General features: G+C 38.3%; 9 protein-coding genes, 1 long non-coding RNA gene and 2 other non-coding genes across 17 annotated transcripts in view; 5 read left to right on the top strand and 7 right to left on the bottom strand.

Annotated features, from left to right (window-relative positions):
• The first annotated feature begins 746 nt into the window (after positions 1 to 746).
• Positions 747 to 24,195, top strand: LOC144057385 (prelamin-A/C-like). 2 transcript variants are annotated; one of them, XM_077574880.1, is made up of 13 exons: positions 747 to 1,043; positions 8,924 to 9,285; positions 16,145 to 16,301; positions 16,557 to 16,682; positions 16,758 to 16,928; positions 17,778 to 17,903; positions 18,005 to 18,225; positions 19,016 to 19,325; positions 19,508 to 19,615; positions 20,891 to 21,010; positions 21,942 to 21,998; positions 22,070 to 22,240; positions 22,539 to 24,195. In XM_077574880.1, exons 2-13 carry the CDS (start codon positions 8,951 to 8,953, stop codon positions 22,572 to 22,574), a joined length of 1,938 nt encoding a protein of 645 aa, XP_077431006.1. In that variant the 5' UTR covers positions 747 to 1,043; positions 8,924 to 8,950; the 3' UTR covers positions 22,575 to 24,195. The 2 variants fall into 2 exon arrangements, with proteins under 2 accessions (XP_077431006.1, XP_077431007.1); XM_077574881.1 differs by lacking the exon at positions 747 to 1,043 and adding an exon at positions 5,863 to 6,022.
• A 124-nt stretch (positions 24,196 to 24,319) lies between these two features.
• Positions 24,320 to 74,523, bottom strand: pear1 (platelet endothelial aggregation receptor 1). 2 transcript variants are annotated; one of them, XM_077574878.1, is made up of 25 exons: positions 74,443 to 74,523; positions 73,398 to 73,587; positions 72,406 to 72,446; positions 46,828 to 46,935; positions 45,342 to 45,443; positions 45,154 to 45,254; positions 42,844 to 42,936; positions 37,646 to 37,892; positions 37,147 to 37,249; positions 36,737 to 36,873; positions 36,171 to 36,383; positions 34,489 to 34,663; positions 34,183 to 34,303; positions 33,946 to 34,109; positions 32,637 to 32,739; positions 31,401 to 31,553; positions 31,202 to 31,333; positions 30,951 to 31,082; positions 30,763 to 30,879; positions 29,537 to 29,752; positions 27,949 to 28,058; positions 27,743 to 27,872; positions 26,888 to 26,950; positions 25,869 to 26,081; positions 24,320 to 25,595 (listed from the first exon to the last, which is right to left on the bottom strand). In XM_077574878.1, the coding sequence occupies exons 2-25, from the start codon at positions 73,584 to 73,586 to the stop codon at positions 25,456 to 25,458; spliced, it is 3,303 nt and encodes a 1,100-aa protein (XP_077431004.1). In that variant the 5' UTR covers position 73,587; positions 74,443 to 74,523; the 3' UTR covers positions 24,320 to 25,455. The 2 variants fall into 2 exon arrangements, with proteins under 2 accessions (XP_077431004.1, XP_077431005.1); XM_077574879.1 differs by lacking the exon at positions 74,443 to 74,523 and having other exon boundaries at positions 73,394 to 73,494.
• A 346-nt stretch (positions 74,524 to 74,869) lies between these two features.
• gpatch4 (G patch domain containing 4) lies at positions 74,870 to 77,330 on the top strand. The gene is made up of 8 exons (XM_077574882.1): positions 74,870 to 74,965; positions 75,174 to 75,252; positions 75,330 to 75,403; positions 75,477 to 75,569; positions 75,711 to 75,833; positions 75,919 to 76,028; positions 76,296 to 76,346; positions 76,437 to 77,330. The coding sequence occupies exons 1-8, from the start codon at positions 74,900 to 74,902 to the stop codon at positions 76,975 to 76,977; spliced, it is 1,137 nt and encodes a 378-aa protein (XP_077431008.1). The 5' UTR covers positions 74,870 to 74,899; the 3' UTR covers positions 76,978 to 77,330.
• LOC144057387 (C-type lectin domain family 7 member A-like) lies at positions 77,239 to 84,582 on the bottom strand. The gene is made up of 8 exons (XM_077574884.1): positions 84,433 to 84,582; positions 83,371 to 83,436; positions 83,169 to 83,249; positions 82,505 to 82,612; positions 81,700 to 81,885; positions 80,449 to 80,618; positions 79,732 to 79,853; positions 77,239 to 79,021 (listed from the first exon to the last, which is right to left on the bottom strand). Exons 1-8 carry the CDS (start codon positions 84,476 to 84,478, stop codon positions 78,874 to 78,876), a joined length of 927 nt encoding a protein of 308 aa, XP_077431010.1. The 5' UTR covers positions 84,479 to 84,582; the 3' UTR covers positions 77,239 to 78,873.
• Positions 84,583 to 85,330: 748 nt separating this feature from the next.
• Positions 85,331 to 88,015, top strand: LOC144057795 (tetraspanin-13-like). The gene is made up of 6 exons (XM_077575703.1): positions 85,331 to 85,487; positions 86,136 to 86,303; positions 86,411 to 86,491; positions 86,574 to 86,687; positions 86,951 to 87,070; positions 87,435 to 88,015. The coding sequence occupies exons 1-6, from the start codon at positions 85,425 to 85,427 to the stop codon at positions 87,507 to 87,509; spliced, it is 621 nt and encodes a 206-aa protein (XP_077431829.1). The 5' UTR covers positions 85,331 to 85,424; the 3' UTR covers positions 87,510 to 88,015.
• Positions 88,016 to 88,572: 557 nt separating this feature from the next.
• On the bottom strand, positions 88,573 to 101,183 carry bag6 (BCL2 associated athanogene 6). Of its 2 annotated transcripts, none has more exons than XM_077576014.1 (25): positions 101,062 to 101,183; positions 99,959 to 100,046; positions 99,769 to 99,886; positions 99,113 to 99,330; positions 98,956 to 99,027; positions 98,512 to 98,634; positions 98,057 to 98,265; positions 97,835 to 97,967; positions 97,129 to 97,329; positions 96,769 to 96,859; positions 96,359 to 96,406; positions 95,440 to 95,792; positions 95,292 to 95,364; positions 94,803 to 95,119; positions 94,294 to 94,561; positions 93,346 to 93,515; positions 93,101 to 93,154; positions 92,863 to 92,971; positions 92,528 to 92,652; positions 92,302 to 92,436; positions 91,551 to 91,607; positions 91,235 to 91,444; positions 90,363 to 90,470; positions 89,484 to 89,630; positions 88,573 to 89,341 (listed from the first exon to the last, which is right to left on the bottom strand). In XM_077576014.1, the coding sequence occupies exons 2-25, from the start codon at positions 100,037 to 100,039 to the stop codon at positions 89,246 to 89,248; spliced, it is 3,516 nt and encodes a 1,171-aa protein (XP_077432140.1). In that variant the 5' UTR covers positions 100,040 to 100,046; positions 101,062 to 101,183; the 3' UTR covers positions 88,573 to 89,245. The 2 variants fall into 2 exon arrangements, with proteins under 2 accessions (XP_077432140.1, XP_077432139.1); XM_077576013.1 differs by having other exon boundaries at positions 96,601 to 96,859.
• Positions 101,184 to 101,646: 463 nt separating this feature from the next.
• On the top strand, positions 101,647 to 103,155 carry glrx3 (glutaredoxin 3). The gene has a single exon (XM_077576754.1). The coding sequence runs from the start codon at positions 101,741 to 101,743 to the stop codon at positions 102,764 to 102,766; it is 1,026 nt and encodes a 341-aa protein (XP_077432880.1). The 5' UTR covers positions 101,647 to 101,740; the 3' UTR covers positions 102,767 to 103,155.
• Positions 103,156 to 116,387: 13,232 nt separating this feature from the next.
• On the bottom strand, positions 116,388 to 125,502 carry LOC144058216 (uncharacterized). 2 transcript variants are annotated; one of them, XR_013295403.1, is made up of 3 exons: positions 125,250 to 125,502; positions 124,827 to 124,912; positions 116,388 to 120,519 (listed from the first exon to the last, which is right to left on the bottom strand). It is a non-coding gene; the product is annotated as an uncharacterized LOC144058216 (long non-coding RNA). The 2 variants fall into 2 exon arrangements; XR_013295404.1 differs by having other exon boundaries at positions 124,827 to 125,018.
• tnfb (tumor necrosis factor b (TNF superfamily, member 2)) lies at positions 118,922 to 123,209 on the top strand. Its single transcript, XM_077576553.1, has 4 exons — positions 118,922 to 119,091; positions 120,255 to 120,544; positions 120,632 to 120,743; positions 122,132 to 123,209. The coding sequence occupies exons 1-4, from the start codon at positions 119,019 to 119,021 to the stop codon at positions 122,614 to 122,616; spliced, it is 960 nt and encodes a 319-aa protein (XP_077432679.1). The 5' UTR covers positions 118,922 to 119,018; the 3' UTR covers positions 122,617 to 123,209.
• On the bottom strand, positions 120,977 to 121,048 carry trnaq-uug (transfer RNA glutamine (anticodon UUG)). Its single transcript has one exon. It is a non-coding gene; the product is annotated as a tRNA-Gln (tRNA).
• A 528-nt stretch (positions 125,503 to 126,030) lies between the features above and the next one.
• The window catches only part of gabbr1a (gamma-aminobutyric acid (GABA) B receptor, 1a), a 51,398-nt gene continuing 34,848 nt past the window's right edge, over positions 126,031 to 142,580 (bottom strand). The window contains exons 15-24 of one of the 2 annotated variants that reach the window (XM_077575686.1): positions 139,610 to 139,687; positions 137,339 to 137,489; positions 135,345 to 135,477; positions 134,502 to 134,618; positions 132,350 to 132,454; positions 132,157 to 132,250; positions 130,647 to 130,774; positions 130,432 to 130,560; positions 129,140 to 129,283; positions 126,031 to 129,063 (exon numbers count right to left, since the gene is read on the bottom strand). In XM_077575686.1, the coding sequence (XP_077431812.1) occupies positions 128,785 to 129,063; positions 129,140 to 129,283; positions 130,432 to 130,560; positions 130,647 to 130,774; positions 132,157 to 132,250; positions 132,350 to 132,454; positions 134,502 to 134,618; positions 135,345 to 135,477; positions 137,339 to 137,489; positions 139,610 to 139,687 (1,358 nt within the window). In that variant the 3' untranslated portion in view covers positions 126,031 to 128,784. Of the gene's footprint in view, positions 129,064 to 129,139; positions 129,284 to 130,431; positions 130,561 to 130,646; positions 130,775 to 132,156; positions 132,251 to 132,349; positions 132,461 to 134,501; positions 134,619 to 135,344; positions 135,478 to 137,338; positions 137,490 to 139,609; positions 139,688 to 142,580 lie in introns of both variants that reach the window. The other variant, XM_077575684.1, reaches the window with a different exon arrangement.
• Positions 131,083 to 131,154, bottom strand: trnaq-uug (transfer RNA glutamine (anticodon UUG)). The gene has a single exon. It is a non-coding gene; the product is annotated as a tRNA-Gln (tRNA).

The following is a 142,580-nucleotide window of genomic DNA, read 5'->3' on the forward strand; positions in this document are numbered from 1 at the left end:
CTGCGATATATTTGGACGTGATGTGACAAATAAAAATAGTGTTGATGTCCATACTGCACAGGTAGAAGTGACACATTTATTACTGTAAGTAGATTTTCATGTATTTGTACTTTAATTAAGTATCTATTTTTCTGACTACTTTTCACTTGTGCTCCCTACATTTGAATTTTTTTCCAAACGAAGCTTCAAGTTGTTCAATGCCACTCCCAAATTAAAGTTTACTGTTCAAAGAAAAAAAAATTCTTACACTTTTGTGTACTTAAAATAAACATATGGCTTAGACTTTCAGTCTGCATTTTTTTTGTGTTTGGAAATAGCACATTGGCGGGTTAAAAGATAAACAAATAAATAAACAAATAAATAGATAAATAAATAAATTCCCAATACATATCAATTGGTGTCATTTACGATTTTCACTTGGGGTCCACCGTACTAACAAAAATTACATTACAATAAACTAACAAATAAAACGTGTACTAAAAATCTAACATTTAATATTTCAATAAAACGATAAGAAAAAAATACCCCTGAAGTCTAAAATACATAACAAATACAGGTAAAATAATGGATAAATATCGATATAGGGGGAAAATACGTCGAAAGTTTTCCTACTAATGAAGATCAAATAATGTACTACTCGCTAAATGCGGGATATTCGTCAATCTGAAATGAATGCGGAAACGCCTTAGTATGAATAATGCACCTGGTTCCCGCCCCCCAATAACCCCCCTGATTGCCAATTATGTCCACCAGGTGGCACTGTGCAATTAAGCAAAGCTAGCGAGCAGGCCCACTCCCACGACACGCTCACTCACACACTCCCTCCGCATGTGTGTTTTCAGTTTTTGCAGTCAGTGTGCACTAAAGCGGCTTCTTCTTCCCTGGATTCAACGCGGGGATTTTCCCTCGCGTGTCTGCTTTCTTCTGCTGTGTGACAGTGGGCCCACTGCGGCGTTGTTGTTGTTGGACGCGTGGACGGCCAAAACGCGTGGAAAGGACGTCGGTTTGTAAATTGATCCCGAGGAAGATTCGAGAAAAGTCAGGTAAGGTTCCCGCTTTGGGACGTGCAGCGGGTTTTTGGTGTTCGCAGTTTGTTTCAATTTGCAGGTTGTGTAGTTAGAGTGACGTCATGAACTCCGCGACCTCATCGCGTTAATGTTGGAATGTTGTAGTGGAGTTCCCCAACCGCTAGGTGGCGCCAGGGAACTGCTTGACGAATTTGTAGGTTGTGTTATGATCGACAGAGGGCGCCACAGAGGCGCCAGCAATTCATGTAAATTCAATGGAAAAAGAGAAAGATGAGCTACAAATTATGTCATGAAATAAATAAAATCATATGGTAAATGGACTGCTTTTTATATAGCACTTTAACTACACCATATGGTGCCCAAAGCGCTTTACACTTTATGCCTCAGATTCACCCATTCATACGCACACGCACACTGATACACCAGAGGTCGGCTGCTGCCATGCAAGGCGCTGCCAGGTCCACTGGGAGTAAATTGGGGTTTAGTGTCTTGCTCAAGATAATAGTAATTTAATTCATTCGTTCGTTCATTAATAGTAATTAAAACCCTAAACAACAAACATAAGAAAATAAAGCTGACTAGATAAAAATGAAATTAACAACTATTTCATAAATAAATTAACTTAATAATACCTTTAACTTAACTAACATGTAAAAAAAATCCAACTGAACCAATGTTTGTTTGTTTTTATTACTAAAACTAGTGTGAAGTATAAAGGAAAAAAAGGTGAATACAATCTCCTAAAATCATTTCATTCAAACCCTATACGAAACCAACAAATCCCCAAAAAATGAAAACATCTGTTAAAAAAATAACTCAAACTAAACTTAAAACTAAAGCCTAAATTAAATGTGAGAGGAAAAAAGAAAAATAAATGTGACCAAAAATTTATTAAACTAAAATAATTGAATGAATTAAAAAATATTAAACTAGACTTAAGCAACAAATCTGTGTAAAAAAAAAACACAAAAACAACAACAATGATATTGACAAAATGAGAAAAATGAAATATTTACTAAATGGTAAATGGACCGCTTTTTATATAGCGCTTGAACTACAAATGAAAAACTACCAAATGAATGAATAAATACAAATAATTCAAGTATTAAAAATGATAACAGAACCGATGAAAACTAATTGGAAATTTATTTTTATTTTTTTAAAGTAGCTGAAATTGGTTGATTAAATCGGCTGACCAATTAAACTCACTGGCCCTACAAATAATGTTTTTTTTTGTTAAATTTTATTTAAACTTAACTAAATAAACCAATAAATAAATGCTATTAAAATGAAAATAAAAATAGAAAAATAACTGATGTCTAATATTAACTATAAAACAAATGTAAAATAAAATGTATTTGAAACTCATCTTTATCTATAGGAGAGCTGTACTTTCACAATTAAAATGCGTTCGATCCCACTAATATTCAAAATACAAATAGGACCCTATAGAAAAGCCGTTTTATTCTCACAAAGGCCGCCTCCTCCTCATCATCATCCTCCTCCTGTATAATGTATACATTAAGTGTTTGCACTGCATGTTGAACCTTCCTCCCTCAGGTCAAACAACTATTGTGTGCATGCCCAAAAAGTTCCTCTTGATCCATACCTGTGCCTATTGATAACCGATCATGACTGTAGACCATCGTAAAGTGTTGACACGTCACAAATTTGGCTTTCAAGTATTGTCGAAAAGATGCAACGGTGATTTTGAGACCTTGTTGGCCTTCTCTGTTGGAAAGGAGCCTCGCGGTGTGCGTGTGTGTGTGCCTGAAAGGCTACGCCCTCGTGCTTGGCGGCCCCACCCAGGAAGGGAAAATGACACTGCAATGATAACATGTCACTCTGTGTGTGAGTTGTTGCTATCGTAACAAGACTTCCCTTGGATGAGATACACCTCTTTGAATTATTAACATGTGAACAACGAGCTTTCTGTTACAAATTTGCATGCCAGGAAATGGAAATGAGAATGTCATAAGCGTCATCAAACACTGTACTTGAGTAACAAGTACATTTAAGAAAAAAAAAGAAAGATTCAACACAGTACCCAAATGCGGTTCTTTGGCTTTGGTGCAAAGGAGAATTTGCCATTTTAAAACTGATAGCAAGATTTGAATAATATCAAAATATTTATGTATATTAAATGTGATATTTTTTATTGCAATATAGAATAATGTATAGCTAAAAAAAATGACATGGAGAAAGGACCTTGAAAAAGGAATTTTACGGATTCCTACAAATCGTGTAGCCACCAGTACAACCAAATATTTGAAAAAAAAAAATTTAAATTGGGAAGTCAGGCTTCCAAACCAAAGCGTGAGGCCCCAGCTCATTAACCCCCCCTTCTTCTTCTCTAAGCAGAAATTTACATTTCAGGCTGACATTCCTGTGTGTGGGAGCATGTAGTGAGTCAAAGACGACAGACACACCTTTTGTGTTGCCGGTGTGCCTGCTTGGAATGTTGCAGGCCCGACTCGTGTTCGCGTCTCGCCTCGTCTGACGTGTTACATCACAAGTCACTCCACGCACAAACACTCTAATCAGATCTTTAATCTAGAAAGTGTCAACTGCGCTGGATTGGGATCACTTTCGAACAGTTTACATTAGGAATGGACGAGTGTCGCTGTCATGCCACATTTATAGAAAGTATTAATACTTGACAATAAACACAATATAACTGTGCCACTTAGATCAACTGGATCGTTTCATGCAGATCGTGACATTTTTTGAACAGTTTTCCTCTGACCAACCAATCGGGACGGATAAATGCTGACATGAGGACCAATCTGAAACGTGCTTAGTTAAAGAAACGGTCCCATTGCCGATTTAGTTGAAGTTATAAGACCCTGGGCAGATTAGATTGACATAGCAACACAGAGGGTGAAATCTGATTGGACCAAAAAAAAAAAAAATCGAACTACTGAAATCAGTTCAGCCAAGAAAAAAAAGACTGTTTGGAATAAAATTGTATGGAACAAATGTTAGAGTCTAGCTAATGTATCAAATCTTTCAGTATTACACACCACAATAAAACCCTTTTTTTTTTTTTTTTTGCCATCACATGGCCTGTAGTTGAAGTAATGCAGAGATACTAACATGCTAACTTTGCTAGCTCGCATGCTAGCACTGCTAAATTCACATCGATGAGAGAGAGATAAAAAAAAAAAATAGATTTCAGAGAGAAAAGAAAGTAGAGCTTCCTTGATGCCAATTTTAGAGAACACAAATTTGTTTGGTCATTTCGATTATGAAAGATCACACCAAAAATTGGCAAGGAACGGAGCCCTAATTTGAACAGGAAATTGGCCATTTTGCTTTGACACAGCCATTTTGGGTGAATACTAAAATGCTAAAACTAGTTCCTGACACCAGTTTGACCGATCAACATGAAACTTGGTTAGGATGCATGTAAAATCTGAAGGAGCCATGTCAGAAATTGTTTGGGTTTGACGCAGCCATTGCAGGTATTCCGTCAATGTTTGATGATCATCTAACTAACAGTCCAAGTTGCAGTGTGACTCAGCAGAACTTCCATGGAAAGCCAATTTAGTGGGAAAAGGAGGAGGAGGAAGTTTAAAAGTGTGACTGATGCTTTCCACTCGGCCTGCCCCAGACCAAACCAGGACGAACTGTCTTGGTCCATATTTAACTAAACACACACATGAGCACACACGAATATGCATGTCTTTGTGTCCTTTTCATCTCCATGGTTCCATTAACTCCACCCAGAGAGAGAACCCATATAAAAGCAAAATCAACATCTCCTCGTTGAGACTTTTGAAGATTTCACGTGTGAATGTTTGGATCCATGATTGGAATATCACAAATTACTGGATTTTTTTTCTCTCTCTCCATTTTCGGATTCAATGGAGCACCAGAATGTCTTTCACGAGGATACAGGCGATTGTGTACACGGGATGTCTTTAAGGAAGTGAGCATTGTCTATTATTATTATTTTATTTTATTTTAAATATAGATACATAATGTTGTGGCCAGTGAATGTTAATATTTTGAGTACTTGTCACAGAAAAAAAAAGTTCTGTATTTGATACATATGCAGATTTATTTCATGCTTGATGATTTTGTGGTAATATAACATAAGGGGCCCTAATACATATCCCTGTGGCACACCATCTGGAAAGATTTTTTTTGTTTGTTTTGTATCAGCCCAAACCATAAATAATAAGCCAAATGATACAATATTGATAGTTTGTCCCACCAATAGCTAAGCAGTGTTGACAGTGCAGCATCCAATACGGATGATCTTGATATTTGTATGCTGATATTTTTTTCTTGCCCTCAGTACATGTGCAGTGTTGACAGTTGATGTGTCAAAACTGTATCAACGCAGTTTCATGAGTGTTTGTGTGTAGTAGCCTTTTGTGTATGTTGCTGCTCTGTATTGAAGGTTTCGAATGACCGTAACATCCGTCGCTAACTTGTGTCTTTGTATTGTATGTTAGCATTAAGCTAGCAGACGTTTATTAAACCAAATGATGCGATTCGGTTGGACATTTTGGTGTCTGGTTGCTCTACATTGCCGATTTTCCACCTGTCGCAGGTGAGTCTGGAACGTAACCCCCGCGATAAACAGGGTTTCACCGTACTAGACATTTGCAGACGTTCAGTGGGATGCGGCGGATTAGTGTCATCACATCTGCTGAGGTCACTGTGTCTGTCTGTGTGTGTGTGTGTGTGTGTGTGTGTGTGTGTGTGTGCTATCTGGTTAAGTGCAGATAAAGCCCAACAGCTGCACTTCACACACATGCGGTCTAGTCTGACTCCTCCTAGTCACCTCCCTCAGTCCCTCCCTGCCTTCCTACAAGCCGGAAAGCAGTCCAGTTTTCCAGGCGTAGACTCACGCACACACACACACGCACGCACATACTCGCATAACCAGTAAGCGAGCACTCTTCTTCTTCTTTTTCTCCTCCTCCTCCTCCACACACGCACACGTCCAACAAGCTTCTGCCTCCATTTGCAACCCTGAAGAGGTAAGGTCTAAACTTGTGCGTCTTCTTCTTTTACTTTTTCTTTTTTAAGAGTGTTCCATTTGGCCCGGGAGAGGCCGGCAACAACTTTTAGCTGGGGAAAAAAAAAAAGCAGGATCATTTGTAAAGTAGGCGCTGGTTAAAAGCTCCACATGTACATGAAGAGCGTTAAATGAGCATGCTGATGTATTAAATGAGCCGTTTTTTTTGTATTAATGAGCACTTTTCCATGTTGAGTGAGTGTGAAGAGAGCTCATGACTTTGCTCATGTGGGCGTGTGCGTGCACATGTCAGTGGGGCTGGCGGGTGGGTGGCCAAAAAGTTTAGCCGCCCACTTAGGAGGCCCCCTCCGAGTGGACTTTTCCCGGCAGTGGGTGTCCTGGTGTGTAATGGTGATAGCGCTGATGAGGGTGTACCTGAAGGCATCGTTTTACTGTGGTTGCACTGCAGGGTAAAAAGTACAATGAGCACTTCAATGATTCCGGATTTGCCAACTGGAATATCCTGTTTAATGGCAAAATAAGAAGAAAAAAGAAAGAGAGCACGAATGTTGATGTTATTGAATTGCGACGTGTGTTGATACATTTATTTCATAATTTGCGATTAGGGCTGCAGCTAGTGAATATTTTTAGAATTGAGTATTCTATCGGATCGGATCAAAAATTATTTTTCATTATTAAACACCATAACATGCACGTGCCAGGTGCAGCTATTATTAATTGGGCTCACTTGGAGTCGTCACCATCCTTACATTCTGCTGTAGTATCTGTGATTTGAGTGTGTGCGGCTTTAAAAGGCGGGGCTTGCTTGGCCTGGTGAGTGATGTGGGTTTCAGCAAAATCAAGCTGTTAACTTGCTAGCCTGAATGTTGTGTGACTGCTGTTGCCATAGAGACTCGTGTGATTATGTTTAATACATGCACACAAAAAAAACAACCTGAGAACTTATCTTGGAAAAACATTTTCATTAACAAAATAAACTGAAAGAGACTATTTTTATAATTATAAAACTAACTAATTATAGTGTGAATGTCACTCACTTTTGTCTTTGTCAGTCTCATAAATAAGCTTTTATGGTTGATTTTTTAAAATGTATTATTACAGGTCATACAGAAGAATGAAGATGACATTTGGGAATTATAGCTTATCGCGATATTTACTGACTTTTTTTTTTTCTTGCATTCAACAAATACGCCATGTATTATCCGGTGAAGCATTCTTTTTATTTGCCTAATATTTATATATTTTTGTTCTAATAAATCAACAAATTATTAAATGAGCTGAATTGTATTTTTTATTTTTTATTATTATTTAAAAAAAAAAATTACAAGTCAGTGAAGCAATTTTAGTTGAATGAATGCAACAAATATTGCAGGACTCCTGTTAATATAAATGCTCAGTGGGCCTAACATACTTGGCCCAGCCATGTTCAAGCGTTGCAGTCATCGCCATTGCGCAAGTAGAGCATTTTTTTTCATTCATCCACAACCACCAAACGAGTTGCTGCAATCAGCAATACAAAATCCACTTTAGCTGTAATCCTGTTGCCAGGCTGCTGCTGACTGCCATGTCAATAAACGCCCAGCCAGGACCACGCCCAAATTAGGACTTCCTCCTCGAGGCTCCTTTTAGTTATGTCAAATATTCTTTGATAGTAAACAGAAATTGATACCAAGTGGTGCAGTTTAGAAAGAAAAACCGGTAGGGCATCATCAACATTTTAGGTGGCTACATAGCAGAAATAAAGTAACCGTGGCTTCTAACTAAAATGGCAGACGGGCTGTACCGGATATTCAAATGTTAGCAAAGTCTGCCAGCAAGCGGAGTAGATCAAAAGGATTCTTTTTTTTTTACGGCTCACGTCACGCAATTTAATCATTTGTGGGGCACCTTCTCCTCTGCCCCAACACAAGCTCCAGAAATTGAATCATATTAAATGCTTTGTTTTAGTTTAGTTTTATTAGTTTCAGTTTAACAGAAAAACCTATTTTACTTATACGTTAAACATATACAGTTCTTTTAATTTTGATGTTGATGTGATTTTGATATTGTAACTTAAAATGTGTTCATATATTTCTAATTCTTTTTTTAATTTATTGGGAAGAATAAACGACTTTACATCTACAGTCACCATGTTTTTGTTCAATGATTAATATAAATAGTACAATTTAAAAAGGAACTGCAAATATTTTTCTGACAAATGTCATTAAAAAAAAATATTTTCAATGATTGGCTAATTAGTTTTTAAAACTGATTCGAATGATTACGTTTAAAAGCAGCATGAAATATATATTTTTTAAATGTGCAAATATTATATCAGATTTTTATTTAGTTAATTTATTTAAGTTATTTCTAAATCCTCATCTACAGATGACCTTGTCCATTTAAAAAAAAATAAAAATTCCGAATGTGTCTTTTGAGGACACAAGTTGGAGCCAGCCAGGAAATGCGTCCAGCCTTCCTTAGTAGAATAATAGAGGTTGTAAAAAGTAAGAATAACAGGCACTGGCGTTTAATTGAATTGGGCCTGGAGGATTGTGGAAAGTTTTTACTCCTTTTAAAAAAAGAAAAAAAGTCTCCATTGTCAGTGTAACAGGGTTCATGCTGGCTATGTGCAGAACTCTACACTCAGTCTCCATTTCGTAATCACTATTATAGGGATTTTTATATAGTGGTTGTTTCCTAAAAATTCAAATGCATTTTCTAAAATAAAAATGCAGATAGTGAATGAATGACTGATTCTGAATGCAGTAACTGCTTTAAGTCAAGGTACCACTTTGTCGTTTCAGTTTTTGTTTGTACCAGTGAATAAATCTTTTAATTGATCTCAAAAGTTTGGCTTAACTACTTCATAATAATAATAATAATAATAAAGAATGACCACATGATCTTTTTTTTGCCGCAGTGACCCACCCGATCCGAAACCTTCGCCATGGAAACGTCGAGCCAGAGACGCAGCGCGCGCGGCGCCAGCTCGCCGACCCGAATCACCCGCCTGCAGGAGAAGGAGGACCTGTGCAACCTCAACGACCGGCTGGCCGTCTACATCGACAAGGTGCGCTCGCTGGAGTCCGAGAACGCCGGCCTGCGTCTGCGCATCTCCGAGTCCGAGTCGTACGTCAGCCGCGACCTCAGCGGCATCAAGGCCAAGTATGGAGCCGAGCTGTCCGACGCCCGTAAGACCCTGGACCAGGTGGCGAACGAGCGGGCTCGTCTGCAGCTCGAGCTGGGAAAGGTCAAGGAAGAGTACAAGGAGCTGAAAGCCAGGTAAGAAGGCTTGGACTTTTTCCTTTCACGTTTTCAGGACTCAAGAACCACATGCCCGAGGACATACAGGAAGTTGGACATTTTGGTTTGAAGCAGACATTTTAAGATGCGTCTAGTTTTGAGACTTTACAGTAACCCGCCCAAATTCGAGAAACAAATCGACATCTTCAGGCTTGCTACGCTACGCGATAATGTTTGGGCTGATGTCGTCTGGAGTCTTGCCAAGAGCGTGTGGGATGTCGTCAAATAACGTCTTCCCGGGTGTGCCTCAGGTAGCGCTGGCATCCGAGGAATGTCTTGGAGCAGTGCAAGCACAAGTGGAAAGGAGGGTGGAGGTCCGAAAGGGAAACTGTTGCTATATATAGTACAGTGGACTCTCAGAAGTGTTTTTTTTTCTTCTTCGTCTCAGCTTTGTATTTTCAGTGGTGGTCTTTGTAAAGGCAAACTGGTTGTTATCCGCTTCAGTCTTGTGACATGCAAATGGGCAGTTGTGGCCCGGAATCACCCCATGCGTACAGCCTGCAAGGCCTTGGGCTGCTTTGTGTTTGGTTGCCGCGGCGACCGGGTAGCCTCGGCAGTCCCTCGTGATTGAGCGGTGGTGACTCACCAGGGCTGATCTGATTGGGCGAGTTTGGAATGAGTGACTTTGTGTGGACAAATTGGAAAGTATGTGTCCCCTTGAATAGTAGGCGTCGCGCTGGGGCCGCGCGGACCCCCTCGGGCACAAGCTCACGCTGCTGCTGCTAACGGTTCCTCATTGAAGGTTGTTTAATATGGAAATAAGGAAGGAGAGGTGTGCTGATGGCTCACTGTTCAACAGAAATTTGTCATCTTTTTCTTTTTTTCATCCTAATTTTTGAACATTTTTTTGCAGACTATTTCACTTAAAAAAACATTTTCTACAATATTAAAAAACTATTTATTATTATTATTATTATTTATTTTTAAAGAAAGTTTTGCATTTAAACTGCATGTTAAAACCTTTTAAGTTTTTACAATAAAAACAAATCAAATTCTATTTAATTATTTTATCATAGTCCCAAATTCGCAGAAGTAACCTCTCAAATTAATATATTTTTTTAATGTTTTAATAATAATAAATTAAAATTTTTGTAACGTGTTGGTCTGTCTCTCTTGTCTATTTTAGCTCATCTTGGATAAATATTCCTATTCCTTATTCTATCAGTTTCAATATTTAAACAAATTACAACTAATTTAAAAAAATGTTTTTTTAAGTTTCTGTGGTAAATTAAGATTTCTATTTGAAAAATAGAAATATTTTCACTCACATTTTATCTTTACTTTTCAGTTTTCAAGTATTTTTAATTTCAAACTTATTTGAGGTTTAAAAAGATCATTTCTGAGCCTTGAGTCACTTTGATTGATTATTGAAAGGTGTTATGTTTTGTATTGTTATCACACCCCTGCTTCTAGTTGTGTGTATGTCAGGCAACGTCAACCTTTCGTCAACTTCTTTGATGTTTATCAGTTGGCCATTCACCAAGAAGGATTTACTTGCTCTAGTACCTGTCAGTCGGGCGGGCGGCGGCGGTTTTAGGGCGCGGCGGCAGAGCGGAGGGCGTGAACAAGATTTATGAACACGACATGGTTGGACAAGCTTGAATGTGAAGAGTGTGAATACAAAGGCAACAAAGGAATAGTTTCCTTATCATGTTGCATGTTTTTTTCTGTAGCTCACGTGAACATAATGTAAGTTATTGGCGAAAATTAATTAACGATTTTCCCCAGCTGCTCGCAGGTGAATTCTTAGGCTTGGACTTTGGAAATGTTGTGGGCGTGTGTATCAAAACGAATGGTGGCAAATTCTAGGGCTCATACAAAATAAATGAATAAAACTGTCAGGATCTGATCCATATCAATTTGGGCAGACATGTTTTTGAAACGGGAAACAGGACCCATGCTCCGAAATTTAACAGGGCATTATCGCTTTTTTTTTGAAGCAGCCATTTTTTGTTAATTTTATGGACTCATATGTTCACTAACTCCAATTGGAAACAATTATCCTAAACACACGGGCGACATTGTGGGCGGAGCATGAGGACAAAGCTTGACGATCATTTTGATGACTCTTGAAAAGTTGGGGAAAAAATTTCACCTCGTGGCACTAAATTGGGTAGACATGAAAAAGTCTCACGCAGCCATGTCTGGAACTTAACAGGAAGTCAGCCATTTTGGTTTGGAGCAGCAATTTTGCATTATTATTTACTTAGGTATGAAAAATTAGCAACCATCACCAGCTTTGTCATTCAACACAAAACAGAGAGCAAGAAAAAAGTCTTAAGGAATCATGTCCAAAATGAAACAGGAAGTCGGCCATTTTTGATTGCTCGGTTTTGTACTTTGCTCTCCAAATGAGCCTCAGTCAGAAGCAGGCATCTGAGGTTGATGCTAACTTGTGAAGCTTTCTTTAAGGATCGGCCCTGAAACGGTGTGCGCGAGGACCCGCTCATCTCTGCTTGTCGTATTTTTCTTATTAAAGCTAACAATACGGGATTGTTGTCTACTGTGGAAATGTATAGCAGATGTGTCCAATAGCTGTTCTCTTTGTAGGGCTTTTTGTTTGACGTAGGCTAAATGAGGAGATTCGGTCTCCACAACTTTGTGACGAGTGAAGTTCTTGGCAGGATAGTTTATATTGTGGGAGTGTGTGTGCGTGAGCGTTTATAGAAGTTTCCATGGAAGTTTGGACTCAGCTCAGCCCCTCTGTGAGTCACCGTAAATCATTGTAAGATGGCGGATGAACGTTCCCAGTGGGCCGTGGGTAAAAAGCTGGTGCGTTTCCATTCACTTTGGCTTCTTATGTAACATGCGTTTTAATTTGAACCATCTGAACGCTGGACGACGGGTTAGTTTCAGTCAACGTTGGAAACTGCACCAGCTTTGACTTTAAGGAAAATTATCCACTGGAATTTTCTTGACTAATTGATTAGTTTTTTCGTCTATTGAGTGCTCACATTCCGGCGTTTGACAATTAACTGATTGTACTGTACTGACCTGCATGACTTTTATTGTGTAAGTGAGTGTAAACTAATTGCGGTCACAAGAAAAAATCATCACCTTGGGCTAGTTGGACAATGGCAGGAAAACACCATAAAAAATCAGCACCACATTTTTTTATTTTATTTTTTAAACCTGCACGCCTCCTTTGTGGTGAATTCGATGGGATCTGTTCTCTATATTAACATTTTTATTATGATATGATAATCATAAGACTAAAACGAGATCATGGCGATAGTGAATGCGTAAAACGAGTCAGGACTCGTGACTCATTCTCTATTGCATCGTTGCAAAACCACACGGGATTGGCACAATGGCGCCTCGTATTACGCACACGCACGCGCACACTGTTGAGTGTTTGCTAAGATACAGTGTTTGCATATAAATGCTGAAGTTGACTTGAGTTTCTCATGGTGACATCCCAAACAAAAGGCGTGGCTCCGCCTCTTTTTATCAGCAACCAGACTCCTCTACCTCTTCTTTTTCAGCCCCCCCCCCCCCCCCCCCCGTCTACCAACCCCGTCGCAGCCTGCGACGCTTGAGGCGTGCGGTGGTTGTTTGAAACTAAAAACAGCGACGGTATTTGTTCTCATCGTGAGCACATTTTGCCTGCCGTAGACACACACGCACACAATGAAGCGTTTGTCCTCCTCGCATACAGTTAAGTGATGGTCATGTGACTGCCTCCATTTTGCTACTTTTTCCCGCGTCAGAGGCCTAGCTAGACATTTGAGCTGTGATTGGACCAAAAGATCTATCGAAATTTGGGAGATTTGAGTTTTTTTTGGTCCTATGCTTGGATGATGACTCATTGGAAAATCCCACCCACACGCTTGTACACACACGCACATGCTCACCAGATGTGTGTGTGTGTGTGTGAGATGAATAGCTGGTAACGCTGCCTCCCTGGTGCCCAAGGGAGCAGCTGCTCACGACCTAAATGGCGCGCAAACAAGATGGCTCTGTACCGGCCTGGTCCAGCTGTCCAAGCATGAGGTGACGGCTGGTGTGCCTCGTTGTAACAAATGGTCTCCATAAAAATGCAAACACTCACCAAATTGTGAGTGCCAAATCTGTATTTGTGGAGCATACCTGCTTCTAAATCCGAATCATTATTAGCTAAGTGTTGCTATATTTTTATTTATATAACAATTGAATATTTACATAGCTTAGCATTCAACGTTTTGCTCATGCTAGCAGGCTTGACGATGAGGGTTGGGTCACCCTGGCAACACCAAAGCAAACCTGGTAGAAGCGGGGAGGCAGAAGGGGGAAACGGGAAGTTTTTTTTTTTTTTCTTTTCCTGGTGGCGAGTTTCATTTGTGGCTGGCGCGGTGGACAAAGATAGCTGCCTGTGAGTCATCGCTGAGGCTGGGAGGAGAGCCAACGCATTCCTCTTCCTGCTCCTCACATTTCTCCTCTTTTATTCTTTCCCCTTTTTCTGTTCACACTCTCCCACAATGCACCTCTTCTACCCTCCGAACGATGCGGCATAGCACTCGGGTGACAAACGTCAACCACAATTTAAGAAGAGCCAATGCACACGTTTCAGTGGCAAGCTTCGAAATGATTGGCAACATTGAGTTCTGTTCGCAAAAGAAACGTGGCAATTTATCATCTGTTTTAGGATATGTGTTTCTAATTTGGTAGAATTGTAGTAGAACTTCGAAAAAGTTGTCCCAAAATGGCTGTTTCAAGAGAAAATGGCTGACTTCCTGTTCAAGTTTGGGCATGGGTCCTTGACACTTGTCCTGTTCTGATGGATATATCCACCGAATTTCATCTTGACGAAGTCGAACTGGTTTTGTGGGCTAATTTCTCATAACGTTCCAGTTGAGTGAGACATTCCACAGTTATTTATTCAGAGGCCCTCTTGTTCCACAAATCAGACTTAGATGATCTAAACAGGCTGTCTTGCCTTCGGGAAGTGCTCGCACACAAACACTAGTCAAGCTCTAAATAGTACATGACATCAAAGGACACACACACACACACACACACACACACACACACAGTAACCCAACGGCATATGCAGTCCATTCTGTTGGTGACTGCAAGTGACACATCTATTAACATTACATCTAACACGGGGCACCATGTTGATTTCTCAGTCAGTTTTTCTCCATTGGAAATAATGAATGAAACGGTTACTACACTGGGTGTGCATAATAGGAAGTGCAAAAAAACCACACAAAAGCCCCCCCGCAACCTGAACTCAATTACAAGTTGGAGGCTACAATGTGTTCTTCACATTTTATAGCAGTGTTTTCGTTTCCTTCATTTCGGACTTAGTTATGGTTTTGTTTCCTGTCGCTAGTTTAATTTTGTGATGACGTCAACTTAAAAAAAAGAAGAAGTAAAAAACATACATGCAGAGTCTCCAGTGAGCTCATTATAGAGGAACTACCGGTATACAACCATGTGTTAGCATTAGTGTTAGCATTGTTAGCACCACACATTAGCATTTTTTTTGTCAGTGGAAAGAAGGTGTCATTTGTGCCATCTTGAGACACGTTAGCGTCTTTATCTGACTACAACTTGTCAGCTGGTCTTAATGTTGACGAATTACGGGAATTTTGCGAGCAGCAAGCAGCAAAGTTGTAATTGTAAGTACAGCTCTGGCTTTTATTTGCAACTGTGACATGCACATTTTGTCTGGTACAAACATCTGCTCTGAAAATGGCAGTCGTGTAATAAATTCCACTGTTTTGTTGTTCAAAGCAAAAGCAACTTTGAAACTTTTAGCAAGCCCCCACGCCCCCAAAATGCTTTTGTGCAAACACACAAAATCAGTCGAGCTCTGTTAGCATTTAGCTATCCTTTTGATAACGTAGCTTCTTTAGCTCTTTGCCATGTCTGCACTGTTTGTGAAAGCCACACTAAGTCACGGTAATAAGATACAATGAAGAGCTTCCCCTTGAAGCAAAATTACAGAATTACAGAGAGCTTGTTTCCGTCCTCAGTCTTCTTTTTATCTGCACACAATGCGGTAAACATGAATTCTCCTCACAGAGGAGCTGGGGCTTAATGGGCACTTACCGGCTAATTTATGGCTAATTGCAGCAGCGTGTTGATGGCGACATGTGGGACATGTGTTAAAATAGCTCTGTGAGGCGTTTAGGGTCATGCGGTGTAAAGCAAGCATATGATTATGAAAAGGAAAAAAAAAGACTAAGAACCAGCAACCCCCGGGCACTTCTTGCACATTAAAAATCATTAACTGAATCATTTGTAGCAAATTTGACTTGGAACAAATGTGATGAATTTTGGAATGTTGGAGAGATTCTTCAATTATTTTTCATGTTCATTTTTAATTAATACTTTTATAAAGTACAGCAGAGTGCTATTCCTTATTACACATTACAACATTTTTTGGGGGGGGAGGGCTGTATTATCAAAATATTGCTGAAAGGAACCCCCACATGAGTAGTTTTTTTTTAATTTAAATTTTCTTTGCACATTAAGTACAATCATAATTTGTAACAACCAAAACATTAGGACTCACTTTCAGCAGGTTTTCGCCATCCAATGTTATGGTACAACATTTTTTTTTTTTTGGGGGGGGGCAGTATTATCAAAATATTGCTGAAAGGAACCCCCACATAAGTAGTTTTTTTTTTTAATTAAAATTTTCTTTGCACATTAAGTACAATCATAATTTGCAACAACCAAAACATTAGGACTCACTTTCAGCAGGTTTTCGCCATCCACTGTTATGGTTCACTTGCATTATTCAACTGTAACTGTGCACTTGAGATGAAATGGTGTGAAAATAAAAAATAGTCACCAAAACCATCCACGTGTGACATCATCATCTTGTTGTTGGTGATGTGTTTGGCAGGAACAGCAAAAAGGAGTCTGACCTGGACGCAGCCCTGGCCCGCCTCCGGGACCTGGAGGCTCTGCTTAACTCTAAAGATGCCGCCCTGAGTACGGCCCTGGGGGAGAAGCGCACCCAGGAGCTTGAGATCAAGGAGCTCAAGGCTCAGCTTGCCAAGGTAACCAAAACTTGGGCACAACAGACTTTTTTTTTATGCTCTGTGAGGGCTGGCAGCTCATTATGAATGAAGATAAGGTTGTCCGATTGCTCCACCTAGTGGCACTTCTCATAAATTACTTGCTTGTTCCACTGTCCTCAGATTTTGCTTTTGTTTGGGGTTTTAAGTTGGAATATTAGTGTTTCACCTTGAAGTGCTTAATAAATACTTGAGTAAGTACTTTAAAAATCTGAAGTGGTCTTCTCCTTTCTTCAGTTGGGTGGTGACCTGGCAGACGCACGTCGTCAACTTCAAGACGAGATGCTTCGCCGTGTGGATGCTGAGAACCGCCTGCAGACCGTGAAAGAGGAGCTGGAGTTCCAGAAAAATATCTACGACGAGGTGCCAGCTTCTGGCAAATTAGCTACCAGCTTGTCATTTTCTGTATGTGTGTTCAATGTACCTTCCGCGTTTCAGGAAATCCGCGAGTCCAAGCGTCGTCACGAGACTCGCATGGTGGAAATCGACAGCGGGCGGCAGCTGGAGTTTGAGAGTAAACTGGCGACGGCTCTGATTGAGCTGAGGACTCAGCATGAGGAGCAGGTTGGACTTTTCAAAGCCGAGCTGGAGAAGACTTATAATGCCAAGGTAAACTGCACCATGGCGCCACCTGCTGTCCAAACTGGGACATTTGTATGCCTTTACAGCAGTATGTGTTTATGTACAGTATATATCAGGGGTCTGCAACCTGCGGCTCTGGAGCCACATGTGGCTCGTTAGTCCCTCTCTTGTGGCTCCCTGTGGAGCAAAAAAAAAAAAAAGTATTTTTTTGGGTGGGTGTGGGGTCATAAATTTACATATAAATAAAATACTATTTAAATGAATTAATTAATGATTTAGATTTTTAAAAATGAATAGTTAAATATTCAAAAAAATGTCAGAGTCCAAATTTGTAAGTTGTCACAAAGAGAGATGAAAGGCGGACGAAAAAGTTTTTAAAATTAACTAAAAATAGATTTTTAAATGACCTTAAAATGTCAAGTGGAACAGCAGAAAATCACCATAAAATGTCCATAAAATTGCCAAAAATTTGAATTAAATCAAAATGGTGGGAGGAAAAAATTGTACAAACATTTATTTGGCCTAAAATGGCTTTTTTGACAGTAACAGTTGCTTACCCATGGTGTATATGATCTACACAAGCATCAGTTTGGTTATGCTAATGCTAATTCTTAACGTTAGCCTTTAACCCATAGCGCTAATACTAATCCAAAACCCCTAGCACGAGCCCTTGCTACAAAAGCTAAACCCAAATGCTAACCCCTTACTTTAACTCGCATGCTTACTCCTAGCCCAATCCATAGCCTTAGGACTAATACTAATGCTAACCACAACAGCTAATCCCTTACCCCTAACCCTACTACTTTCAATATGATCCACATGTCAAATTTAGCGGCAGTCGCTAACCTACACAAACTCTCGTCCCGTCTTCGTCAGCTGGAGAACGCCCGGCATTCGGCTGACAGAAACAGCCACTTGGTGGGCGCCGCGCACGAAGAGCTGCAACAGACGCGCCTTCGAGTGGAGGGCATGACTGCTCAGCTCAGCCAGCTGCAGAAACAGGTGTGCACACGCACAGATGCATCCATCTTGGAAGTTAGTGGCAACTGCCACCTTGCACAATAGAAATAAATACTGAATATACCTTCCCTCTCCGTGCCCAGCTGTCCCTGAGCGAGGCAAAAGTACGCGAGTTGGAGGATATGCTGAGCCGGGAGCGCGACTTGATGCGGCGCAGGATGGAGGACAAGGATCGCGATATGGCCAACATGCAGGCGCGCCTGCAGCAACAACTGGACGAGTACCAGGAGCTCCTCGACATCAAACTCGCCCTGGACATGGAGATAAGCGCCTACAGGAAGCTGTTGGAGGGCGAGGAGGAGAGGTGAGCGTACGCCCCCAAAAAATATAATATCTCAAATAAAATCAAATCTTTTTTTTATTTTACACTTGAGTTTGACTGCATATTAGGACCACATATAATCAAATTTTATTTTTTAGAGGGTGGGGGCAATATTCCGAGAAAAAAACTCGCAAATCTGCCTATTTCTAAAGTGGCAAATTTGTGGCTTTATAAAGTGGCAAATTTGCACACACACAAAAAAAAAACACTTAAATTTGCGAGTTTATAAAGTAGCAAATTTGCGAGAAAATACTCCGAAACTTACGAGAAATACACGTAGTAGCAATAGTCTAATGTGAGGATTCGTTGGTGGTTAATGGGACACGGTTGACGTCATTCATTCTTAATTTAATCTTTACTCGTCATACACGTCAGCTAGAGCGACAACACTTCCTGATCCCCTGATCAGCTGACTAACACTAACCAATCAAATGCTAGCATATTTGAGCTAAATTCAAGTGAATGACGGAGAGCAGCAGATTCAACACATCAATTTTTTTCATCATTTTTATTTTAACAAATTAACTTAAATGCCCTCCCTCTCAAAAAAATAATACACGTCGTACTTGACAAATACTCCATATATGTAAAGTAATAAGAACTTAAGTAAAGCATTTTCCCCCCCAAAATACTAATACAAAATTAACAAACTTTCCTGAAAATAAACAATTCAAACCAAAGTCAAAATGAAATAAAAATGATCATAAGAAATCCAAAATGATTAAAACGCCTTAGTCAGCGAGTTGATTCTCGACTCCGCCCCCTCCTTCAGGTTGCAGCTATCCCCCAGCCCAACACCCGGCCGCGTGACTGTGACACGCACCTCGGGCTCGTCCCACAGCCACACCCGCCTGCTTCACGCCACGCCGGCCCTCACCTCCAGCAGCCGCACGTCCTCCGGAGTCGCCAAGAAGCGCCGTCTCAACGACGACGACAGCGACACGTCCAGCATGGCGGCGGCGGCCGGCAGCACCGTCACCAAGACGCGCATCATGCAGCACGCCGCAGCCAGCGGCCGCGTCACCGTGGACGAGGTGGACCAGGACGGGAAGTTTGTGAGGCTCAGCAACAAGAGCGATGAGGTGAGCCCCTCGCGATGGCGACTCGCCTAAAAGTTGGGGATTTTCAAGATCAACCGTAACCGTATGCGTTATTTTGGAACGATAACCAAATGATAAACCGTGATCTAGCTGAGGTTTGCTGGAGTGCAATTTCCTGGAAATGTTGGGTGTCGTGTATGCTAACGAGCATTTGTCACCCGCAGGACCAATCGCTGGCCGGCTGGCAGCTGAAGAGGCAAGTTGGCGGAGGTGCCGCCATCTTCTACAAGTTCCCACTCAAGTACACCCTGAAGGCCGGAGCCACCGTCACCGTGAGATACACAGACATTTTTATTATTTTAAAAAACAAAACAAAATGCACCTTTTATTGATAACAAAAGCATTTAAGCCTAAAATAAATGTGAAGGGAAAATAAGATATAAAATAAATATCTTATAATATATATATATTTATAAACTATAAATAAGAAGAATAAATTGTACTTAAGAATAAATGGAAAAAGCTTACAAGGAGTATTGAGTATCTGATTAGATAGAAAAAAGTGCTATATAAATCCAATCCATTATTATTATTATTATTAGCAGCTTGAATTGAGAAAGCGACTTTTGCTACTTTTTTTTGCAAAAAATAAAAAAATGAATTGTTATGGCTAAATGATATTTTTTGCTAATTTCTAAAAATATGTATTTATTGCTAAAATGTATTATTATTATTTTTTGCCTTTGCTAAAAATAAATTTCGTGCATTTTTTTGCTTACAAAATTACAGAGTCTTGATTGCTGTTTTTTTTTTCTAAAATCAATAGTGCATTTTTTGCTTACAGTAATTTCTGGACTATAAGCTTTGCTAGCAAAATTTGGGGAATACTGGAGTTTGTTACACATATAAGCTGCACCCGACTGTAAGCCACAGTTTTTTTTTAATGTTACCGCACCGGGTTCCCGCTACTTTATTTTCCATAATGGGGGCGCACATTTTTTCACTCTCGTTCTGTCTCTCCTACTGCTTCCTTTATAGTGCGCCCCCTTGTGATCTGATGGATAAGCCGCACCTTTGTATTAGCCGCAGGGTCGATTGCAAGTGAAAAAAGTAGCGGCTTGTCGTTCAAAAATTACTGTAGTTGTTTTTTGTGCGAAAAGCTACTGCTCAACTTTTTTCTTTTGTCTTTTAGTTGCTAAAATATCTTTAATACTGATTTTATTTTTTTTGGTTTGGTGGGGGCGGCTCGGGTGGTTAGTGTTGTTTGTTTAAAAATAAATAAATTGCCCCAAAAAAATCTTTATTTCATGTTTTTTTTCGGCTAATAAAATGCAACTGTAATTGCTATTTTTTTTTAAATATATTTTTTGTTAAATCATTGATCTCTTTGACTTAGGTTTTCAATTGCTTTTATTTACTGTATAAGAACAAAACAAAATTTCCGTCTATTCAATATACATGTGGAAAAAATATTTTAGAAAAATTCTTTCTGCTCTTATTTTTTACCAGGTTATTATCCCGCAGCAGTACTACGCCATTTTATTTATTTTTTGGTGGCTGCAGTTTGATGATTGTTCCTAAGTGCGACCTTTCTAACCTTTGCACAGGTCTGGGCTGCGTCGGGCGGTGGAAGTCACTCCCCTCCGACAGACCTGGTGTGGAAGAGTCAGGACTCGTGGGGCACCGGCGACGTCCTACAGACGGTCCTCATCAGCGCCTCTGGAGAGGTCGGTCGCATGAAAGTCACACACTTGCACACAAAAGCTCTTGACTTCGCCTTTTATATTGGAATGACAATGTTGAGATGTTTTTTTCTCAGACAATTCAGATATTTTGCTTATTTTAATTTTTTTTGTCTCTGAATCTTTTTCTGGTAAAATATTTGCCATTTTTCTTTCAAAAACAGTGAATGTTTTCCACAATTTTTCCCCCTTAATTTTACCTAAAATTATATTTTTCTTGTAATGTTATAATTATATATAAACAATTAATCGCTTGCATTTTAAATATATTTCTCCTTAATTCTATAACATTACTGGTCTCAAATTTTAGTTTTCGTTTCAATTGTAAGATTTTGACATTTTACCCCCCAAAAATTATTTTGCATATTCAAATCCTGGTTTTTATTAATTAAATGATTTTTCTTTGAAAATGTTAGCCATTTTCTCATAAAATAGTCATTTTTCATGTACAAATACTGATATAGTTCTTATATTATTACAACATATCTTCTACAACGAGGATATTTTCTCTTCAATTAAGCTATTTTCAAATTCGGATTTGTTTTCTTTTTCTTTAGTTTTTTAAGGCATTATGCATTTTAATTCCTTTCATATTTCCCCCCCAAAATCTGACATTTCTCCCAGACAATTTGAGAAAAACAAATCTATAGAAGCACAAGACGATACACTTTTTGTTTTCAAAAAGTACTATCATCTATCTCCTCTCTGAAAATGATCATCTTTTTGACTAATATTTTTTCTTGAAAAAATTATAATTTTTCAGATCTCAATTTTGTCAAATTTATACTATGCAATATAGGAAAGAAACCACCCACAGAAAAAAAGCACAATCAAAATGTGTGGGTGTTGCAATTTACGAGTGTCCTTGAACGCATCATTGCGACCATCATGACTTTTTTTTTTTCTTGTCCACCAGGAAATGGCCAGCAGAAAAGTGACCCGCACCCTCTTCCAGGAGGATGAAGACGACATGGTAACATCTTTCTCTTCCTCACTCTGAAGTTGAATGTGCAAATTGTGAGTGCGCTCTGCTGCCCCCCGCAGGGAGCTCACAGCACCAGCGGCGAGAACGAGTACAACCTCCGCAGCCGCACAGTCATCTGCGACTCGTGCGGCCTGACGTCGGACCGCGGACACGGCAGCCACGGCGGCGGCGGCGGCCCCGAAGGCCTCGTGGGACATTCTTTTTTCATGGCCGACAACATGCCCAGAGAGGTAACCCAGTTAGTTACACTTGCTTATTGCCAAATATGTACTTTTTACATACCTTCATTTTCTTCTTTTTTATAAAATGTACACTATGAACATATCATCACCCTATTAAAATAATTGCTTTGGTATTTTTTTTGGGGTGCAAATTTTTTTCCCATAAATAAACTCCTTATGATGCAAATGGCTCATTCAAAAAATATATATATTTCAAGGTGTCGATATTGTAACTTCATTTTGGTATATTGAATATATTCATCATTTTTGTGTGCAAATGTTGATTTGTTTTTTTCTTTTCTTGCAGAGTCGCATGAAGCCTGAGAACTGCGCGATTATGTAAAAGCAGACTTGGCCCCGCCTCCTGTTGCGTAATTTTGAGCATCACTGCTGGGATGTTTTTTCTTTTCTCTCTTCATTACCACCTTATTATAATTATATATTTTTTATATTCACCATCAACTTCTCTGCTGCTTGAAGGTCACCTGACGATTTCAGGAGCTTGCTTGTGTATAATCCACTTACTTTATCTTATTGTATGCGTGCTAGCGCTTGTGCTAAAGCTAACAGATAAACACACACACGCACATTTCGGCAAATTCAACTGGGGTTCATGTTGAATGCTGTCCAAAGTCAACACGCACAGATGGTGAACCCCCAAACACACACGCACACCGCTCAGAACTTTAGAAAATCAAGATCACGGCAAAACCATCACTTTCTCCTATATTGCTATTTATAGCAATACATTAGAGTAAAATAAACATTTTTGTTTTATATGATAAACTTGACAAAACAACAGTTCAGAATAGTCATTGATTGATGAGCGTTGAATTACAGAAAGTGCAAAAGGGTCAAAATAGCAGAACTATGCATATATATATATATATGTGTTGTTAGCCTAATAACTTAGTTGCTTCAGTCATATTTGAATGTTTTCGGAAAACAGGAAGAAAACAATTTTTAGCATTTTGACTGATATTGTTAACCTAATAGCGTAATTAACAGTATATTTTTTTTAACTTACTGTCACAATATTTGTACTTGCAAAATTGATTTTTGTTCTTGTTTTCTGAAAACATTCAAATATGACTTAAGCAACAAAGCTATGAGGCTAACCTGTATAAGTGTATACATAAGTGAAACCAATGAGGCACATTGGTGACGTTTTAGCTTCTAAGCATTTATACATTCATTTTTTGTCTTTTTTATTTTGTATTTGTGATCGCGCCTGGATAAAAAGTTTCATAATCTCAGGGCAAAGGTTTTCTATGTCACATTATTTTCGTTTCCCGGCTTGACTTTATTTTCCTAAAATAATTTTTAAAGGATGTTTTTTTTTTGTGTGTGCTTAGAATATTAAAATTTGTCGACTTTTGGAATGGGTGTCCTTGTATGTGCCCGGTGCCACACATGAACATTTATTTGCACATTGATCATGTCTTGATGCTTTTTTTTCTGGCAACTTTTGCCTTGATGGAACATTTGTACTGTAATCGCGCAGCTTGTCAACCAAAGAAAGCATAGCCAACCGCCTATTGAAAAATACTTGATGGCGCTTGTTTTTTTTCTCCTGATGCTTTTTTTTTGGGGTGATATTTTGTTCCCCTAAAGTGCCTTCCAGACATATGCAAAGATTTATAGTTAAATATGTCAAATGAAATAAATGCTTGCTTTTTTGATATATCACGTCTGTCTTGATCGAAGCCATGTTCATCAATGTTGGATTATTTTTGTGCTTCTTTTCCAAATATGTAAAAAAAGGAACTACTTCATTGTTGCGGCGTTAATGAATAAACCACACATTTTTTTTTAAATTTTATTTACAAGTATACAACAAAATTATGGTTGCATCTCAAAATATGACCATGTGTACAAGAAAAGAACAACGGAAATTTTGCAAATTTATTTGCAGATTTGACTTTTTGGACATAAAATAAAAATGATCTCAATTCAATTCTGAACATTTGTATATTTTTTTATTTTCCCTTTTTTTTTTTTTTTTTTTTTTACATTCCTTAATTGTCACATTTTTCATTGCAATCTTATGCACATAATTTCATTTCTAGTGAAACTATAATTATGACTGAAGTTCCTAAAATATTACCTTATTAAAAAATTTTCAATTGCATTCTTGGACTTTCTGCTCACATACGAAGACTTTCTTTGCTAAATATAAATATTTTTAAAATAGTTTTCCTTCCTCTACATTGCTACTTTATTCTGTAAATTTTGACCTTTTCCCCCCCAAATAACTACAATAATTTTTATTTATAGTTTTCTTATACAATTTGACTTCTTCTAGTAATCTTATACGTTTTTGAAGTTTTTCTGAAATGACATTTCATTTTTTTCTCAATTACTTTGTCATAGTAAGATAACATTTTCTTGGACACGACATACACCGCTCACCTATGATGGCTTTTTTTTATTTACAAATATACACAAAGGAAACAAATGGTTACATCCTGAAATACATGATCACAAAACACTGAACAGCGTATAAGTGGCATCTGTAAAGCTGACAAAGGAAAAAGTGCTCCCGGTACTTTCTGCAGTTGAGTAAAGAAAATGCCTCTGACTGGTCAGTCCATGAGGAATATAAAAAAAAAAATTCTTTCTTTTTTTTTAACATACAATTTGGGGAAGATAAGCAATAATGTTAAAAAAAAAAAAAAAAACGAACTAAAAAAGTGTCTGATTTATTTTTGCTTGCTTGCTTCCGGCAAGTTCATGTAGAAAAGTTTTTGTGCAGTGACAACTATTTTCAATTTTGACATTGTCATAATAGTCATATTTTCTTGTAAAAAATGCAGCTTTTCTATTCAAATAATTGTTCCCTTAAAATGTTTTTCCACTCTTGTATGATTACTTTTTTTTTTTTTTTTTTTTTTACATGCAGTTTGCAGAAAACAACCATATTCAAAAGTGAGCAAAGGATTTTTGTGCTAAAGTGCATCATGACATAGCGACAAACTCGAGGAAACCAGCCAAAGTTGTAAACAAAAAACAAAAAAATTAGCCAGCTGAAGAGGGTTCGAACCATCCTGACGTCCTCCCGCCAAGTCTTTTCTTTCCCCCTCAAGTCCCCCCTCTTGTGCGGCGTCCCACCTGAAGTAGCGTCTCCTCACCAGTCGTGAAAAACCAGCGTCCTCCACCAGGGGGCGTACGTCATCTCGGAGGCTGTTTGAGGAACCTCGCGTGCGTTGGCGTCATCGGCGGGGTCAGCGCGGCGTTCTCTCGGGCGAGGGGGGTCGGCGGAGGGGGGGCAGGTCGTAGTGGCCCGGGATGTGACTGTTGACCGGGAGGTCATAGTGGCCCTGCAGGTCCTCTTGGGGGGCGTGGCCCACAGAATGCTGACGCTCTACAGGTGGAGAAATATTCAACTGTTAGTTCATTACAAATGGGACTCAGCACACACCTGTCACTATTTAAAGTGAATCTAATCAACCGCAAATACAGTTCGGATGTTCTAATAGGCTTTTCCTGACAGTTTTTGTTTTCAAGCAGATTTTCCGAATACTAATTGGAACTGTTCATAACTCCCGTCGTCTTTTTTTATATCAGAAAACCCATTTGAACAGGGGTGTGTAGACTTTTTATATCCCCTGTATAATTTGTCATGTCTGTCACTCACGTCGTCGTAGAGAAGCGGCGCTGAAGGGCGGCGGTGGGGGTGGCGGGGGTCCGCTTTGGGTGTACGCTCGCTCTCGGGGGACGGCCGACTTCATCTCCATGTAGCTACTCTCGGGGGGGCAGAAGGGGGGTCCGGGAAGGTCCTTGATGGTGGCGTAAGGGTTCTCGCTATTCAGCGAACTGCTGCTCGCCCTCCCCGCCGCCTCGGTCAGTTCTGGAGCAATAATTAACATCACAAATCAGGATTTAGAGGCACAAAAACAAAAATGGTATTGCAATATTTTTTTTTTAAATCTAATGTTTATTTATTTTTCTTTCTATATATATATATATAAAATAAAATCTTTATTGTTGTAGTCAAAAATGTATAAAAAACAAAAAGTTTAAACTCAAATTGGCATTGTTTGGTATTTTAATAATTACATAAAATTTAAATAATTTATTAAAATTAAAAATAATGAATACATTTGAATATTAATAAATGAGATACATTTTAATCTAAATAAAATTCTAAAATATTTTTTTTTATAATTATAATACTGTAACTTCATAAAAAATTGTCTTCTATATGAAAATTTTAAATATGTTGTTTTCCTACCAAAAAGTACATAATTCACGACTTTTTATTCTTGAATAAAAATACTGTATACTGTTTATTTTAGATCACAACTTTCTGATTATTTTCTAACAACAACAACAACAAAAAAGTTTTCCAGATAAAAATGTAAGACTTTAGGATTTAGAAAAATTGACTTCTTTGTTGTTTTCCAGATTAGAAAAATAAACTGGACATTTGTTATTTTTTTCTTAAATCTATTTTTTTCTGTATATAAAGTAAGTATTTATTTTTTTATCGTCACCCCTTCCCCTCCCTCCATTGTTGATTTTTAATGAAAATGACTCAAAACCAACATGCATTTGAAGTCTTGCAATACAACTCCGTGCCTCTAGAGGGTGCAAGTGAGTCCTAAACGAGAGCCGCAATGTCACTTTCAAGAGGTCTGCGCACATATGACCAACCTTTGTTGAAATATTTTCCAAGGCTGGCGCTGTAGCTGTAACTGCGATCGATCCCAAACGCTCCTGTGAACACCAAAAAATACTTTTATTAGGGAAAGAGGTCATATAAAATGCGTTTGAATTGTTTTTATATCTCCATGTTCAACAAGCCTTCTTGACTCTGCCCAGAGGAAATCCTGTCAAAGATGTTTTATAGCCAGTAAAAGAAGACTTGGCAACACAATAAGAGGACGATTGATTCACATCCAACAGACCACAAGAATAAATCAGACCTCTTCTGTTCTGCTGACTTTGGATGAATAAGTGAAGGTGTAGGCAATGGTGGGAATGTATGACTAGATTTTGCAGGTATTTTTACTCGAGTATGTAGTTGTTTGACAACTTTTTGACTTTTACTCACCAGCTCAGGCTCAGTTGGTAAAGTCAGATGTTTAATTCCCGGTTCCAAAGTGACCTTGGGCAAGACATTGAACTCGAAATTTCCTCTAGCTCAGCATTGTAAATGAGAAACTGTTCTCAATTGCCTTACCTTGTTAAAAAAAAGAAAAAGGAAGCAACACTAAACTTATTCATTTCTTTGCCAAAATAGGCTAGTTAACTTGTTAAGTTTATTTATTTATTTTTACATGAATATATTCAGGGGTACCTCAGGGCACCTGTCAAGGTGATTTTTTTTTTCAGAATAAGGGAGGATATATTTTAAAAAATGATAATCTGAAAATAGGTGAACGTTGTACTGTAATAATGGACTGCCTGTGTAAGGGACAATTTTACAGACAAATCAAACGAGATAGAAATACAATTTTGAAAAATTCAGCCCAGACGTGTGAGCACATGGTTGAGCTGTGGTCTAACCTGGCTCTTTATTACGAGCTTCGTGGTGTTTCCAGTCGGCGGGCAGCGTGGCGTTGCTCTCCACGCCAAACAGGCCGCGCCTCTCCCGTTCAGTGTTCTTCATGCTGCAGAACAATTGCTTGTTGGTGTTCTGCCCAAAAAAAAAAAAGGAATCAGGAAAGCAGCCAAAGGAGGACCTTGAAGGAGCAGAGTGGAGTGAAGGTCACCTTGATGGTGCGGTCGTGGTTGTTGGGGAGGTGAGGCAGCGGCGGACGGTTGTCCCGAAGAGTGTGGTAGCTCGGGTTCGAGTAGTAATGGTGGTAGTTGGGAGCCACATCTGCACACACACGCACATGGATAAACAGCAATGAAGTCACATCATTTGCATAACACTCTAGCTTTGCTGTCCATTAAGTAATTTTCTTTATTGTTTTCAAAATCATAAATGGAAAAAAACAGCTAAACATTTTTATCCCTTTTTAATTTGAAACCCTAGTCCTAGTTTTAAACCCTAATTTGAAACCCTAGCCCTAGTTTGTTACCTTAATATGAAACCCTAGCCCTAGTTTGAAATCCTAATTTGAAACCTTAGCCCTAGTTTAAAAACCTAATTTGAAACCCTAACCCTAGTTTAAAACCCTAATTTTAAACCCTAGCCCTAGTTTAAAACCCTAATTTTAAACCCTAGCTCTAGTTTGAAACCCTAATTTGGAACCCTAACACTAGTTTGAAAACCTAATTTGAAATCCTAGCCCTTGTTTGAAAGCCTAAATTGAGACCCTAGCCCTAATTTAGAACCCTAATTTGAAACCCTAGCCCTAGTTTGAAACCCTAATTTGAAACCCTAACCCTAGTTTGAAACCCTAATTTGAAACCCTAACCCTAGTTTGAAACCCTAATTTGAAACCCTAGCCCTAGTTTGTTACCTTAACATAATATTAAACTTTTTTTTTTGTTGATTTCTGGATAAGAATGTAAAAAATTACATCACTCAAAAGGAAAATGAAAATTGCTGTCTTCTTGATAACCATAAATAAAGTTTTTTTTAATTTAGTTTTTATTTTAAACTGTTATTATTTGCTGTTCTGGATATACTCTTTTTTTTAAATTACCTAATTATTTTTGTTATTTTCTAGATTAAAAAAAAAATCTTAAAAAAAGAATTGCCATTTTCTAGATACAAATATTTCTGAAATAAAACTAAAAACGTGCAAAAAGACACTTAATTTATTTGAAAGACATTTGTCAAAAATATTTTAAAATGCTTTTTTTAATGACTTACTGCACTTGTTTTTTATAGATTACCAAAATAAAAACAATTGTTGTTTTTCAGATTAAAAATATTTTAAAAATAACAATAAAAAATAAAAATGGGGTAAATGTGTACAATTTTGCACACGTTGAAAAAGAATTTGTGTAAAAATTGTATTAAACACCAACTCATTTTGTTTATTTGTTGTTTTCTGGATACAATTTTAATATGATTTTCATGATTTTAATTTTGTTTCTTTTTTAGATGAAGAAAAATGTATAAGTCAAATTTTCTAGATAAAAGTTATTTAAAAAAAATTCAAATAATTTTTTTTGATTGACAAAATGTTGCTTGTTTTCTGTATTTTTTCTTTAAGTCATGCGTATAAAAACACACTTTTCTTTTCTTTTTTACATTTCAAATTGATTAGATTAGTTGTTACCTTTACCTTTGAAAGCAAACATCTAAAACAGGAGTGATGTGGAACTTATAATCAAAACTCCAATGTTGAAATAGAAGAAGTACTCATCAAGTTGATGATGAGCACGTGGCGCGGCCTATACCTGGCACGGCGTACTCGGAGTTGACGGTGCGGCTGGCGGAGAAGGAGACGGTGGGCGCGTTGTTGTGCTTGAGCTTCTGCTGGCGTCGGTAGAGCAACAGCAGAACCAGCAGTAGAACCACCAGGATGACCAGCGCCACAACGCCGATGATGGCCGCCCATGATTCCTTCTCGCCTGGGGACAGCGGCACCATCACGCTGCCGGGCTCTGCCGCTTCTGAAATGAAGAATGGGAAAAGTCAGACTTGTTTTTGTGCAGGAATTTTCAAAGCCCTGCAATTGGCTGGCGACTCGTTTGGACCCCGCCTCCCACCCAGCTTGGATAGGCTCCAGCATGACCCTTGTGAGAATAAGCAGTTCAAAAATGGAAGAAAACAAATCTCAAAGCCTAGTGGTATGAGGCCTCCCTCTAGTGGTAGGCTGAAGTATCACAGTCCAAGTACAGTTCAGTTTTATTTAACTTTTATATTTGCATTTCATCTTTAAAAAATGAACTTATGTGCAATACATTTCAATTGAGTCGTTACTTAATTACAGAATTGCAGAATTAAAATGTACAGACAAATGTTTTATTGAAATATAATTTTGATTTTAGTAACTTAAAAAATGAAAAAAAAATATTGAAAAACGAAATTTAAAGTAAGGATTCAAGACTAAAAACAAAAAAAGAATTGAGGGGGAAAAATTAATATTCAGAAAAAAAAGTAAAAATAACAAAAATAAAGTAAAAATGAGTAAAGAAAATTAAATGCATTTATAATAAACACTTTAAATGTATATCATGAATAAAAAAGGAAATACATTAAAAATACATTAAAATGTAATTAAAAAAGATTAATGTAAAATTAAATTCCATGATTAAAAAAAGTAAGGGAAAACATGAATAACTCGGAAAAAATTGCAACAAAAAAAGAATCAAACTGAATAAAAGTCGATTCATTGTTAAAATAGGAATTTGTATATGTTCATAGAACGAACCTTGTAATTTTCCTTTTTTGTGTGTGTGTGCACGGGTTTATATCACATCATGGGGACCATTTTCTGGGTTTTTACTATCATTGTGGGGACCACGTGTCCTTGTGTGGACATTTTGGTGGTCCCCATGAGTCCAAACCTCTTTTTGAGGGTCAAAACTTGAGTTTGGGTTTGAATTGGGTTTTGGTTGGGGTTAGGGTCTAGGATTATTATTATGTTATTATGCCAATGTCAATGTGTGTGTGTGTGTACCTTGTTGACAGTCAGCATCATCACACATACATTCTCCTGTGACGCGGTCGCACAAGGCGTTGGTGGGACAAGAGCAAGTTTGGGAGCAAAAGGAGCCGAAACGTCCCGCACTGCAAGCTGGAGATGAAAAACACGTTTTTAAAAAAAAAAAATCCAATTAAAGATAATGACTAAGAGTTGCTGCTGACGTATTGAGCAGTCTGTGGCGGTCCAGCCGGGAAGACACTGGCATTGGCCGTCCCGGTGGTTGCACGTGGCGTTGTTGGCGCAGCTGACGCACACTTCGGAACAGCCCTTGCCGAAGTAGCCGGACGGACAAACTGCAGCAAACGCACACATCACGCATTGTGAACAACTCCCCCTTTTGCACACACCGGGCCTGTATTTGTGAAAAAGGGCATTTATGAATTTTTTTTTGAAAATTAATTGTTGAACCCACCTTGATGGCAATCATCCCCGGTGTACCCCGGAAGGCAGTCGCACTCCCCGGTCACATGGTGGCAGCGATACGACTGGCCGCAGGACGGGCAGGACTGGCCGCACTGGTCGCCGTACGTACCCGATCTGCATTCTGGGGAGGCGGAGACGCGTCAGCCGCCTGACTGGCGTCGTGATCGGTGTCACTCGGCGACACTCACTGTTCTGACAGGTGACCCCCCAGAAGCCCGGCCGGCACACGCATGCCCCCGTTTCCCGCAGGCACGTGTCGCTGTTGGGGCAGTGCCTGAAGCAGGTCTGGTTGCAATGGCGCCCCCACAAGCCCTCGGAGCACGGCTCACTGCAACGTGGGCCTGGCAGGGACAAGGCGGCTGGACTGATTGATTGATTGATTGACTGATTCTTTCTTGCTTTTTTTTTCTTTTTTTTTTCAAAAATACATTCACTGCCACCCCTGTTAAAAATAAAAATGATCTTTGATGTCTACAGCCATCAATGGCAGTGAATCAAATATTATATATATAATATAAAATATTTTTTAATTTATTCAGCATGCTAGGCAACTAATCCTGGCTTAGCAATGTCACTTTGTACCTGTTTTTTGATTAATAAAATCACACATGTTACATATTACTGTTGATTTCTGGATAGGATGTTTTTGTTTCCTAGAATATTTTGTGTGTAAAATAATTCTTTTTTCTTTCCCAAATAACACCCCCACCCCCACCCCTCTGTTTTCTACATAAAGAAAAATTTAATTCAGAATTTGGCTGCTATTTTTTTTTAAATTAAAATTTATATTATTATTATTAATATTAAATATTTTGGCTTTACTGATCTTAATGTGTCATTTTATTGCCTGTTTTTTGCAATTAAATAGTCACTCAAATATGAAACTCAAAATGATATTATCAGTCTTGTTATTTCTATATTAATTGTTTTATTAAAACTAATATTCTAAAGTATAGTCTTATATAGAGTAAACAATTTAAAAAAAATTTTTTTTTGTTAAAAATAGATGCTGAAACAAATTTTTAAATATTTAACTATTAGTGAGGATTGTCGTTTCTTTTTTTGAACTAAACAGTACAAAATAATATATTGTAAATCAGTAGCATATTTAAATGCATACATGTTAAATAGATTTTTCGTACATAATTTATTTTTTTTTTATGTTTTGGGGCGGATTAAAAAAAATTGCATTTTACTGGATAAAATTAATGTTAATATTCAATAGAATAAAATGCAAATTGAATAAAAACATAAATAAATACAAAGTATGTACATTTATTTTTACCAACAACTAAAACTGTATTATCACTGCAAAATATAATCAAAATATTAAACATATTCTTCCACATCTCAAAAGTGAGCATTATTATCTTATCAATATGTATTTTATTGCTAGTGTGTTGTTTAAAATCATGGCCACTCACCAAACCAGCCTGGCAGACAGTGGCACTCCCCTGTGGTTGCCTGGCAACCGTCAGCATGGAGGCAGTCGCATCTCTTTAGGCAGCCCGGCCCGAACAAGCCCATCTGCGAGTAGGAAGCAAAGCCAGTCAGGAGAGTCTCTCCAGGCAGTCAACTGGACCAGCGCCAGGCAAAATGCTACAACAATAGGGGGGCTGTCACCATGGCAACAACGAGATTATCCAAAAAAGGCTTCCAAAGAAATTGTGTAGTAACATTTTGTAAAGCAGACACAGCAATGTAGATGAATGGAGAACAGTTACTTGGTGACGGCATGGTCACTTGTTGCTAGGCAGAGTTCATTGATGGTACCAAAGGTCAGTGGCAAAACTGGCACATGGCAGCCGTATCAAGTAAGCTATTCAAAAGGTGGATGGATTATAAGGTGTTTGTATTAAATGTAAAATGCATAATTTGAAAGAAGAACCGTTATTGGGGGTTTATGGTTGTGTTATTTTTTCCTTTTAAATATTTTTTCCTCCTGTTTTCTAGATAATTTTGTTAATTCAGATTTTATTTCTGGGCACAAATATGTTTTTTTGTTGTTTTTGTTTTATTCTGGATACAAACATTTAATTTTTCTGGATTAAAATATACTTTTGTTTATTTTGCGATCTTAAGAACGGGGAATTGGTTATTTTCAGAGTTTTAAAAACAAGACACTTTAATGGTTTCAAAATGTTATTTTTGTGTTTCTGGATTTTGAAGAAAAAAAGCGTAGGTCAGGTTTTTTGTCATTATTTTAACGATTAAAAATACACTTTTTATGGGGAAAAAAAACATTTAATTTTCTAGGGAAAAAGTTTTGGTGTTTTCAATATAATGAAAATAGTTAACGAGTTTGTTTTCCAGAGGCATTTTTCTTTCTCTTCATGGATGACAATATTCAGATTTGGGGGTTATTTTATGGGTTAAAAAAAAACACATTTCTTTTGGTTTTGCAGATTATAAAAAATAAAAAATAAAATCACAGTTTTTAATGTTTTCTGGTAAAAACAACAACAACAACAATATTTGTTGTTTTCTTGGTTCCGTTATTGGGTTTCTTTACTTTTTTTTTTTAAATTATTTATTTTTTTATTTCCTTGATTAAAAAAAATATTTTTATGTGCATGCTGGATAACAGCTAAAATGCCAAACATATAAAGTAAAGACACCCCCCCCACACACACACACACACACAGCTATCTGTTGTGTCCTGAGGGGCGCTGCTTTCACCTGCCCCCTAATGTATACACACTGTTCTTCTGTGTGAAAGTGCTGAAAGCTCACCGGGCACGCCTGGTTGCAGTGCGCCCCCTGCCAGCCGGCCGTGCAGGTGCAGGATCCATCCGCTGGGTTACATTTAGCCCCGTTAGCGCATTGACAGGTGCTGTTGCATCCACGGCCCCAGGTTCCCTCCGAGCATGGAAGCGAGCAGTCGGGCCCTCGCCAGCCTGAAGACATTAAAAAATGAGCGTGATGGCGGAAGCTTTAGCGAATCCCCGCCCACATGTGAAGAAACTTCACCTTCTTTGCAGAAACAGGTGCCGTCGATAGGTGAGCAGTCCACAGAGTTCTTGCAAGAACATTCCAGGGAGCAGTTCTTGCCGTAGGTGTCGCTTTTGCACGGATTCTCGCAGTGAACACCCTGGGATTTTTTTTTTAATCAGTATGAATAGTGTTCATTCATTGTTCAAACTGCCACAATATACCCTTGGTATAGATAGATGAACAAAGAAAAAAGTGCTATTTATAATAAGTAATATTAAGTGAAATTGGATCACTTCCCAGGAAGACACACTAATGTGGTTGTGAAGATGGTGGGCTGCTGACCGTGTATCCGGGGGCGCACTGGCACAATCCGGTGGCGCCATGGCACACGCCGCCGTTGACGCACAAGCAGGGCTCCAGGCAGCCGTCGCCATAGAAACCGTGGGCGCAGGTTTCGTTGCAGTGCAGCCCGGCCCAACCTGCCTGGCACGTGCACTCGCCTTTCATCGGGTGGCAGCTGAAAGGGAATAATAAATAGTCAGGTAACATGAAATGAAATTGGAAAAATAAAAGTTTTGAAAGACAAAAAGAATCTGACTAGAAAACACATGTTGTTTACAGCATTTTTTTTTTTAAAGAAAGGTTTTTCTTTTGTTTTTTAGATTTTAAAAACACAATTTACATGATTGTTTGCTGTTAGTTTTTTGGATGATAATTAAAAAAACATATATATATATATATATATATATATATATATATTTTTTTTTTAAAGGATTAACAAATAATCATAAATGTATCTTTTAAAATTTTGTAATCAGAATTAATAATAGCAAAATAATACAATAATCTCAGTCATTCAATTAAAAAAAAACATATATTTGCATCTGAAGGGAATGGTCAGGTAACATGAAATGAAATTGGAAAAATTACATTTTAAAAAATGCACATTGTTTGTTCATTTAAAAAATTTGAATCAGACTACATGTCTTATTATTTGCAGCATGTTTTTAAAAGCTGTAATATGGATTTTTTTTTACCCAATAATAACCTTACAGTAAGCTTTTTATTTGACCATTTATGACTGAAATGCCTTCTAGTTAGTAGATTAACACTTTAGCTGTTCACAATGGGTACTCCTGCAAGCCGATTCCAAATGGAATATTCTACGTTCAGTAGCTTTAAAGGAAAGGTTTTTATATTTTGTTTTCTAGATTTAAAAAAACAAAAATGTACATAATTGTTTTCGGGATTAAAAAAACTGTTAGTTTTTGGAATGATATGTAAAAAATATTTAGTTTTAATTTTGGGGGGATTAAAAACTAATTACATATGCACATTTTTTATTTGGTAATCAGAATTAATATCAAAATAATGCAATAATCCTAGTAATTTAATTAAAAAAAATATTTATTTCATTTAATTTAACATAACTTAATTGAACCGAACTTAAATTTCATTTGATTTAAAACCAAATATTCAATTTTATACACTTATTTTTTTTGTCTGGATTTGCAAAAATACAGTGTTTTCTGTATTAAAAAACACTTTACTGTTGTTTTCTGGATTTTAAAAATCATTTACTGGCAAAAAAAGAGAAAGCTTTTCTTGTATTCTGTATTTATTTTTTTATTTTTATTATTGCAATTAAATTAATTGAAATTGATTCAATTTAATTTAGCATCTATTAATTTTAAATCCTGAAAGGTCATGTAGACATTGACATAACTGCACATTTAAGTCACTCCTATACACACATCAACAATGTTGTAAAAAACACATGCTTCAAAAATCATAAATAAGAATATTATGCTTCATTAGCTCCATTTAAACCTCCATTTTTATGGTAGCCAGGGGGCACTATTTACCTGCAAACTCCCAAACAGTGGAATGGCCATGACTGGGATTAGCATGGACACTAACATCGAAGCAGTTTGATCAGAAATGGACGACAGTTGTTGTACAGTACTTAGCATAGCATTTACAGCTTGTCAAGTTGTTTGGTTTACTTTTCTTTGTATGTTCACCTGAGCGTGTGCTTGTCCTGGCAGAGACACGCGCGTTCGCAGTGCATGCCGTATTTTCCGTGCGGGCACATCCTGTCCTTGCAGCTAGGCCCGCTGAAACCCGGTTCGCACAGGCAGCCGCCGTCGATGTTGTAGCAGCGAGCGCCGTTTGCGCAGTCGCACGCGCCTTTGCAGTCCTGACCGTAAGAGCCCACCGCGCACTCCTCGTTGCACCTGAGCGCGACAAACAAAACACACAAATAGAAATCCAGTAGGCTTCTGAGGTATGCAGACTTGGGTCCATTACTGGAGCCCAGAGTTTAAAGTAAATATGGTGAAGCAGCATTTAGCTGTTATGTTGTCAACAGAAGTGAAGTCAGCGCTGAGTGCGAATGCTTTTAAATCCATTTGATTAAACATTTTAAGCAATTTTTGTTTTCTTAGTTTTCTTAAGAATGTTTGTAAATGCTTTGAGGTGTTGTGTCTTCTCACAATTTCTGCCTAGCAACAAGTGACCTCAGTGCCAAAAAAGCATTACAAACAAATCATTTGTTTTTGGACTGCACTCTCACTTTACAATTACACACCTGTTCCCGGTGAAGCCTTTGGCACACTTGCACTGACCCGTCTCGGGGTCGCATTTGCCGCGATTGTGGCAAATGCATTCCTCGGCACAGTTGGGTCCGTACCGTCCTTCGGGACAGCGCTCCGTGCAGACAGAACCCTAAAAGGCAGCAACAGTTGAAAAGAAAAGGTCAGTTGAATATGATGTGAAGTGAAAGCACACTGAACAATATACAAACATTTTACAGTAGCCTTATATTGTAGACTGCGAAAGGCAGACCTGCGTGGTGGGTGGATTATCTCGGCAAAGGAGAAGTGCTCACTAGCATAGATTTTAACATATTTGTAAACAATGTTGGGTTATGCTCATTGAAAATGAGAACCAAAACAAAAGTGTTGCATTTCTATTGCTGTTGACAAACTTTTTGCTTACCGTCCATCCAGGAGGGCAGGCACAGATCCCTTTGCCCCGACAGATGCCGCCATTTTGACACGGACACCGTGCAGGACACTTCCTGGTGCACGGCCTCTCGCAGCTAAAAATGCATCCAATGATATCTATCAGCTCTCATTTCTATTGTGCAAGTGTACCAAAGCGTATTTTACATCACGTTTCACATCATTTCAAACTCATCTTACTAAAATGTATCTTCAAAACCAACAGCTTAAAGATGATTTGATTGAGAAAAAAATATCACAAATGATGTTCAATAATGCTTCCTTGAAAATTACTACTTTCCTTTTAGCCAGGGCATTCACGCCAAATTATAGCATCTTAAAGCATCACGGAAAAAGCACAAAAATATCTTCGTTGCACATGAATAATAATTATCATGGAAATCAAATGAAGAAAGTGAAAATGATCATTTCCCGCAGCACAGCTGATGATCTCTCACGGTTGACGATGTAAATGTGAGTCCTGAAGTACTTACAAGGTGCCGGTGAAGCCATCCCGACACGCGCACTCTCCGCTGGCTTTATGGCAGGATCCTCCGGTCCCGCACTTGCACTTCTGCAGGCAGCCCTTCCCAAAGGTTCCGGCCGGGCACGCCTCCTCGCAGGAACGTCCAATGAAACCCGGCGGGCACTGACACGTCCCCTTGACCGGGTCGCACGGCACGCCGTTCTCGCACTTGCACTGCTGGCCGCAGCCCGGACCCCAACGTTTGTCCTCACAGGCTGAGGGGGAGAAGGAGACAGAAGATTATTTTGAGTAGTTTGGTTGATTTCTAATGTGCAAGGTGGTCACGGTCATCATGAATAACTGCCAAGGAACAATGGCATTACAGTGATTGTATGACTTGTATTTACATTATGTCACATGGTTGACTTTTCTTGACCATAGATTGCATGGACCATAGAAGAAGTCATGTTTTATCATTTTAATTGGAGTGCATGATATTTCATACAGATGGGAATATTATTTATTATTTATTATTTATTATTTATTATTTATTATTTATTATTTATTATTTATTATTTATTATTTATTATTTATTATTTATTTACTTGTTTGAATTTGAACTAACAACGATCCAGCTTGAGGATCAAGTTCACATTCTCAGGGTGTCCCACAAGGATTCCAACTGGGCCCCCTGCTTTTTGTAACAGCTCATCCATTGAGGTCGGACTAAAACACTTTGACAGTCCCTAAGTAGGAATTCTTTATTTTATCAAGACATGCCGGAGTATTGTAACTTGGTGGGAATAGTTGGGAATAATTTGAACTTCTTTTTTTTTTTTTTTAGCATTTTTCTATACTTTACAGTAAAACTTTCCATATGGTGAAATTAGAATCAAACATTTGCAGGATTTTACTGAATGTATGGGGGGGGGATAATAATGGGGCCGTTCTTTCAAAAGGGCCTCCCCTGACTCTGGCACTTGATCAATTTTCCGACCATTCAGAACAGTCACCTTCCCGTTAAGGAGTCTTTAGCATAACTTACGGTAATGGCGTCTATTTAGTGCTGTGTGGTAACGCTTGATGATGATGTCATCAAGAGAAAAAAAAAAGATTAAATGACTGTCAAAAAAAAAACACACGGCCACATATAAATGAAAAACAGAACACTCTTGCACCAATTGTGGTTTTCCACCACTATCCCCCCACCCCCAACTCGAACTCCTGTCATCCAAAATCTGGGGTGTCGTCTTTCCGCCCGAGAGATTCAAATTATCTGGGAGATTTGCATGGAGCTCACAAAAGTTGGACTTTGTCCTATCCAGCAGTGGACTTTCACACAGGGTTTGAGTTTCCAAGAGCATTCTGTCTGTTTGATGATGTCACTGATGGATGGGCGTCTGTCACATGAAAAACGGCGCCAACAATTTCATCTTGACCTCTATGGATGTTATTTTTAAATCGCTTGGTAATCGGAATCAAGGCCCAAATCACTCCTTTTTTTTTTTTTTTGTAGTTGCAGGGCTACGGCTCCCAAAATAGATTCTACTAGATCCAAATTTGGCTCGGAATGAGCTGCGCTGCCAGTGTTTATGCAGCCAACGTTATTGCTCCTTCTCGTCTAAACGGGTCGGCAGAGGGGGGGCTTGGCTCAACTCTTGTCATGTTGAGTAATGAGAAATTCACATGGTGTAGACCGTTGTGTTTACACAGACCTTCCCAAGCAGATTTTCTGATGTGACTCGGTGAAAGAAAAAAAAAAAATAATATACAAATTTTTAGAACTGGTATTTCTGAAGTAACTCCTCCAAACTTGCTTTGAAAAAATTGATTCCCAGCTTTGTGGGGGCCTAAAAACCATCAAAACAAAAATAACAACAACTAAAAAAGGAGAGCAAAATGAATTGTTTCCCCAGGCGGAATCCCACAGGAATCAGTATTAGGAACTTTATGAGAGCAGCAGCACAATGGCTGGACAAAAAAAACAAAACAAATGACAGTGGTACCTTGAGGTATGAGTTTAATATGTTCTGTGACCGTAACTCAAAACACTCAAATCGCATCGCCTTTCCCCATTGAAAAATAGTTTTTTTTATAAGGAAAATAGCACTCTATAATATTACTTTATAAAAACATTAAGTGATAACTTAATTTAATAAAATGTAAAAAAAAATTAAGCAGTTTGTGCATCATGGTTAATTCATTGCAGCACCTGGTGTGTGTGACTTGCCAAAAAAAAAAATGCAAACAAATGCTCGCTAACTGCAATCTGCAGTAATATTAATCTTTTTTTTGAGAGGATAAAGAATATATTCCTGTGAGTATTGTTTAATTTTCTCTCTGCAGGTGTTACTGCACCATTAGAGTTAAAACATCCACTCTTTAACCCTATAAAGCCAAACGTATCATATTAAATACAATACATTTTGAGCCCTCTATTTCATGAGTATAATTTTTTTCCCCCTCCCAGCCTTGACGTATATGATCTGACACATGCGTTGTACGGATAATCCATTAGAGGGCAGGATCACCCATTCCCACCCAGGATCACTTATTAAAAGTGGGAAATGATTTTTGGAAATACAAATATATTTGATATGTCTGTTTATTATTATATTTTTGACAGTTATAAATGTACGAATTTAAAGCATTGTGATCGGATGTATCAAATATGACACAAATCAAAAGTCATATGTGGATGTTGATTTTCAATTATTATCATTATTATTATTATTTTCAAAAGGACCAATAAATACTCTATTTACAAAGAATCAGCATTTTCTCTCGTATATTTCATGGTTCAGGCTTTAAAGGGGTAAAGGTGTCCCCCATGGATCAGTATTAAGTCCTTTACTAGAACAAGATGAATGGACAACAAGATAAACAAATGATATCCTCAATAACACCAGCCAGTTCATCCACCCATCAATCTATCCATCTATCTATCTTCCGACCATCTGCAAACCATTTACACTGCTGAATCATTTTTTTCTGGTTTTGACGACGTCAGAAGCTCTGAGAGTTTGACAGATTTTTATTGATTTTTAAACCTCCAAATGAAAAAAAAAAAAAATCCCGGTATTAATATTTCACACAAGGTTCATCATTTTTCCACTGACGTTGCTACCCTGAAACACATTTTCCTGTAATATCTCTCGAGCTTAAACATCCAAACCACAGGAGTGCGATTTGGTAGCGGCTTCAAAACCAGCTGCTACGCTACGCTAACTTTTCTAAGTTGTTCCTGAAGAGATTTTAATTGCAACTCGTGTGTGTGTGTGTGAATGTGCATTGAAGAGATGACCACCGAGTACAAAACCATTAGTCGCTTCCTAACATTAGATCAAGTATCATTTTATGCATGAGGCTGCAAGGCAGGATCTCCATACTGTCCAATACAAGTTTTCTTCCCCCATCATTTTCCATCCCTCTTCATCCTATTTAGCTTACTTGCAAACCTCAAAAAGCCCTCTCTCCTCCAATTTCACACACTTCGATAACTCCACACTCGGACTGTTCTCCAAAGCAGAAAAAGGAGGGCAGGCAAAAAGGAAGGACACGAAAAAGAGGTTTCAAAAATGAAGGGGAAAGGGTACACAGGGAGCAAAAGGCGAGATGGAGAAACTGTGAAAATGAGAAAGTTGTGGGCTCATTTTTTCCGTTTCCTCACCGTCAACACAGCAACCTGCTACCCGTTAAAGCTAATTCCCTCTCTCTGCTGCACAGGGGACGACAATAATAAAGCGGCGTACTTTTGACCCAAATGAAGCAGGCTGTGGAAAATAGCCACGCAGGCCAATGATATGAAGCGCTCTGCTTTCACTCTTGATTAAAGAAAAACAACTCCGTCGTGTTTTGGTGACGTCCAGAACCAAAAATGTGTGTGTCTTATTCATGCATGAGTGTAGAAAAAAATAATAATAGAGAAGCACTTTTACAACTTGTTTTTGAATGTTACGATAGCAAGAGTACAAGAGCTGCTTAAAATCACAATTTACATAGAGCCTTGTTGGGAGGCATCCCACAGGGATCACTACTAGAACCTTTGATATTTCGATAATAACAGTCATCATTTTGATGTTTTAAAGAGGATTTATATTTGGGACATTACCACAACATGATAAAATGTGTAAATCATAACATGACTGACAATAAGGCCAGACTAATGGATGACTATCGCTGACTTAGTATTGACTTATTGCTCTGCTTTTAAAGTAACACATAAGAAAAGGTGAAACAATTAGAATACATTAATTTCAGTAAAAATATATTCATATAATATGACAGCTTTAAAGATCCCGCCTGTGCATATATAAATTTAAAAAAACAAACAAGCATTCATACTCACATTAACACTTAAGGACAAATTAGCGTCTTTAATTCACCAACATGCTTATTTTGGAATGTGGGAGGAAACCAGAGTACTTGGAGAAAATCTGCACAAGCAGAGAGAGAATATGCAAACGCACGCAGGAAGGCCAGAGCCCATTGTACAAACACATGACATCTCAAATGCTAACCAGTTGGTCCTGTTTACATGATCCATTATTAGTGTCAGAGAAAAAAACAGCAGGTAAACTAAAAAGTACATTTTAAAGCCCAATCGTAAAATTGGAGGGCAACAAATTGCAATTCAATGATTTCCTGAAATAATTTGGCTCTAATTTTAACTGTATTAAGATACAGCAATTACTCTAATACATTACATAGAATGCAACATATGGCTGTCCAATAGTTTGGGTTATTTATTGGAGAATTATAGAAACCACACTAATGCTAGGCTAATGCTTTTATTTTGCAATTGCCTCTGGCATTATCGCTACTTGGCATATTCCTTAATTTCAAAATAAAATGTTACCATTTATTACTTAGGGATTTTTATAAGTAGGCTATTCCGTAATGGTGTCCACCAGGGATCACTGTTAGGTCCCCTATTAGAACATCAACACTAGCAAGCAATTAATAATTCCTAGTTTATAATTATTTATCATTAATGTTAATGAGGAGTTACACATGTCTAAGAGGACTTCTTTCACTTTACTGTTTCCATTGGAGGAAAGTCTGGTGTTTGTAATGGCCTCGAGCCGCTTTGACTGACGCAGTTGACGTCGCTCCTTGTTGCGTTTGCACTGTTTATTAATGTTGAATGTTTGCGTATGGTGTCACTCATATTAGTAGTTAGGATTAAAGGAGAGAGATTTTTTATTTTTTTTTAAGTTTCCATACCACTGGAACAATCGTCGCCTCGCCAGCCTCCCTCGCACTGACAGCGGTCCGGAGCCAGGCAGCGGCCGTGAACGCACTCCTTGGTGCAGCGAGCTGGCGAGATGAAAGACAGACGGAGGCAAATAATGACAATGTAGGAGCAAATATATCACAACTTGTCATCACATGAACACAGCGTGTCGTTATGCATAATGATATGTTTATTGGCTGGTAAAAGAAAGAAAGCTCTGGTTTGGAAAAAAGGTGCCTTTTGAACGTCCTGACCAGAGATGTTTCAATTATACAAGTCGTGCTATGTGACACGTTGTATGGGAGGGTTCCACTGACTAAAGGTACTATTTTCTTGGCCCGTTTTGATCGTTCTGTTGCGCTCTATTTATAAAAGTCACCACAGGAATCGGCAGGAGGCCATGTGAAGTATAATCACAAGCAGAGCTACTCACAAAAAAAGAAACGAAATATCCTTTCATACTTTTTCAATGACTCAATGACTTTGTATTTTCTCTTTACTATTATTACTTTTGAATGATCTTGTATTATTGAATTGATCTTTGTAAGTCAAGTGCAGAAAATCTGCAAAAAATAAATAGTGCATTTTACAGTTGTTTTACAGAAGGTATAGTTGCCTATATAATACTTGTAATTTTTTTGTCAATGTAGTATTTGTTGGAAGTCAATACATTCATATATATGTAATTAAAAAATATTCTTAATATTTAATAACAGAAGTCCTCCTGTTCTGATCATTATAAAATATTGTTAGCCTCATAGCCTAAGCCATTTTTTAAAATGTTTTCAGAAACTAAGAAAAAACACATAAAAATGGATAATCAAAAAGAGTCCAGTTGCCTCAGTTCAACCTTTGAGGATTCACATAATTGGATGATTTTGAATCTACAATGACTGAAGAAACAGCACAAATTTTAGCAAGCACAGCTGATTTTTTTCTTATTGATATTGTTAAAAAATGACTTGGTTAATATAAATGGTTAATATAGAGACAATGGGGGGGGGGGGGGCTGTCAATATACTCGAGTTGTTGGAAACAAGATTACAATCAGTTATTAACATCTCCACCAAGCAAGTACTTTTTTTGATTACACCAAAACATACAGAAAGGAGGCATGGCATTACTTTCACATAAAAATGCTTAATTGAGGTCAAAGGGTGGAAAATCTGGAGAAATCCTTCAAGTCAACTGAAATCTGAAGCGAAAGTTCCTTGATGGGAATGTTATTGGGTCTTTTGGCGACACGGCTGCAGCCAGTACAAACAGCCACCAGCCACATGGAATCTAAACCCTCAATTTTGGACAAAGTGCTTTATGTTGACGGCGCACAAGAAAAGCTAACAGAGCTTCATGTGTCAGGAAAAGCTTTCGTTAAAAAAGAAAAGAAAAAAAATAACCTTTGAATTCTCCAATAACAGTTTTGTCTACCACTATTTAGACTGGCTATAGTATAAAAAAAATAGAAGTATTCATTTTAAAACATATTGAAAAGAGACAGGCTCATTTTTCTTCCCGATTTGAGACAGTGTCTTAATAGAATAAAGAAATAATGTTTGTCAAAAATATTCCAAGCATCAACCATTTTTTGTACTTTTCACCATTTTAGCTACACAGATCTTCTTTTTGCTCTGCACTGTAGTATCTGTGACTTTAAATGTGTGCGGCTTTAAAAGGTGGGGCTGGGGATATTGAGTAACATGCGAGTCAACAAATGAGAGTACAGAGTTGTCTGTTATCGGCTCAGGATAGCAGCGGGCTGTTAAGTGGCTAACTGTTAGCCAGTCTGCGTCGAGTGCCTCTGAGCGTCACTTGAGTCGTGCAGCTAGCATTCTTGTTACGTGTTTGTTTTGTTAGCATTTGTTCAATAAAGCGATTGAAAGTGCACCAGTGGTGGTCACCTGTGGAGAGATGACAATTTGTTCGAACTAGCGATGGTGGGTGGGCTATATTAAGCTAGCTAACAATGTTTACTTCACTGTAGAAGTGCAGTTGTGTGAGTCAGTTCAATTTTGGAGTAGACATACTTATTTTTTTATTTTTATTTTTTTAAGTGAGAAATGATCCCATTTTGGACAGTCTCAATTTTTTCCTCTTGGCTTATGCTAATTGCTATGTGAGTATAAAGTTACAAACTGTGAGGAAAAAATGTTCATTGCAAAATCCCATGATGTAATGAAAAATCTCACAGGAAAAAATATTAACATACATGTATGTATGATTTAAAAATCTGTGGTACAGTACGCGAGACCGTGAACAGTGAAGAGTATTCCCTTCTGAAGACAAAATGAATTTTGACTTACGAACACATTTGTCCCGGCTCTCGTAGTAGCCTGGGCAGCACTGGTAGCGTTTGCGGTAGTCCGTCTTCACAGCCTGCCTGTAGGCCGTCTTGTAGGTGATCCTGGTGGTAGAACATCAACAGAGCGGGATCAGGGAATCGTCATGCTGGTTAATGATAATGTCCACTGTCATTAGATGTCCTTGTCACCTGTGCCGCGGGCATCTGTAGTTGTTCCGAGGGTCCGAGCAGGGCTCCTCGGTCACGTGGTCGTAAGGATGCGAGTAGGACTCCTTGACGGAGGTGGTGAAGCTGGACAAATGCAACAAAACACCAAATGAATCCGGTCAGAGTTCAAACTCGGTAAACTGAATTTTGTGACGCATGGAAATTAAACAAAATAATCAAGATGCTAAGATAACCTACCATGCAAATCGAAGAGCAATTAATTTGTGGTTACAAGCATTCAAAAGCAAAAAGCAACACGTACAAACAAAGCTAGCGTCACAGATAGTAACTTTGCCTCATATAAGCAGCATGAAATGACCCCATTTTGAGCTAACAATAACACAGCATTGTTTTGCAGAAGTCGATTGGTTAGCTTGGAACAGACAAGAAGTCTGTTGAATTTTTTTTTTAAACAGATTCTACTGACCATGTGGATGAGCGCATAGCTTTATCTAGAGCCCAAAAAAAATCGTCCTCATGTTAGTAGCATAATATTAGCATTGAGGTTAACAAGCTAATCACAGCATGCAATTATTTTTACAGATGCGGCAGCAGATTTTTTACGGATTTTAACAGCCACATTATTTATCCCGAGCCACTAATTGTAACTCGGCCTTGCAGTCATAGCATAAAATTAGTATTTTGAACTAACACTAGCTATAGCGCATCATTTTCGAATGTAAGTACATATTGCTTAGCTTGAAGAAGACAAAAGGTGTGCCGTAATTACCATTTTAAAGAGCAATAATAATACATATCCATAACCTAAAAAATATATTCCTGTGAGTACTATTGTACTGTATGCTGCTTGTATGTGTTGCCACTTCATGTGTGTCAAGTGTCAGTTGTTTACAGGGTGAAAATGACTTTTATGCTAACGTTTATTAACCTGTCTATGGCGTTTTTCATTATATGTTAGCATTTCGCTAACACAATGACATGTTTTGGATTATATTGATGTTTAAATGTACAAGTTTAATTTGCTTTTCTTTCATATGTCAGTTTCAACTATAAATATTTTTTGATTAATGTAGCAAATCATGTTTTCGAAAATGTTGTTCTTACTGTCAGCTACTTTTTCTTCCTTTACTTTGCTTTTAAATGTCTTTAACTATTGAGTGTAAATGCTTTTAACTGTTGTACTTATAATTATGTGAAGCACATCGAGTTACCTTGTGTGCTATTTCAATAAAGCTACCTCGCCTAAAATTGTCTTTTTATATTGTCTCTCTATCACAGAATAACCTTTTCATTGGTTCACTGTACTGTCTCTTGATTTCTTGGCTTGGAATTCACCAAACAAGGAGCTAAATAGCCAGAGAAAGTGATATAACATTCTAAGTGCTGAACCTTGCTCCTCCGTCCTCTCCATCATGTCACATGCAGTATGAGAAAGTATGCTTTCACGTCATGACAGCAACAGTAGCAGCGATGGTGCGTTGGTTTGTTTCAGCCGAGCGGGCCTCACCTCTCCCACAGGCTGCACACATTGGGGTCTCTCGGGTTGAGAGAGTCGGCCAGGCTGAGCAGGAAGCAGAGAAGAAGGAAGTCCATGCTGTGCGCGGCCCACATGGTTCTGCACATGCCAGGGAAATAGCAAACATTTTCACAATTATTTAAAAAAAGAAAAGAATAAAAAAATACTTTTCAAACAAATGAAAATAAAAAGAACATAAACATTTAGCAGACAGAAAAAGTTTTATTTAAAAAAAGAATGCTCCAAATTTTGTTGATTCTTTTGATTGCAATTAAACTTGAGCCTGTGACAAAACACAATGTTAACATATATTAAATTGGTGGTGCATAATTCAAAAATAGTCAAACATATACACAGTAAAAAAGTAAAAAATAAAATAAAATAAAAAGTAGGCCAGGAGAACAAGTTTATATCGTTGTATTTTACATTTAAAAAATTGCACGGCATCAGTTTTTTCCAATTTCAAAATAGGTCTATTTGAACACAGATATAACAGCACGATTAATAGAGCATGCAAGCATAAATACAAACAAAAAAATAAATTTAAAAAAAAAAGAAGAAAATAACAAAAATTAGGGTTCATTATTAAACATTTTTTTTAAAAAAATGGCGAGAGGGGGTGTCAAATAACAAAACAAAATAATTAAGAAATATATGATAAAATGTAAGGAAAAAATTGGTCTTGTAATTCCAATAAAATGATCGATTAACATAGTGTTTTTTTAATCTCTTCCCAATTAATTGCTAAATAAAAAAAAACAAATCATTAAATATAAGACAATTTGACCCGTAACATATAAGAGGGTTAATAGAGCATGTATTGGTATTTAAAAAAATCAAAAATAATTATAAATATATAATGAAAAGAACAAAAATGAGTCTAGCAAATTATCCCAAAATTTTGTTTGTCTTTTTTTTTTCCTCTCTATTTTTTTAAAAACTTTATAATGGATTAATTTGACCTGTGACAAAACAGAAGGGCTACTTGTCTAAATTGTCTAATACATCAATTTGGCAGAAACGGGGCGACTGATTGGCCACCAGAATCCACCACGCAAAGCGCCAGCTGACGCAGCAGATGAAGATGAGTCAAAGAGGAAGAGGGAGGCGAGGTCAGGAAACGCGTCTCCCAACTCGATCCTGACCTCAATCCATCACAAGCTCATCTCCTCTCCCCGCTCTCCTCGCTTTTCGTCTTATTGTCCCGGTGCTCGCTCCAACATCTGGATTTCATCACACGCCGTCAACCCAAGAGAGCCAGAGCGGCACGACGACCCTGTTAGGCTCTCAGGGAACGAAAGGGAGACTTTTTGTTCCTCCACCCCCCACCTCACCTTTCTTCATTCTCGCCACAGAAAAATAAGTTAAGACGTCTGGTAAAAACATTGTGGGAATTCACGTCAGACATCACCTCGAAGCAGTTGTTGTCCATTGATTGGTGATATGCATCATCGCTGTGGTATCGTGTGGAAATCTATGGTGTGTTGGAATTCCTTAAATTCTTGTAAACTCAACTAAATATAAATTGAAAGAACGAGCACAAATTAAAATAGTAGCAAAGTAAAATAAGAGTATAGCAAAAATAATAGCAATCAATTAAATAAATAAATATGTAATGTTCCTGCTGTGCTTGCGCTGGCCTCTTAGGGGCAGTGTGGTGCCATGCAAGCACGCAGTACACACTTACAGTGAGAAAGGAGTAGAGTAGAAGAAGAAAGTTGCAATGGAGCTTAATAGAACTCGGTTTTCATAGATTGGGAAGAATATGTGCCTTTGAGTTATTGTTATGGTACCTGTGTCTATGTGTTCCTGAATATTTGTTATTTGAAGGAATATCACTCTCGGAGGCCGAAGCTAATTTCCCGTTAGCACGTCAATGGGAGTTTGCATTGACTTTAGCATTAGCGCTAGCGATATTTTTTTATTTGAAATATGTCTCGTATTTAAGTATACAATGTGTGTAATTGTTTTTGGTTTATGATTAGTTTTACAAAAAAAACTATAAATAAATGACAACTGGGGTGTCATTAAACAGTTTAAACCATGCTGGGGGGGAAGGGGGGGGGCAGAATCACATAACGTCACACTGCTGCACAAGCAACAGCATTCAGGGAACTTTCACATCATCGGGAACTTGCTCATTAAGTTTTTCTTTGATTTTAATATTTTTAAGATTGTGAGAAGCCACCCTGAATTTTACGTCAGAAACTGAGAAATGAACAGATCCATTCCATGTTAGTACAAAAGCGCAGTGTGAAAGGAACTATTGATTGCAATCTCATCTGGCACTCACCATTATTTAGTTGCAGCCTCCCTCATTGTTTCGTTGTTTATATCTCTCAAGCGCGTAATACAATGTGTAACGAGATCTTTTTGATGTGTTGGTGCACAATAAACACATTGGCGACCACTCAGCGCCTCGTTTTGCTGATTTACGCGCACGTGATTGACGAACATCGCGGCTGGCAGAATCTCACACTCGCAGAGGAGTTAATTCACTCCGTGTCAACTAAAGGAGACTTTTACTAGAGGAGGCATATGGTTTCTATTAAGGGGGAGTCATCAACTCGGCGGGTTTGCATTTTTCATTAGCTTCACTTCTTCTTAATTGTGCTTCATTAGAGAAAGGCTCCAAACCGCACGGGAGATTCTTGAAGGCTGACAAAGGCGACTTGAATGGCTTGTTGTTTTGGAGTTCTGGAGTTCTGGAGGGAGTTGGGAGAGGGGGGTCGGAGTTCAGGGGGGGTTGTAGGTAGACAAGCTGAGCTCCAGGTGGTGTTGTCATCATGTGGAAGAACGTGAAAGCGTTCCTCGGAGGAGACGACCTTGATTCTTCTTGGAAAATAATCTTGTTCTCTTGGCCGGCGACGAGCGAGCGGCGACCGTTTTTCCAATCATTTTTCAGGCTAGCGGCTAACAGGCGCTAACGCAAGTGCTTTTCACACAGGACATCTTCGGCATTCATTTGGACGGAACTTGCGACCTTGAACGCAAAGTTCCTTGCCGTTGAATTTCAGGTGCTAAATGGGACTTTTTCTAACTTGCTACCTGCGTTTCGCCTCCATTAAGCCTTCACGCAGCCATTGCAGCTTTGTCCACTCAGAAAATTACTTCACTTACTGATTGACATTCTGCTTCTGTTACATCACTGCTATTTGTTTAAACAGCTGTTCACAATCAGATAATTAGATGTGCGCAAACGTCAGTGCAACACACGGTTATTTTAGTTAATAATAACTCAAATAAATAACTCAAACTAAAATACAAAGAATATTTTAGATTTGTCATTTATATTTACAAAATTAACTAACTTGTCTTTGGTAATGAATTAAAAAATAATAATAATAAAAAACATCAGTCTTTGGGGTTGATTTTAAATATGATTTAAGTATACTGTATTTATTTAGATATTAATAAGAACGTTTGAAAGTGCGTCACACAGAAGTGACGTCATCGAGCAGCAGCCAATAGAAAAGCACCTTCAGATGATGTCGCTCCGAGGCGACAATTTTGCATGTTTGACTTTTGGCTCCAATGGCTCGCCTTGCCTGCTTTTTCATTAAATTGAGCTGAAAAGCAAAGGTAGGTAAAAAGTGCATTACTTTTTTTTATTTTACCCTGGTATTTATTAAATCTTGCACACAAGTAATTTAAAAACAAAAACTAATACTAAAACTAAGCATTATTGAAATAACTAAAACTAATAGAAACTAACAGAGCTGCCTCGAAAACTAATTAAAACGTACTAAATAAAAAATAAATAAAGCCCAAAACAGAAGAAAAACTAACAATAATAATAAGTAAAGCTTCACACACTGCTGGTATTCCACCTCTGTGACATTACATTGGAACCCGGCATATTCACAGGTCCGCTTCCATCCTGATTATCGTGCATCGGAAAAAGCTCTGAAAAATCTCGCTTGAGAATGTTTGCCTGAAAGCGACAACGTACTCTTGTGCGGCAAAATGACAGCCTGGCAAAGGTTTAAAGCCTATTTCCGAAAACCAGAAACTGGAATTGGAATCTAATAAACAATCAATTCAATCGTAAATGTTTTTGGGGGGAAAACAAAATACTTTTAAATGTAATCCATGCCAGATGCTCTAAGAATGCTAACCATAGTTATTTCCTTCAAAAGACATCATCATGTCAATCACCAACTTATTTACATTGCTCAAATATATTGTAACTCTAGTCAATAGAATGCTTATAGCAGTATGAAATAATAACGCATTGGGCAGCTCAGAATGCAGCATATGCCCAAGTGGCATCCCACAGGTATCACCAGTAGGTCCTCTGAGATATTAATTTAGCAACATTAATTACACCTACATATGATCCCTGTTTTGTTTTGTTTTTTTATATTGTACATGGACACAATTAATGTGACATGAACTGCAAACGGATGAAAATATGGAGTTGATTAGACACATACAATTCCCGCCCTCCCACTGCCACTGTTGCTATTTCAAGCAGTGACATAACACAACACAGTCATTACAAACGCCTTAGATGAGTTCATAGAAGAGAGAAAAAAAAAAATATTTACTAGCTGAGCATATTTTTGCCAATTCACTAAATACGCACACACATCGTAGGAGCTGTTTGGAAGCGGCGCAATAGTCTTTGCAGATGTACACGTGGGAGTGGAGCCACAACAAGGACCAAATATAAACACGTGCTGGTTTTATGTTGGTCTTTAAAGACACTTGTAGCCATGATGCTCCGCCTTCTTCTCATTCCTTCTTTCCATCTCGAGCGCGACAAACGTTTATTAGCAGGACGGACTTCGCACAAATGAAGCGAGCAGTTGAAGAAGTTCACTTGAATTATTTGCACAAATGGACATATTGGCTGCGACGCACGCAGCAAAGCCGACTCGTAAATCAAATCAGGGAATTAATGGGCGGCGGTGAAGTAAAAATGACGAGCAAGTAGTAGCTCACGCAGTTGCGAAGAGTTTTGTTTGGAGCAAAGCTGACACTTTTAATTTCTCCTGTTTTGAAATGTGATGCAGCTGCAAACGCAAAGGGAATATGTATGGCTCCAAAAAGTTGATGGAAAGAAAAACAGCAATCATTTAAGTGTGCAACTATACAGTAACCATGGCCTGTTTTAAGAAAAATGGACGACTTCCTGTTCATTTTCGGATATGGGTCCGTTAGACTTGTGGTTCTCAAATGTGGATATGTGAAGGCACTCCACGGGGTACGGGAGATTTTAAGATATATTTGAAATGTATATGTAAATATTTCAGAGAAATATAAGTTCATAAAATGTAATTTACATTCAGTAGAGTGCTAAATGTCAGTGTTCTAAAACCCCAGCATCTCCCCCATACCAGAATGGTTTGACCCAACTAGTCATATTTGTAATTTTTTTGCAAATTTATTATTATTATTATTATTGCCTATATCATCTCCTCATGATAAGAATGTTTCAATTATTGGTGTTTCCTGAACAATCTGAAAAAATGACTTAGGCGCTTATTTTAAGAAGTCATCAATATCAATATGCCACCTAGAATCACCTGTCAATCACTTGAAAACTATATTTAAAGCTCAGTTAATTATTTATTTTTGAGAGCTTTATGAGCTCAAAAGAGGACACCTAATGTTGATAATAATTTGTATGTGCACAAATCTCAATTCACAATTAAATTACAGGAAGTCCTCAAGTTACGGCGGAGTTACGTTCCTATACGCTGGTGATGTAACTTGAATTTCGACTTAAGTCTGATTTCCTCGTTAAAGTCGATATTTACATTGAAATACTTAAAAAATACCCAGTAATAAAAAAAAAAACATTTTTTTTTTTAAACCAATATTTCATGTTTCCGCACGGACATTCATTCATTGCTGACGGACGGTCATACTTTTGTTAAAAAAACATGGGGGAAAAAAATTATACTAATAGAAATAATTAAAATTGACGTCTATAGCCGTCAATGGCAGTGAATGAGTTAATTATATAAAAATGAGAATGTATACCTTTACAGAATACATTTTGCATTGCATGGCGAATGACCAAAACCCTGTTCATTTATCTACCAAGCCTCCGTGCTCAGGCCCAAACATTCTGTTCACAATGAGGTCAAGCTGCTCTGACAAGAAAGTAAAATATTGTTTTCATCCTACTCAAAGCGGTTTCATGGTCGTGCTTTTGTCAAATCTATAGCATAAAAAGGCATTTGATCGATGTGTTACGCAGCCATGTTCCCGTGGCAACTGTAAAGACAACACAGAGGAAGAGCTTTGAAATAGGTTACAGGTGCGAGACGCAGTTAAGCATGTTGAATTTGTATGTCATGTTGTCTCATAAATCAGTCACATTACAAAGCACCAAGAACGCCATCTGATTGACAATAATTCACTTCAAGACCAAAATTTACAGTGGAAAGAGGTTTGTTGAAGTCGACCTGCAAAGTAGCATCAGATGTTCGAGGAGAGACGGATCGAGCCCTGCTGCCATTAATCAAAGCAAGTAATTGACGCCCCTTAAAAGGTTTATAATTGCCTATATTGACTCCTTTGCTGCTGTGGACGTTTATATTCGTCTAACCAATTACTGCCACTGACAAGCTGATGTAAAATTTAGAGGATTGTAAACAACTCTAAAGATTTAGAGGCCTGTAGATGGCGGTGTTGCATTTGAGTGGAATATAAAGATTATTTAGTGAATAGCGCTAATGCTAAACTCGCACAAGAATAGGACCCACCAATGCACCTCCCCAACATATAAAGCTTGTCTTTCAGTGAAGATGTACCACGTCAACGCACTTCCTTGACACCGATTTCTCTATACTTTTCAAAGTGAGATTTATCACTTTAATCTTAGAATTCTGACTTTCTTATTACTCCCCCACAATTCATACCTCTATGTCACAAAGTCAGAATTCTGAAATTAAAGTCAGAATCCCGAGATTAAAGTTGGAATTCTACGGAAGAGGATTAGGGCCAATGAAGAGGGGGGAAAAAAGTTTGACAGGATTGTCATTTTATTCTCAGAAGCCAGAATTCTGATTTCATTAGTGATCAATATTATTCTCACTTTAAGGTGATAATTCTGAGAATAAAGTCAGAAGTCAGAATTCTCACTTTAAAGTCAGAATTCTGATAACAAAGTGAAAATCCCGCTAAACTTTTTCTTTCTCTCGTCACTGGCCCTTATCTGCTTCCGTAGAATTCTGAGATTAAATTTAGAATTCTGAGATTAAAATGAAAATTCTCCCTTTAAAGTCAGAATTCTGAGATCAGAATTCTTTTATCTCAGAATTCTGAGATTAAAGTCAGAATTCTCACTTTAAATTTAGAATTCTGAGAAGAGTGAGAATCCTGCCAACCCTTTTTTCCCCCCTCTTCACTGGCCCTAATCCTCTTTCGTAATCTTAAGGCATGTTTGGGTGTTTCATAGAGTTTTTCAGCAACTAGCTGGTTTCACCGAGAGAAGAAAAAAAAATCACAGATGTGAATTTGCGAAAAGCAAACAGTGAATATTATGATTAGTGTTCATACATAATCATATTTAATTCCATACGTTTCTGCCAAAATCAATGCAGTGTGTGACTAATCAATGATAAAATATGCATGGAAAAAAAACAAAAAATCCACATAACATTCCCTTTTGTGACTCAATACTGCTGTTGGAATAACAACTCCCTGGAGCAGTGCACCTTCCATGTGACACATCCCCCACCGCAGGCCCCTCGCCCCCTCCCCCCGCCATTAAAAAAGCAGAGTTACTGTAAAGCCATAATCCTTCTCATGTGGATCCAAGAGCCCCGTTGAGACCGCAATGGGACTGGCACATGGTGCCTTATGTTGGGTCAGGGGGCTTCTGAGACCCTTAGCAACACATTGGTGCAGAAACAATCATCGCGCCACACCCTGAAATGTGAGCACGGAATAAACACACCCACAGATCACTCTGTGTTTACAGTAAAGAGGCCGAAAACGCCTCGCACCGCTGGAGCCGAACCCCCGCGCTGGAAAATGATGGTAAGAGGAAAAAAGCTGGACGGTTCTAGACGTGCTTGCGGGATAAAAGATGATCCAGAGACAGAAAGATGACAGCTGAGGCTCAAATTTCGATGATGACGCGGAATTAGCGGGACGGGTCACCAGATCCACAAGAAAACGTTGTCAAAAATTCAAAAAGGAAGAAAAAATACATTGTAGAAAATACATAATAGTAGGACAAGTAGAAGTAAAATTTTACCGGTCTTAAGCCCTTTTCATACAGTCAGGAATTGTAAAACTTTTTAATTCATTAATAATATACATTTATTAATAAATATTGAACATATAAAATATTGCATTGCCTTTATATGTTCAATAAATAAATAAACTAATCAATGAATTAATTAAAATTCAATTAAAAAATATAAAAAAAAAAAAATCATTACATTAAATTCCAACAAGAACTACGGTGGCACTAAAAGGCCAAAAAGGCTCAATACAGCCCTAATGGAGTGCCACAGGTTAAACAATGCTAAGCATACAGCAAATCCTTGTTTTTCACGAACCTTTGAGGTGGCTAAGCTAGAGCCCCAAATGAAGGTTTGATGTTAAGGACAAAGTCAGATGCCCACTGCAGCCTGTTAGTGCGGACTGAAGTTTGTGAATTAGCTGAACTTTTATGGAACAAAAAACAAATGACATCGGGTCAACTCTTCAGGCTGCCTGGAATACTTCAGCAAAAACAGGAAACGGCGAGTGACTTCTCGCTTCCTGGCTCCTTCACTTCATTCATACTCAGGTTTCCACTATTGAGTGCGACTTTGTTGGTTCTCATGAACCGAGATAACTCAGAAGTCGCCATCTTGGAAGTTTCATGAAGACGAACAACCGCATGGAATTGTGATTGACTAAGGGAGACCCACAGATGATGAATTAGCAATTGCGAAGCGATCTGTTTCAATACTTTTGGAGGAGAATGTAATTCGGAAAGAAAGAAAGAAAAAAAGAAAAAAGAAAAAAGGAAAGAAAGAAAGAAAGACAGAAAGGTAGAAAGGAAGGCAGAAAGGCAAAAAGGCAGAAAGAAAAAAAAGACAAGAAAAAAGAAAAAAAGGAACGAAAGAAAGAAAAGAAAGGAGAAAAAAAGGAAAAAGGGGAAAAAAGAAAGAAAAAGAAAGAAAAAAGAAAGAAATAAAGAAAATGAAAGAGAAAAAAAGAAAAAAGGGGAAAAAAGAAAGAAAAAAGAAAGAAAGGCAGAAAGAAAAGAAAAAGAAAAGAAAAAGAAAAAAGAAAGAAAGGAAGAAAAAATAAAAAAGGAAAAGGAAAAAATAAAAAGGAAAAATCAAAGAAAGACAGAAAGAAAGAAAGAAAGATAGAAAGAAAGAAAGTTGTAGGAGAAATATAAATAATCATAACGTATCCATTTTAGAAGTGCAACAACCATGAAAACTAGTGTTGCCAAACAATCAACTATGTATCCATCTGTCCCAAAATTTTTGGACGGGAGTGTAATTCATTTCAAGTGGCCAAAAACAAAAACAAAAACATGTGACCTTAAAATCCCATACGCATGGCTAGTAATGCTAATATGTAGCCCCCTAGCATGATGACCTCATGTCCACAGATAACAGTAATGGAATGAAAACACATGACGCAACCAGGAATCTTCAAAACTGCGCTTTCTTCATAAAAATCCCTCTCGTGATTGGTCTTTCTTAGATTTTTTTTCCCGCCTTTCCCCAAGCCGACTTTTACAAGCATGAGGTCAGTGCCTCCTCTTTCCCACCGCTCTGATGGAGAACAGAGCTCACGGAACGCAACGTCGGAATGATAACGTCGCCACGGCAACGCTCATGTTGTGGATCACGTGAAGACATCAACAAGGGAGAGTTCAGCGAGGGTGAATATTTAAAAAAACACATCAAAAGCAACCATCAGGTTATAAATGTGTCGGATGGACTATTTTAAAAGTGGGTGGGGCTTGTTTTGGATTCCCAATACAGGCGCAAAAAAAATTGTGTAAAAAAAAAAAAAGCGCAATGATGATGACATGTCAAATCGGTAAAATTACCGAATGAACAATACTGAGCTCTCCAGAGAAAGAAAAAAAAAGGAAAAAAATCACATATTTTAGATCTGTTCTAAATGTACCATAATTTTCTTCTAGGTTTTCATACTCTTGTTGACAAAAGTGGGAAAAAAAACACGTTTAAATAATAGAAATAATTCCAATTAATTTTTGACGTCTAAAAAAAAAAAGAAACACACTGATATAGCTCATCTAAAAATGACAATACACTTTATTTGTTTCCCTCCCGGTTCATGTATTACTTGAAAAGATAACTTAAGAAGCAAGCGCTCGTTTGAGAAGCTTTACGCTCCGACGCGTGACGCAGTTTGCACTAGTAGCCATTTTTCTCAAAACAGGATGTTTGCAAAAAAAAATCACACAGCAGAAGGCCTGCTACCGCCAACACTGATGAACTCCTTGAGCAGGCGCTTGTGCAAAGCTAGGGAACGTCTATCAGGATCACTGCGCAGGAACTCAGCATCAATAAAAGTTGGATTCCACTTTTTTTTTGTGTCGCTTCAAACTCAACTCAACTTTCAACTCAACTTTATTTATAAAGCGCTTTAAAACCAGCATTTCTGTTTACAAAGTGCTGTACATGCAGTAAATACAATTTACATCAATAAATTAATAACAAGAAGTAGGTAAGTGAATAGAATCAAATCAAAAAGTGAGAAAGCTTTATTAGTCTCCAAAACCTGTGCTGACATTTGTGAAGTGTTTCTGTTGCTATTTCAGTAGGCTCCATTTTTTATTTATTTTTTTCGGGAGAGCTCAGTATTGTTCATTCGGTAATTTTACCGATTTGTCATCATCATTGCTCCCTCTTTTATTCTTTAAATTTTATTTATTTATTTTTTTCATTTTTTGGGGGCTCCATTTTTAACAACATCCCGTGGCATAAATCCTTAAATTTAAGACTATGGTAGTTAAAAAAAATGTTTTTTTTAAATTCCTCTTTAAATGAATAAAAGTAGATTTGAAGACAGTAGAGAAAAATTCTAAGACAAACCTTGGATGCCAAAACCCTTTATGAGCTTTTATATATTAACGCCAAGTGTTTTAATGACATGATTACACGTTTTGACTCTTTAATACCAAAAATATCATTTCCTCGCCTCAATTATGTTGACGACCACACACGCCACAAATTCAATGAATCCAACATGATGTTTGGTAAACATCAAAGACAACAAAAGAGTCTTTGATAAAGCTCTAATGTGTTTTCTGCTGCTGTTAAGCAGGCTTTCTTTTGAAATCGTTAAAGCTGAAACGTAGTGAGTTGTTGTCTTGAAATAATATAATGTCATATTCCTCTTTTAATTTTTAAAGTAGGTTTTAAGACAGGAAAGGAAAATTGTAAGCCAAACCGTGGATGCCACAATCTTTGTCGGACAATTTCCTCTTTGGCTTTTGTAACTTAAACCCTTTTTTTTTGCAAAGTATTTTAATTACTAAATGATACGGTTCGATCCTTTAATGCAAAAAAATCTAATTTCCTCGCCGTAATTATGCTGACGACCGCACACACCATAAATTAATCCCTCTCAAGAAGGAAATTAAAGCAGAAGATGACAAAGCAAATAAATTACCCGCGTGCGGCCGAACAATCTTTACATTTTGCAGATGTGTGCTGTCACATTCGGCCGGCCATTAAATTCCCGGCTTCTTTGCCAGTTGGAGGCCAAAACGGTGCGTCGCGCCTGCGCCTGCACCCAAACCGCAGGCGGCATGACTTGTGGCTCCGCTGGTCAGGGAGACAAAAACTAACAAACGGAAAGGCTGGGAAATACACGGCCTCCATTCACAAGCACGTTCAGCCAGCAAAATGGCGGAAAACCCAAAATGGATGACTTCAAAAGAGAACACGACCATACTGGGTTGTAATTATACGTGGCGTAATTCACTTTGGATCATAATCTATGCAGAGACACTTTGACGGAAGGAAACCCAAAACCAGAAAACACAGCTTAGCTGTATAAACGGCCGCATTACCGACACCAGCGACAAACCCTCGACGTTCCGCAATGTCACACGAAATGTGGACTGCTTACGTTCGATGTCGCCGCACACGGAATTGGCTTGTGAAGTCATGATGTAAATATTAGCTATTGAAGGTACTGTTAGATATTATTAACATTTAAATTCTTTATTTTCATATATTAACCATTGTTATACATTATTAACATCTTAATTCTTTATATTAACCATGTTGAAAGGTTTTATAGACGTGTAAAGCAAGTAGTGTTGAACTCAGTATAATTTGACCTTAAGCTGGGACATATTATTTGGTCTAGAAGTTCCTTCTCTGTGGGAAAACACATTTGGTCCTTGAGAACAGAATCTGTTTCGAACACGCACCCCTGACTCTGTTTTCGCCATCGCTCATGGAAAAGTACCCAGAGAGTATCTTTTGTCTACAAATGAAAGCGAGGCGGTCGGTTTTAACTATAAGAAGCCATTTTACACGCGGAAGAGGCACATTCGGCGCTCTGAATTCCACCTGTTAAGTGATGAATTGGAGTCTGTTACGATGTCCAGAGATCTCTGTTGGATTAAAATCATTTTTGCAAAGGTGTTTTTTCTTACATTAAATCTGTCTTCAAGTTTTTGAACACGCAAAGAGGACAAATATTTTATTCCTCTTAAGTACTAAGGAACACTGGAAAAGCTTCACATCTGAGTTGCACTTTTTCTGCTCCACACACCTTGGAAGCCGGAAAATGTACAGATCGACTTCAACGACATATTCCGTGTGGGTGGTAGCTTTCGAAAAATAACACAAACCTGTTTATTAATAATTGAATTATTGTTTTTTTGGCCAGGTCAGTGCTGGAATAAGGGATCGAAGTCATTCTGCAAATACCGGCATCAGGGGGTAGACTGTAAAAATGTCACACCAGAAAATTTGCCAGTCCACTTTAACACCCCTTTCCGTATCAAGTGGTACCTTCCAGACAGAACTCTGGCTTGTTAACGTAAAAAAAAAAAAAAAAGTGGATTTCTCCATCCTTTTTCCAGGTCTGTGTTCTGTGTAAATAAATGGCAAAGATACAGAAAAGGGTTGTGAAGTCGTTGTGCTGATATTTTGGTAGTATCGGAGCCACGCCAACTATTATGCACTGTTTTCTGCTCCTTTCACACAGCTACGATTCGATTACGATTTTTAGGTGTGTGATTTGATTCAGAATCGATTTTCGATTAGGACCGATTTTTGATTCAAAATGATTTGATTGACAATGATTTTTGCTTTAATTTATTGATGTTCAAGGAATTGTAATGATCTACTCCAGTCTGACCCGCTAATGCTAATTAGCGCGCTACTCGCGGCACTTTTATCACTCAAAAGAATGGCTCCACGCTGCAAAAAAAAAAACTTTTATTGGAATAACTTGATTGTGACTTTTTCGTTCTACTCTCTAATGTGGCTACAACTTAACAGTGTATCAGACCGCGTGGAACCACACTGCCCCTAAGTGGCCAAATCGGACATGAAACATGAACAGCGCTCCCAATAAATGCACACACAAACAAAGGGAAGACAGTATAAAATAATTTAAATAAAATCGATTTTGGGACATTTATCGATTCAGAATCGTACTAAATGAGAATCGATTTTTTGGGCACTCCCCATTTGTCCTCTCATCGTTGTGAAGTAAGTATCAGACTTTCCACGATCTGTTTTCAGATCATTTCAGTGCCAACAGGAACAAGCTGGCTCTGTGAACAAGGCTACAATTTCTGCAATATTTCGTTTTCATGGCCTCAGTAAAACCAACTGGTGGGAGCTATTTTGCGGGATCTCCTTGTGCTCTCCAAGGTTGGGACCATGGTCCAAACATCACCAACAATAGCTTGCCAAAAAATAAATAAATAAATAAAACAAATAAAAACTTGCAGTCAGCTATTTCAGCCCGAAAAGAATTATCAACAAAATCTTCTTATTGAGTCTTGGTATACTTTATTGGCTGTTAGCCTCAGGACCGCCACAAAGATTTGTGACCTCCAGTAGAGACAAAGAGGATCATCTGGAAGGACACCGCCGGTTTTAAGACACTTCCTGAGCCTTGTAGGACAATCTCAGTGGGATTTATGACCTTGTTGTTCATTGTTATCCCGTCGTGTAAGAGCTCGCTCGCTTCCTGCCGTCGGAGGAAATAACGCCACACACGTTCATCCCTCACATTTTTGTAAACACCAACAACAACCGGGGGTCTTCAGTGACTCCAACTACAGTGCATGGCTCAGTGGTCGGGTGGTTGTCTCCCAACTGAAAGATCGAGGGTTCAATCCTCTCAACATTGGAAACAGTTTAACTTCAGCAAATCTATGTTTTTGTTAACATCAAAGACAATTTAGTATCAAACATTTCGTGTTGCCATGTGAAAAAACATTTATGTTAATTTATGTCATTTTGTACATTTTTGGGATGAAACTTAATGCTATGTGAAACACACGTCCATTTTTGTCACATTTGAAAAAAAATGCATTTTTAGGTTTTGGGGATGAAACTGAATGCAGACATCCCAAAAGATTTAAAAATTTGAAAAAAAAAATGGACGTGTTTTTCACATAGCACTGCTTAACAGGCACACCTCACCTCTGCTGCATTTTTTTTTTATTACTCAGATTGCCAACATCACAACTTTAAAAAACAGGTGAGCTGTGACAACAGTTAGCTGAGCTCTCAGACATTGTGATGTCATTTTCAAGACAAAATGGCCGCCGTATGCAATAGATAACAACAGGTGTGTTTTTCTGTTTAATTCATTTTGCTTAAATGCAATATTGGACTACCATGTTTAATAGTGAGGGCACTTAGAACAAATAATGATTTTTTTTTTTTTGTACTTGACTTCCCATTTGAGACATTCAGCACAAGAATGTCTTTTTTTTTTTTTCAGTGGTGCCTGATGATGATTCGGTCTCAGCGTTGTTTCAGCATGAATCACAGATGACTTGTTGATTCAGACATATGTTGTCTCTTCCTGGTCTTTATTATCTGGCCACGTGTCCGCTAGCCTGCTGGAAAACTCTACATGTGTCTCACATTACATTTGTCAAAACAAACTATCATTGAGACTTCTTGCTAGTTGCCAACAAATGACCACTGCGAATGTGGATTTTTTTTGGAAGAGAAATTGGCACAATTTCCTTATTTTTTCCATGGAATTTGACACTGACGGTCAAATCGGAAAACTATGTGCGTCCTCCTCTGTTTGGTAGGTCACAGAAGCTGTGGGAAACACGACGGTGATGCAAAAGCAACACAACAGCAAGTCGTTCCCAAAACACAAACGCGAGCGAGGCCGGAGGGGTCAAGAGCCTTTGAAATGTTGAGTCGAGGTCAGGAAAACACTCGCGACCTCTGCTGACGTCTCACAGCCGTGATGAACTAGCGATGGCAGTTTTGTAAATATTCAACAACAAAGACAAAAATGTTCACATTTCTCTAAGCTTTGTACAGGATTGGACTGGACAGGATATTTACTACACCTCTTCACATCCGCAACTACCAATAGTTTTGTTTTCAAATGACTTGAAGTGTTTTTGTTAACATCAGAAAAATTTGTCATCGTCAAACCTTAACATGCATGTCGGTACAAACTGAAGACAATTTAGTAGGGGTGGGAATCTTTGAATGTCTTACGATTCGATTTGATTCCGGTTTTTGGGTCTGCGATTCGATTCAGAATCGATTTTCGATTAGGAACGATTTATTTTTATTTTTTTCAAAATGATTTGATTGACTGATTTTTGCTTTAATCTTTAGATGTGCAAGGAATTGTAATGATCTACTCCAGTCTGACTCGCTAATGCTAATTAGCGCGCTACTCGCGGCACTTTTATCACTCAAAAGAACGGCTCCACACTGAATTATTATTATTTTTTATTGGAATAACTTGATTGTGACTTTTTCCTTCTACTTTCTAATGTGGCTACAACTTAACAGTGTATTAGACCCCGTGGAACCCCACTCCCCCTAAGTGGCCAACTGGGGTACAACATGAGCAGCACTCCCAATAAAGGCACACATAAACAAAGGGAAGATATAAAATAATTTAAATAAAATTGATTCTGAATTGCGATTCTTATGAGCATAAATTTTTGGCCACACCCCTACAACTTAGTGAACCAAATACTTGGTACGTTTAATGAGTCTAATAAGATTATTGATAGTCTTTGTGTGTATATTTTTGGAAACAGAAGTCCTCAATGAACCTAAGGCATGTCTTTTGGAAAAGCGTGGGTAAATATCAAAGACAACGTCAAATCTTCAATGAACCTCAAGTCAAACAACAAAGGCAAGCCTTACATACACGTGGCAAAAAAACTTTCAAAGACAATCTGAAATCTTCAATGACCCTGATGTCATTTCACTAACATCAAAGACAATTTAGTCGCCAGTGAGCCTCACATGTCTTTTTATACAAACATTATTAGACAACCTTGGCAACGATGAGCCTAACATTTTCCCCAAAAACATCCAAGATAGTCTTCAATGAATAGAACATAAAAAAGTAAACCACTCAAGAGTTTTCAATGGCTCTGTTATAAATATTTTGGTAAACATCAAAGACACATACAGTACACAACGCTGCGTTTTTTTCTAGCGTAGCGATGGATCCATCATGGAACGTTTACAACCTCTTGACACTTCTACAATCAACTGGTGAGAGGGGAAGCAAGAGGACTGCCGAGTCATCACAAATGTCATGTTGACATAAACACAGATGTGCACACACACACACACACACACACACACACACACAGAGAGAAGACGCCGCTCGCTTCACATTATCGCGCTAACTCAAGGACGCGATGAGGCCTTGTTCTTGACAGGGGGGCCGCCACAGTTTGCTAACACTTGACCCTCGCTCAGGGTGGTGGGAGGACTGCTGGGGAGGCGAGAAAGTGTCGGCCGTTGGGGTGTGAAATCGGAGCGCAAGCACACGTGCAGCGACCGTTCAAAAGATGATTGCGTTTTCTACATATTCGACAACAAAAGCTTCACTTCATCTGCTCACTTCATAAACCCAAGGTTTAAATTGACCTTTAGATTCCACAAGACGGTGCCAAAGCACTACTTTTGCATTCAATCTTTATACTGTACAAATTCACATTCACACCAAGCAACAATTTAGTCCACTAAGGAATGAACCTAACCTAAATAATCTTCTTAATATCAATGACAAATTTGAGTCTCATTGAAGCGTAAGTAGATGTTTTTGGAAGCATGGACGACAATTCGAGTCAGAATAAACCGGATTTACTGCACCTGCTTTTGCAAACACAAAAAAACGATTTGGTTTCAAGAAAGCTATCCTGTAAACCTCAAAGACAACTCTGGCCAATTTAACATTCATGTTTTTGCAACGTATGTTCTCCGGAATCATCAAAGAAAATTTAGTCTTTAAGGAACCGCACACGTTTTTTTTCGTGATAATTGCGGACAATTAAGACAAATGTACATGTGTGTTTTTGAAACTCTTAACAAACCTAATGTAAAAGATGTTTTTTTTGGATTCATCAAAAACTATTGAGTCTTCAATAAATGTTTTGGTGAATTTCAAATCTCAAAACTCATTTTGTAAACACCAAAGACAATTTAGTGTCTTTACCTCATTCACTGCCATTGACGGCTATAGACGTCAAAAATTCATTTGAACTATTTCTATTAGTTTAACATTTTTCCCACTTTTGTTAACAAGATTATGAAAACTCACTTTTTTTAATTGTATTAGAACAGATATAAAATCTGTGATTAATCATGAGTTAACTAGTGAATTGTGATTAATTACGATTAAAAATGGTAATCGCCTGACGCGCCTAATTTTTAATATTTTCTTAAAAAAAAAAGATTATTAAAAATTGGGAAAAAAATAATTACAATTATTTTTTATTTTATTAAAAATAAGGGGTGTCAGGCGAGTACTATTTTTAATCGTAATTAATCGCATGACTTCACTAGTTAACTCCGGATTAATCTAAATTTTACATCTGTTCTAAATGTACAAAAAAATCTATGTTTTCATACTCTTGTTAACAAAAGTAGGAAAAAAATGTTAAACTAATAGAAATAGTTAAAATTAATTAATGACGTCTATAGCCGTCAATGGCAGTGAATGAGTTAATAACCTAATCCAACAAAATTTTGAGTCTCAATCAATAATAGAAATCAAAGACAATTCTGGCTGAAGTAAATGTTTCCAGATTCCTGGTGGCTTCCTGGTGGCCTTGCGGCGACCAAGCCTTTTGCGGGTGTCAGGCCGACGCTTTATGGAGACGCGCGTTGGGGGGTAAGAAGTGCGAGCATAATTCACGCAGAGACAAAGGTTCCCATGCGACGGCTTTTGAATACGAGTCTTCAAGTCGCCACTAAACGACGGAGCGAGCAATTTAGAGGAAGCCGCCGCACATCTGCTTTGGATTAAAACCACACTTGTGAAGTGAGCGCATGGCAGCTGCTACCTAGCGTACACCGCGCTGGAAAATGTTGCACTCGCGCTTGCTAGTCATGTCGGTGGAGCGCAAACTTTCCATCAGTGTTGGGGGGATTACGGTAAAACTGCTGTTTTCTCGGGAGCTAGCGTTAGCATTATTATTATTAAGTACAGTGTTACTAGTCTGTGACTTATGGAGCCCCAACCTACAAGGTTTTCCGGTTACAAATACAAAATGAAAACCCTCGCAAAGAGTATGGAGAAAATGTTTTTTTAATTGCTATTCACAGGAAGTCCAGCCTGGGCCAGTAAAATTGCTCAACGCACCACCTCTGGCATGTGGTACGTGGCCCGTGTCTGGAGAACCTGAAACTTATTACGCTGATCAATTCATAGCCCCGAAAAAGCGGACTCACCCCCCCCCCCCCCCTCTCTGTCCAGATGGGGCCCATTGAGTGAGCATCTGGGAGCCAAAAAGCTCATTTTCTTCTCTCCAAACAGCAAAGAGCCACGTGTGCTACCCCCAAAGGTGAAGACACTTTTTTTGGAATTGTCACAAGGCTGCTGTAGTTTCTTTCACCAGCAGGAGGCACTGCAGTTGACTTTGAAGGGGGCGTACGGCATCCGCTACATCATGGGAATCACCATACACCAGCTAACGAATAGCATCTCCACTAGTGTTATCAATAGAGCTGTCAAACGATTACATTTTTCGATCTGATTAATCACATTTTAGAATTTTGATTAAACACGATTAATTGCTTAATTTTTTTAAAAAAAATGCTTTTTTTAATCACAATTTTTTTCCCCACCAAATTTGAAGCGTTATTTCTTTTGACATTTAATGTTTCGAGGACGTCTTCAACATTTTTTGACCCACTGCACACGCTCCTCCTCTTTTTCTAATCAGTTAATTACTTGCATAATTTAAAATGGAAAAAAAATGACCCCAATATTTTGACACGAACAAATATTCTAAATGTGATACGCAAACATAAAAATAAAAATAAAACAGTTATTAAATGCTTTACTTTAATGCACGTAATTATGTTTATTGCCAAAAACTTAAACGTAGCCATCCGCTGTCACGCTAAAGGATAATCTATGGTCAAAATTAATAATTAATGCGATATTTTTTTGTGATTAATTAATCCGTTAACACCTTAACTTTGACAGCACTAGTTATAAACGATGGACTTTTGAACACAAATGTAGACAGATGATATAACAATAATAACAGGCATATATTCTTTATCCTCTATGAATAACAACTAATATTACTTCTCCATGTATATCTGTATTATACTAGCAAAATGATTAGTGTGTCTCGTTAAATGCGGCCAAAAGCACCGTGACCACTAGGGGTCCCCCAAGAAGATTTTAACAGTCAAGAGAGCCTGGAGTATTGAGGCCAAACGGAGTAAGCCAGCCAACGCCACACTCTTATTTGCTGACGCCCACGTCACTCACCAGGCCAGGCCCTGCTTTTTAAAACCATACACACTCAAAGTTACAGATACGACAGTAGAAAGTGAAAAAATAATAATTAACAGGCACTTTACATGTTATTGTGTTTAAAATATTTTTATTTACATGACTAATTAAGACTTCATTAAACGTAATTAAAACTGTTGTTTGTTTATTAATCATTGGAATAATTGGTAGAATACTCAATACTTAAAATATTTGTTTGTCACAGCCCTAGTTTTATTTTTGTTTTCACTCAGGCATTTGCACATTTCTGTCTAGTTTTAGGATTTGATTATTCAACATTTAGTTTTTCTGGACCATTTTCGTCACCTTGTTTCAGGTACCTCTGTCAAGTAAGTGTAAGTTTGTAAGTATTTGCTTGATATTTTATTACACTACATTTTTGTACAGTTTGTTATTTTTAATATGAGTATTTTATTTATTTATTTTAACATGCAAGTGGTTTGATTGTTGTTGTTGCACGGTTGCACCACACGATTTTCGCACATTGCTCTTTAAAACCACAAATGATGAAAACAGATGCCACTTCTATGATTTGTTGTTGTTACTTTTAGTAGGCCTTGATCATCTCAAATATCCCACATTGTGTTTTATCCTGAAATGTCCTGAAAATATAGTAATACTTCTGCAATCATTTTACAATAAGTGACGTAAACATGATTCATAATTACCGTAATATTATTGGCAGAATCAAAAAGGCCCCCAAATCAAATTCTATTTAAGGCACCTGGAGGCGTGGCTCAGCTCTGTTTCACAAACTTGTTATTAATTAAGACACCTGGGAACTGTTTAAAATTGCTGAGGGAAGAAAAAAAAAACGCAAACTACGTCTCGTTTCAAAGATGAAAGTACGCAGACTCCTCCGCAGTTAATGGACAACATCGGTGTGATCATCAGCGATTAGCGGCACGCAACAGGAAGAGTGGAGGTCCGGTGGTGGTTGGGATGTGGGGGTACGAGAGTCACACACACACACACATGCAGGACATCCTGGGAAAAAGACGCAGTGGGGTGCAACGGTTGTAGAGGTGTGGGGGGGGGGGGTAAAGCTTTATGAGAAAGACAACAAGTCGAAAGGAAACCGAGGCATGCGAGAGTGACAGGAATTGTCATCGAGACAATTAGTGGCCATTAAAAGGACAGCAGCTGTCACTTTAGCATTGCCAAATGTTACCGTCAGGATATTTTAAAACTTCACTTCAGACCGTGATCACGCTCATGACTCAAAACCTATTTCAAATCATCTTACCCCATTGGAATGAATAGAAATGCCATTAATCCGTTCTAGCGGACCCCCACTCCAAAATAAACAAATAAATGTGTGTGTGTGTGTTTTTTTTAAATAAATAAAAGCACTTTCATATTGTTTGGTCACGGTGGACGGTGCAAAAACACCACCGTACCACAAGCATATTTGTTCACTAAGAGCATTGAAAACAGTTCATATATATCTTCATTATACTTTTATAACAGATTGAAAATGTGGGATTAATTTGTGATTAATTATGAGCGAACTACTAAAATATCAGCTTTTATCATAACACACACATTTCACACTTCTTATATCATCATTATCTTCTTTCACAGTGTACTATATTGTAGTTTAAAAGTTTAGCAAAAGATAAATGCAGATTGGATGTAGTCAACTAAGACTTAAGCTCTATGTTTGATGTATTCTGTATAAACAACTTTACAAATTGCCTTTTTTTTTCTTTCTTTTTTTTAACAAATGGCCATCATCAGTCATGCCGCAAAGTTTCGTCTTTGAAAAGTGGAGCTGGAAGACTGAATTGAAACATAAGAGCTCTCATAAAAGCGAGATGGACGACAGGGAGCAGAAAACAGCTGGTGGGTCGATGAAGAAGAAGGAGATGATGATGAAGAAGAAGAAGAGGAAAATAAGGAGAAGAAGAGAAGGAGGGAAAAGAAAAGCTCAAGAAAAACAGCAAAAGTTCCCTCGGTTCACGTGCGCGCGTTGCCAAGCATGACATACTGTAGGCTGGGGACTGGTTTGTTTTTTGGATGCAAAAAAAGCGAGTCAGCACCCCCCCCCCCCCTCTCAAAAAAAGGGGCAGCAAGAAGTGAAAGTCATATGATTTATGCAATAATCCACAACACAAACACAAAACAGTTTGCATTTCAACGTTGGCGTCCTTTTTGGGGCCAAATCATTTCTCGCTTATTTCACGTGTCGGGTTCCAGCTAGTTTCTGGCTTAACGAGCAGTGTCTGCAGTGTGGCTACACACACGCACACACACGCCAACATAAGCAAGTCCAGGAAAGACCCTCACCACAGCACAAGTAGTCTGTGGTGTGTGCCTCTTGCTGGATCCTCTTTCACATTTATGACGCGCACACATGGAGCAGAGTGAGGGGCCCGCTTATGTAAGGCCCCTTGACCCTCTTTAAATGTTGGGGGGGTGGAAAGGCATAGTAACACACAAAAAAGCCAGATACATTTCTTCTAAAAAAAAATCCCAATGAAAAGTATTGAAGAAGATATTCTTAAATGCTAACTTTCAAAGCATGCAGCTTTTACTTTTTTTCTGCATGGCTCTCTCGCTACTAATTGTAATGTTGGAAGAAGAAAAAGTGTGTGCAAGTGTGTGTTATGTTTCTATATGTCCACCAGGTGGTGCTACTTTTCTCCATTCAAAGCATGCAGCAAGATTTCCTATTCTTTTACTTTTTTTCTGCATGGGTCTCTTGCTACCACCATAATTGTAATGTTGGAAAATAGTGCGCGCAAGTGTGTGTTATGTTTCTATATGTCCACCAGGTGGTGCTACTTTTCTCCATTCAAAGCATGCAGCAAGATTTCCTATTCTTTTACTTTTTTTCTGCATGGGTCTCTTGCTACCACCATAATTGTAATGTTGGAAAATAGTGCGCACAAGTGTGTGTTATGTTTCTATATGTCCACCAGGTGGTGCTACTTTTCTCCATTCAAAGCATGCAGCAAGATTTCCTATTCTTTTACTTTTTTTCTGCATGGCTCTCTCGCTACTAATTGTAATGTTGGAAGAAGAAAAAGTGTGTGCAAGTGTGTGTTATGTTTCTATATGTCCACCAGGTGGTGCTACTTTTCTCCATTCAAAGCATGCAGCAAGATTTCCTATTCTTTTACTTTTTTTCTGCATGGGTCTCTTGCTACCACCATAATTGTAATGTTGGAAAATAGTGCGCGCAAGTGTGTGTTATGTTTCTATATGTCCACCAGGTGGTGCTACTTTTCTCCATTCAAAGCATGCAGCAAGATTTCCTATTCTTTTACTTTTTTTCTGCATGGGTCTCTTGCTACCACCATAATTGTAATGTTGGAAAATAGTGCGCACAAGTGTGTGTTATGTTTCTATATGTCCACCAGGTGGTGCTACTTTTCTCCATTCAAAGCATGCAGCAAGATTTCCTATTCTTTTACTTTTTTTCTGCATGGCTCTCTCGCTACTAATTGTAATGTTGGAAGAAGAAAAAGTGTGTGCAAGTGTGTGTTATGTTTCTATATGTCCACCAGGTGGTGCTACTTTTCTCCATTCAAAGCATGCAGCAAGATTTCTTATTCTTTTACTTTTTTCTGCATGGGTCTCTTGCTACCACCATAATTGTAATGTTGGAAAATAGTGCGCGCAAGTGTGTGTTATGTTTCTATATGTCCACCAGGTGGTGCTACTTTTCTCCATTCAAAGCATGCAGCAAGATTTCCTATTCTTTTACTTTTTTTCTGTATGGCTCTCTCGCTACTAATTGTAATGTTGGAAGAAGAAAAAGTGTGTGCAAGTGTGTGTTATGTTTCTATATGTCCACCAGGTGGTGCTACTTTTCTCCATTCAACGCATGCAGCAAGATTTCTTATTCTTTTACTTTTTTCTGCATGGGTCTCTTGCTACCACCATAATTGTAATGTTGGAAAATAGTGCGCGCAAGTGTGTGTTATGTTTCTATACGTCCACCAGAAGCTACTACAGTTGCCCCATTCAAAGCATGAAGCAAAACTCATCCAATTTACTGCTTTCCACAGGGGGGGTGCTTTGCTACTGAAACAAGTATTGTTTTCACTAACGGTGTTCCCGTAAAAAAAATTGTTTATGTGTGTATTTCATGTCTAAAAAAGTGGGGGGAGTTATGTAAAAAATTTGAGGTTTTTTTTTTTTATTCCGTCACTTACTTTATTTTTCAATAAATTACACAAAGTTTAAGTTGTCTTCAAACTTGTATGTTTTTTGTGTTTTATTATGTTGCAGGTCAAATTGGCAGGTTTTAATGTTTAATCTTCTTGATTATTTATGAAATGTAAAATATATATACAAAATATATGTTTTATATATATGTATATATATATATATATATATATACACATTTAAAAAATGAAAATGAAACTTGCTTTGTACTGTACTGCAAGCAAATCACGTCAACAAATAAGACGAGTCATGCTCACAAGTTGGATTTACACTTTTTACGACGCCACTGAGCTTTCCACAAGAGCTTTCAAAAGAATTATTTAAGATGTGATGTGAACTTCCACAGGATCAAGATTCCGTCAAGTCGTCAACAAGCGAAGATGAACAACCTGGCAAATCAACTTTTTTCAACCATTTTCTATGCTGCTTATCCTATGGCCAGCTGGCTGAGGCTGCGCGATGATCAGCTGTCAATCAAAGTGGTGCTGAGTAGAAATTTATGCCGGCCAGCTGCGTGAATACCATTCAAACTGAACTCATTTGGCCAATTCATTAAAAAAAAAAAGTTTAAAAAAAAAGACGACAGAAGCTTCAGCGTCATAAAACAGTTTTGTGTGTTTCTTCAGTGACTTTTCATTCAAACTTTGCAGCCTCATATTGGATGAATTGCAACATGAGCTCATTAATCCTCTTGCTATGTTTCTTTCTTTGGGTCAATGTGACCCACTGCATAAGTCATTAAAAAAACAAGATTAATTGATTAGCTAATTTTTAAAGTGTATCAATAAAATAAGAAAATAATACAAATAGGCCAACAGGAATTTTATCCCGTTGTTATATTTGTATTTACATAGTTTTTTTTATTTTTTATTTTTAAATATAAATGTTTGTTCATTTGGGTCAATGTGACACACTGCATGTTTGGTCATAAAAAAAAACATGATTTAAAAATAAATAAATACATAAATAAAATAAAATAAGAAAATAACACAAGTCAGGCCAGAAGAAAAAAACCTTACCCTAATTTATTTTGTCTAAAAAAATATTTTTGAATGGGTCAATTGACCATCAAATAAAGTACATCTTCACAATCATAATAACATGCATCGTGGTATAAGGCTAACAATAATAATACTGTAGTGGTTTTCCTACAGTTTACATTTTGTTGCATACACACAATGGCCACAGCATTAGGCACACCTGCACAATACAGTGAGATCCAAAACATAAGAGCCATCTGATGACATTAAATATAACCAAAATATTAGACGCAGCTCTCGATGTGATACAAACTTGCAAACTCCAAGCACAACAATAATAATAATAAAAAACAGAGAAATCAGTACTTCTCTCACAGATCAATAGTTATTACGTTTTTGACAGCTAGTCCCATCCCACCAACTCATAAGAAGTCTTTACTGTACTCACCTTCCCGCTGCTTGCTGCCTGGTGGTCCTGTCCGGGTACGACTACACTCCAAAGTATCCGAAGACCAGAAAAAAAAAAGAAAATGTTACCTTTGTGTAATAACAAAAAGTTGATACACAGGTTGCGTGAAGATCTTGTTGCACAAAAGAGGGTCAGGCAGATTTTGAGAGGGGAAGAAAATGAGAAAGTAGCCACAGAGGAAGAGTCGTGTGGCATCCCCCAAAAAAAGGAAAAAGGAAAAGGGGGGAGGGTCGTCAAGACCACGGAAAGTGGAAAAACTATGACAGAGGGAGGGAGGAGGGAAGATGGCTGTTTTAACTTTTTGGGAAAGACTAGATGGATAGATAGATAGATAGATAGATAGATAGATAGATAGATAGATAGATAGATAGATAGATAGATAGATAGATAGATAGATAGATAGATAGATAGATAGATAGATAGAAAGAAAGAAAACTCACATGTGTCTATTCTGTGTTTGTTTTCATTCTAATGAATTATTACATTATTGTATTTCTATTTTATAAAGTACAAAATATTAGAATTGTAAACATTTATTTTTTTGTGGTGACATTGGAATGGACTAACAACATTTCCATTTATTTGTTTGGAGAAAGATAATTTGAGATACTTGTGTTTTGAATTAAACTAGTATCGCAAGGCATACTTGTGGTTTTCAATGGCAAAACTCAAATCGTTTACTCACTCACGCTTTATGTGTATTATTCTGCAACTTAAAAAAATGATGGATAGATAGATAAAAGATGATGGAAAATGAAAACAAATAATTAAGTAATTATATAAAATAAACAATATGTAAAGTATAAATCAAAAGAATATAATTAACACAAGAATAAATAGCAAAATAGAATACATGAAATAATAGCGATGCAATTTTAACACCAAAATGTAATTAAATAATTAATTTTTTTTTATAAATATCAGCGTTATTTTAACATGCGTGTGTTTGTGTGAGCAGCTGACACACCCACTTGACTGTCAGCTGTGAGCTGAGCTGCCCCTGCGAGACCACCAGTCAGTTTGTCAGCGATCTTCCCGACAACAGCTGGACATCTTTCCTCCCTAAAACAGGAGGCCGGCCTTGATAAGCAGCTGCTGCGCTGCTTGTCTTCTCCTCCTTTGCAAATGAAGACCTCATGCATTCGCAAGGAGGAAGACATCCTGGTGGAGCAAAATATAACATTTGTTCCATGAAATTGCATTCATTTATTCTCAAAAGTGTAATCATTTCTCATAGCTGCACTGCTTCCAGTACATCATGTATGAGGAGGTTAGATTTATTTGTCCAATGAGATTTCAGCTTCAATGTGTTGCTATGTCAATGTAATCTGCCCAAGGCCTTTACAATCGTAGTGCTGGCATATGTAACTTCACATCACAGTACAGTATATATTACGAATGAGACTTCCAACTTCAACTAGGAAAAGACGTTTGTAGCGATCTGTGCACATTGACATAATTAGCATCTCTGGGGAGAGAGGGGAGTATGGTTTCATTAACCCCCCCCCAATCACAGTATTAGATCAATACTGAATTTGAAATGCTCCTGATAAAGTATGTGGCACAATTGCTACTATTATATTGTCTTTTTGTGTAATATCGGCTGCTTGTATAACTGTGTTGATGTTACTGAGGTGCATTAAGCCATGTAAATAAATCCCCACTAAATATTCACTATATCATAACTTCATCGCCAATGTGAAGAAAATGAGTGAAAATGCTACCATCTAGCGTTCGTTGTTATATCGAACATACATTTACAGAACTTTAGCAACTTTAATGCTAATACTACTTTAAAATAGCCCTTCTCTTTATTAAGACAACCGTCAATACATTATTTATTTATGATACTACTTTCAACGAAAGTACTGAAGTGGATAAAATGTTTAAATAGGGAAGCTTTTTTAATTAAATTACAAAAAAACTAAACTTTAAATAAACCGTAACTCAAATAAAACCCTCAGGGTACATTCATTCGCTAGCCAAGAAAAAATAAACACACTTTATCTTTCTTACTTGATTTAGCTGAAAGTGCCGATGAGAATATAATTTTTTAGACAGAAAAATCTTGATTGCGCAGACGTCGACTAAAATATAACATTTTGGGAAACTAAAATACCAACAAGGCTTGCTTCGTCTTAACCCTCTTCAATGTCCTTCCAAACCCTTCAATTTCCTTACAATAAATCAAAAACAAAGGTCGACATTCAATAAATGCTAAAGGACCAAATGTGCGACAATTGTTTTTCTTCATTTATGACAAAATGACAAGTGCGAAGCACTGGGAAGGAAACTTTTTTAACAGAAAAGTTTCAATCTGAACTCGTTTACCCCTTTAGTTTTTCAATAACCAAAATAAGAATTAGAGCTTCGTTAGTTTTACAAACAAACCGATAAATAGAACGCAAATGTGGGCGGTTTTCTTCTCGAGCCGAATGTGCAAACAAAACCCAAAAGTACACAATGGGGCGCTATGCGTGACGTGTTTCCGGTGTCATGTCAGCCTCCTGCTGAAGACGCATGTCACACTTCTCCAAAGGTTTCAACTGTGTTTTTATAACATATTGAACGAATACGATTCTAATACGTTTTCGGATTTAACTCGATAATATGACACTTCTATTTTAATTAAAGATCGCCGTGATTTTTTTTTTACCAGTGTATTGTTACGAGACGTCGCGTGTTTTGGTGTTTTCTCTGTCAACATCATAATACAGGCGTTAACAAACTTGCCTTCCTTCGTGCAGATGACTGACGTTGTGCAAGAAAAGGGCCACGGATTGAAGTTTGCCGAGCAGCAGCTGAAGCGTCACGGCTGGAAAGATGGTCAGATTATTGATTCTTGCCATTTATAATTTCCTCACCACCGTAGCTTGACATGTCAATTACTGTATTACCTTTAGGAAAAGGACTGGGTCGGCATGAGAACGGTATATCTGAAGCCATCAAGGTCAAAGTGAAATGCAACAAAGGCGGGGTGAGGGTTTCTTTGGTGGTGTGTGTATGCATGTACTGTCAAGTATTGACAAAGGACTTGTGTGTTGTGTCAGGTGGGTCACAAGGAAGGAGAGCAGTTCACTTTCCACTGGTGGGATCACGTCTTTAATAAGGCTTCGTCCAGTTTGCAGGTGGAAACCAATCAGGTTGGTTTAAAAAAAAAAGAGAAGGAAATAATGTGAATAAAAACTAACTATTTCAGGGTCAAACAGTCACAATTTTACATAACCACACTAGCTTTTAGCATTGTTGAACTTTCAATCATCAGATTTCTTCTTTTGATCCAGGAAGGCATTTCGTTGAAGAAGGTGGCTGAGGACGGTGAAGAAGAAATCGGTGGTGTGATTTCTAACAAGAAACCTCGGAAGGCCTCGCTGGATAAAGCCAAACTCTATGGTTGCTTTGTCAAGGTGAAATACTTGAAGGTTTTCCACGAGGAGTTGTAGACTAAAGATGTGCTGATTGGAATGCGTTTTGCGTGTTTTTTCTCTCCAGTCAGCTACTCTGCTGTCAGGTCAGGAGAAGCCAGAACCAGCATGTGACAGCGACAGCAGCAGCTCGGACCAGGAGGAAGATCACAAACTGGATCTGTCCTCCACTACCAAGTGAGAACTTGTTTTGTTCTTTTAATTCTTCAGAATTAAAGCTTTGAAAAAGTAGTGTTCAATACATTTCAGCCAACAACGCAGGGTGACCCACACGGTTGCGTGTTGACCCCATTCACAGAACCTTTTCGACTCTGATTTAATTACGGTTAATTCAGCAGAATTAAACCATTAAAATATTTAGTGTTTCATGTTTGCTTTCATTTTTATGTAAATCAAAGCATGAAAAACATTTTTTTTTTTAACAAATTTGCTGATTCCTTGCAGGTTGTCCGATAGTGACCTGATGAAGGCTTGCGGAGGACGTACCGCCCACAAGTCAGTCCATTTATGGATTCGCATCTTTAAGACTGAAATTATTTTACATTCCTCATTTTGTGTTTTTTGTTTCCTCTCCCCCCCTCCCAGAGGAGCCAGACACGGCTTGAAGATGAGCGCAAAGCTAGCCCGGCTGGAGCAGCAGGAGGCTGACTTCATGGCCAAATACGGTAAGAAGACTGAAGACGGACAGGAAGAAGATGAGCCTAAAAACAAAAAGAAGAAATCCAAGAAGACTGAAGAATTAAACGTCCACGATGTTTCACTTTCGAAACTGTCTGATGTCAAAATCAAACAGAAGAAAAAGAGCGATGTGGAGGAGGAGGAAACGACGCACACAGAAAAAGGTGATAATGACCACAAGAGGAAGCGGAAGAAGAAAAACAGAGAGTTTGCGAGTCCGGACCTTGACATCGCTCCACTGTTAGAAAAGACGAAGAAGAAGAAGAAGAAGAAGAAGAAGAAAGAGCCGCAACCTCCAGTAGAAGAACAGAATAACCACACAGAGTCAGAGCTGCTCGTTCCCGAACATCAAGTCAAGAGGAAAAGCAAAAAGAGCAAAAATGACTCAAACATCTGCGAGGAGCCACAAGAATCACCTCCACCAAAGAAGAAGAAGTCCAAAGAGTAACTTTTGGTCTTCTGTAGTGACTGAGGACTTTGCCAATAAAATCACGACTGACTCATTTGATGGGCATTCAAGTCCATCCAATCATCTTCGGCCTCATTGGGACAATAAGAGCAGAAACGGACCAGACATCTGATATGAAAAATCCAAATAACAATTACATCCACAAATGATTTACCTTGCAGATATTAATGTAATTAGCATGTCGCTGGAAGATGACTGGCTAATGACGAGCACAAAAATGCAGACAAACTGCACTGAGTATGTGTTGAATCCAATTTTGAATTTTTATTGTCTCTATGATTTTTTTTTTTTTTAAAAAACACCCTTAATAAATATTAACATTTTTGCTTCCATTATTTTTGTGGCTGTCTCCTGAACCCGGTAATGAGGTCCGTACAATTCAAAGTAGGGCTAGGCAAAAAAAAAAAAAGTCAAATATATTTTTTATTATGCATTTTATTTTATATATAAAATGTATTTTATCTGAATGGGAATGTGTGACAAAACATTTATTTTGTCACACAATCTGAAATATACACATCAAATGGGAATCTTGTATACTTACTGTAAATGACAAAATTTTATGTAACTTGACTATTCCACAGTGGACACCCAAACTTGAATAAGGACTGAATAGAATGTTTTTTCTCAACAATTTCTTGTGGGTATTTTTAGTTTTCATTTGTTGAATTGAACAGGACATGGCGGAAAGACAGATTGCGCAACTCAACTTCTCGGAAAGTATCATCCGAAACGAGGTTGAAATAGAGGAAGTTGAAAAAAATTGTGTCAAAGAATCTCTGTTAATAAACACAACACGTGTTTGTCGTCAGTCCTTTTTTACCCTCACTTCTGTGTTTGTATTTGATGTTAAAGATGAAATGTCACCATATTTGAAATTTTGTGTTCCCTAACATTTCCACCTATGATGATGCTGGATGCGTTTGGGCCACAAGTATGATTAGTTTCCGTAGTTGCACAACACATGTTTGCTAAATACCTACTTTTATTACACACCACTGGCCAGAAAAAAATATTTGACTGATTTTATAGCAAAATAAATAATTAAGCTCCCTACCTTGTCAGTTAAGTTTTAAATGTTGTCCTTTAAAATAAACCATAGTGTGATTAGCTTGTGTTGTAACTGGTTGTAGGCCTACATCTGGATCAGGCTTACCTGGCGAGCATTTTTAGCTCAACGTAGCATGCGAGCTACCCAGCCAGCTACGACTTACCAAGCATTCTGTTTAGCTTGCTAGCTAACCAGCAAGCTTTTTAGCTAGATTTGGCTTTAAAGCTTTTTAGTTAGCTACCTAGCCAACCAACTAGGTACAATGTACCAAGATTTTTACGAAGCGATGTAGCCCATGACCTAAACAGCGAGCTATAGAGTTAGACTCGGTTTGCCAAGTTAGCTTGATTAAGTCTGTGTTGGAGTTCTTAGAGCGCGGTCCGGTACTCCTTTCTTGGGGCCCGTTAAATAACCAAACGTGACATTTGAACAACAATCTGAGCTTCCGAACACTCGGGAGTGAAGCAGTGCACTCTTTGTTCAGGAATTGCTAAGCTAGATTTGGCTAGCCAAGTTTTCTATTTGGCTACTTAACGCAGTAACTATGATTATTATATTATTTGTTATGACTACACTAAGATTAACTTCAGTGCTTTCTCATAAGTTCTCAGTACTCCACTTATCTTAGAAGCTAACCAGCTAGCTACTGTGCTACATTTTGCATAAGAGCTTTTTCATGAACTACTCACAGCGTTTCTTATGAGCGTTCTAGTAAGCTAGTGGCAATCGTAACTAGCTTCATAGCTAGATTTGGTGCTTTGTGTGTGCGTGTGTGTGTGTGTGTGTGTGTAGTGATGTGGTGCGGGTGATCTGTTAGGGTAGATCTAGTTGGCGAAGGCATGGGTTTGGCAGATAAATCTGTTCTTCATGTAGCAGCTGGCTTTGGTCCAGTTGTCCAGGGATTTTGGTGCCTCTTCCTTTGACATCAGTGCGCAACTGTTTTTCTTGTAGTAGTATTTGTTGCTCCAGAATCTAGAAGCCACACAAAATGGTCTCCGTGAGTCACCAATGCAGGTGTTAGCCAAAGGTGTAAAATGTGTCAGTGGCCTATTTATTACTTTGCTTCAGGCAAATATTTACCCAATTTATTTGGTTTATTGGTTTCATAAGAGTGTGTTTTACGTTGTCTAGCCGCTGAGATTGATTAAGAGTTTTCAAATTAGTTCAGATTAGCTGCTGAGCTAGATTTAGCTCCAGAGCTTTCTAATGATGCAGCGAATCAGTTTGAGTTAGCGTTGATTTGAGCTAGCCGCATAGATATCTTTCTTATGAGCTAATTATTTCACCGTGAATACAAGCTAAGCAGGTAGCTATTTAGCGACAGGATGGATCAGCGGGTAACACGGCTGACTTCCGACATGGGGTCCGAGGTCCCAAGCCAAGTCGAGATTAAAAATGGGTGTGTTGTGCCACGAAGGGCAAAAACTGTGCCAAACACACTTAAGATTTGGCTAACTTTTGTGTGAGAGCTAACATCTAGCAACTGAGATAGATTTAGATTAAGTGATTTACCAGGCAGCTTCTGTGCTAGATTTAGTTGTACTTAGCTCAACTTAATGTGGCAGCTAACCTATTAGCTACTGACTGAAGATTTAGCTTGAAAGCTTTCTCATGCTCAACATAGCGGACAAGGATCCTGCCTTTTGTTATTTTTGTTGTGTCTTTGGTGTTTGCTCACGCACGCCAGAGTAAGGTTGCGTCCGTCGCTCCAATTCCACCTGTCCGAGTCTTCGTTCTTGCTCAGCCCCATCCAGTAGCCATGCTTGTCATCAATGTAGTACCAAGTATGGTTCGTGACAAATTCCTGAAACAAACAGGAAAATGACATTGTCACTAAATAGTCGGCATAGCAGTAACTTACTAAAGTCAACACTATAGATGATAGTTTGATCATTTATTTAATCTCCTTGATATGTAGCGGTTAAAATATGATATATATATATAATTTAAGCAGTAGCGATTATGACGTTGGTATGACAAAGTTTCTATTGTGTGAATCATACATTGATTATTTTCCATGATTGCGCAACACATTGCGTTGCTGCAATTTCTTAATACTGATTTCATTACACAATTAAAAAAAAAATCCTTTTTTTTTTTCCTTTTTTTTTTTAAGCTGTATACTGTAGCTAGTTTCCTAGAGACATTTTAGCTGAAGGACGAACCAGCCGGTGTCGGTACCAGATGTGATCGGGCTGCAAGATTATATTGGGGTCTTTTGGTGATTATTTGGAGGGATAGCATGGATACGTTTTATGAAGAAATATTTCATATTATATACATACAATCTTGCAGCCGGGTTATCGACTGCGAAAAGGAAATGTGGGGGCATGAGTGGAAATAATGTATATTCCTTGAGTAGTACTTCCTCCCCCCACTTCTCTCTGACAAATGTTCACCTGTTCTTTCTGGCTTTCGATGAGCAGCAGTTGTGCATTTTTCCGTTTGCATTCGTCAACGCTATCCTGCCAGGTCTTCCATTCACTAGAGAAACGTGCGTGCACGAACAGGTAACACTTGGAGCTGAACTGCAGCCAATTGTCCGCGCACGGCTTGCACAGGCTCAAAACTATAAAACACAAACACAACTTTCCATGGTTTATTTGTTCTTTCCATTTTAAATTAAATTGCCAATTGAAACTAAAAAAAATCCCAAAAGTAACTTAAAAAAAATCTTACACATAAAATGACAAAAATACCTGATTTTACATAATTAATTTTTAGGCTCAGATGAAATATACAAAACAGAAAAACAGCGTGCAGGACTGAGTTTGATTTTAATATTTATTTAGTCGGTGGTGAGGTAACGAGCATGAGTAAATCTGTATTAGTTTATTTGCCGCCACATTAAGTGACCACATGACCACAATCCATCAAATGATCTATATTAAATAATAATAATAACAATATAAAAATAATCATTTCAATAAATTATAATCATTAAAAATAGTTGTTTTAAATTATCATTTCAATTCCAATAATTAAAAATATATAAAAACAAGTCAATATTTGTTGTAATAAATACAAAATATTCATTATAATAAAATTCTATTATTATACTTACAAATAATGTACAAAATATTTAATAATTTAATAAAATATTTTGCAATTCTATTTATCACAATAAAAATGTGTTTAATTTTTTTTTAATAACAATTATAAAATTAAATAAACAACAAATATTTTAATATGTAATGTATGTAATTTATTGTTAAAATAAACTATATTTTAATAAAATATGTTCAGAATATTTGTATTAAAAATTTTTTTTTTAATGTCAACATATATGCAATGTATTGCAACAATTACTCACAAGCTTATTATAAAAATATATAAATGTATTGTAAGCTTCAAATATAAATTTTATAATAAAATAATGCTACATTAAGACATCTTACAATGTGCTAATTCGGTATTTCTAAAATAATAAAAATGGAAATTTTTATTTTAAAAAATAGTTTTAAAAAGTTTATATACTGTACTAAAAAAATCATTAGGGTCTAATTATTATGATGATAATAAAATGGTCTTGTAGGTACTTTTTATGCTGATAATTGATCAATTCAATCCAATTAAGAGACACAATGTCATCACCACGCAAACCTGTATGTAAACAACTGTCATGCTAAGGCGCTGGCGTGCGTGTTAACCTTTTTGTGGGCAGAGATCTTTGACAGGGAAAATGTCAAACCGCAGGACCTGGCCCACGGTCCAGTTGAGCTGGTTCCGTTCCGTGCTCAGCTCAAGGGCTCGCTCCTGCAGCAGCTCGAGCTTGGCCTGCATGTGAGCCGTCAGGTTGACGTTCTGCCGCCGCTGCTCAGCCATGACGCTGTTCACTGGAGCAGGGAAACTACTCTTACTGGCCAGCGTCTCATTTTTAACTGGCTGTCAGACATTAAAAAATCAAAAAGTGACTGATTATTTGGTTATTTGTTTGTGTAGAAATCAAATCTAACACAAAAAAAATGAAAACAAATGTGTGATTTTTCATATTACAATCTCAGACTTGAGGGTATTGGAAGAGTTGCAACCACCATCCATCCATCAGCCAAATATGATGACAGCAGTGACTCAGAGTGTGGTCTTTGGGCTCCCTCTAGTGGTACGTGTCAGAATCACTGAAGTGCCTCAAACTTTTTCTTAATTCAATATAGTGCCAGTTCAGTTGTATTTAACTTTTAGGCATTTAATCTTTAAGAATTGTTTGGTTTCTAAACAATTATTTCTGTTCAATTTTAATTTTTAATTTCCAGGCCACATAAACCCAACCAATTAAATATTGAAATCAAATGTAGTCCTATGGCCTGTTTTTCCACTTGGATTTTTTGTTCCTCATTTTTGTATTAGATTAGAAAACAAGCACCAAAATATTCAGTCACTTTTTCATTTCTTGTTTTCTAATTGTTAATTCAGAAGGAATGATACTTTGAGGAAGAAGAAAACAGGTGTACTTACGGTGCAGGGTGATGGCGATGATGACAGACATGAGGATGACGCAAAGGATGCCCAGAGCGGCCGCCGCTAGGGTGACAGGTGTGTGGAGCGATAATTTTGGCACGTTTTCTAGAGGCAAACAAATAAATATTTTCATTGACAGCCCAACCTCTAACGTCAAAATACTGTATTTGTAAAAAAAAATGTTTAGAAAAATAACCTTAACCTATATTTGCTTCCTGAAGCTAAGGCATATATTTTTCATCTATGCTAATTTCTGTTACCCCATGTTAGCATTACAGGATACGATTTGTTTGAACATTTAAAATAAATGTTAAAAAAATATATCGTAAATTTTCTTTTGTTTATGTATCAGTTTTACAGTACACTTGTAGTATGAGCAACCTTTTCAAGTAAAATACCAACCAATCAGAGGATGGAAAATGCAGACATCATTTAGTGGGATGATTTTGAAACTGAAATCTGAAATCGAACAGACCTGCACTACTAATTAAAATGACAGAGGCTGCAATGGGCTGCAATCTGATTGGACAAAAAAAAATACAACAGCCACATACACGTACTAGAAGAGTGTCGCTAAGTGTAACGTCACCAAATTACCGAAATGTGGAAATGCCAATCAATTTTTTTGTGAAGTAACATTGAGGGGGGAAAAGTCAGGAACCTTGAAAAGTGCTAGGCAGGTTACAAGGTAACTCTTTAGAGCGCACGTCATCGTAGATCTCCTCCACATCTCCAGACTGCTCTGGACACAACAAAGACACTTTGTAGATGTCAAATAGTATAAGCACTGCCATAAGGCCGACAGAATTGCGAATGGCAGCAGTGAAGAATCAATGCGTAGGGAATGGGATATTTCTCGAAACCTTGCGACGGCCACGTCTCCTGCTGACTCCTCACATCTTCGTAGATCACGCCATCATTTGGCAAATCTGGAACGAGAAGCATAAGTTGTTTTCACCAGGACCTGATCATGTGAAGCCACGCAGACCTCAGCTGCTTTCCTTATTACAAAAAAATTATAAAAAATAAATACTCAGTTTACGTTTACAGTCAAACTAACGAAAAACTAAAATAATTCTATTTAGCTTTATGCTAACAAACAATGCAAAATGCCTCAGACGCTGTGACGGTGTTAACCCTAGCAATGGATACAGTATTTAAACACAAACAGTGGATCAACACATGTTCAAACATATATTTTCACACATATATTTTCTTTATCCTCAGCTAAAAACGACTAATATTATTGCAACTTACAAAGGTGCTATGACTGATTCGTGAACTGCATATCGGTATGGCTGTAATACGCTGCCCCCTGGTGGCCATAATGCACACACAATGTGGCAAAACATTTTTAATGCGATTACTTTCCATTTAATTTGTTTTCTTGTTTTTGTGTCTTGTTTGACAACACCGTTCTGGTTTGTGAGCTCAGTTTGAATTGGATGTTTTTGTTTGAATGAATAAAGAAAGCAAAAAAACAACAACTACAACTTTCGATTTAATGAAGTCCTTCTTCTTCTTCTTCTTCTTTTTAATGAAGTCCAATATTATAGCTTTTCTTTCCTTACAAACATTTTGCTGAATTTTGGGGTAGGGTGAAAAAGATAAACAGCCACAAATTAAACTCATATCTCAAAGTACCACTGTACCAGTATACATTCATTTTTCAGGGATTTATTCATCCTAAAAATATATATATTTTAAAAAAAACGTTAAATTTAGACTTCATGTCCCTACTTTTGAAAACAATTTATTATGTAAATTCAATTGAGGATTTAATATAACACTAGTAGCTTTCTTAGACTGTTAGGTTCGTGTGTATACTTAGGAAAACACATACTGGTACATGAATTGCTATGTAGTTTCTAAATCACCCAAACACTAAACTATTCATTAAAAAGAAATAATGTAAAACGACTCACTGTGAGAGTTGAACTTGACTGTCACATAATTGAGTTCTTCTGCCATAATTCAATGGGAACAAAATAAACAACAACAGTAAGAAATAGCACTAATGCTGCAAAAGTTTTGACCTCATCCTAGCCAGCAAAGCGTGTTGAGAGACAAGCTGCTGCTCTGAGGCATGCAAATGAAACTCAAGTGTGACAAGAACACAACTTCCTCTTTTGATCTCTTCTTGTTTTTGGACGATGTGATGCAATAAGTGCAAGTTGGAGGTTTGATTTGGGGTTGTGGGTAGAGTTGCCACCCGTCCAGTTTTCCCCAGAATTGTTCTCTTTTTTTTTCATCAGCTGTCCTGGGAAAATAAAAATCTCTCCCGGGACACAATTTGTCCTGTTTTTTTTTTTTAAGAATGCCAAAAGCTGCAAAACATTAATATTTTCGTCGGCGAACCATTTCTTAACCCCTTTTGCTGTGTGCTTTGGGAATTTGTCATGCTAAAATGTCCACATATTCAAAATTTGCCAGGGGGATGAATATTCCAACGTAACAAAAAAGGAATTTATATTTGCATATTCTAAGTCAGCTCGCTTGTTTAAAAAATTATATATAAATATTTAAAAATAATTAGAGTATTACTGTATTTACTAAAGATGTGTGTGTACCCAAGCACGACGCGAGCTGTCTGTTTTGACCGCTAGATGTCGCAATCTCGCAAAGGTTTCATCGTCTAAAACTGACAACTACGTAATTTATAATTATCAGTAATGAAAATTGACTAAAATCATGACCCAAAAATATTTTATATGGCAATAGTTTAATTTTACAATACATAAATAAATGTTTAAAAAATATATACAAATAAAACAAATGAAAAAATACTTGGCGCTTACGTCAACAAGGAAGTGTGTACACGTCACGTGGCAAACACCTGAACACGATTACAGGAATTAAAAAAAACAAATTCGGGTGCCCAGGTGGAGAGTTGGCCTGAAACTATCGAGTGGCAGAGATGGTTTGCGGAGGATTTGTTTGCACAAAAAACTCCCTTTGCGCACTCAATGTACTTTACGTGGTAGGTACTGCACTTTTTTTCAGTGTGTCACGAATGATCTCGGTTGACGTTTCATCTTTGTACTTCTTCAATCTTACAAAATAGTGTTTGTTGTCTGTTTTTTTTCCTTTTCTTTCCGGGTTTAACGTCGTGTGACGTGTGTTCTTCCCAGGTAATATGGTGGCAGTACAGGTCTCGTCATTGATTGTATTTTACGTTAAAAGTTCAGAATAGATTTACACAGATAAATTAAAATTAGTTTAATTAGATATTTTTTTCACAAGTACGGGATAAAACTTCAATTTATGTATAGACATATTTCAAATACTATTTTCAAATATTTATGTATTTACTTGAACAGAATTGTCCTGTTTAGGAGTCTCGAGACACGAGTGGCTCGACTTGTGTTTTTCGAGACACAATATCGTTCGGCTGATTCTTTTTTTTTGGCTCTGACTTGCGTGTGTAGATGGTGTGCAGGGAACAGTTACTGTCCAAATAAAATTAAAATTAAAAACAATTGCGCATGTTTGTTTGTTTTTTACTTTTAATCTATTTTAGCATTCAAAATAGAATTTACAGTATATTGTACACGTGTGTATAACAACACATTGTAGGCAAAACAGTAGTATATTGTTATTCTTCTAACATGATGTGTTGTTACCTCAGCTGGTGAGCCTGCTGCTGGTGGGCGTGGCGGCGTGGGGCAAATGGTTCGGCCTGGTGTCCAGCATCCAGGTGGTGGCGGGGGTGATTTGCGTGGGCATCTTCCTACTCCTGGTGGCCTTCGTGGGACTATGCGGCGCCCTGCGGCATCACCAAGTGCTGCTCTTCTTCGTATCCTTACGTGTTTTGCAGCAGAGCTGGCAAAAGTACTTCTAATTGAATTTGGATTCAAGCACAAGAGAGGTACTCTCAAAAGTGACATTTTCTGAACATAGCAGTACATGATCGTCCTGTCGCTGGTGTTTGTGGTGCAGCTGTCTGTGTCGTGTGCTTGTCTGGCCCTAAATGAAGACCAGCGGGTAAGGTCGTCACTCCAGTAAGACCCCCCCCCCCCCCCTTCACATTCTGATGAACTTGACGGACTTCCTGATGTCCTCACAGAATCACCTCCTGGAGGTGGGCTGGAACAAGTCCGAGTCGACGCAGACGGATGTGGAGAAGACGCTGAACTGTTGCGGCTTCTCCGATGTAGACTACAGCGGATCCTGCGCTGCCGTAAGGAACCGAGCCCCGGACCCCTGGGAAGATAATGTCATCCCATTTTTGACGCCCCACATTTGTTCTCGATTTACAAAGTGTTTAACTTTTATTAGGGTCATCTTTGTCAAATTCAATTCAGCTCATAAGTATTATATTAAATTGAATGTGTACTTGTTTAAGCTAAATGGTTTTGTAGCACAGAAACTCTGAAAATGTGTTTTTATAATACTCTTTTTTTATTATTATTAACATTACTTTTTTTAAATATATTTTTTTAGAGCTGTTTTAACCAGCAGCCGCCATTGTCATGCGCCACATGCTCTGACATCATCGAGAAGTACGCTGGGGAAGTGCTGCGCTTTGTGGGCGGAATTGGACTATTCTTCAGCTTCACAGAGGTCAATGACTGATAATTACTGCCCCCATCCCTCTTTTTATTAACCATGTGCAACCGTGTGCAGCAAAAAAAAAAAAAAAAAAAAAAAAACTTTTTATACAACTTTATAGACTTAATTTTTCCTTTGAATTGTAGATTTCTGAAATATGACTTGAGAGTAAAACTTAAATTATCAAATTGAATACCATTTTTAATATACGTTTAGTGTGTCGACGATACCAACTCTGAAGCTTCTTAGACTTGAGTCACTACTACTCAAACTCCAAAGTTTAGGACAACACGTCTTTTAATTTAATTATTTTTTAAATTCTAAAATATAACGACATAACTTTATTGACATTGACAATGTTCTCTTTCCATTACAGATGCTTGGTGTTTGGCTAGCTCGTCGCTACAGAAACATGAAAGACCCCCTATCAAATCCCAGAGCCTTTCTATAATTTTTTTTTTTTTTAAAGGAATAAACAATACATTGCACTGCTCTAATCATCAATTTTCTTGTATTAAGTGTGTATGTTAAAGGCATGCTCAATATAACCACAAATGGCAGCATAGCCTAGTTTAACATTTAGGCTTGAATGCAAAAAGGAAAAGAAAATTGCCCCGACGATCTTTGCATTTAGTGTTTGGTTAGCTGCCACATTGATGGTATTCATGGAAAGTAATGTTCAGTTATCTTTTCTAAGATAAGGATGTCAAATTGCCTTTGAAATGTGCTTATGCTAAAATGGCTGTTAAATGTTAATCTGATTTGAAGGCATGTCGGGATACTGTCAATGCTCAAAACCACAAAAAGCTGCTTAACTTGGCAAGCGAACCTCACATATTGACCATATTTGATGGATTAAAACGCTGTACTATGTATGTTTGAATCTTGAAAATATGATTTCTACATTATGTCCTTTCAATGGAGTGTTCAGCAATAAATGCTCGTCTCACATGAGGAGTCCTTGAGTGTGTTTACATTTTTACGCGCGCGCACACCCTTTATACAAACAGTTTTAAAGCCAGACAGTCGTTAACACAGGCTTTGGGTGTCACTCGGGACGAGATTAAATTCAAATGTTAACTCAAGTTATTTGGATTTAACCTTCTTACGTCGACTTTACACCGTATGAAACAATGGCCGTGTCAAAGACGACGTGTATGCGTGGGTGTGACTCATCTGTTGATCCAACCAGTCTTGCCGTCTGCTGGGTGAGGAAAGAGGATGCGCTCACCCGACCCAACCGGATGACAAGCAGGAAGTCGAGCAGGTGGTTTGACCTGTTTTGTACTTACACATGTCATTTGCGCAATCAAACCGGCAAGTGTGGAATTTCTATATAATAAGGGAGATCATTTTTGGATTGTTAACATGGACTAAAGCCATAAGTGGCAAATGGAATATTAGGTTACAAAAAAAGCTATGACTATTTTCATTTTTAATGACTCAAAAGGATGTTTTTTTTTTTTTTCTTGTAATACTGTCAATTAAATGCGGAAAAATATGACAACCACAAATTGTAATATTAGGACTTTATTGACGTTGCAGCTCTAAAATAACTTACTTTAAACCCCCCAAACTATACATTTTTTCTTATCAAATTATTTCAGACTTTAATTTTGAAGTTTAATTTGTTTTTCTTTACAAGGGTGCCATACTTATCTATACTAAAAAAAAAAAAAAAACTTAGTGTGCACCTTGAGTGTATTGTTTGAAAGGTGTATGCTTTAAATCAATAGTGTGTTAATAACTACAATGTTTATTAAACCAAGGTTGTTTTATTAAGCGTTACTGTACATTCATGTACGAAAAACATGATGTTCGTCCCATGAAAGTGAACACACAAGCACTGGAGAGAGCGCAGAACTGGAATAGTATAGCGCCTTCTGGTGGACAAATGCAACGCAAATATTTTTTTTGCCGTTAATATCTCAAAAGACAAGCTGAGAGGGCAACAGCTCACGTTAAAAAATGGCTCAAAAACAAACAAAAAGAATGGAGCAGGGGGCACACAAAAACAACTAAATCAGAACATTTGGGAGCAAAGAACACGCAGAACAATAATAAATAGGCACTATTAGCATCCTGTCGTTAGCACTGGACTGAGTGAAAAAGAAGAGGTGGAAGAAGGAAGGAAGGGCGGGCGTACGGCGTGGTAAGGTTGGGTCGGCGATGACGACGGCGAGCGTACTACGAGTCTGACAAGAAGGCTTTGCGCGTGTCCGGGAACTGCTGAGCGCTGAAGTCGGCGTCGTCCCGCACTCGCTTTTTAATGTCTGCTTTCACCTGTGCGGGAATACAAAGACAAAAGGTTATAAGAGGGATTTTATTTAGTCCATAATTAGGCAAACAATTAAAAAGACACCATTTATAAGGTACTGCTATTTTTACTTTACAGGGATTTCAAGTTAAGTGGTGCGGCAATCACCTGCTCTGAATAAGCTTCCCTCAAGTCGGGTGCGTCCAGCTCTTCCTGCAGACGCTCGCCGGATGTGATGGGCTTCACGCCGGCTGTCCTAGCCGCCTGGCTAACAGCGTCTGACAGCGACACCAGGGTCCCGCTGCCCAGTCCCGTCTGAGAACATTAAAAAAATAAAAATTCCAGTGAGGAAGGAGTTTAATGAACAGTGCATCAATTATAACTTTGGTACTAAATGAACCAAAGCTAACAAAATAAGAAAAGCTAAATTGAAGAAAAAAAGAAACATTTTCATTAAAGCCAGTATCTCACTGAGTGGCGCAGAAAAATACTTTGCACACAAGTGTTGCTTTTTCGTCAGGTTTCCTTCGGTGTTGCAAAAAAAAGACAGTAAAAAGACTGGAGTATAGAGAGTAGAAACTAAGAGGTTTTGAGTGTCTGACAATTGTCTTTGCAACGTTTTGCAAAATTGAACAAAGCCTGGCGAAAAAGCAACACTTGCTACGTTACGTGCGCACCCTCACAAGCCTGCGCCGCTCAGTGAGATACGGATTTTAGTGCACGGTACTTCAAAGTCTGTGGTTGGATATACGGTTCCTATATTTGATTTGTGAATGGTTGTTTTAAAAATATTTTTGGTTGCGTTTTTAACTACACAATAACTATATATTTTTTTCCATTTTGCACACATGAAATATACAAAAATTTTAAAACTATATACAAAATATTAAAAACTAAAACTAAGCATAAAAAAACATAACCAAACAGCTCTGAAAACTAATTAGAGTTCACAAAAAATAAATAAAAAATTCAAAATGAAATAAAAAAAAATAACCATCATGAAAATCCCCAAAACTATTATTTATTACACAAGCATCCATCGCTCACCTTCCTACGTTTGGCCGGCATGCCGTGCAAATAGGCATCGGACAGCGGCGGCTGCGCCTTCATCTTCCTCTGTGTCATCATGTCACAACGGATGATGGGTACCCACTCCTGCCAAAAACAATTCAAAATCCAAATTCATCACCTTTCAAGATTATCAAAGCATCTTAAAAAGCGGGATCTTCATTTAACAAGGAACGGCCAAGGAGCCATCCATTTTCTGAAGCTGGCATGCATGTTTATAATTGCCAATTGATGCCACAAAATGGCTGTAAGAAGTTCCTCCCTTCACTTCAAAATAGTTCCTTGGCACCAAGATTCCACAAGCTGCACCGAAGCAACACTTTTATACAGTGGACATTTAGCTCATTTATGCCTCGATTTGGTTTTGGACATGTTTTTTTCCCACCCTGCCCTTTTTTATTTTCTTTAGCTTTCAGACTATATGTTCATGGGTGCCATGACTGGCATTGTCTTAAATGTTATTGATATTGGTGGTGATATGTTCCATAAAGATAAAAGTCATGTTTTTTGTTCATTTATCAATTTTTGTAGTCAGAATTATTTCATTCTTTTTTTTTTGTAGGATACACAATAGTTTCAATAAAATGCATTTTTGTTAATATTTTTGTGTCTCCGGAAATTATGTCAGAAATTACGGTAATTTGTTTCAAAAAGGGTGACTAAAACTAAACCGTATGAGAGCTGAAGTAATATTTTGCATAGGAATCAATCTTAATCCACTTAATAAGCAAATTATTACTTCAGCTCTCATATGGTTTTAGTTTTAGCCCCCCTTTTTGAAACAAATTACCGTAATTTCTGACATATTGAGCCCACACACAATTAACCCCAATGAAGGAAAAAGTTCTCACGGGAGGAACGGTGGCTGCCCATGTTTCCGACTCTCCCGCCGAGACCTCGCTGGTGCCCTCGGCCCCCGCCGCTGCCTTGTCGCCGCCCAACGGCGCCGCCCCGCCCGCGGCGCCCAGATCGGCGGGCGGCGCCCTGGTCTCCCGTGACGACGACACTGACATGGCCTCCTCTGCTGTGGTGGCGGCTGCCGGAGAGAGGGTGTCACTCATCTTTGGAGAGACGGGGGGGGGGAAAAAAAAGGGGGAGGGAAGTCAAGCACAGGTTTGAATATCACAAATAAGTAATGGAGTAGAAAGGAGGAGACAGATGGTTTACCGTCACACTTTGTGTCTGTTCTGGTTGCTGTGTGTCGGTGGCGGCCAACTGATCCCTCTGTGAAAAGAAAAATGTTATATATTATTTATAAGCAGTTAAGATGGCTGAAGTAACAGGATATAAGAGGAAGAGCTTCGTCAACATACAACATGTGAATTCCTTAAACTTTATACACAAATAGTTCATGTCAAAAAATGTGCTTGCTTTCTATAGTTTAACTAATTCACTGCTGTGGATGTTTATATTCGTTAACTGAACGGCATACAATGTGGGGCAAATGACGTCATGTGAATACTATCTAGAAGCTTTGTTTCACATCATTGTTCGCCCTATTTTTGCACCCGTGAACGGCACACGTAGGCACCGTTGTGAAGCAGCTCGTGAAAATCCCGAATGAATAAACAAATGAATGAATCAAAGTAACTTGTTGTAAGCAACACGAGCGCTCGTCGTCATTTGCTTGCGTTGTCTCGCTCTCAATTGTTAGCCACAAAATTGTTTGACCCACCAAATGGCTGCCGGGTCGATAAGTGGGGGTCGGTGACGTCATGTGAGTACTATGTATAAAGCACTGGTGGAAACCCTGTATATGAAAATAAATCAAGTCTACCAAATGGTTGAGGCAGCATCTAGGGTGCTTAAAATCCATTATTATTCGTCGAGTGGGTAGCGCAGTGTGAAAGGGGCTCTGGGGACGCTCTAAACACAGGAAATAAGCCGAGCTATCACAGAAGCAGTGGGCGGCACTTACCGGCGTGCAAACAATATAATTCTGGATCTGCTCCATGTTGACGGGAAGGTGGTCCAGGATAAACTGCAGCCTCATGGTCATCATGCTTGTCATCCAGTTAAGCAGACTCGGGCTGACGTCGCTCGACATCCTCCGCTGGATGTAAACAATGCAACGTTATGCATCACAAATATAGATATCAAATGGAAAATAAGGATAGAAGCGGAAAGAAGTGGCGATGGCATACGATGCGGTGGTTGATGACGGTGGTCAGAGCTTGTTGGTCTCCTCTCAGGCAGTGTAGATTGAGTGCGAGGCACTCAAACAGAGCCTGGTTGCACAACTGAAGCAGGCGAAGCCCGAAAGAATCATCTGGGAGACAAAAAAAAAAAAAAAGTTAAGAAAACAACATTTAATTAATCAACTTTTTAAACCAACTTACAACGCCATATAGAAACTGAATTTTACATGTCACATATTTATCTACTTTTGACTGCTCTACCACAGACATGAGCATGTGGTAGCTGCCATTACAGTTCAATGAACAATAGGTAACACAGCGCACACACAAATGACGTGCACCTGTGCAGCGAAGGATGTGTGTGGCGAGCTGCGTCAGCTGCTGTCTAAAGAAGGACATGTTGGTCTGGGTAACATCCACGCCCTCCAGCACGGTGACCGAGGATTCCCTCTGTGTGCAGCAAAAAAGAAGAGGAAAAAAACGAAAAAAAAAAAAAAAAAACGCATGACTAAAATAATGTACGACAAGGACAGTTTGGTGCAAAAAAAAGAAAAAGAAAAGAAAAAAAACTCAACTCACAAAGCTCTCAGTGATGTCTCCCTCCAGTTCTTGCACAATGGTGTCAGCAGCGGCCTGTGAAGAACAATTTTATTTATTTATTTAGCTTTAACAAAAGGGGGATTTCTCATCCCCTTGTTTTTTTTGTCTTATATTGCTGGTTTATTTGTTAAGTAATTTATTCTTATTTTCTACTGTTCTGTGCGCGTAAATGTTCAATTAAAAATACTAAAAAGAAATTTGAGAAGAGAACAAGCGGTACTGACGGCGATGTTTTCATCGGTGGGCTCTCGGCCGTTGAGGTAGTTTTGACGGAAGAACTGGGCCAGCTGGGTTTGGATGCGGCCCAGGGGCTGGTGATGGCCGTGCAGCAGCATGACCAAGTCCGACATGGTGAACGTCTGGCAAACCAGCATCAGAAGCTCGCCGAAGAACCCTTGACCGCAACAGACACAGGATGAGAGAACCGAGGGGCAGGAAAGATTAGTAAGGTCATTTAAAAATTAGTACTTAACTTTTTTTTTTTTAAATAATGAAATAATTAATCCTCCATTATTCCAAATTAGGGCTTTCAGTCAGTTAAAATTTGTAATCGTAATTAAAATCGCATGAGTTCCAGTTAACTGTGATTAATCCCAAATTAATCTCACATTGTATATCTGTTCTAAATTTAACAAAAAAAAATTTCAAATTTGTATTACTCAAAATGGACAAATGTGTGGACCTAATCCAATTATGGTTGTATACGGAAATTTTATAGTAATTCAGTTGTTTGAAGTTGAAAATATATATTATACAAGTTCAAATGAGTGTAAAACATTAAGTCATCAATTTCTGTTGAAGCAATTGTCCTGCCACTAGGGGGCATTAGCGTTTTATGTTGGATGTTGGTGACAGGAACAGTACATTTTTACCTCCATATTAACATGCTAATTTTGAGACCCCTAATCCAAATAAATGGCACATGCTCAAATGTGCATGTTTTATTGTAACTTAAAAATAATAATCAAATCTCATTTTAAAGAGTTCTTTGTTGTGAATTATCCATTTATATTTATACATCAATAAATAAAATCTACTGTATATGTGTCGTGTAATTATTTATTTTATGTATTTTGAATGTTAGAGACCCATTATCCAGACATCCTGAAAATGCTTTAAATTGTAACAAAAAAAATGTGTATGGCTACAGCATACTTCATTGCGTCACCTACCAGATGGCTCCTCCGGGCTGATGAAGATGTTGGTGCTCTGCGAGAGCCTCTGCATGAACTGGGCAATGCTTTCCGTGTCATTCTGCGCCTGGCCCAGGGAGCCCATCATGCTGGTCAGGACGCCACGGACGATGCCGATAAACGGCTCCGGGTTGAGGGCGTCGGGTGCCGCCGCCGCAGGGTTTGATGTGGGATTGGAACCCGCGCTGGGAGCGCCAGTGGTGCCGGTGGGGGGTGGAGGAGGCGGCGGTGGCTGGGAGAAGATGGGCTGCGCGGAGTGGAAAGGTTAGTGGAAACGGACACCAAAAAGAGTCAAAACTGAAAGCCAGTCGCACAAGCAGCAAAAGTACCGTACTCAAGATTTATGTAGAAAAATAGATACAAAGACTTCAGTAAAAGTAGACGTCTTGATCCAATTCCAATACTTGAGTAAAAGTGAGTGCCACCTACAGTATTTTTATTGGCCAACAAACTACATGACCAAACTGCAAAGGAAAAAGCACACCTACCTGCTGCATCAAGTCGGCCACTCCCCGCATGATGTTGGGAATGCTGGAGGTGGTGACCGTGATGGAGGGCGCCCCCCCCTGGCCGGTGGCGCCGAGCAGCGAGCCCAGCATTTGGCCGATGTCCGGCATCTCATGCGGCTGGGCCTGCTCGCCACCGTTGCCCTCGGGCTGGTTCGGCGCACTGGCGGTGTTGGTGTCGCCGCTCGAGACGGAAAAGGGGGAAGACGAGGAGGTGGAGGACGTTTGGGAGGAGGACGAGGATGTGGAGGAGGATGTTGAGGTGGACGGGGAAGAGGCGGGGTTAGCCGTCTGACCAGCTGTGAAAAGAAGGAATTGAATACGGATGACAGCAGTATTTCATTTTAAAGGGGAGATACACTGATGTGCCCTAAACATGTTATTAAAAGCCTGTGAACTATTTTACATTTGAAAAAATGTATCTGTCCCCTCTTAGATGTTCCCATGAATTAATCAAATGTATATACGTGCCCATTTGTCCAGGCATCAGAAGCTGACCAACCACCGCACTAATCATCTGGTTGACAGCAGCAGCGTTGAAAGGCTGTAAACAAGACAATTAAAGGATTAGATAAAAAATGAGTGAAATTGTCAGTAACAACCAAATAACCCTTCCTACCTGCCCAGGCTGCTGACCCGGCATGGCCGCCCTAACGTTTATGGTAGTCCCTCGGGTGCCGAACGCCGGCAGAGGGATGTTGGGAGCGAAGGGGGGCCGGGTGAACACCACTCTGGCCTGGGGCTGAGGGCCGGAGTGAGGGGGCGGCGGCGGCGCAGTGGGCGTGGTGGTCGGGGTGTTGGGACCCGTGGTTGTGGCCGAAGAGTTGGCCGTGGAGCTGTAGCCGGGAGGGGTGGGCTGCGGCGGGACTGGTTGGCCCGTGGCAGCGGCGGTGGCGGCACTGGCCGCCACAGCCGTGGCATACTGAGTGATCTGTTGCATGAGATTACGCATGAAGTCTGGTGGAAGACCACCTAAAGAAGCGAAATCAGAGTTAAGTCATCAACACCCATTTAAAAAAACAAAAAAGAAGTCAACCACCCAAAGGTTTTTTTGACAATAAGATGTTCCATGCAGCCCAACTTGTCTAAATATGGCATTCTGGTTAATATTACGTTAGTGGAATATGAATTAAGCAGCAAAATCCAGCCGTTTTTATACATCTCAGGGGCGGCCATTTTGCCAGTTGTTGTCAATCAAAGATGACATCACAGTTGCTCAGGTAACAACCAATCATAGCTCAGCTTCAGAAAACAGGTGAGCTGTGATTGGTCGCTGGCTGAGCCCTGACCAACTGTGATGTCATCTTCAGTCGACAGCAAGTGGCAAAATGGTGAGATAGATACAAATGGCTGGATTTTGCTGCATAACACAAATTCCAAAAATGTAATATTAATCAGAATGTCATTTTTACACTAGTGAGGTCACATGTAACATATTGTTGTCAAGAAATGTACCTTCAACACAGCAAACTGGGCAATTGCTGGCTTTGACCAGCCAGTGTGAAAAGGGTGCTTGTGCTGGGGAAATATCTTTTTACCTGGCTGTCCTGGCATCTGGTGACCAGCAGTCGGGTTCGGGCCTGTGCCTACATACACACATGCATAAATATCACAAAAACAGACTATTTTTTGTATAAAAACACAAACACTTATATGACCACTAAGTTGATCCTGCAGGGAAGGAGGAAAACAAACAAACACATTTAACCATTAAAACGCCACACTGGCCGCCGTAACGTGTAAGAAACATTCAATCGGTGGCAGGCAGGGGACAACACACCGTCCGTGTTCATCTGCATCATAACCACCGGGCCTGCCTGGTGGCTGATCCTGATGACGCGGGGGCCGGCCTGTCCCTGTCCCTGTCCCTGTCCCTGTCCCTGTCCCTGTCCCTGTCCAGCCTGCTGATTGGACGGGGAAGTCTGTGGGGGAAATGTCTGTCCCTGACCTGCCTGCTCCGACTGACCGGCCGGCGGAGCGGGCGGGGCTTGCCCTTCGGTGCCGTTGGCTGTGGCGGACATGGTGGCCCCCAGGTTCATCTGTGGGGGGGGGGGGGGGGGGGGAAGAGACGCGAGCTTGAATTAGCAGTGACCAATGAGACAAAGCTGCTCTCAGCGAAGAGTATGAAAAAAATTTGCGCCTTTAATTTTATGTGGTCAACATTTTTTCATTTTTACCATCCCGTAGGCATATATAGATAGTACAGATGTTTTCAAGAGTAGAGAGTAAAAAAATAAAACTACCCCAAAAATCTAGTCAAGTAATTTGTACTTGTTTACTTGAAACCACTGCCCACTCTCAAACTTACCTGCACAGGAATGTGGTGGTGCACGGCGCCAGGCATCGTGACAGGAACAGTATAGTGGGAGATGGGTCGAACCACGTGAAGGTGGCGCGGCACCGGGCTCAGGAGATTCAGCCGCAGGTCGCTCAGTGCCACCAGGGCGTTTCCCACGAGACGCAGACACTCCCATGTGAGGACCAGAGTCTGCTGGTCGTCCTCTCTTTCCTGTGGACAAAAAAAAAGAAGCAATTAGTCACTTTAATTGCCGCTAAAAAAATGAAAACGTGAGCAGAGTCATTTTCACGTTTTCTGTATGACAAGAAAGTAGGCCAGTAAAAGCCAATCATGCTGAATATATGATGAGAAAGCAAGTGTAACCCTTAAGACAAAAAGTGCAGCTCAGCCTCTGGCTAGTGGACATAGCGGCTAGCATTATGCTTTTGGCGTTTGAATAAATAGAAAAGATGTAGGCCATTATAATGTAAGTGATTAAATTATTATAATATTTTATTTAAATACATATTATTTTTTAAGGCGGAATTCTTCATTTTGGGCATCATGATGGACGACTGGTTAGCACATCCGCTTCACAAGTTAAAATTTTGTGGGTTCAAATCCAGGCTCCATTAAAACCAAGATACAGTTACCCAGCTGTAATTTTTACCGTATCGTCAACGACCCCAATCATGCAGAGCAGTGTGACTTGTATGTGTGTGTGTTTAAATCCTACTGTGTTGTTGTTGTATTCTGCAGAGGTGGCTGTCTCCAGGATGGTGTGAGCTCTCTGGATGAAGGGCTGCAGCCTCTCCTCCACCCGCCGCAGTTCCGACAACATCTCGGCCAGATCAGTTGGGCTGGGGTGGCTAGTGGGGGGAAAACAAAACAATGACTGATTTACTTCTAATAAAACAAAACAAGCCAATTATGAGCAAGAAGTGTGTGAGAGGCTCACAGGGGTCCAGGTTGAGGTGTCGGTCCCTCGGGTGGCGCCGAGGAGGCGGAGGGCGGCGGTGGCGGCGGCGTCACAGGAGGAGGAGAGGTGTCCATGGGCTGAGCAGAGGGAGATGGGGTGGAGGTGGTGGACGAGGTTGAGGGAGGTGGCGGGGCGGCAGCGGCTGGAGTCTCCCTTTGGGCATGAACAGACGGGTCGGCTGACCGACCCTGACACAGACACAAAAGCAGGAATTAACAAAAGCCAAGGTTGGAGACTTGGAATAAAATTTTCCATGAAAAAAAAAGAAAAAATTAAATAAGGAAAACTAAAACCAACACAAAAATTCAACCAACAAACTGAATAATAATAAAAAAATTAAATAAAAAATCTAAATGTACAAAAAAACTACAATAAAATCCAAAGTTAATTTAACTTTGCAAGTGAAGACGACTACTCTAATTCTCTAGTCTCACCTCCATCCTTTCGATGAGTTCATTGACATCCCTCAGCATGTTTTCAGCGAGCAACAACCTCAGGCGAGGTTCGCTATGCATCGGCTGATCCATGTCAATGTGCACATTCACCGACCCGTTGCTCTGAAGAAAAAAAAAAGGCGGATGAAAATATTGGGGCATATGGATTATAAAACAGACTTTATTGCTCTTTCGCCTGAGAGGCACAAGAACCAAACACACAGCTTCTTGAACAACTGGTCAGATAGATTTTTTTTTTTAAATAAAGTCCACAATCAATGTTGTGCTCGGGTTACACTGACTAGACACTAATCTCAGCTTCATGTTGGTATATTAAATAGGTGTGCGCATGAATGAGGAACTATAATGGCAATGAGTGTTTTGCATTGTGATTGGCCACGATGCTCGTTGTGTGTCACTCCCACGGTGCGAGTTGTGACTTACCCCAGTGCTGGTTGTCACTCTGGCATTCCTTGCATTGTCCCCCATGCCGGACACCATCTGCTGTACTGACATCTAAACAAGGTAGAGGGAACAAAGGTCAACACTGGTAACTGAAAAAAAAAAAAAAAAAAAAACTAAATAGGTCAACAGGTTGCACCTGTATTTGTTGGGGGTCCATGATATTGACGGGGAGGTTGAAGGTGCCCAGCATGACGTAGCTGTTGGCGTTACGGTCGTGCGGAGGCGCATGGGGCCCGTCCTGTGATGACGATGAGCCACCGCCGCCATCGGCTGAGATGCCACTCGACCCCGAGCCGGGTTGGGAAGGCGGTGGGGGCGCGCGCTCCACTAGGTGAATCACCTTGCCGCCCACATCTAAGACACACAGGAAACATTGGAGAGGAGTGGGTGTTACTTAAAATTAATCATATAAAGTGGACGCCTGCAAACAAACTCACTCACGCAGCACCAACTTGACAAGTCACATGTAGTGTAAACTTAAGAAACACAAAAATGTATATGCAGGGATCACCACCAACTTAAAGAAACATGTTAGCTGTTTCCGTCCACCCTCAGTGGCTAAACTACAAAACTATTTTTTTTTAATTTGACCATGTCGAAATGGCTGCTTGAATTTACCTATGAAACAAAACAGTAGTCATATAGATTCAAGTAACATAACAGACTAATGTGACTCATTGTAATAATTTGAATTGTGAGACCAGTAAAGGTTCAACACCATCTATTGGAAAGTAGAGCATTTTTGTCTTTCCAATTGTGTTCAGTTAAGTGAAGTATATGTGGATTACTTACTGTAGTCTGCCAAGGTCCTTTCATCCTGCAAGACTCTGCCCTGGTAGATGAGCCTCTGTTTGTCAATGGGAATCCCCACAGAAGTCGCGATGTGCTCCTTGAACTCTTTTATGGTCAACTACAGGGAGGGAAGATCAAATCATGCCGTTTACAAAGTGAAAATCCAGTTTGGAGTTACTTCCTCATTTACCTGAGCGCCGACAGTGTAGGTTCTGCTCTGAGAGTCTAATGTTTTCACCGTCACTTCTATATCTGCACTTTGTTCCTCCATGGTGTTCCTATAATATGCAACAAGGTTAATCAACATAATAATATTCAACATTGTGCTTTCATCGTGTGCTTTGGTGTCACGTAGGGTTCGATAGTACTTTTTCCAAAAATTACCAGTATGAGTACTCTATAGTCCCCAATACTGGCCCAATAAGATACCTAGTTTGGGGACTTATTCATCCCAAAATATAATAATAATAATTAATCTAAGCTAATGAAGAAAAACAGCATATTTGCTTATATAGCCACCATGTCTACATTTTTATAATAGTATTTGTATAATAACTATTTTTGGTAGTTTTGTTATTTAAAAAAACAGCATCAACATTTTTTTCTGGTTTTATTTTCAAGAGTCTTTCTAACCTTTGTCTTATTTGACAAATTTGTCAGTTGAATAGTTCAGCAGTCCCATTTAAAAAATATATACTTTTTAAAGCGCAATGATACACTATAACCAAACATTGACTGAGCTGAAGTGGCATTACTTTTACAATGACACAGGCTGGAATGAGCTGGTTACGTCTCGTTACGTCATTTATTTTCGAAAGTAGATCAAACAAACAGAATTCCATCCATCCATTTCCCGAATCGCTTATTCCCTGCAAAAGCAAACTAAAACTCGTACTGCACTTGAAAAGTAAACACAGACAGTTCTTCTAGGAAGGGTGCCACTTTAATCAGCGCCGTTGTTCAAATCTGTGTACTACGTTGACGTTCAAGGATTCATCTAGAAAGACGAACAGGAAACGCTCGACTAGGAAAAAAAACAACAGCACTAATATAAATCAAATATCTGAAAAACACAAGCTGAATATGCAGCAAAACACTAGCCTCCTCCTCCTCAAGTATACTAGCTGACCCAAGCGAGTGACCGATCCTGTGTGGCGGAGGTTAGCAACCAACCTAGCAAGAGCGATCCCCGAGCTAACGTTAAGCAAAAAACAGATATATTTTTTGCCAAGACACAAACTATGGTCAAATTTGCTGTTGCGTACTTTTATAGGGGGAAAAGTACAGTATTACCTTGATGGTGGCGGAGCCCCTTTTACTTATCTGTCGTACACTTCTGTTTCTTATCACCAAATTCCAAACGTTTTCCGGCTAGCGTCTCTAACTAGCTAGCACTTGCCGGGGTATGGGGAAGTGACGTAGCTTGGAACAGGAAATTAGAATTTACTTGTAATTTTTTAATTAATAAATTATTTTGTGGTATTTGTTGTGCATGTACATTTGTAATCTATTGTTACAATTTCATAATCTATAATTTGAGTGTCAGTCAGTGTCAGTATCAATGAATGGGAAAAAAATCGCAGAAGAAAAGGCGTAGTTTTACTTGTTTAATTTCTGGACACTTGTTATCGTTATTCCAATTTTTGTACCTTATACGTTGTGTATTATGTCGCTCAATGAAAAGGGTCAGAAAGAGAATATAATTTGTATTTATCCTTTTTGTTTCGTTTCAGTTCAAACGAGAGCAAAACGAGTTGCAATACCACAAACGGACTTAGGGGGGGCAGCATTGCGACAAGACGTTGCAAATCGTGTCACAGTGACGTCAGATCAATTTACCAAAGAAGACCGAAATGCTCGAAACAACATGATGAAAAAAAACCCCACACACTTCAATAGAAATAATACAGAAACGGGAAACTTTTGTGTCATTTTAAACTAATTTATTTTAGTTTGAACAAAAAGTCGAAAAATGCGTCACAGTTGCGTCACCAGCAGAAAGAACGGAAGCGGTGCTCGAAGCAACATGGCGAACTTCGTGGAAGCGAAAACTCGAAAGGAGTTTGAAGATTTCCTGGCCAAAGCCGGCTCTCGACTCACAGTGGTACATTTCCACGCATCATGGGCTCCTCAATGCGGCCAGATGAACGAGGTGATGGCCGAGCTGGCCAAGGAGCACACTCACGCCACGTTCGTCAAGCTGGAGGCTGAAGCGGTGCCGGAGGTGTCCGAGAAGTACGACATCGCTTCCGTTCCCACGTTCGTCCTCTTCAAAGGTGGTGAGAAAGTGGACCGGCTAGATGGGGCTCATGCTCCGGAGCTCACAAAGAAGGTCCAGCGGCTGGCTGTCAGCGGAGTCTCGGAGCCCAATAGAGGCCCGGTGGATCTAAACGAGCGGCTAAAGAAGTTGATCAACGCGGCGCCCTGCATGCTGTTCATGAAGGGCACCGCGCAGGAGCCCCGCTGCGGCTTCAGCCGGCAGATGGTGGCCCTCCTCAACGAGAGAAACATCCCGTTCAGCACCTTCGACATCCTGTCCGACGAAGACGTGCGCCAGGGGCTGAAAACCTACTCCAACTGGCCCACCTACCCGCAGCTGTACGCCAACGGAGAGCTCCTCGGCGGCCTTGACATCGCCAAGGAGATGGCCGAGTCCGGCGAGCTGGAGAGCGCCTGCCCTAAAGTGGTCACCCTGGAGCACCGGCTCAAGGAGACGATCAACCGGAGCCCGGTGATGCTGTTCATGAAGGGCAACAAAGAAGCGGCGCGTTGCGGCTTCAGTCGGCAGATCCTGGCGATCCTGAACGGCGCCGGCGCGGACTACGACACTTTCGACATCTTGCAGGACGAAGAAGTGCGCCAGGGGCTCAAGACTTACTCCAACTGGCCCACCTACCCGCAGCTGTACGTGAAGGGCGAGCTCATCGGGGGTCTGGACATTGTCAAGGAGCTTCAGGAGAGCGGCGAGCTGCTGAACGTGCTCAAAGGGGACTCTTAAATCTCACGCTAGAACAACGCATCACTTGTGCCGCCACTAACAATAAAATCTGTACCAAATTGCAAAGTGTCTCCACATTTAATAGTTGAGAATATTGCTGAATATTATACAGTATAATAGAGCAATAATTATTACTTCACTCGTTATTCCAAAATGATATGTAATGTGTACAGCAAAGCCACACTTCTTCACGAAGTCATAAGTATATACAGCACACATACTTTTTTACAACAATACTTAACTGTTTCATATCTACCTGTTCAATGTATTGTACTCACTTTACTCTTTATGGTGGTTGCACACTACTAAATGTCACTCAATGAACCCACGGGTTGCTACAGAAAAAGGATGTGGCCTGCAATAAAGCCAAAAATTGGTATACATTTAAAGACTGAAGTCACTCTCAGTGGCCCCGGTGACGTGCGCTCGGATCATTTTTTTTTTACCACAAGCTTAACTTCTTTCATCCACAGGTACATTAGGAATTGCAAATATGGTTAAGTATTGTTATCTGGACATTTTGGAACCTGTAATGGTGAAGTGTGTATATTTACTTGACTCTAAGATGCCACCAGATGGTGACAAAGTTATACTTTTAATTGCTTTGGCATGCAAATTAGGTGAGTTTTTCCACCTAATAAGTATTTAAAAAAAAAAGTGAATTATTAAATGCAAAATATGCAAGCAAAACCAGAATTACAAAGTGGCCCGCTGTAAAAGTTGCTCCACAATTAAAAACATTTCAAAATTGACCACCAAGAAAATGTAATCTATGCGATATTGTCAACTGAAGGGGATTACTGAATTGGTTTGAAAGCTTTATAGCAAACAAAATGCTGTTTACAATGACTCATACTGACAGCGTCAGCATGCAATCAGTTTCACATTTAGTCACCTTCATTTTCTGTAGGATGGAGCTTTGTTACTATTGTGTAGCACTGGGTACATTAATAAAAGGTATTATTATACTTAACACTAACCCACGCTTTGTGTGTTAGATTTGGGTGAAGTAAGGTGTGTGTACGATACATGCACATCTCAATATGAATATTATATACATATATATATATTTATTTTTTCAATTTATATACATTTTTGGGGGATTTAATTTTCGAATTATATTTTTTATATCGATTTTTATTTACACTTGTAGTCATTTATTTATTTTGAATTTTGTCAGTTTTGGTCCTCCATAGGAGGAGGTCGGTGAAGTGGCTGGGGACAGGGAAGTCTGGGCTTCCCTCCTAAAGCTGCTGCCCCTGCGACCCGACCCCGGAAAAGCGGTAGTAAATGGATGGATTATGTTTGTGGAATATAAATAAAGCAGCAAAATCCTCTTGTTTTTTTTTCATCCATCTCAGAGGGCGACCATTTTGCCACTCGCCGTCGACTGAAAATGACATCACAGTTGCACAGGGCTCGGGTAACGACCAATCCCGACACAGTTTGTAAACGTCACATGACCAAACTCTGACCCTGACCAACTGTGATGTCACTTTCAGTCAGTCGCAAGACCTCCATAATTCCTATATAATATTTGTTAATATTGTGAAATTTACAATCTGTCAAACTAAAAATCATTATGAAAACAAACAATATGACATCAATATTATGTTTAGAGGTATTTCCTAGTTCTGTTAATATTCCGGGAGCAGAGAAATGGCTGTCATACCTCGTAAAAAAAAAAAAGTAGTAACGACACCTGGTGAACAGCAGAAAGCCTGCCACTGTGAACAGCGTAGGTGTCTGTTGTGTTTATTTGTGTGCTCGATACAGATGAGTAAGGAGAAAGCGGGTGACATTTACATAATCCAGGAGAACGCTGGCTGAATGCTGGGGAATTCCCCGTTGAGATGACCTTAAAGTGAAGTGAAACTTTTGACTCATCGCTCGGGTGACAGCAAGTGAGTTGTCTGCCCAAGGAAATATGGAAGAGGATGCTGAGCTGACCAGCGTTTCAAAAGTCAATGGTAATTCAGGACTCATACAATCATGGTATGGAGTGAGTAACTTTGAAGTGAGGTTTGTTCATTTGCAGGATTTAAAACATTTTTTTTAATGGGAACAAAAATAATTTAATTATTATTTCTTTTTAAAGATAATAATATATATATATATATATATTTTTTTTTTTACATGATCAGCATCAGATTACTTCTGTGCCGGTCATACCTTTTAATTTCAGATGACTAAAAACAACTATAAATTAATTTACCACAATTGGTAAAAAAAAAATAAGAAGAGGGACCCCGAGTATGGCATCGACAGACATCACAGAGTAAAAAATCAAATTACATATTAATGTTTGAACATGAACAAAATCTAAATAACGTTTTTTTTAATTTGTATTAGTCATCATTTTGTGTATTAGAGAGCTAAAAAAAAATAATAATCCAGGTACCACAAATGATCACAAACATCCCAAATGCGTCAGTTGTCCTACTTTATTTCTGATGACTACAATAACCATCCATTTACCACAATTTATCACAAATATAAGTGGGACCCTGAATAGAGCCCTGAGGCATCCCACAAGCTAAATGATGTAATTGAATCTTATTTTTTGAACATGATCAAAATCTAATTAAAGAAAGAACAGTTATTTTCTCACAACTGATAACAAATTTAAATGTGGGGAGGGGGGTGGGGGTGGCTGGGTGGGGTTTAGAAAAAAAAAAACAAGTCCCTATGCTCCAATTTCATCTTAATATTTGAAATGGTCAAAATGTATTTTTTTTAAAATGTGTAATAAGTTGCCATTTTATTGTTGCAAGACTCACGCAACCATCCATTTGTCAAAGTGGTTTGCAAATAGGAGGAGACCCGGAATAGAGCCCTTGAGGGATACCACAAATATCAATCTATGAAGCAAATTTTTTTACAAGCAAGAATATAATTTGTGTAAATTGTCCTTATTAATGTCAGATGACTAAAATATCCACCCCTTTAACACAAAGCGATGACAAATAAGAGGGACCCTGAAGAAAGCCCCAAAGGACCCCACAGTAGTGGATAAATAGTCCAATTGCATTTTTATTTTTGAACATGATCAAAATCTAATTCGTTTTTAAACTTGTGTCCATTGCCTTTTTTTATGTAAGAGAATAAAAACGATCATCCATTTTTCTGAAATTGATCACAAATAAGAGGGGATCTGGAATAGAGCCCACAACTTGAAGAATCCAACTGAGTCTTAATCTTTGAACCTGTCAAATTACGATGTCATGTCAGGTGTCCATTTTAATGTTAGACGACTAAAATAACCTTTTATGTCAATATTTTTCCTTAAAAAATGGCAAATAAAAAAAAAATACTTAAGGCGTTAAAGGGAAGTTTTAATTTGAATTGATATTAGGAATAGGAGGTGTTCTTGGAAAAAATATTTATCTTTAAGGGGTCACTGGACACAAAATAATTGAGAAAAGCACAGTTAATTCACTAGAAAAACATTCATAATGTTATGCAAGTAAAATCTTTTTTCTATAAAATAGGCATAACCTTTACAAAAACAGACAAAAAAAATTGAAGATAAAAGTCCTAATTTTAGTTAGATTTTTTCAAGACATAGTTATCAATATTATGATACTGAAGTCAAGTCATCTTTATTTATATAGCGCTTTCCTATTCTGAGTGTGCAGTCGGGTCGAGCTGGGAAATTGTTGCTGTCACAATTCCTTTTGTGAAAGTATTGTTTTTGTTGTTATTGCTATTTTATTCAGCCTTCTAGTGAGAGCGAGAGAAAAGTGAAACGTTTCGGTGGTTAAAAAAAAAGGTGACCTATTAACTTGGGAAATTCACACACCACCCACATCAATGAGCAGGGTACGAAGAGTGCGTGACACACACACACACACACACGCATCTACATCTTAAGGTCAGTAAAAATACTTCTCATCACTCACACGTTCTTTCCTGTTCTTTAACATTTATGCAAAAATAAACATGTTTAGTGAAATTATTCCATTTGGATGAAAAATACTCACATTCAATAACCCAATAACAGTTTTGTATGGCGTTTCTCAGTTTCAGCCGAAACGTCAAAGAAACAGCGGGGTTTTGAATCGGAGCCACCTACACTCACCACAGCCTCCCTCTTCCTCCCTGCATGACCACAATGAAGGAAATCTGGTATAGATTTTAAAGTAGACACATCAGATGAATTTGGGCAGTGAGAACAACACACCAGGTGAGTGTACTCTCTTTTAAAGATTAATATACCATGTATATTAGGGGTGTTAGAAAAAATCGATTTGGCAATATATCGCGATGTTACAGCGCGCATTTCTCGAATCAATTCGATATGCGGCCGAATCAATTTTTAAACATAATTTTTTTTTTATGGGAATATTCAACAAAACGTCTTACTTAGGGTTAGGATTCACACATTAAGCATGGAAAAATGCTATATTAATGGAACATTAAGCCTTAATATTCTATTTCAGTGCTGTTCAAACATGAAATAGACTGCAAACTGTTTGTTAACTCTTTGACTGCCAGACGTTTTCAGAAAAGGGATGCCGTGGGTGCCAGCCGATTTAAGCATTTTTGACTGATCTTTCAAGGTCCACAGAAAATTCTTTGTTTGGACTATGGAAACACACATACTACCAAATGAAAGATTGGACTCTCATCTTTCGTCAGAAAAAAAGGTTGTTTCTACCTTATTCCGTTTTTCAGTAATCAACAATAGAAAATGGTTAGTTTCACCTCTGTTTTGAAAAAAAAAACAAAAAAACGTATTTTAACGTCTTTGGCACTCCTCCATAGGATTTTACTAAACGTTATTTAACGTTTTTGGCAGTCAAAGAGTTAAATGCAGTGGCTCAGTTATAAGCCTGAATTTTCAGATAAATAAATACATTTTCATACAAACATGTACATGTTTACTAATGAGTATTTTCCAAATTTGAGTAAAAAAAAAATTTTTTTACGCAATAATCAATTTATAGATTTGTATCGGGGTTAATCGGTATCAAATCGTGACCTATGACTCGTGATATGAATCGAATCGCCAGGTACCTTTTAGGCAATTCACACCCCTAATATATATATATATATATATATATATATATCGTATTTGTGTGGTCATGTGACAGAATGGATTCTCGGCCAAGCTTAATGAAGAAGGCTGCGCTGCAGGTGTGGCTCACTCTCCTCACCGTGGCCATCCTGGTCATGGGCGTGCTCCTCGCCTACATCAACGCTAAAGCCAACCAGGCGGCTTTGGCAGAACCACACGGAGCCCCAACGCTGAGCAGCCAACATCATTTCAACCCCACACGTACGTCTGCCTCACCTTCATTTATGCACAGTGGCGTGAAGTAACAAAGTACAGATACTTGATTACTTGTGGTATCTTTACTTTACTTGAGTATTTATTTTCCTGATGTGGATGATGAATTGATGTAAAGAGAACTAGAGAGGGAAAGTCGACCGTTGTTTTGGTTGTATCAAGTTATCAAAATGGGTGTCATCTACAGTATAATTGACGGAAAATTGAATTTTTACTGTTCTATGCCTTTTACAGTCTGCACTTTTTACTTTTACTAAAGTTACAGGAGTTAAACCAGCACTTCTGCATTTACTTTTTTTTTCTAAATACAAGTATCTGTACTTCTGTTTAAGTACAGAGTGTGAGTATTTTTCCACCTACAAGTCTTTTCATCTACTGTCATAAATCACTGAATTGGATACGTTTCTTTTTAACAGGAGCTCCATTGATATCTGTTGGATTTTCTACAGGACTCTCTCATTCATACATACAAATCATGAAACGTAAGCACAACTTTCTTTTGTGGATTTACCTTCTCCCTTTATAATTGTGCCTTTGTCAAGTTATCATGTAGTACCTGCAAGGTGTCACATATTGAGGGGATTCACAAGAGAGCTCTGAGGAATGCCAAAAAAACAAACAAACAAATATCCTTTTGTAAAAAAAAAAAAAAAGCCTAATTTTAAAAAATAATTTACATTTTAGAAATATATGAATGAATATTTTAAATACTATATTCATTGTAAAAAAAAAAATCATAATTTTCCAAAATATTGAATGGATACTGTGCATTTATAGTAGAATATACATGAACTCATTGTAAAAATACATGTATTGCAAAAAAATATTTAATGCAAAATGCATTAATTGCGAAACATTACTGTAATTTATAATGAATATTTACCACGTTAGTAATCAACTGTAAAACATATATTAATTAATTGTAAAAATACAGTGGACCCCACTATTTAGGGGGGATAGGGAGTCGGTGTATATTGATGCCTGTATAAATAAAGATGACTTGACTTGACTATGCATAGAAAAATTTGTAAATTAAAAAAAATAAAAAATTCTTGAAAGAATGTTGATAAGCCGCCAAGAAGTAGTTTCTTCAGAAAACAGAGGATGCCCCCACAAAAACAAAAAACAAAAATGAAATACCGGGGAAAAGAAATTCCAAAACGTGCAATTTGTGACATCTGTAGATCTCAAAATGTCCTCTTCCCACAGGTTCCAAAACAGAACCTTGGGAGTCCTGCCAACCCACGTGTGACCAATGCGCCCTCGCACTGCGTGACGACTCCATCCAGTTTGGCAAGGCTGGCGTCTACTTCCTGTTTGCCCAGGTCACCTTCAGAGAACAATCCAGAAGCAATAGCAGAGGCAAAAGCGTCATCGTGACCAGAAATGCCACATCTGGCAAAAGCATCAGGAAGCTGGCCGAGGGCTCCTACCCGGCCTCGACGCACGGGTCCGTGTGGGTGGCCAAGATGGTGCGCCTCCAGGAGGGGGACAGCGTCCGTGTCAATATCAGCGGAGACTTCCTGACTGATGACACATTTTGGGGCGCTTTTCAGATCCATTAGCAGAGGTGGGAGGACTCGACTTGACTCGAGTCGCCAATTTTAGGACTTCATTGTCTAAAACTTCATTTTGACTTGACAAATCCTTGATGTTCACATTTGAAAATCTGCATGTTCAAAGACAAAGCGGCACCTTGAAAAACAGCTGGCAATATAGGAAACTGCTTTCAAAATGGCTGACAGTGAATAAGTTAAAGGATTTTCTTGGGGGGGGGGGTCATCCATAAGCAATTACAGCCAGGTATAAACATTTTTGGGAAGCCATTGAGTATTTGCAAAAGTTTTTACTAGTAGCGGCAGGGGATACAAACATAATAACGCAGAAGACTCTCTGAACTTTCCTTGTTATGTTTTTTTGAACCATTCACTAGCTTGACCAGAATTGCAGTATTTCCACTGGCCACCAGGTAGAGCTGTTTCCTCCCCACATTTAATAGGACAAATTTCAGTATCAGTTTCGAAGCAGCTCACCAAAAGTGACATCATAATACACACACGCACGCACATTAGGGTTTACAATAGCATACCTTAGTCAATACACGCCTGGGTAAGTACTACATATTATTCTATTATTAGACTTAATGAAAGTTCTAGACAAGGTTGTTGTTGTTGTTGTGCTTTAAATAATTTCTAGTCTATTAATACTCAGGTCAAATGTTATGAATTGGGTATGAATGTTACTTGATCTTTGTCATGCAATCTGAAGATTATGTATCAGTTTATTCAATGTGAAACATTTAATATATTCACGCTGCATGTCATTTATAGATTTATTTCAACGTTTATTAATTATTAAATTTTAATTTTAATTTACATATGTACCATACAACACATAAGACTTTTTTTTTTAAATAGTCTTCATTGGACGCTGAAAATTCATGAAAATTATTTTATTTGTAAAATATAATGAAATAAATATTATTTATTTATATATATAATTGACCCGCGACCCTTGTGAGGAAAAGCGGTCAAGAAAATGGATGGATGGATGGATGGATATATAATTGATAATATATATTTTAGGTCAAACTGCAAAGCTTGATTTATTTATTATACATTACATATTATATGTTGATATTTAAGAAATATATCATAAACAATGACATTTACTTAATTTCAAGTTCAAATTACAATGTATGAATTATTACTGTAGGCAATGCTAATAATAAATAAAAATCTCAGATCTGTTGCCACAAAAACATGTCATGATTTTAATTTGATCCCCCCACACACACCCACACCCGCATGCAGTAGGAAAAAGCAGTTTCTTTTTTTCCTTCTTGGACTTGCTTTAACACATTTTCCCACCACGCATTGACTTGCTGCATCAACTTGCAAATAAAGAACATCAAATTACTTAATTTATCTCAAGGCTGACACGTCACGGAAAAAGGCCCTTCCATTGGCCATGCCCTGTGTGATGTCATCATCAGAACTGGTCCTTCCAGAACTTTTTCTACGCATTAAATGACAAGCAGCTCACCTTTGCAATCAAGCACATCAGCAAAACATTTAATAATCAACTCAACTCAAGTTATCATTCAAGAAAAACATGATTATATATACAATACAGTACAGTATACTACACACAGTATAATATTCAATCAACAATATATTTCTACTTAATATAATATCTCTACAACACTTTTTTTTTTTTACAATATTTGTTTTTACAAATAACACAAAAGTACAATTATTTTGTTTGACAATTAAATAACATGTTTTTAAATTAAATAATTTAACAATATTTTTATTTTTATTTTTAGATAAATATTTAATTTCTTGTCATTAAAATACATTTTTGCAGGTAGTATATAGATTTTACAATTAACATATTTTATACTTCATTCATATATTCTAATCTGATTGTTTTAAATTAATGAATACATTTTTTACAATAAGTCAATTTTTTTCTACAATGAATACTTTTATAGTAATATATATTTACAATATTATGCCTTTATATATATATATTGTCTCAAGTAATACAGTTTTCTAATTAATTAATTTGTTGTACAATATATCTACAGCTTAGAAAATTAACTAATATCTATTATTTACAGTTAGTGAAAACCCAGAGTATTGCAGTACGTTTTTGCCAAATTTTTAGGTGATCAATTTGTGCTTGAATAAGTTGAAGTTTGTTCTAATAAATTGAAGTGTCCTACAAGTATAGCGGGATAGCAGTACAACATATCAATAAACGGTGGTTCACTGAATGCAAATTTTGCTTTACTATTATGTCATATGTTGATTCCAAAAGTCGCTGGTACCGACACATTTTCCCAGCTCCAGAGAAATGATTGACAACAAGCCGCTAAACTTTCCCCGTGTTCTTGTCATAACAAAGCATTGGCATCATCACCTTCCTTAGGTGGCCGTCTCAACTTCCTGGTTTACTTCCAACCGGCTGAAAAGTAGGCGTGCTGACGTCGTCACACGTTTACACAACACGCCAAGCCCTTTGAAATCGACCGCAGAAGCGATACATCATCGATTATGGATATATTTCACAAATAAATTTCACATTTTGATGCAATTCCACTAGTCTATTACGACAATGCCGAAAGAAAAATATTATGAAACACTGTGAATTTTAATTTAACCGCATGAATTACTTGGTCCATTAGCTTTTAGTGCGATGTTGACGATACTCAACTATACATACCTCGAGACTTAACTAACCCACGCATTTGATGTAATGCAGAGGCGTGTCTTGTTGAGATTAAAAAAAATGAATGCCCTGTTACTTCCTGCTTCTTAAGCCTGAGAGAACTTGAGATGTTGGTAATTGGTCCTGACTCAAAGAGGAGTTCCCCATATTTCCGGCTGTTTTTGAGCATTTTGACCGATCCTTCGAGACCCATGGATCATTGTTGTTTTGTGACAACAAAAGCATCAAACTTGTCCAAAGAAAGAGTAGACAGATTTTTTTCAGCAGTACAACATGGGCTGGTTAACATTTCAATGTAATGTCTAGTATCATATGCCCACACACACATAACTATATGTTGAAGCCACAAAAACATATCCGCGGAATGCTCCATGTGGCTGGAATCGTAATGGGTCTTTTCCATGCCACAACGAGGCACTCCAAAACAGTCACGCTAACATGAAGTCTGTCTCCATAACACAAAAATCTCTAAAATGCGCACACGCAAGCAGTCATGCCAGAGGGCTATCTAAATGTTCAGGGTGTAGGGATAACTAGCTAGCTAACTATATGTTTTAACTGCAACGTCACCGAAGTTCTTATCAACTTTAACACCCGAAAATTCAGGAAAACTCAAATGGTGAAAAAAACAGTTGAACTCTGTACAAGCTCCACAACTGAGTACTTTGTAGTTGTCAGTCTTTGCATGTGTATTTAACAATTGTCTTCAAAAATGTGCAGTATAATGTTTGGAAATGTTTTATCATTCATAATTCATAAATTCACTGCGGATTCCAGGAAACGGGCAAAAATGTATCACGCGTGAACAAACAATAAATGACTAAATTAACTCAACAAATTAACCACAAGGGTAACCATACTTGGGTCCATTTCAAGTGAGTTATATAAACTATTATTATCATTCTTGTAATTAGATTATTATTATTATGAATGCCAACAATTTGACCTATTTTTCACAAGTCTAAATGAATAACAATAGGTCAGGTTCTTTCACTAATGCATAAAGACACTTCCATGGATTCCTGGCATTCACGAGTGTATTGCTTTCTATTTTCAGCCACATTTTGGAACTGATCACTCCACCCCCCCAAAAAAATAAAAAAAATAAAATAAATAAAAATTATATATATATATATATATATATATATATATATATATAATAAAGGGATCACAGGATTCTTCTGTGGTCCGATTTATAAATCTTAATCTAATCATTATTTATTTACTATCATTGTCAATAAATCATACATACAGTATGCATACATATAGTATTCCCCAAATGTTTACAAATGTGACTAAATAAGCGGTAGGAAACAAGTGTAAGGCAGCTAACCATGTGGCATCTGACAATTAGCACAAGAAGCTAACATAGCAATCTATTCACTAACTAACTAACAAACTAACGCAACCCAAATCTTAAGCGCCTAACTCATAACACTAACTAACCCTAAGCAGAGAGGGCCAAAACTCAAAGCACCAATTAGGTCCCAGGTTAAACAGGATAAAACATTGTTTAACAAAATATTTTTGAACATAAATACCAATCAAAACGGACAGAATGCAACAGTATTATTTCACAATAAATTGGGGTGACCTGGATACTGCTAAACTCTAATTACCTAATTTCTTACTTGGCCTAACTCCCAACCCTAACCATTACTGAAAGTAACCAGAACCACAGATTACGAGTTCAGGTGAAAAGTGATAATTGACCCAAAAAGTGGTTGGATTCTTCCAGTAACACACTTCAGCTACAGCTGCATCTACACTAAGGTAACAACTAAGAATGGGAATCAAAAACTGGTTCTTCTTGAGAACTGGTTCTCAGTCATTTGAATCCTGGGAATCATTTTTATTTTTTTTTTGCTTACCTGTTTATTCCGCTTATCGATTACTCTTCCGATGCAAATGACTTGATGACATCACATGCAAGATGTGTTTTTTTGTTATGTATTTTCCAACTTGGCCGTGTGATGTATGTCTGTATTGTTTAATGTAAATTGGTGCTTTGATGTGTGGGGTATTATGCTTATGCAGTTATTATGCGTATGCAGGTCACTGGGTCATTGTGTTAGGGTGTATTATGCTTATGCAGTTACAATGTCACTTATAATATTATGCTTATGCAGTTATCATGCTTATGCGGTTCAGGGGGTCATTATGTTAAGGTAGCGGTTGCTTTATACGGTTACTATGTCCCTTATGATGATCATGTTTGATGATGATGATTAGCCGCTCTTAGTTTGTCTATTCTCATGTAAATGTCCCTTATGATGTCTAATGTTGTCAGTTTCTATGCTATTAGTCACTATTGGTTTGTGTAGTCATTCTCCTTTTATCATAGAGGCCTTTATTCCATCATATAGAATTGTCCATTGCCCTAATAAGGGTTACTGAATAACACTTTTGCAAATACATCGAGGTTCCTGAGCCGAGGTTTTGCTCAGCATGTTGAGGTTTCTTCCATGCAAGCCATGTGTTTTGAGTTTTTGCTTTTATGAATTCAGCCCTGCTCTCTGTTGTTACTTTGTGTTTTTGTATATAAAGACTCTCTTTTTCCCGTTTCCTGTGTGCTGTCTGCGTTTGGGTTATAATACCTCACCTCACGTTACAAATAAATTCTTAGTGAGCATCTGTCAGACGCAGATGTGTGCCTGATCGTAAAATGGCCACAAGATATGTTAAAAAAAGGTCGGTTACCGACTGGTATTGGTGCTTGCCCATCCAATTGCTTGATCCGATTAAATGTTTTTCAATAGGAAATTTTTGTTTTATAAAATACATGTTAGTGCTGTCAAGAGATGATTTTTTTTGGGACTAATTAATCGCACAATTTTCCGTAATTAATCATGATTAATCAAATTTTTCTACTTCTGCTTCTACTTTTTTCTTCAAAACTTGAGTAAAATCTTGAAAATTAGTGTAAAAAGTATATTTAGCATCAAAGACTGATCTAATAGCTTTATTTGATCCTTGAAAATAATACCTCTGTGAAATACACCTGGTAAACAAAACGATCAAAACTGACTTTACAGGCCATCTTTTATTTTTTATATAGAAACAATTCTCAGAATGTACAACTAACTAATAAGGTATTTCACTTTTTAGAGTGCACAAATTACTTGAGATTTTCCCAACAAGCATCTAGTAAAACTGAAAGTAAAACTACCTATAATCCGTGTTTGTCCGTCTTGGCGTGGCTGCAGGTTATAGGCCATAACAGGAAGTAAATAAGACTGAGTTAACTCAGCTAATGTTTTTTAGCGCTTTCGAGAATTTAAATTAACCTTCAGCGATAATGCTTTAATTTTGACACCCCTAATATATGTAGAACATATCAAGAGAAACGTGACATTAATTTCATATAATTTTAAGATATATATCAGTATCTGGATACAAAATGAGCTAAATTGAAATCCAAATCTAAAATTGTGTTTGTATCACACAAGGATCCTACCATGTAATAATGCAAAACAATAACAATATCATTGATATATGTATACCATTTGTATCCATTAATTCCCTCATTCAATGAGATTTGATAAGCACTGCAGTATCAATAATGGAATGGTAATCACTAAATTCTTATCAATTCACATCCTCACACGCAATGCATGCATTCTTGCACTTGCGTCACACTCTTTGCAGTAAATGCATTTTTTAGGCTAAACATCTTTGGAATTTCAGCTTCTCATCAAAGGGGGCAGTCAGGGGGGTTGAGGCCTGGATGAATACGTGCGCATGTATGACAAGGATCAATGAGAAAGAATCCGGTCAAGGCTGTTTAAAAAGAAAAAGAAAATAAAAAAAAAAAGGTCATCACAAGAAGGATGCTGTTCATTTGCATCAGAAACCAGCTTTCTCTCCCTGGGGGAGTTTGTTGTTACACAAGCCCCACAAGCAGCAGGGAAAGTTATTGAGGAAATATTCCAAGTTGTGTGATCAGAAGGTGCACAAATGCAAGTCGAGACAAGAGTAAGGTGCCTCAACTGGTTCGACATTGACACAATCGAGCTTCTCGGGAAAATTGAGTTGTGTAACAGGAAGCGTGGAAACCTGTTTTACTAAGACTAAATTCATTGTTGCCAAACTTTCCACCACTGCAAGGAAAATTGGGGTGTCAATTGGAGTCCATCCGTCGCCCCCGGTTTTGCTGCTGGCAAGTGTCAAGTGAACTGAAACTCAACATAGGTGTTTATAGCCTCTTTATTTCCTCATCACACGCGGTAGATTAAAATTCGCAATATAAACACCATATAGTCATTCTTAACTCTTTTACTGCCAAAGACGTTAAATGACGTTCTGCAAAAACCTACGGAGGAGCGCCAAAGACGTTAAAAGACGTCCTCCCATTTTTTTTTTTTTTTTTTTTGAAACGGGTGCTGGAAAGGCTTGCGGAGCTCTCCTGAAAGTTTTAAGCAGGTTTTTTGAGCCTAATGACTATTTTTGGCCCCTAGAGGGCAGCGATGACTCTCTTTTGACAAGATCGGGTGGGCGTCAGTAGAGGCGGAGCTAGAGCGTTGAGCAGGAGATCAGAATGGAAAACAAAGGAAAAATGGCGGCCGGTCGCGAGGAGCTAACGCCAGAGCCGTTTTTTTCAAAGACCAAAAGCATCGCTAAAAAAGCACATTGTTGATGACGATAATCATCATCGATGATGAAGATGATGGTGACTCCGTGGTTGGAAAGCATTGACGCGGCAGTAGAAGACGTTAGATGGAGCTAGATGGAGGAGGGAACGGGCAATGGCGAGCGTTTGCAAGCAGCTCTACACTTACAAGACAAAAGGCATCGACCAACGCTAAAATAGTACATTGATGACGATGATGATGAAGGTGAATCCGAGCTTGACGGCGAAATTGGAACCGCTGACGCGGCGGCTATGACGGTGTCGTAACGCGGAGCGCAACCGAGCACGCACAGGCGGACGTTCGATCGGACGACGGAGAGTGCCCAGAGTCCAATGCATATTCATCGGAGGAAGTGTGTACAGTCTGCTACTTGCTTTTTATTCCCCGGAAAAAAAGCCCGTCAAGAAAGTGTAACGTTTGCACGCAAAACGGACCAATGTGAAAGTGAAAGTAAACTGTGTGCGAGTCCTGGCGTCTCTTTGTACGCAGGAGAGCGTTACAAAAAGAAAAACTGTATTTGAAACATCCACATAATTGTAAGTAGTACCACAGTTGCACACATTTGTAAATAGTTTGCGAAATTGTTTTGTCAAATTGTTACACTGTTGAATGGAAATAAACGTATTTTGCAATCAAAAAACACTTTTTCATTGTTGGTGAAAGCGTTTTACAGAAGTAAAGCACTATTTAGGTGTTTGTGGCATCATTCATGGACAAAAATAAGTGTACAATTCACTAGAGTGCATGAAATAACATCGTTTCACAAAAAGCTCTTTTTCTCCGTTTTTTGTTTCAAAAGAGAGAATTTCGGTGAAAGTAACCATTTTCTATTGTTGATTACTGAAGAACGGAATAAGGTAGAAACAAACTTTTTTTTTCTGATGAAAGCTGAGAGTCCAATCTTTCATTTGGTAGTATGTGTGTTTCCATAGTCCAAACACAACATTTTCTGTGGACCTTGAAAGATCACTCAAAATGCTTAAATCGGCTGGCACTGGCGACAACCCGTTTTTGAAAACGTCTGGCAGTCAAAGAGTTAAGATAGTCACACTGCAAGCCAATTCAGATTTTTTTTTTCATCCCATATGTGACATGTATGCAATTTTTTCATGCATTGTAAACAGCACAAATGTGTGTTTTTTTGTTTTTTTAACATTGCATTGGTTATAATTGTCAGGATAAACATTAGACAAAATACAACTGAACTCAATTTTAAATATATGCCTAAGAACAACTGACGCTTAAACGTGTTGCTCATAAATACAAATGGAACACAATATAGTTTAACATAACATCATTTGGAAACAATAACAAAGTTAAAACAATGAAAATGAAAATAACTTTAAAAAAAGACACCCAGACCAGGGCAAAAAAAATGCAAATGGTCACTGAACTGTCCAGGCAGCAAGTGAATGGACGCCAGGAAAATAATGTGCTCCCTTTTACATGTTCCAGTTAAGAGGTGAGTAGCAGCATTTTTGCACTGTTGGAGAGAAGGCTGGCTGGCTCCAAAGTAAAGTTTGCACATGCATAAAAAGTAAAATGAAACACAAATATCAAGTCGGAGAGTATAACCCCTGTTGAAGTGGTGCAATATAGAGCACAAAGAATCAAAATAAATTCAATAATAATAACAAAGTGCTTTAAGTGATATTTTAGGTTGACAACCATTTAATCAATTGAAGCTATGCAGTGTGAATTTTAGCAGCGCGAGTTTGCCAGCTTGTTCACACAAATGGGGGAAAAAAAATGAAAATAACCTGTTGCTATTTTTACTTTTTTCTTTCACCTGCTTCACAGATTAAGAGATACGAGGACAATAAGAGTGTAGTCATCACATTGTGGTTTACATGGATGGCGGATTGCTTTGTCGCGACGTCTCCTGCAGCTATTTAAGTGGTAAATAAAATCAAATAAAATAAAGAGTTGATTCTAGGAATGACTTTGTGGTTTGGCTTTGATTCGCTTTAAGAAAAAAACTAAAAATGTTGCTTCCTCTTTTTGGCACCATTTTTTCTTAGGGTTGTTCAGATTGCTATAAACAATAGAAGTGCTCAGGGAAATAAGCATCGATGTTACAGTAATTGTAGGGATGTCCAGTTCTACTTTTTTTTTTTACCAGTACCAGTACGAGTCGGCACTCTTTGAGTACTCACCCATGCAAGGTACTGATACCTCTAGTCATTTTGATATCTAAAATTTAATTTAACACAAGGACAAAAAATGTAAACAAAGACCTTACTTTTAGATGCAAATGATGATTCAGTGATCCATTTTTAGTCTTACTTTTGACATTTGATAGTTGGAGGTGTCGCAAAAAAAAAATTTTAAGCATCAAAGTCAATGTTGTGCGTTTTATGTTTCTTTTCACAAAAAGTTTTTTTTTTCTTCACACTTTTTGGTCAGAAACAAAAAAAATCATATATTTTGACTGCTGATTACTTAAGAACATAAAAAGGTAGCAACAGATGTGTTTTTTTTTTAAAGAAGTGTTTTTTTGTCTTTGATTGTTTTTATTGTGAACAATTTTCCCTGTGAAGTACGTTTTGACCTTTTTGTCTGTGAAAGGTGCTATATAAATAAAATGTACTTACTAGTTTATTCCTTTTAGTAGGTTTGGTGCTTATATTGTTATTGCACAAAATTCTATGGGTCTTAAAAGATGAGTCGAATTGCTATAAAACTGCTGGCAAAATGGGAAACTGCTTTGAAAACTGGTAGAAGAGAATGAGTAAAAAAAAAAAAAAATGGGCAAAGATGGTTTCTATTTTAACTCTTTGACTGCCAAAAACGTTAAATAACGTTTAGTAAAATCCTATGGAGGGGTGCCAAAGACGTTAAAAGACGTTTTTTTCCAAACCAGAGGTGAAACTAACCATTTTCTATTGTTGATTACTGAAAAACGGAATAAGGTAGAAACAAACTTTTTTTTCTGATGAAAGATGAGAGTCCAATCTTCATCTATCATTTGGTAGTATGTGTGTTTCCATAGTCCAAACACATCATTTTCTGTGGACCTTGAAAGATCAGTCAAAATGCTTAAATCGGCTGGCACCCACGGCATCCCTTTTCTGAAAACGTCTGGCAGTCAAAGAGTTAATTATTTCTTATGTGAATATTGTGCAAATGGCAACTTTTCAGCTCATTCTTGGTGGGCTCATCCAGAAAAATGACACCAACAACCTCAAAGCCTCAGCTGAGTCGCGCGGATGCGCGGTCTGAGTTTTTTTTTTTCTTCTTTCTAATGTGCTCTTTCTTGTATGCGGTCCAAGAGGATGCCGCTCGTCTTACAATGGTGACATCACGGGAGTTTCCCCATTCTGCACAGGCAATAAAAGAACAGGCCTTGTAGCAGACACTTCACTCTCTCAGCAGCAGGAAACAGGAGTGGTGCTGAAAGCCCAATCAACTCAAAGCATCATGGTGGCTTACACTTCAGCACCGGCCGACGTGGAGGCGGCAATGAACCTCCAGGAGGGGAAGACGGTGGTGGTGGTAGAGAAGCGCTCGTACACGGCCTGGATGTGGAAGCTGTCTGCAGGCCTCCTGGTGGCCGCCCTGTGTTTGGGTCTGGTTCTCCTCTTCGCCTGGTACTGGCACGGACGACCAGAGAAAACGGTAAGAAGAAACTTCTCAAATACGAAAAGACCACAATTTTTTTTTTTCCAGGTAGGCTTTCTTCTAATGCTTCTTGCTCCCGTCTAGACACCTTCGGTGGGTCCGACGTTGGCACTGGTGGCCGATAACGAAAAGTCAGATCCTCACAACACGCTGAAGACGATCAGCAGCAAAGCCAAGGCGGCCATTCACCTCGAAGGTGAGTTAGAGCGTGCAAGTGCACCTGACGTGTCGTGATAATGCTGTACATTTTTTAGATCTTTCAAAATTAAGGATTCAAATTCCAGAAAGCCAAACACAAGACCAATGAACTTATATAGCTTCATCTAATGTAGATCTTACTCTTCTAAATTATTTCAATGAGCTCCAATATTATAAAAAAAATGTGTGCCTTCATTTTTTTGTTTTATTCTGCCAACAACAAAACAAATAAGGTTCCACCGAGATTTGAACTCGGATCACTGGATTCAAAGTCCAGAGTGCTAACCATTACACCATGGAACCCGTTCACTATTAGCTGCATTGTACTGCACTATATAACTTTATCTAATAGAGATATTGCAATGAGCTCCAAAGTACTTTTACAAAACGTCACTTCATTTTGCCAACAACAAACCATGAAATCTGTAATCGCTTAACTGAAAGAGAGTGTATCCTATTGCATGTTGTCTTGAAAGGACCGTGCCAAAATTCAAAGACAGAAAGTTTATGAGCCATTCCTCAATGACAATTTTCAATTGGATAAGAAATCCATTATTGATGAAAAGTTTGTATGTACAGGCCTTTCTTAATTGATTAAATAATTCTGATTGTCTTTTAATCATTTAAAAAAAAAAAAATTCTTAACTGAGTAAGTACATTTTAATTTGCAATTTTAAAAAGCTACAAGAAAGGGTTTGGGTGGAAAAAATATCTGGCAGTGTGGTTTCTATGTATAGTACTGTTGATGTCATTCAATAAATGTCTTCCAATAAAAGTTTTTTTTTTAAAGCTACAAAAATAATTCTAATAATTTTGAGGAAAAAAATATATATGAAAAAATTATCTGAATCATTTTGAGGAAAAATAAACTTATCAGAAAATTTTTGAAGAATAAAATCTAAAATTAAAAACTAATCCAAAGCATTTTAAGGGGGGGAAATACAAGGTAAAAAATAATACAAAGAATTTTCAAGAAAAAAATATCAATATAAATTTGGAAAAATAAAGATTTGACATACGTTCTACTTCTGGGTACTATTGAGAACCCATTCTGGTGCTAAATAGTTCCCCTATGCGTACAACATTAAATTATGAAATAATTTGACATTTTCTGTTTCCATTTAAAAAATAATGAATTTTGAGGGGGAAGGGAAGTGGTTTGGCTAATGAATGATGTGCCCTTCACAATTGATAAAATAGATCAAATTTATTTAGATATATACTGTATATTTCCATTTTTAAAAAATTGACTTTTATATTTTATGTATGTATGGATCATTCTTAATTGACTAAATCAACTAAAAATGAGCATTCAAAAAATTCATGGTTCATTCATGAGGTGCCCAGTGATGCTTTAACATATTTTTGTCTTTATGTTCTCGTCAGGTATTCACGAGGAAGGTGACAGCGCAAAGGAACAGCTGCAGTGGCGTAACGGCCAGGGTCAGGCCTTCGCGCAAGGCGGCCTGACCCTGCGCAACAACCAAATCGTGGTGCCGCACACCGGCCTCTACTTCGTCTACAGCCAGGCATCCTTCCGCGTGTCCTGCAGCGACAGCAGCGTGGAGGAGGCCCAGGAGGCCGGGGCGGAGTCTTCGGGGAAGCGCCTGGCACCCCTCAGCCACCGCGTGTGGCGCTATTCTGACTCTGTTGGTCGCAAGGCCTCGCTGATGAGCGCCGTACGCTCGGCGTGCCAGCACGGCGGCTCGGCCGAGGACGACCAGCGCTCCAAGCAGGGCTGGTACAACGCCTTGTACCTGGGGGCCGTCTTCCAGCTCAACAAGGATGACCAGCTGTGGACCGAGACCAACCAGCTGTCTGAGCTGGAGACGGATGGCGGCAAGACCTTTTTCGGCGTCTTTGCCCTCTGATGGGGCTGCGGGACTCGCCGGTCTACGGCTGTGTTCGACATCACTCTGTGTCCACTAGATCGCAAACTTTGATGTAGTGAGTATTGTATCCCACAATGCTTCTTGGAGAGTAGTGAGCAACCATTTGTCACTATCAAAAATATCCCATGATGCATTTCACCAATACAATCCCCTAAAAATCCGTAAATAGTGATTAGTTAGCATTTGATGAATCATTTCGGCCCTAGATTCTACATAGTCTGCTACATTAAAATCTCAGTATCTTTTTTAGAGGAACTATTTAGATCTACTATATAAAAATTCCAAATAGTCACTATGAAGTCAAAAATGAGTGATTCCGAACACATCCGCCGCCTTTATTCATCGTACAACGGTGACTGAGAACTGAACTGCTTCAATCTCAATGGAGATGACCTCGAGCACACACCATCTGATATGAACTGTAACAGTTTGCTACTTCATTTCCGCTATTTATTTCTATTTATTTTCTATTTAAGCCGCATGGGAACGTGGTGTTATTTATGCAAAGTCACGTTTGCAGATGTGAATTTGTGTGTCTTGTCTGGTACAAATAAAAACGCACTCACTCACCAGAGGGGAAGTTGTCTTAACTGCTTCAGCCGGCCGGGCCCAAACACGCACGCACTCACACACACACATGAGCTGCAAATGACTTCACGGGCAGCAAACAGTCCCTTTGTCTGGTCAAAATTGGGAATTTCCTCTATCTTTCAGAGTGCAGTGTCAGGTGAAGGCCCACATAAGCCTCAGCCCACAGAGTGGTTTCCCACCCCAATCTGACCAACCCACGCACATACCACACATACCACCACTGTAGTCAGCTGTGTGTACGTGTGGCTGTGCGTGTCATACAGACCAGTGGTTATTTAGTACCACCTAAAAAAAATACTCAGGGTTGTGAGTTCATCAAACACGTGTTTTTCCCAAAAAGTGCATCCAATATTAATGTAAGGTTTCGAAAATTAACACAGCATTTATGTTGGAAATTGTGCTAAACTATACTTCAGTAAGGAGTGATGAGATCATTAACATGTATTGTCCACCCCAATAGCTACATAAAAACTGTTCCTAAATGTTTAGTGTCTCAAAGATTAACCCATGCAAGTGTAAGTCCACACGGACCTATAGAGAGAATCTGCAAATGGCTCATTAAATCGTTAATGGATGGCCTCGACATTACTTGGACAACTGTAGAATTCTATAGCTAAAGCACAAGTCACGGTAACTTCAAACGGGAAGTCAACCTTAAACATTTCTTGACAAAAAAATATGCTATATGTGACCTCACTAATCTAAACATGACATTCTGATTAATATTACATTTGTGGAAGTAAAATTAATTACGTTAGTAAAATAATGATAATAATGAATTAAGTGTCGTGTGGTTAGTTGCACGATGGCATTTGAGTTGTGATAAATTCATGGCTCACAATTTCACCACATATTACACACTGAGTAAAACTAAAGGAAGCTGGCAGACAATTTCACTGACACGGGCCATTTCACCATGATGTCATATGAACTTTGGAGTGACAAAAGGTCAGATGACGCCACAAGTAAACAAAGTCTTGCATGTCATTGCAAAAAAAAAAAAAGGGGGGAAATGGCTTTGATGATGATTTCAACCTTCTGTAAATTCGATATGCGAAGTGTCACTCGAAAAGGATGTTATGAGAAGAACAGTGAATTGATTTCAAGTAAGACGTAGTACAGGCTGTAAGTTGATTAAAAAATAGACGTGGTGGAAATTCAGACAAACTGTAATTACCATCCTAAGTGACAAGCAAGCGACTAATGTTGCATGGATTAATGGCACAAATTGATATAGAGCTGATGGTAGCTACTAGCTAGCATGCTAGCCATTGTGTTTTGAAGGTAAAAAAACTAAAACATTTCAAGTATTTATATACCAGTAAAAAAAAAGTTTTTTTGACAAACCTGATGATGGAGGTATGTATGGTTGCCAGTATGCCTACTGCAACTATTTATGACATCCTGGTTCTGGTTCTACTGGATTTCAAAAAATATTTTAGGGGAATAACTGGCAGTGTGACCCCAAACGAAACAAGTTTTCCTCTTTGTTTTCATTCAGCGATAGCCACCCGTAAATATCCTATTGTTTACAAACATTACGAAACTTTCCATAAAAAGTATCACAAATCATCAATGTGTGTGATGACAATACTCACTCATTGTTCTTTCCACAACATTTTTTTCCCTCCCTCCTGCACTGCCATTTGATTTCTTCTTCCTTGTAGCCTCATCCTGGTCGTCTCTGCCAAGGAAGTCATGAAGACAGGTTTATTACGTCATTAATCCTGTAGATATTGCAGTGTCCCATTGAATGTTATTTGGCATTCCAAGTAGTGATGACATTGTAGCTGTAAAAAATAAATACATAAATAAAAAATAAAAACTTGTTCATGTAGGTAAATCTAGAAGTTAAAAAAAAGAACAATGCTTTAATAAAAGACAACTACTGCACTGTAAATGTTAAGTCGTTATTCCGGAACTAACAAGCTAATGTATTTTTGTGACATTTAGAAGACGTTTAAACATGCTAACGTCTTTTAGTGTCAATGCAAAAATTTGTAAAATGCATTCTTAATTACCTGTGTTAACAACCACAATTTCAGTATCCTCCCTCTCTCTCTCTCTCTCTCTCTCTTTTTTAAAAAAAAAAAAAAAAAACTAATAGGCCGTTTCGCCAAGAGTCTTTTGACTGTCACAATCCACCGTGCGCAGGAACTACCAAGCTAACCGTAATTACCCGAAAATAGCGAGCCAATTTATGGAACATTTACACACTTATGATGTGTTTTACATTCGAGTTTTGTGCCACTGGTGTGCGTAATAAAACTAATACTCGAATTCAAACAAGTTATACAAGCGTTAACGTGTGTAATTTCGAGTAGTGACTGAACGAACCGCCAACAGAAAAAACAACTAGGTGACGACACGCTTGCAATGTATTTTAGGACTTGTAGTTTCAACGACTTGTCGACTTCATCGATGATTTTAAAGTGTCTGCAAAGCTACTATAGTGGCACCTAGTGGACACGTCTGGTGATGCAGTCAACATCAGCATGCAAAAAAGTACAGTATGAAGAAAAGTTTATGATGTTTTTTGTGTTTTTTTATCATTTAAAGCTTTGATAGATTAATATATTTATTACATATATTTACATTATATTAGTCTAGTCTATTAGTCAAGTACAAAGTAGTATAAAGTTATGCAATGATGAGGTCATAAAATTTGTAATTTGCTCTTTATTGAAAAAAAAAAAAACGTTAAGAAGTCTGCTCCTTCCAATACACCTATCACCAGAAATGTATGTGATACTAGAAGATTATTCACGTGATTTCAAAAAGAAAAAAGAAAATCCCATGATGTAAAGAAAAACAATGATTTTTATTGATGGAACTCACATATTTGCATACACATACTTTGCAATATTAACATTTATGGTCTTAGATAATAGTGATTACAAATATGACCTCTTTCACAAACATTGGCGAACATGTGCAAGATTTGCCGAAATAGTTCTGAATTCATATGACGTTCTGTATATGATACATTGTGATATAACTGCACGCTTAATAAATATATATAAATATGGCCTATTTATTTCATTTGCTTAGCCACTCCTGCACCCTGAGCTAACGTGGATCAGAATAATGAACATAAACTCTTTAAAGTGCCCGCTGAAATAATCTACAACACATAGCGCTTTAAAAAAAAAAAAGAGAGAAAAAAAAGTTTGTGTCTTTGAGAGTTGTGTCATTTGAGTGCCTCGGTTTACCAAGAATGAAAAGAAGCTTTTCATTGAAAAAAAAAAAAAAGATAAAAGAAAATTGATGAAGTGTTACTGAAATAAGGAAACCTTTAGAAGCAGTGGAGTTATGAGTTTCAATCCAAAAAGAAAAAAATTGTAAGAGTTTTGTTTTGTTTTTAAATAATGTTGAGTTTGGGTGTCCACAGCACATGCAAACCAACATCACATTTCAATTTAACAGATTTGCCTATTATTCAAAAACAAAACAAATTCAAGATAAAAATACAACAGAACTTCTGTGCCATCTGAGCTGTGCTTGCCATGTAACTGTCGCTTTACGGAAAAACAAACAAACAAGATTGGCTTAATTGAAGGTATAAAAAAAAAAAAGCATGTAACAAAAATTATACAGAAGATATTTCAAAATTTCATTGTTGGAGGTGTGAACAGTGCATGCAGACTAACATCAACATCATTTTGTCATGACTGTTTCACTTTACCAAAAAAGAAAACAAGATCTGTTATGGGGAAAGAAATTGTAAGCAATTATAGGTACATTTTTAAAAAAATGAGTTTGAACAACACAATTTGTGTGTTACAGAAAAATAACAAAGAATTTGGAGCTTGGGAAAAAAAGATAAAAAATATTGAGAGAGAGAGAGAGAGAGAGAGAGAGAGAGAGAGAGAGAGAGAGAGAGAGAGAGAGAGGAGCTTCTAAAACTGTATTGTTGCATTTGTGCAAACAGCAGATAAAACGGTCATGTCATGTGACTGCTTTACTTCACCAAAAATAAAATAACAAGAAAAATGATACAAATGGAAGGTAAAAATCTTAGCTGTGCTTGTCTTGGTCATTTATGTACACAAATAGAAAGTTCTTTGCGCATGCGGGTACATTTCAGCTGAATTTACAGTGTGACCGTAACAGCTGACAAAAGTGTCTTTGACGTTTATTTTGGGGGGTAAAAATGTGAACCGCCGTCCTCATCGCTTCTTCAGTGTTTATGGCTAAAAATCTCTTGACACGCACACGTGACAAAAACAGGACGACAGGACCACAGAGAACAAACGTGTGTACGTGTGTACGGGGAAAAAGACACAAAAGTTCTGTAATGTCTCCCCAAAAGGTTCGGGATGAGGGACTTGTGTGCTGAAGATGTGCTTGCTGTTGCCACGGCAACCAAACGCCAATAACAACAAGTCACAGTGTCAGGTGGCAGAGCCGGCCCAAGCCTCCATTGGGCAACATTTGATTCGGGGACCCCCACATACTTGATATCCAGCAAGGTCCATGTACTAGTACGCTCTTTGTCCTCACTAGTAAGACAATTCAGCACACTATTTACATTTTTTCCTTCTAATAGTGCCACTTTTTGGTCACAACACAAGGACAAATTTTGTATACTATTAGTAGTGACATCTGTGTGCTACTAGTATTAACACTAGAATCTTCTAATGGCACTTTAATTACTAGTGGCATGCAAATGTCAACTAGTGCACAGTTTTGCGTCACTAGTAACATGCTAGTGGTAGTACTAATATGCCAAGGTTGCCCTCCTCCATAGATATTAAGATGGAGATTAAAGTTATTGAATAACTAATTTTTTCCCCACTACTTTATGATATTTTCTGAACACTAGTAGGGCAACTTTGGCATACTAGTAGGACTACATGTTACTACTGAGGCAAAACTGTGCACTAGTTGACATCTGGTTTAATAGTGAAGTGCTAGATGTCAACTAGTAGAATATTATGTCATCAGTAATATCAGAAGTAGTAGTAAGACAGTTGTTCTACAAGTGGGTTGAGTTGTCATGGCAACAAAGAGTGCATTAGTACATTGACCCTAAGATGGATATCAAGGAAATGGAATCAATAATCAAACGGCTTCCACTGGGCTTTCTGTTTCTGTAATTAATGTTGATTATTGATCATTCATAGTGAACAGAGGTACCTGGAACAAGGTGACAAAAAACAGTTTAAACAATATGCACAAACACACACACAAAATGGTAAAAAAACAAAAACTACAAAACCCCAACACAAACTTGAATAACCAACTGTTAAAACTCTAGAAATGTGCAAAAGCTTCATGACAATAAACCTTTATCCAAACATTTATCCGTTTTTTTTTTTTTTGTTACTATGTCCTTCCTCAACAGTACTCCAAAAAAAGTAAAGAAAGTACAACAACAAAAGCCAGTTGACTGTAAATGGCTGTTTGGGTCCCCCTAGTGGTCACATGGTCCATGGCAAGTGCTTACATAGCTAGCTCACGCTTTGGACCGGCTCTGTCAGGTGGTGTCGATACCCCTAGTGTGCTCCCCCCCGTGACGCGTTCAAGGGTCCCACGTTTCCCCCACGGTCGGTTCTACTTGTAGAGTAGCGGAATCTGGCTGTTGTGACAGTGGTTGCGGCTCATCTTGCTCTCGGCCGGGTACAAGTTGGACGAGTTGGAGAAGGACGGCGGCAGCGAGTGATTGTCGGCGCTCGGGTAGCCGGGCGGGGGTAGCAGGGACTTGGGGTCCGTCTGGGACGAGGGCGGCAGCAGCGGCGCGTTGTGGTTCTGGCCGGCGGACGGGCGGCGGCGGCTGCGTAGAGCTTGTCGCTCGGCCAGCTGGTTACGCAGCGCCGATACACGCTCCTCTTTCTAAACCGCAAATGGAGATGCAACTTTTTACACAAGCGTGCGGGGACAGACTTTTGTGTTGTGTTGTTGCCCGGACCTCCTGTATGATCTTCTGCAGCTCCCTGTTTTCTCTCTCCAACTGTCGCGACTTTTCCTCGTCATTGTTGTTGGTCGACGATCCTGTCTTGAGCGTGTCCTGCTGCTCCGACTGCCACTCGCCGCGCGTGATCAGACGACGCATCTGCAACAAGGTTATTTTAGTTAACCAAAACTAACGAAAGAACTAACGAAAGAAAAATGAAATTCAAAAAATAATTTCGTTAACGAAATAAAAATAAAAACGAAAATGCTTTTTAAAAAACGAAAACTAACTGAAACTACATTTTATGTTTACAAAACTAACTAAAACTAACTATAATTATAGCTAAAATATCCTTTGTTTTAGTCTTTGGTAATACATTTAATGCATGAGCCTTTGGGGATGATTTTAAATCTGACTTTAGGAAGATTTATTTTGATATTAACAGGAATAAGGACATTTGAAAGTGTGTCGCACAAAAGGGACGTCATCTAGCAGCAGCCAATAGAAAAGCACCTTCAGACGACTTTGTTTTTTAAATATTGCGCACAAGAAATACACTCTTTTTTTTGTAAAACTAAAACTAATAATGAAACTAACTAAAAGTAATCTGCCATTAATTAAAATGTGAAGTAATTTATTACCCCCCCCACCAATAAAACGCAAAATATATTAGGAAATAATTATAGTCGCATTTTTATTCCAAATTATTTGATATTTCTCATTTTATTTTATTTTAATTAGATTGACACAAAATATTGGTTTAATAATATGAATTAAAGAAAGTGGAATCATTTCTGAAAGTGTCTGTAAATTAACAAAATTGTGAACTATATATAGGCAAAAAAAAATATTAAGCATATTTATTATTCATCTCAACAGCTATTTTATTTATGTTCAAAATATTTCATTTTATTATTAGTCAAAACACAAATTCCCCATAACAATGTGCTAGAATTAATCTAACTATTCAATAAATTTAATGTGTAATATTAAAACTAGCGAGGATAAACGGTTCAGAAAGTGAATGCATAGTTGAAGAATATTGCATTGTGAAATACAATGTTAAATAATTGAATTGAGCCTATTTATTATTTCATGACCAATTTATTTATTTCACGACTTATTGTAATGTGTAAACAAGAATTGTAATATATTATGTATTTAACCTCTTTGTATTTAGTTAATTAGGACACAACAAACTTGTAAGCTACTAAGAATTCTCTTTGGAGCTGCATTCGTCAGACATTCCACTAGATGGCAGTGTTTCCAATGCAATGCTAATACTAGTGCAGTTGAACTCAAGTCACCTTTGGCACAAAGAGCACCACCAGCGTGATGTAGGCCGAGAAGACGATGGCCAGGGCGGCGAAGGCGAAAGAGGCGTCCTGCTGAGAAGACAGGATCATCGTCACCGGAGCCGTGATCAGACACAGCACCTGCAGGAGGGCATAGAGCAATTCAGTTGCAGCGCAGACCTCCGCCAAGGCCTAATAGTGCAAACAGTGGCGAGTGACTCACTCACCGCTACGTTATAAATGGCCATGCCCACCGCCCGGTGGTCGTTGATCTTCTCCGTGGAGACGGACTTGGTCTCGTAGGCCAGGAAGATGCCGAGGAGCAGCAGCAGACCCTTGTAGCCGTAAACCACACCTGCAGGGGGCAGCGTGGGACAATTAAATGTTTTACAAATGCTTCCCAGTCTTTGAGAAAATCCAGGTTTCTCAATCCACAAAGAGAGCCACAAAGAAGCCGTCGAAAATTGTTGGAGACTTCGAGCATTGACATTGATGGTTCCACTGAGATTTGAACTCCAATCGCTAGATTCAAAGTCTAGTTAGTTAACACCATGGAACCTGCACTTGGCTAGCTTGGTGGTATTAATTGGACTACAATTGGAATTCAGCACTGTATAGGATTATCAGAGTTTGGCAACAATAGTTCCTAGCATATGGTAAAGAAGGTTCCACCGAGATTTGAACTCGGATCGCTGGATTCAAAGTCCAGAGTGCTAACCATTACACCATGGAACCTGCCCTAGGCTAGCTTGGCTTAGCATTATGGACCCACACATTAAAAAACAAATGCTCAGTGGCCTTGTGGTAGAGTGTCCGCCCTGAGACTGGGAGATTGTGGGTTCAATCCCCGGCCGGGTCATACCAAAGACTATTAAAAATGGGACCCATTTGCCTCCCTGCTTGACATTCAGCTTTAACACATTAATTGCCATTGACGGCTATAGACGTCAAAAGATCGATTTTTACTGGGCTGGCAGTGAATGAGTTAAGGGTTGGAATTGGGTGGTTGGATCGCCAAATGATTCCCGAGCGCAATCCCTGCTGCTCACCGCTCCCTCAGAAGATGGGTCAAAGGCGGAGAACGAATTTCGCCCCACTTAGTTGGGTGTGACAATCAGTTGTAGTTAAAACTTTAAAAAGCTTGCTGTTGCTTACTAGAAAGTAAATCATTGTAATTGTCTAGTTTGCTTGGTATCTCATATCCAGTGTTGTAGAATTCATGACAATATCAACATTTGTGTGCGTGCATGTATGTTCCGTGGTGTAATGGTTAGCACCCTGGACTTTGAATCCAGCGATCTGAGTTCTGAGATCTCAGTGGGACCATCAATATTGTCTGCTCAACTCATTAAAGCAACATGAATTAATAATCCAGTCCTTCGAACATAAAATGTGTTGCGCTTTAACGAGATAAGAAACCATCTGTCTGTGTCCCCCTCGCTCTCTCTCTACACTATGTATGCGTTTGATTCCTGTTCTTAGCTGCGTCTTATTTGGAAGTTGAAAGTGCAAGAAGTCACTCGGCATCTTGCTGACTGACAGAGAAAAAAAAAAGAATAAAAGCAGCGGGAGAGAAAATAAGAAGGCGTCTTGCCGCTGTCCAATGTCTCATCTGGTGCTACGGCGACGTCTGTGAAGCGCTACGAGGCCCTGACCTACTTTGTGACCCACATAGAAGTTCAATGTGAACGCCATTGTTCTGTCATTAGACACAAAAGCAAGACGGTGAAAACTCACCGAGCCATGTGTTCATCTTCTCGGAGCTGCAGTGCTCCAGTAGAGGCTGGATCAGGACGTCCAAGTCCACTTTGGGGGCCTCCCTGGTAAACTCCTGCTCCGGATGAGATGGTGGAGAGGATCATGGAAGGGGAGCATGACAATGTGAAAGGTTGAAGGGATGAGAGGTGACGGCGCTACGAGAGAATTTGACCTCCACGGTGATGTGCAGCGGGTCCACGATCTGCCAGATGACCAGTGACAGGAAGTCTACGGCCAGCAGCACGCCCACCGTGGCGTACAGTTTCCACGGCTCCAGCTGTTGCTAAGTCAAACACACAACACACAAACATGGACGCTTGTTAGCCAAAAGTGAGCAAAATTAACCAAAAAAAAGAAAAAAGTTTGTTTTCCCAATACTTGTGTACAATTGTTTATTTTAATACCAAATATGAATTCATGACTATTTTGTAATTAGATTTTTTTTATTTTTATCATTTCATAAATTCAAAACATTTTTAGTCAAATGAAAAATGTAAACCCACAAATGAGTATCGGTACATATTTTGTGGCCACACTTTAGTTGTTTCCTGTGAATGCATCAACACTGACTCCACTTGAAGCGTTTCTTCTCCCAGACTGTTAATACTCATCCATATTCATACATACCCATAAATATTGCACTCGCCATCTTGAGATTAAGAAGTGGAGTTAAGTGTATCTTGCGAAGCCTTCAGGTTGAATTATGTCCACAAATACAAATGGAGAAAAAAAAGCCAGTTGAGGCCGATCAAGGCTAAAATAACTCGAGACAAGTGTGCTGCATTCAAGACGGTGTCTGTTTAGAGACAAACAGGCTGACATGGCTGAAAATTAGGATAAGATTTGCTTGAAACCCTAATCTTGACTTTTTGAAACCATAACTTGAAACCGTAACTCTGGTTTGAAACCTTAATCTGAAAATTTAAGACTAATAAAATATGATCCGTAACCTTGTACTGAACACTAATTGAAACCCTAACCTTTGCATGGAAACCTAATTTGAAACCCTAAGCCTAACTTGAAACCCAAAACGTGTCTTAAAATCCTAATTTAAAACTCTAACCCTGGTTTGAAATCTTAATATGAAACCCTAACCTTTTCTTGAAACTCCAATTTGAAACCCAAACATGAAACCTTAATCTTGACTTTTTGAAACCATAACTTGAAACCGTAACTCTGGTTTGAAACCTTAATTTGACAAATTAATCTGAAAATTTAAGACTAATAAAATATGATCCGTAACCTTGTACTGAACACTAATTGGAACCCCAACCTTTGCATGAAGACCTAATTTGAAACCCTAAGCCTAACTTGAAACCCAAACCGTGTCTTAAAATCATAATTTAAAACTCTAACCCTGGTTTGAAATTTTAATATGAAACCCTAACCTTTTCTTGAAACTCCAATTTGAAACCCAAACATGAAACCTTAATCTTGACTTTTTGAAACCATAACTTGAAACCAACCGTAACTCTGGTTTGAAACCTTAATTTGACAAATTAATCTGAAAATTTAAGACTAATAAAATATGATCCGTAACCTTGTACTGAACACTAATTGAAACCCTAACCTTTGCATGAAAACCTAATTTGAAACCCTAAGGCTAACTTGAAACCCAAACCGTGTCTTAAAATCATAATTTAAAACTCTAACCCTGGTTTGAAATCTTAATATGAAACCCTAACCTTTTCTTGAAACTCCAATTTGAAACCCAAACATGAAACCTTAATCTTGACTTTTTGAAACCATAACTGGTTTGAAATCTTAATTTGAAAAATTAATCTGAAAATTTAAGACTAATAAAATATGATCCGTAACCTTATATTGAACGCTAATTGAAACCCTAACCTTTGCATGAAAACCTAATTTGAAACCCAAACTGTGTGTGAAAATCATAATTTAAAACTCTAACCCTGGTTTGAAATCTTAATATGAAACCCTAACCTTTTCTTGAAACTCAAATTTGAAACCCAAACATGAAACCTTAATCTTGACTTTTTGAAACCATAACTGGTTTGAAATCTTAATTTGAAAAATTAATCTGAAAATTTAAGACTAATAAAATATGATCCGTAACCTTGTATTGAACACTAATTGAAACCCTAACCTTTGCATGAAAACCTAATTTGAAACCCTAAGCCTAACTTAAAACCCAAACTGTGTGTGAAAATCATAATTTAAAACTCTAACCCTGGTTTGAAATCTTAATTTGAAACCCTTACCTTTCCTTGAAACCCTAACTAAGGAATGAAACCCTACATCCGTCTTAAAACCCCAATTTGACATCCCAACTCTGTCTTGAAACCTTCATTTTAAAGCCTTACCTTCTTCTTCTCCTTCTTTTCGTCCTTCTTGGTGAAAAGGGTGTGGACCCACCAGATCTTCGTGAACATGCTGCCGTACGCCAGACTGAAGCCCAAACCCAGAAGCCACAGACGGAACTGCAGGTGGGAAGACAGAAAAAAAAAAAAAAAAACATCTTAATTTGAGAGCAAAGAGGAGTCCTTCGGGTGCACCCTGAGCGGGAATGTTATACTTCGGAATATTAAACTTCATTTGTCATTGACCCCAAAGGTGGACCAGTAATTACCAGCACAGAATGAGTGCAGATCCCAAAGATACTTAGAGGAAAAGCAATTTAGCCATTTCTACCTTTTTTTAATGTTATTTGCAAGTTCTAAAAGGCAAAAAGAGGCAAATTAATGTGCCAATAACATTCTCAACATAGACCAAATCTATCTGGATTAAACCCAATAATTAAAAAAAAAGTTTCATTTTACATCACTAAAACTCACTCGCTCATTTGCTACCTGACTAAGAAAAAAATTGAGAACCAGCCAGGGAGCGGGCAAATGTGGTCAGGGAGGCCGCCCCATAGCGCCTCTATGTCGGATATGACGGGCGAGAGCCCCCAACCCCCCACCCCCCCTGCTGTGGCACTTTGAAAATATTTTTAAGATTGGCTGACTTAGAAAAAATTTGAGAACACTAGAAAGTTAGGAAGAAACAAAAACAGCCCTCAACAACAGTTTAGCCAATAACATGAAAATTGGTGGACATTTCTATTATGAGGCACACACAAATCTCAAAGACCCGTGCCCGGAACTGAACATGCAGTAGGCTATTCTGGTACGAAGCAGCCATGTTGGCGGCGGTGCTCCGTTTACCTGGCAAACGACGGGGAACTGCGACCGGTGTACGTGATGTCCGTCGATGCCGAGCGGGAAGACGGCGGCCAGAGCCATCATGCAACCCGCCGCCGTCATGTTGTTCAGGTATGGCTGAGAGTTCTGGATGTAGCTGCAATTAGCACACGTACGCAAAAACATCACTGACTGACTGACTTTTGATATGATCACTAAATTGTGGACGGGTCTGGAAACGGGGGTTCACCATATTTAGAGAGCATGTAATCACTTGAGTAAACATTTCAAACTGGTTTGTCCAGGTAATGACTTGTGACAAGCCTAAATGTTCCAATTGGACGTGAAGTAGCTCATCAGTGTGAGACTTTCAACTGAGAGCGACTTAATGAAAACATTTGATGTGATCCGACACTCTTCCCTCAGCCAAATAGCGTGTGAAATCTAATCAAAGCCGGTGGAGATCCCACCACAGCCCTCCCCCAACACCACCGGAGGGATAAAACTGCTGAAAACTCCTGATGAGCTCACTGACATATTGGACTTGATATCAGCGTGTCCAGGTCAAATATAAATTTAGCATGTTGGATAGACCGAAGAGATAAATCTTGGATCAAAAGGAATTTGGTGCGATCATTTTTTTTTTTTTTAAGCTATCTGCTGGAATTACGAACTACCTTGCCACCCACCCAGTTCTGGGAACTTGAGGCTAGAAATTGACTGCAAAAAGGGTCGAAATTCACCTCTCATTTCCCACCTGACATCCTGTAGACCATAATGTAGAAATTCGTCAACTAACCATTTCTTACCTCTGCCAAGGACAAAATGGATATATTATGGATTACAGGGATGTTCCTGTTAAAGTTTGATGAGAATCCCTACACTGATCACACAGTGAAATACAAATGTATGGTCAGAGATAACAATCTCATGCATGAGAGCATATAGTGGAGACTGACAAACAGCAGTTGCTTTACCCAATAGGGTAAATAGGTAATAGGTAGCACAGGTTGTTTGGGCAATAAACATAATTACATGCATTAAAGTAAAGCATTTAATAAACGTTTGTTCATGTCAACATATTGGGGTCATTTTTCCCCCCATTTTAAATTATGCAAGTAATTGATTAGAAAAAGAGGAGGATGATCATTAAATGTCAAAAGAATTAACACATAACCGGTACCCTTCAAATTTACCGGGGTGAAAAATATTGATGAAAAAGCCTTTTTTATTAAGTGATTAGTCGGGATTAATCAAAATTCAAAGATGTGATTAATCAAATTAAAAAATGTTATCGTTTGACAGCTCTATTTTAAACTCAAGTGATCAGTAAATTAGCTTTGTTACTTTTAAAATCAAGTAATCAGTAAAGTAACAAAGGAATCTAACATAGTTACTATTAAACTCACGTAATCAGTTAATTAGCCAAGTTACTTTTAAATTCAAGTAATCACTAAAGTAAAAATGTAATCTAACTTTATTACTTTTACACTCAAATAATCAGTAAATGTGCTACGTTACTTTTAAACTCAAGTAATCAGTAAATTGGCTATGTTACTTATAAAATCAAGTAATCAGTAAAGTAAAGTAATCTAACTGTCACTATTAATCTCAAGTAATCAGTAAATTAACTAAGTTACTTTTGAACTCAAGTAATCAGTAAATTGGCTATGTTACTTATAAAATCAAGTAATCAGTAAATTGGCTATGTTACTTATAAAATCAAGTAATCTGTAAAGTAAAGTAATCTAACTGTCACTATTAATCTCAAGTAATCAGTAAATTAACTAAGTTACTTTTGAACTCAAGTAATCAGTAAAGTAACAAAATAATCTAAATTTGTCACTTTTAAAATCAAATAATCAGTGAAGTGAGTCGAGGTGACATTTTCTAGGTAACTGTGGCAACACGGTCTGCCGGTGAAGTGCTTCATCCTGTTTAGCTAAATGCGGAAATTGGATGCACATAACTGCTATTCACCACCTCAAATATAATAAATAATATGCGTGTACTCTTACCGCACGTTGCCATTGTAGATGTTAAAGGTGAGACACACAATGCCGAGCAGGATGCCAAGACCGGCAAACACGGACACGGCAGCGAACAACTTCTGCGACAGGAAGCGGTACTCTTTCTCCACCACCGTGCGATCCGCTGGAGGCCCCGCCCCTAAACGGGGAAATTCAGCACATGAAAGTCTAAGCGGCGTTTCTGATATCAAGTTCCAAGTAGTACTAAAGAACTCAAGGACGAAAAAAGGTAGAAACAAAAATTTGAGCGTACTCTTTAAGGGTAAAAAATTTGAATTTCAAATTTAAATTTTTACGGATTTATTTATTTAATACTCTTTTTGTTCAATACAAGTAAATACTGTAGTTACAAGTTAGCCAGCTATTAATGAAAAGTAAGTACATACATCCATTCAGCATCCTTGTCAGTGAACTCTGCTGGGTAAAACTTTTAATACACACGCACACACACTGAGTATATATACCGAGTGAGTGAGTGGGCATGTTGTGTGCTAATTAAGAGCGTGTAGTGTGGAGTTAACAGCAAATGATCCCGACGTGCTCCGGCTTCAAACCAACTTCATTGCTCACTAATGAAGTTCAACAAGGGCCAGATGGACCAAGAACAGCTTCGGCTTGTTTTGCTTCTTTTTCTTTGTCTTTCTTTAGACTCACGATGCCCAGAAATGTGTGTGTGTGTGTATTTTGGTGAAAGGGCTGACACACATGCATCAAATCTTGATATTATGTGTGAAAGAGAAATTGGGTAGCGTGTGTATGAGAGGCGACAAAATGACACAATATTTATATTGTGATGAAAGAGATACAGATTTTTTGTGCGTGAGTTATTGATATCGATATTTTTTTATGATACAGCACTGATACAGTCAAATATAGATTTTTATGTCCATGTGTGAGAGAAAATGGGTGCGACAGTGTGTGTGCGCGCACGCGAGTGTGAGCGCCACGTGAAGCTGATGTGTCAGATGTCAGCGTCGGGTGTCAGAGTGTCACCCCCACGGGCTCGTCACCGCGGTAACGCAGCCGATGTCTCAGCGGCGCCATCTGTCTGACGGCTGACAATATCTACTTCCCACATGACGCCTGCCCGTCGTGTGACATGTGAGACCAAAAGTCATGTTACTGGGATTTTTTTATTTTTTTTAATTTTTTGCCCCCTATTTGAGACGGGCTGACATAAAGACGGACCGGTACAGAAACAAACAAAAACAAATGATGATTTAGCATTCATGTTGTAGCCCTACGCTTGTTTCTCTGGTCTAGCCCCATCTCGGAGTCATCTTTGTTCCTCCAAAGCTTGCTTTTTTATAAAGCAGGGTGCCTGGGCTCCATGCGCCAAAACAGTTTTGATGGCTTCCTCGCCTCATTTGCGAGTCTGTCGCCACATATTACGCAGCGCAGTTTTTGGTGCGTGCGCGTGAACTTGCAATAAACCTTAAGCAGGACTTTCCATATTTTCAAATTGTCTCATTATTTGGCCTCTTCTCATTTTCAAAGAAGCTCGTCAAAACAAATTTAGTTTTTTTAAATAGATTTTTGCTAGCTTTTGGGTTTACATTTTCCATATTTTATCACACGACCGCGATGAACGTTTTGACACTGGTTGATTTTCAAAATAAAACAACTTTCAAACTCTTGCGATCGATCAAAGTTGTATACACATCGCAAGAATAATTTGACACATCGTGCATGAGTGTGCATGTACATGCGTGTCCTTGAGTTAAAAAAAAAAAAGTGGAAAGAAAAGGGAAAAAAAACATGAGAACAGAGTGTTGCCATGGAGACGCAGCTCGGTAACAGTTGCCAAAGCGATTAGAAGAGAGAGGCGAGCTGAAGTGGTTGTTAGGGCAACCGTGGAGACAGTGAGAGAAGGGAGGAAGGAAGGAGAGAATGAGGGAGAGAGTGATAGAAAAAAAGTAGGTAGCGAAGGACAGAGTGGACAGGGGGATACAGGTAGAGATGAGGGAGTGCCTTTAACCAATCACATTTCTAGTTTGTCCGCACAGGGCCAGAGAGCTGGCCCTCGATGGCATCAGCATTTTTCTGCCCTCTGATTGGTTGGTCAGAGCAAGGTAAGTTTGGCAAGCAAAACACTTATGTAGCATTCTGCGCACATTCAATAAAGCGGTGCATTTTATTGATTTTTAAAAAATATATATTTTTGTCATGCTGTTAACCAAATACTGTTCTTGCTAGCTTCTGATGCACGCCAAGTGGAAGTTTAATAAAGGAAGGGGGCGGAATTTCTCCACAACTCACCGATCCAGACGTCTTTGCCGAACCATGACAGGTTCTTCTGGGAGCTGTCGTAGTAGCCGATCTTCTTGTAGCTGCCCTCTGGGCGAGGTAGAAGAATTTTCACAGAATTAAAAAAAAAAGACAGTTTTATGCGTTTATGTGTAAATACAGATGAAATTTGAAAATCGGACTCAAAATGACTTAAAAGTCAGTCCAGATTGTTCAGAACAATATGGTTATGCTGAACTTATCAATTTTTTCATGACATGTATATTTGTTTGTATAGATTTTAAGACATATTTACTCATTTAATGTCAGTTTATTTTTATGGTATTTCACTTATTTAATGGCTTTTTTGCTTACTCATTCCATGTCATTTTTATTTATTTTATGGTTTTATTTATTCATTTATTTAGTCATATTTTTATTTATGTTTTTTAATTTTAAGACTACTTATTCAAAAAAAAAATTTCTTATTTATTTCTATTTTACTGTTGCCATTAGTTACAATTTAATGGCTTTTTTATGCATTAAATAGCATTTTTATTTACATATTTTATTGTAATTTAACCAGTTGTATTTGTATTTATTCTACGGCATTTTTATTCATTTAATGGCTTATTTATTTATCTATTTAATAACATTTGTAGTTATTTAACGGCTTGTTTATTTTGCTATTTATTCAATTAATTAATGGGATTTATATTCATTTGAATGTGACTTTATTTAATGGCTTATGGCATGCAATCACATTCTCATTTATTTAATGGTACTCTATTTATTCATTTAAAGTGTGTGGCACGATCATGTGAAGAAGAAGAAAGACGCAGTTTATGGCGCGAACCATGAAACAGGGATGTGATTTGACCAAAGTGAAATTATCTGAAAATTTAGCCGGGGGTCTGGGGGCCACTGGCACCCAGCTAGGTCCAGGGCAGTGCCCTGGTGGGGGGACAAGGGGGGCCCGGAGCTCATGGGTTTTCCGTGTTTTTAAGTACTTTCAATGCACTCACATGACAAAGAAATAGACAAAACAACAGCATAAATTTTCAATGTATATTGAACTATCCCATATAAAATGGCAGCTTTAGTCAACTCAAAATCAGTCACATTCAAAAACATTGGACTGCCTTTGCTTTTAAAAACTATCACTGAGAATATCATCATATCTAACTAATGTGATTACTAAGTTAACACATAAATAATGTTGAAGAGTTCAAATTTCATGACCAAATAATTGTATCATGACCAAATGAAAAGTAACTCATATTAGAGCATACAACAAATGTCTTTGTTATAGCAGAAGATGTTATCTGTTGGAGTCATGTGCATACACAACGAACTACTAAAAAAAAATAAAAAATAAAAAATAAAAATCGGAATTTTTTTTTTGGGGGGGGGAGATAAAAAAAAGCGGAATTCCGCGAATTAGCGGAAAAATCACATCCCTGATGAAAGTGCAAAATGTTAATTAAAATAAAAAAGGGAAAAAAGCCACACTAAAGCTATGCACTTACTTACTACTGTAAAGCTATAAATACATTTTCAAGCCCTTTCTCTGCCTTGTTTATGTTGTTTTATAGTTTAAAGTGCCACAAAAGCAAAAAAAAGAAGAAAAAAAAAGCATTGAATTAAAACACTGTTCTGCTTTCTTTTCACTAAAAGCATGCTTTCTCAGCTTTTTGGTCAGAAACTTGAATTTTTGTGAAACCATATTCTACTGTTGATTACTAATAGCAAAGAAAAACTAGGAGCAAACTGTACTGCTTCTTTTGGAAGGTGATCATATTGTCACAGAACACAATATTCTGTGATTCTTGGAAGATCAGTCAGAATGCCCTAATACAGTTGGCAATATGGGGAACTGCTTTGAAAATGGCTGGCAGCGAAGAGGTAATTAGTTTAAGTGCTTTCATAACTTAAAATGTGTTTAAAGCATGTAGGATGGGTAAACTATATAACAAAATATCTTTTTTTACATGGTCTCTATGTGTTGCTGATTGGCTGGGTCTGTAACATATCCTCGTGTCCTCTGTGCAGGTTGCCCAGCACAATATTCAGTCAACATTAAATTTGGAGTGCATTCTCTCGTTTTACACCTTGCTGGATGGTGTTGTAAGTGTAACCAATGAAGTGCACTCCAGTAAGTCTCTTCACTCCAGTGCTTTTCATGTTGGGAATGAAAATGTGCAAGAAGAAAGGAGGGATGAGAACAGCGGAAGAGGAGAAGGACAAACACAAAGAAGGTGAAAAAAAAAAAGAAGCTTATGTGGTGGCCTTGACCAGGAATACTGATGAGCTCCCTCGCAAAGACGTTTTTTCGGGAGGGTGGGTTGCGGGATTCATGTCAGGTCATTTCACTGCGCGGGCCAAATTACCTCTGACACCTCCACATAGCCAACGTGAGGCTGGAGTGTCAAGGAGGCTCCTCTTTTAAGGAAGCACAGGAGAGTGAGAATAATAATCAGGCCTAAAAGTCGTTAAGTGACAAACTGCAGCCTGGTGGCCCGTCGCGCTAATCCAGCATCAAACTGCCTCAAGCACGTTTTTGCTCAGTGCAATTATAGACGATACGCAGGCCAGCAGAGGATGTTTTTCCAAAAAGGATTCTCGAGAACCCACACTTGAAAAATACTTTTGAGTATAATTTCAGTAGTGGAGCACCCTTGCAGAATGTGATAAAAGAAATGAAATGTCACAACATGCTTTCAATTGCAATCTTTTCCAAAATAGCTGAGAATACAAGTTTATAAAATATTTTATGTACAGTTAAATTACAGTAGCGAATCAATATTAAAGAATATGCAAAAGAGATGAAATGTTGCTGCATGCTTTGACTTGAAAGATTTTTTCCAATTTGCCCTAACGAGAATTTGCTCTGACATATGAGCCAAAAATCCATATTCTCAAGTATCATTTCAGGCACCATCGAGAACACGGTAGGACAAAAGACATTTTGCTGCATGCTTTGAATTGGGGAAAAGAAGCTTTT

This window comes from Vanacampus margaritifer, chromosome 9, assembly GCF_051991255.1.
Source record: "Vanacampus margaritifer isolate UIUO_Vmar chromosome 9, RoL_Vmar_1.0, whole genome shotgun sequence".
Lineage (NCBI taxonomy): Eukaryota > Metazoa > Chordata > Actinopteri > Syngnathiformes > Syngnathidae > Vanacampus > Vanacampus margaritifer.

Bases quoted from the DNA above. Each gene is read 5' to 3' on its own strand.
- LOC144057385 (XM_077574880.1), top strand. From the start codon at position 8,951: ATGGAAACGTCGAGCCAGAGACGCAGCGCGCGCGGCGCCAGCTCGCCG. The intron at 18,226-19,015 runs GTGAGCGTACGC...CCCCTCCTTCAG, and splicing joins TTGGAGGGCGAGGAGGAGAG to GTTGCAGCTATCCCCCAGCC. The intron at 22,241-22,538 runs GTAACCCAGTTA...CTTTTCTTGCAG, and splicing joins CCGACAACATGCCCAGAGAG to AGTCGCATGAAGCCTGAGAA.
- pear1 (XM_077574878.1), bottom strand. From the start codon at position 73,586: ATGTCTTCCTCCTTGCGAATGCATGAGGTCTTCATTTGCAAAGGAGGA. The intron at 37,250-37,645 runs GTAAGTACTTCA...ATGCATTTTTAG, and splicing joins GATGGCTTCACCGGCACCTT to CTGCGAGAGGCCGTGCACCA. The intron at 34,304-34,488 runs GTCAGCAGCCCA...AAAAAATCCCAG, and splicing joins AGTGCGCCCCCGGATACACG to GGTGTTCACTGCGAGAATCC.
- gpatch4 (XM_077574882.1), top strand. From the start codon at position 74,900: ATGCGTGACGTGTTTCCGGTGTCATGTCAGCCTCCTGCTGAAGACGCA. The intron at 75,570-75,710 runs GTTGGTTTAAAA...CTTTTGATCCAG, and splicing joins TGCAGGTGGAAACCAATCAG to GAAGGCATTTCGTTGAAGAA. The intron at 76,029-76,295 runs GTGAGAACTTGT...GATTCCTTGCAG, and splicing joins GATCTGTCCTCCACTACCAA to GTTGTCCGATAGTGACCTGA.
- LOC144057387 (XM_077574884.1), bottom strand. From the start codon at position 84,478: ATGGCAGAAGAACTCAATTATGTGACAGTCAAGTTCAACTCTCACA. The intron at 83,250-83,370 runs GTTTCGAGAAAT...TGTTGTGTCCAG, and splicing joins GGAGACGTGGCCGTCGCAAG to AGCAGTCTGGAGATGTGGAG. The intron at 79,854-80,448 runs GTGAACATTTGT...TGTTTGTTTCAG, and splicing joins TCGAAAGCCAGAAAGAACAG to GAATTTGTCACGAACCATAC.
- LOC144057795 (XM_077575703.1), top strand. From the start codon at position 85,425: ATGGTTTGCGGAGGATTTGTTTGCACAAAAAACTCCCTTTGCGCACTC. The intron at 85,488-86,135 runs GTAGGTACTGCA...TTGTTACCTCAG, and splicing joins CACTCAATGTACTTTACGTG to CTGGTGAGCCTGCTGCTGGT. The intron at 86,688-86,950 runs GTAAGGAACCGA...ATATTTTTTTAG, and splicing joins ACAGCGGATCCTGCGCTGCC to AGCTGTTTTAACCAGCAGCC.
- bag6 (XM_077576013.1), bottom strand. From the start codon at position 100,039: ATGGAGGAACAAAGTGCAGATATAGAAGTGACGGTGAAAACATTAGAC. The intron at 95,365-95,439 runs GTAGGAAGGGTT...TCTTGTTTACAG, and splicing joins CGGGTCAGCAGCCTGGGCAG to CCTTTCAACGCTGCTGCTGT. The intron at 91,608-92,301 runs GTAAGTGCCGCC...TTCTTTTCACAG, and splicing joins ATTATATTGTTTGCACGCCG to AGGGATCAGTTGGCCGCCAC.
- glrx3 (XM_077576754.1), top strand. From the start codon at position 101,741: ATGCGTCACAGTTGCGTCACCAGCAGAAAGAACGGAAGCGGTGCTCGA.
- tnfb (XM_077576553.1), top strand. From the start codon at position 119,019: ATGTCCAGTTCTACTTTTTTTTTTTACCAGTACCAGTACGAGTCGGCA. The intron at 119,092-120,254 runs GTACTGATACCT...CATTCTGCACAG, and splicing joins TGAGTACTCACCCATGCAAG to GCAATAAAAGAACAGGCCTT. The intron at 120,545-120,631 runs GTAAGAAGAAAC...GCTCCCGTCTAG, and splicing joins ACGGACGACCAGAGAAAACG to ACACCTTCGGTGGGTCCGAC.